A 144,179-nucleotide genomic window follows, 5' to 3' on the forward strand; every position below is an offset into this window, starting at 1 on the left:
ACTTAGTTGCGAGAACTTATAAATCTTCACAATTTTGTAACTTGCGCGTTTTATCATTTTCATAATTGGTTTCACTTTTAATTTTAATTATACCTGCACGTCTATTTACATAAGTACATAAATGCTTAATTAACTTATCTCTAAATCATTTTATGTATATATTTTTAAAATTTATATTTTACAAATTCTTCGTCATCTTGTTTAATACATAATATTGTGTTGTGTTAGTTGTGAGTGTGACTTGTACGTAGGTACACATAATATTAGAGGGTCTGCTCAACCTATATTTTGACTTTTTATTTGCAACATATTTTGTTTGGCTTTTTAATAAAAACCGGCCAAGTGCGAGTCAGACTCGCGCACCGAGGGTTCCGTACTAGAGTATTTTGTACGGTAAATCAAAAACTATTATAGCATAAAAATAAATAAAATTCTGTTTTAGTTTTATGATCACAACTTGTCAAACTATGGCGACTGGACGATGTTAGCATCACTACTGCTGCAGTGTGGAATATAGCGAGGGGAATGAATGGCGATCGGAGTGAGGGCTGCAGCGCGCCAGTGCCACAAATGGCCTTCAGAGGTCGTCTGCTGGGTCAAGTTCGCGTTATGTCATCCGATCATACCTTGTCAAACTATGGCGACTGGACGATGTTAGCATCACTACTGCTGCAGTGTGGAATATAGCGAGGGGAATGAATGGCGATCGGAGTGAGGGCTGCAGCGCGCCAGTGCCACAAATGGCCGTCAGAGGTCGTCTGCCGGGTCAAGTTCGCGTTATGTCATCCGATCACACCTTGTCAAACTATGGCGACTGGACGATGTTAGCATCACTACTGCTGCAGTGTGGAATATAGCGAGGGGAATGAATGGCGATCGGAGTGAGGGCTGCAGCGCGCCAGTGCCACAAATGGCCTTCAGAGGTCGTCTGCCGGGTCAAGTTCGCGTTATGCCGTCCGATCACTCCTTGTCTATGGCGACTGGACGATGTTAGCATCAATACTGCTGCAGTGTGGAATATAGCGAGGGGAATGAATGGCGATCGGAGTGAGGGCTGCAGCGCGCCAGTGCCACAAATGGCCTTCAGAGGTCGTCTGCTGGGTCAAGTTCGCGTTATGTCATCCGATCACACCTTGTCAAACTATGGCGACTGGACGATGTTAGCATCAATACTGCTGCAGTGTGGAATATAGCGAGGGGAATGAATGGCGGTCGGAGTGAGGGCTGCAGCGCGCCAGTGTAACAAGTGGCCTTCAGAGGTCATCTGCCGGGTCAAGTTCGCGTTATGTCATCCGATCACACCTTGTCAAACTATGGCGACTGGACGATTCAGCATCAATACTGCTGCAGTGTGGAATATAGCGAGGGGAATGAATGGCGATCGGAGTGAGGGCTGCAGCGCGCCAGTGCCACAAATGGCCTTCAGGGGTCGTCTGCCGGGTCAAGTTCGCGTTATGCCGTCCGATCACTCCTTGTCTATGGCGACTGGACGATGTTAGCATCAATACTGCTGCAGTGTGGAATATAGCGAGGGGAATGAATGGCGATCGGAGTGAGGGCTGCAGCGCGCCAGTGCCACAAATGGCCTTCAGGGGTCGTCTGCCGGGTCAAGTTCGCGTTATGCCGTCCGATCACTCCTTGTCTATGGCGACTGGACGATGTTAGCATCAATACTGCTGCAGTGTGGAATATAGCGAGGGGAATGAATGGCGATCGGAGTGAGGGCTGCAGCGCGCCAGTGCCACAAATGGCCTTCAGGGGTCGTCTGCCGGGTCAAGTTCGCGTTATGCCGTCCGATCACTCCTTGTCTATGGCGACTGGACGATGTTAGCATCAATACTGCTGCATTGTGGAATATAGCGAGGGGAATGAATGGCGATCGGAGTGAGGGCTGCAGCGCGCCAGTGCCACAAATGGCCTTCAGGGGTCGTCTGCCGGGTCAAGTTCGCGTTATGCCGTCCGATCACTCCTTGTCTATGGCGACTGGACGATGTTAGCATCAATACTGCTGCAGTGTGGAATATAGCGAGGGGAATGAATGGCGGTCGGAGTAAGGGCTGCAGCGCGCTAGGTTTTTTTTGTGTGTTTTTTACTCTCCAAATTACTGGACGGGTTTGGCTGAAATTTGCAATGGAGATAGAGTATCTGGATTAACACATCTAAGGCTATTTTTATCCCGGAAAATCAAAGGATTCCCACGGGATTTTGAAAAACCTTATACTACACGGACGAAGTCGCGGGCATCACTATGCAAATTTACACTGAGGTGATTTCATTAGTGTATAAAGAGTTCCTTAATCTAAGTTCATTAAGGTACGGTTTATTAGGTACTTTTGAGTAAAACGATGCATATTACATTGTATTTAAGCTGGAGACAATGTCCAGATTATCCGAGTTTCATAATCCATCGTCCGCCGCGTAGAATGAGCCTTTTTATCCCGGCGGGTTTCAAATAGATTAAAAATAAAGCTTTTATTAAATCCATGCCTACAACTAATTAGTTTCTACGCTGCATTGTACCGGAACGTAAACCCTAAAATGTAAATCGCTTAGCCGCACAGCTTTCTGGTAGGGTAGTTGTATAAAAATATAGTGTCTTATCAATCCTTCCACCAGACCAGAACAGAGCCAATTTAGAAATTACTAGCCGATGCTCGCGAATTTGTCCGGGAGGATGTAGACTTTTAAAAAACCCCTAGGATATCATTTAGTTTTGGAACAAAAAATTGCCTATGTTAATCTATGATTCTTGAACTATATCCATGCAAAAAATTACGTCGATCCGTTCCTCGGTTGCGACGTGATTGAAGGACAAATCAACAAACAATATCCTCAGTACTGCGCTAGGGAGGTTGCCAAAAGAATATTCTCTTCCCTTGAAAAAAAAAAAGTTGGCAAATAACATTACGTAAGCTACGATAAAGAATCCGCTGAGCCGGCATATTATGTCCGCAATAAACCGCATTCCCGCAAAGAATATCCACTAACTTTATCTCCCATCCGCAATCCGCATTCAGCTCGCATTTTAAAGCATGTGATGCATCTGACCGGCTACAAACGACGAATAGTCTGAGAGGTGCATTCTGAAAAGCTTATCTACCTTTTTTTTGTGAGGAAAATCCATGGATACCACTGGCCACGGGGGAGCACAGTGGTTATGTGTCCGACCGACTAAAAACCTCACGAAGTTCCATCCCACCGCTGACGACGGAGCACAAGGGACCGACAACACCTCGTTACTCCGCCAGCGGATGTCCGCCGCAGCAGACCCACCACTGGGACACTACGTAGCCCCAAACACCGTTAGAGGCATGCCCAAAACACAGCATGCCAACCAACCCGAGGACCACACTTTTTACCACACGCGAACTGATTAAATTACCGCGAACATGTCTTTTGGACAAATAAACAAGTAAATAGAATTTTTGCACCGTTAAGATTAAGATTATATAAACGACTAGAGGATGCCCGCGACTTCGTTCGCGTGGATTTAGGTTTTTGAAGATCCCGTGGGAACTGTTTGATTTTCCGGGATAAAAATCCGTCCCCAGGATATAAGCTAACCCTGTACCAAATTTCGTCAAAATCGGTTAAACTGTTGGGCCGTGAAAAGGTAGCAGACAGACAGACAGATAGACACACACTTTCGCATTTATCTATACTAATATTATAAAGAGGAAACCTTTGTATTTTTGTATGTTTGTATTGAATAGGCTCAAAAAGTACTGGACCGATTTCAAAATTTCTTTTACCATTACTTAGAGGGATTCTTCCGAATCCGTATAGGCTATATTTTATCCCGGAAAATAGAAAAAATAAATGTCCACCCGTGCGAAGCCGGGGCGGGTCGCTAGTTATATTATATAGATAAAAGAGCGTGGATTTGAATTACTTTTATACGTGGCATAGGTAATATTGTAAATTGAATCTGTGAAAAAAAGCAACTGTACTGGCAACTTGCATTCACCAGTGGTAGATGCATTTGACGGTTCAAAAGTAGGTACTTGTAATAGTTTATTTGAATAAAAAATTTCTATTCCATTTTCTATTCTATAATAAATTAACTTAACTCTTAGGTCGGTAATCTCTTAGCCTATATGACGTCTTGTTGACTTCATAGTGCATGTGACCGAGTATCTGCAGATCTGTGAAAACTATAGTCTCCTCACGCCCGTGAGAAATGTGGCGAAACGCCAAAATATTGCTGTTCCCCTTCGATACTGAATATAGGACTTTATTACTTCGAAATAAGGTTTGTTTCTGAGTAATTCGTGGACAAACGTGCGTTTTGTTTACGAAATTCAACTCTGGTTTTATAAGTATCAAATTGCAATAGTATTTAGTAGCGGAAAAGTAATAAATAGGTGTTTAAATTGTGTATCGTACTGTAATCACGCTTCACACTAATATTATAAAAGTGAAAATTTGTGCATACGTGTGCATGTTTGTTACTCTTTCACGCAAAAACGAATGGACAGATTTGGCTAAAATTTGAAATAGGGATCCTGGATTTACACATAGGCTACTTTTTATCCCGGAAAATTAATGAGTTCCCATGGGATTTAAAAAAAAAGCTATATCCACGCGAACGAAGTCGCAGGCATCAGCTAGTAATAATCTACATACTAAATGTGAAAAGGAAGTCTTTGCTGTCCGTCCGTCCATCCGTTTTATCGTTTTGACGAAATGTCGAGATATAGTTTGCATTTTGGAGATATGCATGGTATATTTTTGATCCTGGAAAATCAAAGAGATCCCTCGGGATTTTCGAAAACCTAAATCCACAAGAACGAAGTCGCCGGTGTCATCAATTTAGTCTTCTATGCCTAATAAAGACTATCAATTGGTTATGAAATCAATAAAATATGAATTCGAAAATGAGAAAGTACCTATATTACATGTGTTGTGTGTGTGTTTTACAATTAAACTGCTGAACTTTTCATTTTTTTTAGTGAAAAGATAAAGTGAATATTCTGAAGACAGACATTCTTGATGAAAAGGTTATTTTATAAGCGAATCAGTCGGTTAAATATAATTTTTACTGTAATATATTATAATTACTGTACTATACACAATTACATACGAGTACAATACAATAAAAAAAAATGCCCTGTATATTCTATAAGTTTAATAAACACAAATAAATAAATACAATCCAATTATATACAATTGTTTTTAGTTTCTTTGCTTTGTTTGGGTTATTTTACCTTTTGTGTGCAATAAAGTTTTCTATCTATCTATATATAATAGTACTACATAATATCCGCGACTTCATCCCTGTGGATTTTGAATCCCGTGCGAAATCATTTCTAGAATAAAAATTAGCATATGTCCATACCAGGGTGCAAGTTTAGTCCTAGTCAGACAGACATAGGTTCCTATTTAAAAAAAATAGGCCATAGCTTTGTGACCCAGAAAACATTTGTGTTTTCTTATTTTTATCAGAGAATATTAAGTTAATTCTGCCATAAAACTTTATACTGACGTTCATTACTCTTTATTAATGGTCCCGTCAAGGCGTTTGACCTTCCTTCTCTTTTCATCGAATGAATACTGAAAGGAACAAATGACTCTTGAGGATAGTACTCAGGGTTACCAGATAACAAGATGAAAGGAAAAAACGAAGTGTGGAGCTTGTGGACAAAGACTACTTTTTACACCAGAAAATTAAATATTTTACACGGGATTTTAATCCACCTGGATAAATAAGCGAGCATGTTCTTTAGGTACATACTATAGACGGCTTGCATCCCGGAGATGGATATAATCCTTTATACTTTTTATCCCGGAAAATCAAAGAGTTCCCACGAGATTTTCTACAAACCGAAATCTACGCAGACGAAGTTGCATCATCTAGTTCGTAACAGGAAACAGTGAAAAAAACACCGGCCAAGTGCGAGTGAACGCGCGCATCGAGGGTTCCGTACTCGGGTATTTTTTAGCCATTTTGCACGATAAATCAAAAATCAAAATGCATAAAAATAATAATAAATAAAAATCTGTTTTAGAATGAACAAGTAAAGCCCTTTCATATGATACCCCACTTGGTATAGTTATCTAACTTTGAAGAATGAAAATACTAATTAATTATTTATCATATTCATTCATTTTAAGTTTTTTTGTGATGTAACCACAAACTCTCGGTTTTCGGATTTTTTCCTTTACTTGTGCCAAATTCCATGATTCTAGATCAACGGGAAGTACACAATAGATTTTTTGACAGACACGACAGACGGACATTCCTTTTGAGAGACAGACAGAAAGACAACGAAGTGGTCCTATAAAGGTTTCTTTTTTCCTTTTGAGGTACGGAACCCTAAAAAATCGGAAAATCTCAGGAAAATTCCCGCCTTCCGGTAACCCTACACTAACTTGTTGCTTGCCACGACATTATGTCCAAGATTATACCCTTGACACGAAATCTGGGTCACTGGAATGGGACAACCTGTTGCTATAAGAGGGACAGGGATGTAACGCTTTTATATAGGCGTGCGAGGGAGATGGAGAACTCATAGTGACATAAATAAAAATACGCTGACAGCGGAGTTTCACTAAGGCTTTTAATAAGGAACAGATAATGTCACAGAATATAGCATAATAATGTTCGGGCAACTTTTCATTGCGTAGGCTTTTTGTATATTATAGGTACTAGCCATGTACTAGCAAACCCGCCCCGGTTTCAGTCAGTTGAATTTTTTTGAAAATCGGTGAGGAAATGGAATTTACAATATAGCTGAACCCTTACTATGAAAATCGGCCCAAATGGGCTCGAAAACGGAAATACAATTTTCTATAGATACCTAGATACATATAATTTTAAAAATGCTGTACTTTCAAATAAATTTTCATAGCTCCTATTTAAAATAATTATTTTAAAATCCTAAATCACAAATATATTGTAATTAAGAATAAAACACCCAAATGCCATTTTGTAATTTGGAAAATGACGGAATTGTTTAAACTTTTATCCCGTATTTAGGCCCCAGGGTGAAATACCCAAAACTCCCTACATAGAGAGCGCTATATGTTGTCTTGACGGAAACCTACTGTCAAAATGTCAAAAAGACAAAAAAAAATTCAAGTTTCTAACCCTAGCGGCAGAGTGAAATAGAGTGAGGGAACTTTCGGTTTGATTCAACTATTAGGTAAATATTAGGCTATGATACCTAAAATGAGAGAAATATAGAATACTTTACCTACCTGTCTTTTGGCTGCCTGCGTCAAATGCGCTGACATTTGACGCCTGCCAGTGACGTCGAAGCCTCAACATTTTGTTGCAAGTTCCTTAACTTGGAACAAAACTTAGTTAACTGTCGTGAACTGTACCCCGGCCAGTGATATGATACCCTACTACGAGTATAATAAGTCAATGGCCCCAGGCGGTTTTGGATTTCATTATAGACAAAAATATAATACTAGCTGATACCCGCGTCTTTGTTCGCGTGGATATGATTTTTAAAAATCCCGCGGGAACTTTTTAATTTTCCGGGATAAAAGTAGCCTATGTGATAATCAATGGTATAATCTACCTCCATTCTATGTTTCAGCTGAATCCGTTTGGTAGGTTTTGCGTAAAAGAGTAACAAACATACATACACACATACACACACTCAATTCTCGCCTTTATAATATTAGTGTGATTATTATGTATAGGTTTTATTTTATTTTACCTATATTGTAATTTAAAAAAAATACAAAATCAAGTCGCGAGGTAGACATCCAGATGTCCATTAGCATTTTGTGATCAAGCTCAAACTTGTCATCGATTAAGATAAAATTATATTCCTATAGAATATTAATAAGCCATTCAAATCATAAATCAAAGTGCGATGTGAAATACAATTTTTTTTTAAATTAAAAAATATATCTACAAAGCGGAGATAGCATTTGTGAATAACAATAAGGAGTAAAATATGGAACAAATAAAAAAAAGTTATACCTAACCGGACCTGTGGTTTTGCTTTAAAATGCTAGAATCCTGCTCGGTTCTTGTATGTAAAATAGTCTAACTATTACAAATGAACACTAATTGAGCATAAATTATAATGTCGGAATACGAAAATTAGATGCGCAACATATTCTCTGGCCATTTCCAATTTCAAGTTGATTCTATCTACAATCTACAAAGAATAATAAATTAATTAAAAAAGCTGTGATAGCCTAGTGATTAGGATGGACGTCCGACGCCTAATCGGAAGTCGGGGGTTCGATACCGGGCACGCACCACCAACTTTTCCGAGTTATGTGCGTTTTAAGTAACTCGCTTTAACGGTTTAGGAAAACATCGTGAGGAACCCTGCATGCCTGAGTTTTCCATAATGTTCCCAAAGGTGTGTGAAGTCTGCCAATCCGAACTTGGCCAGCGTGATAGACTATGGCAAAAACCTTCTCACTCCCCTTTCCCCTCCAACTAATCGTAAAACTTGTGCTAGGAGTAGGTGCGACAGTTCAACGGGTGGGATGTGAACCGAGGACCTTTGAGAATTCAGTCCGCTCCTTTAACCTTTGAGCTATTGAGGATGATGGTAACAGAATTCAGTCCGCTCCTTTTTTTTTCCTCTCTCGTCTGGCTTTTGCAATGATTAGCCAATGTCAAGTTTGTAGTTATTTGTAACAAGTTAGCTAAACTATATAAGTATGGACCCCGTCTGTGCCGGCGCTCGCCGACATACGCACGGCACCCCCTTAGAGCGCTTTCCAGTCAGTTTTAACAAAAAAAAAAACACTCCAAAAAGTCACAACACGCGCGCCAGCAAACGCCACCACAGACGAAGTCAGTCCGCTCCTTTAACCTTTGAGCTATTGAGGATGATGGTAACGATGAAGTCAAATAGATACATAAATGTATGTCTCAGTTAGATAGATTCAGCTGTTTTACAAAAGCAGAAGTTGTTTGACAACCTCCCTGGTGCAGTGGTAAGCGCTGTGGTCTTATTAGAGGGAGGTCCCGGGTTCGATTCCCGACAGGAACTTGGAATTTTATAATTTCTAAAACTCTCGTCTGGTGGGAGGTTTCGGCCGTAGCTAGTTAACACCCTATCGGCACAGCCATGCCGCCAAGCGATTTAGTATTCCGGTATGATGCCGTGTAGAAACCAAAGGGGTATGGGTTAGCCCGCTTTCATCTTAGACTGCATCATCACTTACCACCAGGTAATATTGCATTCAGGGGCTAACTTGTATCTGAATACAAAAAAAAAGATGTTTTTCTCTCATTCTGAGACCAGTGCTCAGTAGTGGGTCGATGATGGGTTGATCAATCGTTTGACTTGGGACTCGAACGCGGGACCTCACGATTTGCAGCTGACTATGCTAGCTACTGAGCACCGAGGTAGTTATTACGTCCCTCATAACAAGATAGTGCAGAGGTTTATTTACTTACTGAACTCTTACAACAAGCCGCCACGACTCACGGCAGGGAACGTGTTGGTCGCCCGGAGTCTATTTATGTATCATAGTCTACTTGCGAAGCCTTATTTAGCTAATTGTTACTGATATACTCAGTCTAAGATATACACATTACACATGCAATATATTTATTTATTTTAATTGAAAACGTTACAGTGAACAGTTTATATTGTACACTAGCCGATGCCCGCGACTTTGTCCGCGTGGATTTAGGTTTTACGAAATCTAGTGATTTTCCAGGATAAAAGTAGCCTATGTGCTAATCCAGGGTATAATCTATCTCCATTCTAAATTTCAGCCAAATTCGCCCAATAGTTTTTGCGTGAAAGAGTAACAAACATACACACACATACACACAAACTTTCGCCTAAGTGTGATACTTAGTGAGAAGTGTGATGTGTTACATACCACGATTAATAAAAACTCGAAATATCGGCAGTTAAAAAACACTAGGTAGGTAGTTTTTTAACTGCCGATATTTCGAGTCAGTTGCATGAGTCGTGGTCATCTGCGAGAGATGAAGTGCGAGCTGTCATGGGCAGTACCGATCTACCCGCTTTCTTTTCGCTGGAACTTCACGAGCTGTCCGGCAAATCACATCGACACTGTTAACTTTGGATGTCGTACGATGCTGCCATGGTTTGCATAATTCTACCACTGAATTCCACATATTCGCTAGCTTAAAGCCATCCTCACGATTGAAATTCTGACGTTTGCGAATCTCAAGCGCTTCACTAGCGCGCACTAGCCTGGATATACAGGGTGTTTGGTAATGGTAATTAGAGCCAACGATCTCAGTGAGTTAGGGCACGTTAGGGTCATGAAAACTTTGACATTTTTTTTTTTTTAAATTTTGTGTGGAAATTTTTATAATTTTATTTCGTCATTATACTTCAGTATTGTATTTATCAGATCAAAGTAGCATGGGTATGTGTTGTCATTATATACTAATTACCGAACATCCTGTATAGTGGCGGTCTGTGGAAAGAACTCGGGGGTTAGGTAGCTCAATCCAGTGTTTTGTTCCTGGTTGCAGAATATGCTCCGCGATTGCAGACTTCTGAGGATAGTTGTTTCTAAAGAACTGTGTATCTTTGTAAATTATTAATATCAATGTTAGTGTTACAGTATAGACTACGTTCTAACATCGACAGGCTCACACCTGCTCCTGTGGAACCGGTCGCTATAAAATACCACCGATTTACAAGGAATTCTTATTTATTAGTGAAAAAATCGGTCAAGTGCGAGTCGGAGTCGCACACGAAGGGTTCCGTACAAGAAATATCTAACACTATTTAATTTTTATTGTGATGTAACCACGAATTCACGGTTTTCGGATTTTCCCTTTACATGTGTTATAAAGATATTGCTACGTAATGTCCTAGGTTATAGCACAATAATTAATAGGCGTAATAAGTTTGTACGGAGAAGCGCGTATAAATTGTACCTTAAAAGTGAAGTGTTAACACATAATATTACTTCAATTCTTCGTATCTGTCGTCTATTCCTTTCTTATATTTACTATATTTTGTTATTATTATATATGTCACAGCCAAAGTAATAAATCCTGATATTATATATATTATCTAGTCATTATTTATAATGTCTACCCAATTTAGATAAACTGATAATTGACACAGAATTAATCACATTAACTAGCAATTTTATATAATTTCTTCGAAGACTTGGATGATGTAATAAAACAAGTAGGTACTTACAGGTAAATATTATAAAATTATATTTCAATTTGCCTTATGCATACCTAACTATATGTGTAGCAATATTATACTGTTTTGAGACTTATTTCGTGGTTTAATGACATAATTATGTATTATAACGGGTACATAGTGTAAGGCTATTTTTAAAAATTGATTTGAGTTGTCAGAAATAATATAAAATTATTAATTTATCTAATGCAGGTAGTTTGATAAAATCGATATTTCGCTCATTCGATGTCATACAATCTGTTGCTAGGAGGCCAACAAGATTGAACTTGCATAAATACGGGTGTTTCGAAGGTTTTAGTTTAGTCTCCTTCCGAGATTCGGAGCGATATCGCATATTTTCGGTATTTGGATTGTGAACTGTATAATTAGATGTTGTGATAGCAATCACGCTCTAATTAAATTATTTATTTTGGCATTAGTTTGTTTAGATTAAGACTCTCGGATTACCTTTACACATTGAGCTTGTGTTTTTTGTGTTGGTAAATGAGAGGACATTCCAATAATTCCATAAAAATAATTAAATAATACCTGCTTTTCTGAGTGACGCCAATAATAGGTTAGGTTAGGTTAGGTTAGGTTAGGTTAGGTTAGGTTAGGTTAGGTTAGGTTAGGTTAGGTTAGGTTAGGTTCAAAGTTAGACCGTATTTATTACTTTGGCTAACTTTGAACCGCTATTATGAATAATATCCGGATAAAGTGATTAATTTATTACATTGTCTAGTCAATTTTGATATTATACATAATGACCAGTCATTATGTATAATAGCTATTTAATCACTATGACTGTAACATATACATACATTATGTGTATTTACTTTATTTCATTAGTACACTCCTTTCACTTTCCTGTACCCTAAGTTTGCGTGGAAGAGATTGCTATTTTAGAGATAAGGCCGCCTATTGTACAAAAATCCATTTTGTTATACATTTCTATGTAAAAAAAAACTTTACTTTGCTTTACAATCTTACTAAGGAACCCTAAAAACCCGCTCCGTTCCCGCGTCTAGAACGTAGACGAGGTCAATACGTCGGTCGCGTTTGGAAGAGAGCGAAAGTCATATGAGAATCGAAACACCCACTCACATGTCCTATATACCTACTGGCGCTATTTGATTGGTGTCAGCAAACGTATACAAGTGTAAATTAAAAATTTATAACACCCCCGACAAGTGAAGATTACAGTAACTAGAAAGAGCTGATAACTTTCAAACATCTGAACCGATTTTCTTGGATTGTAGCTAAGAACACTCTCGATTAAGCCACCTTTCAAACAAAAAAACTAAATTAAAATCGGTTCATTAGTTTAGGAGCTACGATGCCACAGACAGATACACAGATACATACGTCAAACTTATAACACCCCTCTTTTTTAGTCGGGGGTTAAAAAACGACTAGCTTATGCCCGACACTTCGTCCGCGTGAACTACACAAAATTCAAGCCCCTATTTAGCCCCTTATGCGTACCATACCTACATACGAGGAAATCCGTAGGAGAACCAGAGTGACCGACATAGCTCAACGAATTAGCCAGCTGAAGTGGCAGTGGGCAGGCCACGTCTGCCGCAGAACTGATGGCCGCTGGGGCAGACGTGTTCTGGAGTAGAGACCGCGTATCAGCAAGCGCAGTGTGGGACAACCTCCAACCCACTGGACTGACGACCTTAAGAAAATAGTGGGAAGTGGGAAGTTGAGAAAGGCGGAGGATCGTGTGGTGGTGCGTTCTTCGGAAGGCCTATGTCCAGCGGTGGACGCAAACAGACTGATAGATTGATTGATAGCATACTGCACCTATCTAGGTCAATGAGTTTTTGGTAGGGAAAATTGCAAAATTGCTTATGAAACACGTATTCCTTCGTAAATTAAACCAAATGCCTATTATTTATCTTGCTATTATCATACAAAAAGAATAAAATTTAATGTAAAACATTTTGTCCACAGGTCTTCACCAGTGTAAACGTGCGACAGACCATGTAGTGGAGATTCGAAAACCGAAAATATTGTTTCCAAAATCGTCCAAAATGGCCGACATTGACGAAACGAATATCGATGACGAGGTCGGGTACGAATACGACATGACGAAGGTACCCGAGATCGTCACTCCCGACGAGATGAACGAGTCCGGGTATCAGGAGGGTTCGGAGACCAGTTTCGGGGACAGGCGGGACTCTAAGGAGGGGTTCGGTGGTGAGGGGGATTCGGATAGCGGTGTTGACGGCGTTAGTAGTGGTTGCAGCACAGCGGATGACTGCCCGGTGGTGTCGATCAATGACGTGGTGGCGTACTACGACGACATTCGGCCGCGGCGGCGGCATGTGCCCCAGCTTAACTTCTACCACGTGGACATCGAGAGGATGGCGATGGACGCTGTTGTTCAGGTGAGTCTTACATTTATGAGCTGCTGATGAAATGGCTTGTACTTGAGCAGGTGTTTTCCGTTCAACGCTAATAAGAAGACCATCTTCTAGGTTGTGCCCGGGGACCCAGTTATATCTTGGAACTTGATATAGTACTCCGTAGAGAAATCTCCTTTAGAGAGATTGAGTTTTTTGTAAAATAGACTAGCGCTTGTCTGTAATTAGAGCTTTTGGCAAGTAATAATGTAATTTTGTCTGGGATGAGACATTGAAGATCCTCGCTGGAATAACCCATATGGGTACTTTAAGGTTGTTATATTGTACAATATTATATGTAATATGTAAAAAGCTGTAATATTTGGCACTTTGATCAACATATTTTTTTCTTATATCTACTCTTCTTCGTCGTTCAATCTCTGATTGTTTAATTTGTTAGCCATCATGAATAGCAATGTTAGTATTTACATAAGCGATAAATAAATTACAATAATTTGATCACTATTATGTTAGAACTTGGTAGCTGGGAGTACCAATAACATTTTGAATAGTCAAACTTGGTGAATATTAAATAAACAATTTAAAATAAACAATGCCTATGCACAAACCGTAAACTAAACAAAGCCAGCATTAAATAAATAGTTGACTAGTTACAACAAAAAGATACACAGACAGTCGAAGAAAGGTTCGCCATCAAATATTTACTTGGACATTGATCACAACTTCAAAAAGTTACGAACTCCAATTTTAACTTAGAAAAAGATCTATATAAACTGGTTAACCTATGTTTACCGTCCAGGACAAACTTTTCCATACTCACCTAGGGTTGTCAGAGAAAATAAAGAGAGCACTAATGTACTACGTCGAGAAAAAGAAGAGTTTTAAAAATAAAAGTAAGAAAACATAATAAAATTAACTCGACGATTTCTGGAACTGAAAAATTTTAATCGATAGAAGCCTAATTGTTGACATAGTGCTCAAAAATGTACTTATTAAAAGAATTGGCAGTTGAGGTACCAGTAAATACGGAAAAACAGTATGTGAAAAACTATAATAATATCATAGAACGCACAGTCTAGATAGATCAGTCGATCAGTCTGCCAGTCAGTCAGTTAGGTCTTTCAAGTTTCAACCTTTTGTCAGTTAAGTCTTTTTAACCGACTGCCCAAAAAAGGAGTGTAATATTGTAAGGGTTCTTGTATTTAAGTGAGTATGGGAGTTTATTTATTCCGCCATAACTTTTAAATTTCTGAACAGATTTCGATGTATGTGGTATTATTAGAATCCTTACATAATCCCGAATAACGCTGGCTATAATAATTTACCTAATTTTCAAAAAATATTATTTGTTACAAATACAGAAGATATAAAAATAATTTAAAATCCGACTTCCTGCTCTCTCGATTACCACGGCAGATATGGGAAGTCGGCAACCCTAGCCACCGCACTCGCAGCAGAGTTAACTTGAAAGTTATTAGACCGAGCGTTACGCAAACGAGAACTTTGTTACAAAACGCTTTATTTAAGCCGGCGTGTGTCGGTGCCTTTCTCTTCGCTATCATGAGCTCTATCGACGTTTACTCTCATAGTCTGTATACGAGAGATGGGCGTCGTTGCTACTTTTAAATCATTTTCATTTGGTGAAATCATTAGTTTTCTTCACAGTGATTTCTCATGCGTTTTTACACGCAGGGATTTAAGGGGAGGGTGGTAACTAAGCCTCCGCTGCCCGTTCATCAGTCTGTTTATCAGCGTCAGTGAGGTATCTTATGAACCGTTATAGGTGGAGAGCGGAAATCACAGAATGTGTATTTCTATCACCGCTATAACAACAACTATTAAATATTTCAAAATGGCCGCCATGCAAATGTCTTGTACAATAGTATGGAAGCCTTCTTGTGTAAGTCCGGCTCGCACTTGTCCACTATTTAATTTTTCTCACTTACAATGGTTTGCTACATTAATGTCACAAGAATTTCTGAGTAAGATCAAAAGCGCGAATATTTCATGGGTTTTGACAAAAGTGAACTTTAGCGCCTTAAGTCTTTTCTCAGGTCGATGAACGTTCACATGTGAAACAATAAAGCGGGTAATAATTTTTCAACTTTGTGAGATTCTTCTTCATGATTTTCACAGGCTATTTTAAGCTAGGTAGCAAGTGTTATAAAATAAAAAGACTTCACATGATTTTGCACATGCTACCTTTGAAATGGTCTACCACCTCTGTATAGACTGGATTTGTAACACTTCTGTTCATAATGTGACCTAAGTTCACATTATTATTCGCTTCATTTGAATTTATATTTAAGTATCAACAGTTTTGTTTGCGGCTTTGTCAGTTTGCAGAATCTTTTATTTCCTAGTTGACCTCAGCAACAGTTGTTGTAATCCAGTTAATAGTTTGTGTGGCCATTCCGATCTTGGGCCAGCATGATAGACTATGGCCAAACCTTTCTCATTCTGAGGGAGACTCGTGCTCAGTAGTGAACCGGCGATGGCTTGATGATGAAGATAACTTTTTTTTAAATAAAATAACAAGCAAACGTGCAAGCCGGTCACCTGATGTTTATTGATCGCCGTCCATGAACATTTGCAGCACCAGAGGTACCACCGATGCGTTGCCGGCCTTCCTTATTACAACTTCTTTTTAGGCCGATGACTTATTGCAAAGTCGTTTTTAGGGTTCCGTACATGAAGAGTGCCAACAAGATCCTATTACTAAGCCTCCGCTGTCCGTCTGTCTGTCCGTCCATCCGTCTGTCTGTTAGCGGGCTGTATCTCGTAAACCGTAATAGGAGGGTTGAAATATTCACAGGCCTTGTCGCTTTGAAGCGATCTCTACCAGCGAACCAGGTTGAAGAGGATAAGATGATTAGTGAGGAAGGGTTTAGGATGTACATACATTGTCAAGGAATATTAATTTAACCATCATTAAATTAACTAGTTAATTTAAATAATTAATGGAGGTATGTTTGAATGGAAGATTCCCCAAACTTAATCTACGAAATTCATTTACATTTGAGATCCCGCCATTGAATATTTAAACGAGCTTATATACATTGAAGCCAGCTCTAAAATATTACTCTATACAAATTTACTAAAATATTATTCGTGTACCTACCTAGAGAGCTTAGCCAATTAATACCATTAGAATTGTATAGGCGTTACTTTGCCATTAGAATTACCAACTTTTAAAATTGTCATGGATAAATTAAAGATTCATGATTTTCGCACCTTAACAAGTCGGAAAAAATCCGCTTGCATCCCGGATACGGATATAGGCTACTTTTTATTCCGGAAAACCAAAGAGTTCCAACGAGATTTTTAGAAATCTAAATCCAAGCGGCTGGCATACCTAAGTCTAGTTAAAAATAGTTAAGTTTATTTATATTCCATTTCAAGTTAGTCCTTGACTGCGGTCTCACCTGATGGTAAATGATCATGCAGTCTGATGGTAGCGGGGTAATTTAGAAGGAAGGTGGCGGTTTTCATTACGCCCATAAGTACGCCTTATCAGTTTCTAATACGGCATCATACCAGAGCACTAAATCGCTTGGTGGCACGGCTTTACCGATAGGATGGCAACTCGCCACGGCCGTAGCTTCCCGCCAGACCAGACCTATAAATTGTAAATTAAAAAAAATACTATATTTACTCGTACTATACCTATAGTCACACTAATATTATAAAGGCGAAAGTTTGTATGTGTGTGTGTGTGTGTGTGTGTGTGTGTGTGTGTGTGTGTGTGTGTGTGTATGTTTGTTACTCCTTCACGCAAAAACTACTGGGCGGATTTGGCTGAAATTCGGAATGGAGATAGATAATATCCTGGATTAGCACATAGGCTACTTTTTATCCCGGCAAACCAAAGAGTTCCCACGGAATTTCAAAAACCTAAATCCACGCGGACGAAGTCGCGGGCGTCAGCTAGTAAGAAATAAGAATTTGTCGATTGCATTACAATGCGTCGAAATGATGATTGTGAGGAATCTATGATTGCATTCGGAATGATGATTTTCAATTATCGGTATATAACTAAAGTTGCAAAAGAGGAAAAAGGTCGAGTAACATTTTGCGGTACAAAAATACAATCTCTAAGTGATGCATCGAGACGTATTACATAACAACCCTCACCATTCCATTCTCGGTCGTAACTAGGGTTGTCTATATTTTTCAGCTGACAATCACACTATAATATTATAAAGGAGAAAGTTTGTATGTGTGTGTGTGTGTGTGTGTGTGTGTGTGTGTGTGTGTGTGTGTGTGTGTGTGTGTGTGTGTGTGTGTGTCTGTGTGTGTGTGTGTATGTTTGTTACTCCTTCACGCAAAAACTACTGGACGGATTGGGCTGAAATTTAGAATGGAGATAGATTATATACCTAAGATTATACCTTGGATTAGCACATAGGCTACTTTTTATCCCGGAAAATCAAAGAGTTCCCACGGGATTTTTGAAAAACCTATATCCACGCGAACGAAGTCGCGGGCATCAGGTAGTTTATTATAGTATTTTTCCGAATCACTACTCATATAACTTTTTTTAATTTTTTTTTCAAAACTTACATCTATTATGTAAGGACTAAGTATTTGTGATCATTTTTTCTGAATGTTTCTGTTGTTTTTTTTGTATGTATTTGTTGTGTTTTGTACTGTGTACTGTGTTTGCGCTATGGTAGAATATGTATTTATTTATTATAAATGCGAAAGAGTGTTTGTTTGTTACTTTACCTTCAATCATGCCTTAACGATCGAGGTGTTTTTTTGCATAGTTATAGTAAAAGATCGGGAGAGTGAAATATGCTACTTTTTATTCCGGAAAATCAAAGAGTTCCAGCGGGATTTTTTATAAATTTAAATCCAAGTGCACGGTGTCGTGGACATCATCTACACGTTTTTGGTACAGAGACAACTTGCATTGCAAGTATGTGTATAGGTTAATTTTTATATCCTGGAAAATCAAAGAGTTCCCACAGGATTTTTAACAACAATCCACGCAGACGAAGTCGCGAGCTTCATCTAACATTATTATTATTAGTACGGTTGGCAACCCTACTCTTGACCGTTGCTTAATCACAAAGTGAATTTAATATGCTAATTTAGTATGTTACTTTACATTACATAGCTCTCGTATTACCGCTAAAACATCTGATTCTTTATTTGCTCGTTTGTTTTTATTTTTTTTCTCACAGATAAAAAGGTTCGTGAACAAAAAGGTTTCATACCAGTTTAATACGCTATTCTATGGCTATTCTAATTTCTATGGCTATTCACATTACATAATATTATAATAAGTTTTATTGGCTTATTCCGAAGCTTACATGCAAGCATGAACATTACAGATTTACTTGCATAAAATTAAACTGGCTGTTTGCTGTGGGCTTCTTCTAAGACCAAGGTTTGTAGGTTTTTTTTAGGGTTCCGTTACCGCAAATGGAAAAACGGAACCCTACTAGAATCACTTTATTGTTTGTCTGTCCGTCTGCCGTGTCTGTCAAGAAAACCTATAGGGTACTTCCTGTAGACCTATATCATAAAATTTAAAAGGCAGGTAGGTAGGTCTTATAGCACAAGTGAAGAAAAAAATCTGAAAACCGAATTTGTGGTTACATCACAAAAAAAAAGTTAGTGTTCATGAACAAATAAATAATAATATAATTAGTATTAAAAGAGTAGCTCTTGTTCGATAGTACGGAACCCATCGTATGCGAGTCCGACTCGCACTTGACTGATTTAATTATTATAGTTAATTTTATTAATGAAGTGCCATTTTTTTCTGGATTTTGAAATTCCATACAAACTATTCCAAGAACTAATTCAAACTATTCCATATTCAAATAGTTTGCTTTTACAAGGTGTTATTGAGTATTCCACTCGATGTAATACGAGTGTTTTGCCATCGCGTGGGTTATGTTACCACAGAACATAATATAATAATAGGGTACTATGAACTTTGGACCTTGACCTGGTCAAACGTTTTATGGTACTATTTCATGTCTGTCATCTTTAAGCTCTTCAAGGTAAGTGCTCCACCCATTGCCACCAATCTGTGAAATATCAGCGCTTATTGATCATGATCATAATTCCTAGTTGAATTAATGTAGCAAATGATTTTAAATGCAAAAAAACCGGCCAAGTGAAAAATTGAAACACATTTTAATTTTTTTTTCTGTGATGTAACCACAAATTCACGCTTTTCGGATTTTTCCCTTTACTCGTGGTTGTGTCAGTTGTTGGATTTATAAGATGATGTAGCGGTGATAATTAATTACGTAAACTTAAAACTAAAGCTACGAGGGTTCCGAACGCGCTCAGGTCTGAGAAGACCCCACAACAAACTCAGCCGGATATTCTTTTAACTAACATTTTATTTTACTGGCGGGACATACTTAAGAAGGAGATGCGTGATTTGAGAACAACTCGAGCATGCTCTCACAGCCTGAGTTAAGGCAACCATGGAGAGAGCACTCTTAAATGTTGTATAGACATGAGTTAGGTATTTAAGACGGTGCATTTGTCGCGATCGTCACTTTGCAATTGGGCATCCATTGTAAGGTCTACATCTCCTGAGGATGCTCCGGTGTAGGGGCGAAACGTGCTTCTAGTGTTTTTGGGAATTGTGTAGTTTTTTGGTGGTGGTGCGTATTGCTTGCTTGGTGGCTGGCTTCTGCCACACACACAACAATAGATTTGTTTGGTTTAGAGGATTATAACATAAGCTTTTGATTTCTTGTATAGCACTCTTAAAATGCCCATCGAATGGCACATCGCTAGTAACTTGTGTAACCGATTGTTGCACGCGCGAAACCTTATTGTAGCGAGTATTATGTGCGTGAAAAATCGATAGCTCGCGTAGGCGGATGTACTCAAGGGCACATGATGTTTATTCAACACTTTGCTATCGTATCTAGTTGTTTTAAGTGCGACACTCAGCTTTTTCGACCTTTTTTGAGGCTTTGACATAGTTTTGCATTGGTTACGTGGGTGTATCTGTGAGAGATTGTATATATACATTATACATATACATTATACACCCATTGTATATTGTGCTCAGTAGTGGGTTGTACATGGCCAACGAGCCTCCTCTCAGACTACGAAGATTATAAGACCATAATCTGACATGCTGGCCAAGTGTGAATTCATGTGGATGTGAATTTGGAGTGTACTGTCTCATAAGTACAATGCTGGAAGAGAAAAGGAAGTGAGTCCAGAAACATATGGGAGCCATAATTGAAAGAAAAGAGAAAGATGAAAAAGAAGGAAGATGAGCCAGACCGCGGCAGTTATGGTAGGCCAATAAGGCGGGAACATTATTGCTTGGAGAAAGGAGGGGTTTTTAGTCGGTAGGAGTCCGGCACTATCCGATTCGAATGTCATGAGGATTTTCTCCTACTAAGCGCGGAAAAGTGTGGATTCGCAGACTTCACACACCTCTGGAGAACGTTATGGAGTGTCTTCATAATCTCAAAAGGCGTATGAATTGCACTACTGGACAGGAGTAGGTACGACAATACTGGCGTTGCACTATTGTCGTACCTACTCCTAGCACAAGCCTGACGCTTAGTTGGAGAGGAAAGGCGAATATTAGTCATTTAACATGGCTAATATTCTTTTTTAATAAAAAAACAAACAAAATAAAATCTGTGGAGATCTGTATGGTTGGTTTTTTCACTTTTAAGGGTGCGTGCCCGTAATAAAATAATATATAGCCTATTGTTACTCAAAAATATAGTAGCTTTCCACTGGTGAAAGAATTTTCAAAATCGGTTCAGTAGTTCCAGAGATTGCCCCCTACAAACAAACTTACAAACTTTACCTCTTTATAATATTAGTAGGTATAGATAATATAGAGAAGCAGGAAATAATAGCAAGCAATGCACAGGCAGTGTCCTAATGTGATCGTTTGCTAATTTGATTACGTTGCACACGTGTGACCCCGCGGCGGCGCCTCGCCACGCATACTTGCGGGCTTCGCTGAAAACACGCCGAAAATATAATATTCCCTAAATTACTATATTAAGCTATACAGACAGGTTTTATGGAATTTTTACGTTAGTTAATATCCTCTTTGTAACTTGGTACTTGTACGGAATTTGCATGCAGTGTTTACTTTTAAATGATTTAGCATAGTCTGAGCATGATAGAAAAACCAATGTATTTTATTATAGTTGTTTATGTTAAATCGCTAGTAAATTTTTAATAAAAAAAAATTAAAAAAATACTCCAGATGATAGGTAGTGAAAAATACCTCTTTAGAGTTCCGTACCCAATTAGGGTGCCTTCAAACCCATCTCACTCTTTGAGAAGACCCGTACTGAGAGGAGCCGGCGGTGGGTTGATCGTGATGATGATCCGAAAGATGCCAACGGAGCCATATTAATAGAGCCACTGTCCGTCCGTCAGTCGGTCCTTCCGTCTATCCGTCTATCCGTCGTCTGTGAGCGGGAATATCATGAACCGTTTATAGGTACAGAGTTGAAATTTTCACAGAGTGTGTAGACTGACATATCGCTATAACAATAAAAATCTCAAAATGGCCGCTATTTAAATTAAAAACAATTAACTGACTCGTATGTGACCGGCCTGTTAGGGTACCGTACCTCAAAAGGAAAAAAGGAACCCTTATAGGATCAATTCTAACCTTTTGTAACCTGTCATTTGTGTTTTGTGGTGCAATACATACATACATACATACTTCTTTGTCTATCTGTCCGTCTTATATCAAGTAAAGGAAAAAATCCGAAAGTCGTGAATTTATGGTGGCATGTATCCCAAAAAAAAAAAATTGAAATGTGTCCACGAAAAGAATCACATCACACTTCACACTAATCACACTAATATTATAAAGGAGAAAGTTTGTGTGTATGTGTGTGTGTATGTGTGTATGTTTGTTAGTCCTTCACGCAAAAACTACTTGACGGATTTGGCTGAAATTTGGAATGGAGATAGATTATTTATCCTGGATTAGCACATAGGCTACTTTTTATCCGAAAATCGAAGAGTTCCCACGGGATTTCGAAAAACCTAAATCCACGCGGGTGAAGTCGCGGGCATCGGTTAGTAATTTACTAAATCACATATTATATTGTGTAGTCTAATAAAAGTGTTAGGTATATCTTGTACGATGGTACGAAACCCTTCGTGTGCGAGTTCGACTCGCACTTGACCTTTTTTTTTAAATCCTCTATTCTTATCGGGTTTAACTTCATACTTCACATTCCTTTGCCGCCGCAGAGGTCAATGTCACTTAGGTACAAAACCGACAATAGGGAAAACCCTAGGGCTAGCCGGATTGTATAGGTAGGTACCTAGACTAGGTAGCTCCCGTTTACCTGTCTGCGCGGTTTGCCTAAGACCTGTTTTGCAAGTAGGCAGTCCCGTATTATCAACGGCCCCTCCTAGCTGTGCCTAGGGGCCCGGCGGACATCCGAGGCAAAATTTCAAACTATGATACTGGTCGCACTAAAAAGTGAAATAAATCAGCTTTTTCAATACTTAATACGCTGCTCAAAACCTTTCATCATACACATATTGTGTATGATGAAAAAAAATATTTTTTTTAATAAAAAAAAATAGCGAACAAACGAGCAGATGAGTCACCTGATGTCAGGTGGTTACCGCCGCCCATGAACATTTGCAGCGCGCCGATACGATGCTGACCTTTCAGGAATTTGTTTTGTCCGGCCCTTGAATAACCCCATCTTGTAATCTAGTGGGAACACCGCCGATTGAGTTGATTCCACAGTTTCCATGTGCGTGAAAAAAAAGATCTGGCACAACGGGCGGTCGAAGTACACCAGGCACCCAGGTGGTGAAGTGTAGAAAAAACTGGTCAAATCCGCGTCAAAATACGTATACCATATGTTCCATAGCCATACTAGTTGTTAAAATCTTTGGTGCTCATTATTTCTTAAACGTAATGATGAACCCTTATTTTAAATGAGGAACCCTTAGTTTTGTCTAGTCCGTCTGTCTGTGTGTCACACCATATTAAAATCAACTATAAGGGCTGTAAGGTTGAAATTTAATTCATTTATAGAAATCAATCATTCACAGAACATAATAATAAATTGTTATTCGAAAAAGATTGTCCAAAAAATTTTGTTAAAAATACCAATCGCATTCAACAAAATTTTCATTGAGTGTGTATTAATCGCATTCAACAAAAAAATTGTTGAATGCGATAGGTATTTTTATTTAAAAATGCCTATCACAAAAATTTTTACAGTCCTTATAGTTGATTTTAAAATGGCTGTGACACACAGACAGACGGACTAGACAAAATCAAGAGTTCCTCATTTTACCATGGAACCCTGAATCCTGATAAGGCAAAGTTTAATTTAAATAAATAATAAAACAGAGATTAATCTTTACTCATTTTGTACTCTATTTGAACTTAATTGAAAAGGGGTTGCCCAAAGTTTGCATTACCTAAGATCTTCTAAGTACATTTAATCCGGCCCTGGAACATTGGAAGTAAGAGACAGGTTCAACGGCCGGTATAAAGCTGTATACACACCTGTGTAAGCCACACCAGTAGATTTTTATGTTTTACTTTTTTCTCTGAAGACTAGTAAAAACTAGACATGTGGAGAGGTTTCCGTATAACCCTAAAAATTAAGATTTTTATGTAAGTTATACATTTATAAAAGGAGAAACTGACCAAAGGATCTAAAAACTTGAAACTTTGCATGTAAGTTTGCTTTTTAATAAAGGATTTTCAGAAATTCATCCCAAGCAAGGCCGTGGTGATTTTTTAAAACTCAGTGAGCCATCCGAAATCTACTTACTTTGTATAAAACTAAATAATTCCCGCGACTTCGTTCATATTTATTTAGGTTCTTAAAAATCCCGTGGAAACTCGTTGTTTTTTCAGGATATAAAGTTCTTTTGTTTCTGTACAGGTCTTTAACAGTTAGATAATTACCTATATCTATTATCTATGCAAAAAATCTACAGGCTATAGGCTTTTTAACCCCCGACCCAAAAAGAGGGGTGTTATAAGTTTGACGTGTGTATCTGTGTATCTGTCTGTGGCATCTTAGCTCCTAGACTAACCGATTTTATTTTATTTTTGGTTGAAAGGTGGCTTGACCGGGAGTGGTCTTAGCTATAATCGATATAATAATAAAGATTAGCTATAATAATAAAGAAAATCGGTTCAGCCGTTTGAAAGTTATCATCTCTTTTCTACTTACTGTATTTCACTTGTCGGGGGTGTTATAAATTTTTAATTTACAGTGATGATGCACCCTGCCAGTCTGTCTAGAAGGTTCCTATTCACATTTCACAGTTCTTTGATTGAAGGCAAGTACAAATAAAATTATAATTAGCGGTCAAAAGATTTTTAAGCAGGTTGCAATTCGGTAGCGTAAGTGTAGGCATAGCTTTATATTATTGTAAACACATGTAGCCACCCGCTTGTAGTATTGCAATTTAATTCAATATGCAGATTATTAGCCTAGTAGCATAGTGTAAATAGCTGAACGGCGAGGTTTAATGTACGAACCACTTTTAAACTGTTATTGCATACAATTGTGTAATAGCTTGCGTTCTATGCTTTGCTTGCAGTGATAAAATGGTAATTTAAATTTTAAATGCTAAACTTTATAGGTTGGTTTTACTTACTTTGAATTATTCAGGTTGTAATTTAGAACGAAGACAAGTGATAGTACTGACGATTACTAATAAAATTACCATTTTTTTTTTCAAAATGTATTTTTTATAAGTTCGCAATGTATCTATACTAATAAATAAAATTGGAGTGTCTGTCTGTAATTTCGAAATAACTACCGCATATTAAGGTCATATGGTTATTTGAACGATACTATAACTGAATCACACGTTTTTAAAATTTTTGTCTGTCTGTCTGTCTGTCTGTCTGTCTGTCTGTCTGTCTGTCTGTCTGTCTGTCTGTCTGTCTGTCTGTCTGTCTGTCTGTCTGTCTGTCTGTCTGTCTGTCTGTCTGTCTGTCTGTCTGTTTGAAAAGGCTAATCTTGGGAACGGCTGAACCGATTTTGACAGGATTTTCACAGACAAGTAGAGAATTGACCAGGGAGTAACATAGGCTACTTTTTTAACCGACTTTCAAAAGGGAGTTGTGTTTTTCTACCTATGTACACCGAAATCTCCGAGATTTCTGAACCGATTTGCGTCATTTCTTTTTTAATCGATAGAGGAACTTTGCGACATTGTTTCATAAAAAATTTGGAGTCCAACTCCTCAATCCTGATGCTGCAGGGGATCTGACCAATCCACGCGGGCGAAGCTGCGGGCATCAGCTAGTTGCAAATAAAACATTTGATTGACGCTAGAGGACAACGAATGTTGCGTAGATAGGTGCCGCGTGGTAGGCGAGGTATTCAAAATTACCGGCCGTGGGACGTACCAAATTTGGTGACCCCTAGTTTTGCACGCTATACATTGCGGATTTGAAATCGAAGAAGACAAGCGATTCTAGGCTACCTAACGTCAAATTTAGGTTTTTAAAGATCCCGTGAGAACTGTTTGATTTTCCGGGATAAAAATTTGCCTATGTCCGTCCCCAGGAAATAAGCTAACCCTGTACCTTTCATCAGAATCGGCTGAACTATTGGGCGGTGAAAATGTAGCAGACAGATAGACAGACACACTTTCGCATTTATTATATTAGTATGAAAGTATGGATTGAGCTTGTAAATAGTTCCTCGTAGATCCAATTTGTTCATAGTCGACAGTATTGTCTCGTCTGTGAGCACACTTACCCACATGGCATTTCACATTTCTCCTCCTAAACACCAAACGATCAATTTCTTCACCGTATATTTATCGGCAACATTACCACAAACACGAGAACAACATTACTGCACCATTAAAATGCGCTTTAAGCCAAATCGACTCATTATTAACTATATCTACTTCATTTTGTGGAATTACTCTAACTTATCGACTCGTTCGTTTTCATTTGGTGTTGCGTAATGAAATAATAAAAACTCCTTGCCAAAATTATTACTTTTCTGACCCTGGTTTCCGAGAGTGGAAGTTTTGAAAACTGGTGGGGGTAATATTTCTGAAAATCCTGAAACCCGTTCATCATTTTAAATCGAAACCCCAAATACAAATTTTCATGGATAAGTACTTGAAAAATTCGGACCTTTCATTCCCTGTTTAACCCCCTTGGGGATAGAGTTTCCAAACATCCTGAAATAGGTATTTCTTTATCTTTTAAGCGTGAGCAAATTAGGAATTTTTTAAAAAGTTTTACAAACCGTATACTTTTTGTGACATATCATGAAAAGGCTTGTTGTGAAGGTCTCAAATAATTTAATTAAGTAGGTACTTATTATGTATATTTTTTATAATAAATAGCTTTAAAGTTATGAAAATTGTATGTATGTCGTAAAATAACATGGTAAATCTTAACTACAAACTTGTACATATTCATCATATGAAACCCTCTCCACTCGAGTTCAACTCGCACTTGTTCGATTTTATTCTAGTTTCTGTAGATTTAATGAATGTTATAATGTTAAGAAATTCAAACTAACGCGAACACCAGTAACCTAATATACAATAGTAATAATAGTACCTATTCACCTTCAAATTTTCTCGAACACTTTGTCTCATTAAGGCCATTGTCAAACAAATCGTGGCTATTGCTATTTCCAAATTATTTATTATAGTTCATTGTATGATTTCTCCACCGAATGTTACCGCTTTTCGTCGCTTATAAAATAACAGCTATCTTATGTCCGCGACTTCGTCCGCGTGGACTACACAAATTTCAAACTTCTATTTTACCCCCTTGTGGGGTTGAATTTTCAACAATCCTTTCTTAGCGTCAACGTCATAATAGCTATAGCTGCATGACAAATCCGTCCAGTAGTTTGAGCGGTGCGCTGATAAATCAGTCCTTCAGGTAGTCAGTTTTTCCTTTTATATATATTTTTAGACCAGCTGATGTCCGCGACTTCGTTCGCGTGTATATAAGACTGTTTTTTTTAAATCCCGTAGGAACTTTTTAATTTTACGGGATAAAAAGTAGCCTATGTGATAATCCAGTGTATAACCCATCTCCATTCTAAATTTCAGCTAAATCCGTCTAGTAGTGTTTCTGTGAAAGAGTAACAAACATACACACATACACACAAACATTTACCTTTATAATATTCGTGTGATTGTATGATTTCGTCACTGAATGTCGCCGTTTCGTCGCTTATTAAAATAATGAACGCCAATAAAACGAGCGTGTGCATTCATTCTGATGGTGCGAATCACGATTTTTGCATTATATCCGAGTAATCGTGATGTCGTGTGGGTTTAAGGCATTGGGACGTTGGATAGCGGGAATCTAATTAAAGTAACAAGGCTCAATTTCTATCCATAGCCTCATCAGAATATAAAAACAGGCACAGTAGCCCGACGCCTTTAATCTCGTGGTAAATGACGACACGACACTCTTCAATATACAATAGGTCCCGGAATTACTGGGGCCGTCTCGGGTTCCTTTGCCGCATGATTGTTCTGTCTAGACGGCTTCATCGAACCTCTGGTAGGTAATAACTTACTATCCTTATTCTGTGGTATCATGATCAATCCATCATATTAATTAAACTAATTATTGTTTTTAAAAAAAGAATATTAGCCATGCTAATCATTACTAATACTCCCCTTTCCCCTCCAATTAAGATTAAAGCTTGTGCCAGGAGTGGGTACGACAATAGTGCAACGGGTGGGGTTTGAACCGCCGACCTTTCGGAATTCAGTCCGCTCCTCAACCGTTGAGCTATCGAGGCTCTAAACACTGAGCTATTACACTGATCGCGAGCTTATTTATTTATATTATTTTACTTTCATCTAATACCTTCTACTATCTCAACACTTTGGTCAAATCGATCAGTTTCAATTCTTCTGTCCGATCTGCCCTAGCTATGGACCTGGTTCTTGCTCGACAGCTAGGTTTCAGATAAGGACTAAAGAAGATACTCGGATGATAAACCCTTTCCTAGGTTTCCGCAAGTGGTATATAATCCAAACTAATTTAACTCTTTTATTGCTATAACTAGCTGTGCCCGCGACTTCGTTCGCGTGGAATAGTGACTTTTCGGGCAGCGTGATTCTTTAAATTGACATAACTTTTTTATTTATGAACCGATTGACATGAAATAAACACTAAATGTTAAGTGAAGCTTACTACAATATATTAGTGAAAACCGTATCTAAATCGAATAAGCCGTTTCTGATATTAGCGTGCACAAACACACTGACAAACAGACAAACAGACAAAAAAAAAATTAATTATAATTTCGGGTTCGGCATCGATATAACAACAACCCCTGCTACTTTTTTTTAATATATTTCCATTGTACAGACACCACTTTTCTACAATTTTATTATATGTATAGATAGTGATAAACAATAAATAATTACTTAAACTTAAAACTGAAGCCACGAAGGTTCCAAACGCGTCCAGAAATAAATGAATCTTATGACACCTACTTTTTCATTAAAGAAAACTTGGGGCTATAGTAAAGTGCAATAAACTGTTGCGTTATAATAATTTTCCATCCGGCTCCTTTGAGCACTCTTTAATAATAAATTCTGAAGTGTCAGCATGGTGGGAACTTGATTGCGATGCAATTTTTCCTATTAAAACAGCGGTCTTTGTTCTACATTAAGGCGAATGCTGACAATAAATAAAAGCCACTGTACTATATCCAAGGAAAAAGTTAGTAGGTGGCTCTCTCTGTTACGTAATTCCATATAAATGACAGAGACAAAAATCTCAGCGTTAACTATTTCAGTCTCGAACCAATCACAAACATATTTTCAAAAACCATTCGGAATTCAATTCAATGTTTTCAAAAAACATTCAAAATTCACATAAAAACATAATTTCGTTTGCGATTGGTTGGTGACTCAAAATGGTTAACGCACGCTAAATTTTTCTCTCTGTCATTGGTATGAGACATATACTAAATTCTTTCGGTGGATTGAGTATACCTACAACAATGTCGCCTGGTTATCGGTCTTTCATCGGATTTATTATGGAGAGTTCGCTCAACACTTTACTTTGTTTCACCTTCACCATTGTATCATAAAACAGCGAATAATAATTTTTCTTATTTGAAAATGGTGCCATACAGACGCCATTGCATTTTTTTCAAAAAAATTATAGTCAGTGTCACTCGGGATGATGTAACGATACCCCACACATACAAATCTTTTCAGGTATAAGCTTATGGTGGAATAAATTTTTATCTCGGAAAATCAAAGTGTTTCAACCTAAACTGATCTAGCTAGTAGAAGTCAGAGCTTAAGTCTAGTATTTAGTGCAGTCCACTTAAGTACAGTAAAAAAAATAAATCGGGATGGTTCGCCTTAATGCAGCGTTGCACGCGTTTCATAATTCACATTGATTATTTTTTTCATTTCATTCAAGTAAGAGGTTGTTATAAATAACAACGAAATTAAATATGAAAATGGATTTATCATTTTTAATTGAGTATATTTTGTTCGTGAAGTTAATAGGGCTCTCTCCGTCACTCGTTTCATACAAGCGTAGTTCCAATTTCATTTGAATATTAAGCAACCAAAGTCCATGAAATTTTGCAGACATATTCTAGAAACTAATATCTGTGTCTGTGGTGTTTTAGATTTTTCTAAAAATATGTAGTTTTAAAATTACAGGGGCTCAAAGATTTTTATGAAGTTTTTAAGACCGCGTAACTTTGAAACCGAATATTTTAACAGAAATCTGAAAAACCACAGACATAGATATTAGTTTCTAGAATATGTCTGCAAAATTTCATGGACTTTGGTTGCTTAGTATTCAAATGAAATTGGAACTACGATTGTATGAAACGAGTGACGGAGAGAGCCCTCTTAATAGTGCTAATTCAGTTCTACCACTTCCATTGCCAGTTTTTAAAGTAACAAGTCAAATCAAATCAAAATTTATTAATCACACTAATATTATAAGGGCGAAAGTGTGTGTGTATGTGTCTATGTGTGTGTATGTTTGTTACGCCTTCACGCAAAAACTACTTTGACGGATTTGGCTGGGAATGGAGATAGATAATATCTTGGATTACATATAGGCTAGGATATAATAAATCTTCATTCCCAGCCAAATCCGTCCAGTACTTTTTGCGTGAAAGAGTAACAAACATCCATACATCCATCCATACATACAAACTTTCGCGTTTATAATAAGTACTAGTAGGATTTAGGCCTCATTCGTACGACAGCTTTTTTAACGTCCGTTAAAAAAGCGTTTCAAATAGAACAAATGCATTCACAAGTATCTGTTCACACGTCAACGCTTTTTTAACGCGCACTTTGTATGTTCAGCGCAACGCCGGGTTTTAACGCAACGCTTTTTTAACGCTCGTGCGAATAAGGGCGAGCTACACTGCTGCCATGACGGCCCGCGTCACATATCTAGTTGTTTCATAGCCTTAGTTATTTGACGCCTGCCAGTGTTGGTGAATAAAGGTTTTGTTACAGGTTTCAAAACTGTACCAATGTCTGCTCCGCTCATCGCTCCGCTTATAACAACGCCTACCGTTTGCCACGTGTCATTATAAGGGCCCGCGCCACGTGTTGCAACATTACTTAGAGTGCATAGTGTATGGCGAAACCATAAATAAATCTGTATTAAGAGGACTAGCTGATGCCCGCGACTTCGTTCGCGTGGATGTAGGTTTTTTAAAATTCCCGTGGGAACTCTTTGATTTTCCGGGATAAAAAGTAGCCTATGTGCTAATCCAGGGTATAATCTATCTCCATTCTAAATTTCAGCCCAATCCGTCCAGTGGTTTTTGCGTGAAGGAGTAACAAACATACACACACACACACACATACAAACTTTCTCCTTTATAATATTAGTGTGATTCATAGCCCCTGAGTCATTTGTGAGCAATTTTGACCACTTTTTTGTTAATCCTTTACCCAACTACGGCAAAGCCGAAAGGAAGGGTTATGATTTTGGCAGTCTATGTATTTACTAGGTTTGTAGGTACTTCAACTTGATCACAATTATGTTCACACTAATTCATTTACAGCGTGTTTGATAAATCATACAGAATAGAAATGTTTTTTATTCAAATAAACAAGCACTTTTGTATCGTCAAATACATAGGGTTCGGAGTGCATTTTCTATCGAGGAAACTAGCAAGAAACTCGGCGGTTGCTCTTTTTAAAATTTGATATAAGTACAATCTTATGCCGTGTATAAAAGTAATTGCAGTCTTCAGTAAAGTAGGCAGCAGCTGCAGATCAAATCCACGCTCTTTTATCATTTCCATGAACTTGGATTGTGTAATATGCTTGTTTCAGGGCATGCTTTTTATAGATTTTTGAAACTTGTGTGGAGGCAAGTCTAAAACTGATTGCGGAATTTTGTTATAAAAGATTATAATATTGTGGGAAAAAGACTAGGACTTTCTTGAGGCGGAACGTTTTTGAATCTAGAATTTCTGTGCTCAGTAATTCAATCCGTTTTAAATCCGACGTGTTTCACTCCTAACCATAGTGGAAAGAAAAGAAAGAAAACTTTTTTTATTAGGTCACTGTAATACTACAATGTATCTTAAAACTAATCGAGTTATACTACATAATATTATACTTATGAGCTAAAATGTACTAAAATGAATGTGTCACATGTGACCAAACATAGGTCTCCCACTCAGCATAATGCTGCAGCAAGCTGCAGCGCTGGTTTTCAGTGGGAGCCTAAAAAAGTGAGGTCACGGACCATGAGATACTTAAATACAAATAATTTAGTTTCGACAATATCCATACTATAATATTATAAATGTGAAAGTGTGTCTGTCTGTCTGTCTGCTACGCTTTCACGGCTCAACTGAACCGATTTTAATGAAATTTTGTACAGACTTAGGATACATTCCGAGGAAGGACATAGGCTACTTTTTATCCCGAAAAAAAAACAAACAGTTCCCGCGGGATTCCTAAAAACTCATCCGCTTGATCGATCGAGTAGCTTCCTGTGGCACCTAAATATTTCACAGTCATTTTCTAAGCTATCAAGGCATATCAGCTTTAACTAGTAAATAGAAGAGTAATCTGTGTAAGTAGTGAGGTCGAATGTCAATAGGTTATTGTAAGAATTTCAACCTGTCATAGGTCACGCATTTTATTTATTTGTATAAACTGTGTTGACCAAAGACCACTTATGTTATTGCTCCACGATATGTTACATACATACTGATAGCCTTGTGGTTAAGACGTTGACCTCATTTTCCGGGGGTCGAAGGTTCGATTCCGGGTACGCACCTCTAAAGGAGGTTGGCGAATTTTGACCCAGCATTTTTAAAAACCGTTCAGATTCAGAAATCATTTAATTTTAATAATATTTTTCAGAGTATTTTTCTGTGTAAGCCTGATACTTTTAGAAGATGGGGATCAAAAATATGATTTATTTTATAATTCACAAGTACACATTATAAATAAACGTTACATGGCAATACAAGTGAATATCTTTTTTCTCCCAACTTTATTTGATAGACTTTGATGAAGTTTTTCCAAGTTCTTGAAGTTTGATTCGTGAACGTGGGCTTGAGGCTCACGGTTCTGTTAGTTTGGGTCTGAAACTCTATGGAATTCGCTAATCTCCTTTTCAGAGTTATATCACATGCTCTAACGGTGAAAATGCGTGAGAATTTTCCATAATGTTCTCAAAGGTATGTGAAGTCTACGAATAAGTACTTGGCCAGCGTAGTGACTATGGTCAAAACGCAAAACCCTTTAGAGAGTAGACCTGTACACAGCGTTGTGCAAGCTGAATTGCATTTTATTGCGTTGTAACAAGAATTGATATTTATTTAAACGTCTTTGCGAAGTGAGCCTTTTGTACTTCTTACTTGGCCCTCGACTTCATCCGTGTGGATTTAGGTTTTTAAAAACCCCTTGGGAACTTTGATTTTCGGGGATAAAAAGTTGCCTAATTATTTGCTTCCTCGGGACGTAAGCTAGCTCTGTACCTGTCATCAAAAGTCGTATAACTGTTGCTAACAGACAGACAGACACACATTTTCGCATTTATAATATTAGTATGGATTCTGTGGTTTTAGCTCGAATAAGTAATATTTAAAAGCATTTCTTAGTCTCAAGCCATGGATCAGGCTTACATTTCCTAGTAATAAATTAAACGTTTTATGATTGCTTTACAAAACTTAATTAACGGATCCGCTCGAAAGCAATCTGGGTGGTTATTGCGTAACGCAATCGCAGTCGCAATCAGTATAGATTTTGATTTTGACACCCAAAGGCGATGGTGATGGTCGGTTTAGAAAATGGACTATTGTAATTGTAATTACTAAGACAATGAATGTGGCTAATTCTGTTGTATCTCTTAACTAAAATGGCAGATCTTAATGTATTCCTATATTGATTCCTATACCTTTCATAACGCACTCTGTGGAAATGGATAACACTACATTTCGTTTGAAGATTGTATACAAACTTACTATTTATTGAGCGGCCGTTTTAATTATGCGTTTTTGACATCCATCAGTTACGTATACGTCTTTCACGTCTTAACTATTAGGCTATCACTGCTTTTTAACCCCCGGCCCAAAAAGATCTGTGTATCTGTCTGTGGCATCGTAGCTCCTAAACTAATGAACCGATTTTAATTTAGTTTTTTTTTGTTTGATAGGTGGCTTGATCAAGAGTGTTCTTAGCTATAATCGAAGAAAATCGGTTCAGTTGTTTGAAAGTTATCAGCTCTTTTCTAGTTTTTCTTATAGAGATTTTTGTGTCGGGGGTTTTTTAAATTTTGAGTTATAGTTATAACATACCTATTAGGTACTAGCTTATGGCCGCGAATTCATCCACGACTACACTATTATAAAAAATCTAGATATATTTTGAATGAAGTTGGCAGTGGGAGACGTCAAGCGTTCTGATTGGTCAATTCCTTTTCAACCATCGTTTTCAACATCGGAAACGGGCCAATCAGAGGCGGCCTCATAATCTAACGACCAGTGAAATTGTCAAAATATCATTGCCTTACAATATTAATGTAGTGACCCCGTGACATTATAATGACACTAAATCAGAACGTTAAATTGCAAAAATAAAGTCGATTGACAATCTACCGTTTAATTATAATATCACTAGTGAGATTGTAATATCACGGCTTTGACCACCTGCGACATATATATAGGTTAACTATTTAAGTACCTACTTAGGGATTTGATAAATAAGATAAAACTTTTATTTAAAAGCTTGATAAACCTCTTTCAAGCGAACTTGAAATCCTGATTATGTTTATCGAATAATCGATATTGATTTCAGCGTTTTGTTTACAATAACTTATTGATTTTACTATTTTATATCTATCTATTATTAGGTAGGTACATACAAAATGTCATAAATAGGGCAATTGGAAATAGCAAAAATCACTTAACAATTTTGATGGAATGAAAACAAACGAACAAATTGAATTAAAACCTTAAAAGCTTTTAACAATAATTTTGGATACTTTTGGAGATTGTTTTCTAAAGGATAGACTCATCATGCATCGGTCTGACTTACCTACCTACTATTTTATTGTGATGACTGATGATATTTCACAATAGCGTCATGAGTTCACGACCTTCATTGTAATGACTGGGTACTTGCATAAAAAGTAGTTAAATACACCAATTTCATTGTTTGGGTTATTCTCTAGAAATCGGTGAATAATAAAGGATTCGTCATAAACCAGGTAAACATAACATTACAATAGGTAGGTAATTAGGTATAGCAGGCCATTGAAGGTCAAAGGTATATTTAATTTAAAAATTCCCCGGAGAACTCTGATATTCCGGGGTAAAATAAAGCCTCTGTTCCTCTCTGGCCACTACCGAGACCTCCTACCAGACACAACCACAAACCATACTTAATACTTTCGTACCCAAATTTTATTTCTTCGCTAAACAACTTTTGTTAGCTGCAATAAGTATTAATCACTCTTACAAAAAAAGTATGTATTATATAGAAAAATATCTAAGTCTTCAGGTCGTCATATTCTGAAAGACCGTGAGGTAGGTCACGAGTTTTCTTGTCAACATAAACTTATACAATCAAAATTAAACCCTATTTCATATAGTATAGGGCTGAAATTTAGCTTTTCTGTAGAACTTATATCTGCGATCACTCCCATGTGCATTTTCAAACTTTATTTGAACGTAATAGAGTTCAAAGTGGCTTTTTAATAAGATTTGGAACCCAAAACTGTTTCTAAAATGTCACACGACTTTACTATATCCGTCTGACATCTTCAAAGTATTCTGGATGCAAGCCAAATTGTTGATGGATTTGATAGGGTTTTTGTTTTATTATGGTGGTACAACTTACAATGTATCTGTCGTAGGCAAATGAGGATATCAGTGATTTCGCGAAATTCCTAGCCGGGATATCGAGAAATCCCGAAAGAAGACTCAGACTCCTGGGAGGCTTCGGGCGTGGTTAGTTACCACTCCACTGGCAAAGCCGTGGCGCCAAGCGATTTAGCGTTCCAGTACGATGCCGCGTAGAAACCGAAGGAGTATATGGACTTAATTAAACTGCCATATGCTTTCCAAGTTAGTCCACTTAAATCATCTGGATCTGGACTGGATCATCACTTACCACCAGGTGAGATCGCAGTTGAGAGCTAGATTATAACGAAATAAAAAAAAAGGATTACCCTATTGATTACGTCATAACACCCAACCGAATCCGATCAATCCGTTTTCTTTTTTGTTACCTGACATTTGTGTTTTGTGTTGCAATAAAGCATATACACACATAGTACACAATACACAAACATACAGACAGACGTATACATAAACATACATTCTCACGCAAATTTAGGTTTTTTTAAAATCCCATGGGAACTCTTTTTTTAGATTTTCCAGGTTAAAAAGGAGCCTATGTCCATATCGGGGATGCAAGCCATCCTACCTTTCGTTATCAAAATCGGTTTAGTGGATGGGCTGTGAAAAGGTAGGTAACAAACAGACAAACAGACACACATTTATAATATTAGTATGGACTATGGAGTATGGATATGGATAGTATGGATTACTCATACTCCAAAAAAAATAAACTATTCAAATAACGAGTATGGTGTAACATTCACAATTTACCGCCCGCCCGCCCACTAGGTAAAGAGCGTGTAAAACTAAGGCGGGCGGTATACGTCGCAAACAGATTTTCATTTATATAATATGAATAAAAGTATAATCTTGAATTTCGCTCGAGATATGTGTTTTTGTTATTTTCTTCAAAGGCACTTAAACTTATTTCAATAGAAGTAGAACGAGAAAAGTGTTCTTAATCGACTTCATAAAGGAGGTGTATTCCGTATGTAAGTACGTGATTTTCTCGATAGAGTCGATAAACCAATGACCCGATATTGATAATTTTTAGGGTTCCGTACCCCAAAAGGAAAAATGGAACCCTTTTTCACTTTGTTGCCTGTCTGTCTGTCTGTCCGTCTGTCGTGTCTGTCAAGAATACCTATAGCGTACTTCCCGTTGACCTAGAATCATAAAATTTGGCAGAAAGGTAGGTCTTATAGCACAAGTAAAGGAATAAATCCGGAAACCGCGAATTTGTGGTTACATCACCTTTATACCACATTTCTGATTGATTTATCGTGCAAAATGTCGGAAAAAATGCCCGAGTACGGAACCCTCGGTGCGTGAGTCTGACTCGTACTTGGCTGGATTTGTTATTCAAATATACTTTTACAAAACGCTTCCAACTCGTTAAATGAATTTACAAAGTGGTTTGGTAGGCTTTTTGCCAAAAATAACCAGCAAATGGGAATCAAACCCAACACTGCTTGCTTGCAAGGCCGCCGTTTGCATCGCTAAGCTAAAGGGGTCGATAATATTAGCAATTCGCAATTTGAATTCTAGCGGTAATTTTACAAATCGGCTTATTCCTGTTATTACTATCATACAACACTGTAGAGCCACGTATTTATTACTGACCTATGTACTTTTAAAACAGTTAAATGTATAAATACATAGGTCAGTAATAAATACTTAGTGGTGTAAATAAAATAAAGAAAAAAAACGGCTAAGTGCGAGTCGGGCTCGCTCACCGAGCGTTCTGTACATTTATGTGTAACTTTTTTTTCCTATGTCCAGCAGTGGACGTCTGTCGGTTGATGATGATGAAATATCGATAACTTATCGTCAAGTTCAAAGTTATAATGAAAAATCCTACTAAGTATAATGTTTAAAGGGGTTATTTAAGACTTAGGAAAGCTTGGGAATGAGTAGCTTAACAGCTTTGATAGTTCTAATACTTGTAAGTGATTTTGTGAAGTGGTGACGATAACAAGGTGAAGTTGAAAACTAAACGCGACTGCGATCGTCTTAATAAACTCTGAAATATTTAAAAATTGTTTTCCTGCCTCTTGGTATATTTTAATGTTGTAGTACATTTATATTTATGAGCTCAGATTTTTCTCCTCTTTCATTTGACACCCCACTCGATACAATAGCAAAAAAAAATTTTTTTGGAGACCCCCACTTTTTTCCATGTAACATCCGTTAGGTAAATTTTTTCATATTAAATATAGCCTATGTAACCGGGACCTTTACGACGAATCGATTGACACCTCATTCATCAAAATCGGCCCAGTAGTTTAGGCGCTACGGTGGAACACAGAATCTGGATACAAACATACACACATACATTCATACATACATACATACATAGACTGCTAAAATCATAACCCTTCCTTTTGGCTTTGCCACAGTCGGGTAAAAAGAAAACCCGGCTGAGTTTGTTGTGGGATCTTCTCAGCCTCGTACCTTTGGAACCCACGTAGCTTCAGTTTTGTTTACGTAATTAATTTATCACCACTATAATATCATTTTTCAAATCTAACAATTCTGACCATCAGCAGGTACAATAAATAGGACCTAGTTTGAATAAATGATTTTGAGTTTAAGTTTGAATGCACATCACTAGTATTTATTTACATTGTGCTTCAAATCAAACAGCTGTTCGTGTTGAGGTTTACCCTCCATGTTAACACATGAGGATAATAATATAGATCCCAATACCTATTACCTACTGCTAACTGTATGATTGATTGCCTAATAGCAATTGTTCTGGGTTATTATTGGTATTTAAATTAAATTCACGCGCAAAAGAGCGGGGTCAGTTACCTATAAAAAAAATTGGAGTGTATGTCTGTAATTTCGAAATAACTACCTTAAATATTAAGCTCATATTATGGTTATTTGAACGCTACCATAACTGAATCACACGTTTTTAAAATTTTTGTCTGTCTGTCTGTTTGAACGGGCTAATCTTCGGAACGGCTGAACCTATTTAGACGGGACTTTCACAGGCAACTTTTTTTTAACCGACTTGCAAAAATGGAGGAGTTGTGTTTGCCTAACCTATGCACACCGATATCTCCGAAATTTCTGAACCGATTTGCGTAATTTATTTTAGATGCTGCAGGGGATCTGTCCAATTCACGCGCCGCCGTTCAATTCAGTGAGCCGATGACGGGTTGATCATGATAATGACCACGATCTACTTACTCTACTTAACCGCTTAAAATTTTCCGCGCATACTTTTTACTGCGAATCTTATTACAGGTAATTGGTCGACAATCTTAATTCCTGTAGTCCGCCATTGTTCAGTGGCCCGTCGATGAGTGATGGCCGGATATGACGTCATCCCGATTGACAAGGTCGCAGAAAACTGCGTTTATTAGAATTCCATACCCAAGGGGTGCCAACGGGACCCTAAATACTAAGCCTTTGCTGTCCGCCCGTCCGTCGGTCTGTCTGTCTGTCTGTCAGTGGTCTGTATCTCATGAACTGTAATAGGCAGAGAGTTGACATTTTCACGTGAATCTATTACTGCTATAACAACAAATAATAAAAATTTCAAAATACCCAACAAATCCATTCATACTCTAATCTTATAAATGCGAAAGTGTGTCTGTCTGCTACCTTTTCACGGCCCAACAGATTAATCGATTCTGAGGTCAGAGTTAGCTTATATTCCGGGGACGGACATAGGCTACTTTTTATCCCGGAAAATCAATGAGTTCCCAAGGGATTCCTGTAAAGACCCATGTGCTTAACCGATTCGTATGAAAGGTACCGAGATAGCTTGCGTCCCTGTTATTGATATAGGCAACTTTTTACCCTCGAAAATCAACCAGTTCCCACGGGATCTTTAAAAACCTAAATCCACGTGGTCGAAGTTGTGGGTATCCTCTAGTATTCAAATAAAGTGGATCGTCATATATCAAACACGAATGAAAATAAAAGCTATTACATAATATTTTGTTGACACATACTGACACTTTAGGTATAACGTATGTAACTACATATGTATAATATGTCACTGCGCTTCAAATCACAATACGCGGCCTTGGGCGCGCCATGCTTGCAACCATGGTAATTAGTAATTACCCGCCCCGCCATTTTGTAAAAGTTACCGCCATTACCCGTCTGCGCTCTATGGTGCAGCCTTAATAACTTATTATAAGTCAAAATATGCAGAATGAGGAGCGTTTAACCCTACTGCCGTTAAAATAGCCACCAAACTAAAAATTTTAGGAACCAACTAAAAACTAACTTAAATCCTTGGATTTTAAGAAGGGTGTCAAGGGGACCCTATTACTAAGCCTCCGCTGTCCGTCCGTCTGTCCGTTTGTCAGCAGGTTGTATCTCGTGAACCATAATAGGTAGTGACCTGATTTTTCACTGAATGTGTATTTCTATTACCGCTATAACAACAAATACAAAAAAAAATCAAAAATTTTTTTTATTTGGTCCTTCACCAAATAAAAAAAAATTGGTCAGAAGGAATTTATATTATGCCAAGGTCGTCAAAAGGAGACCATGTCCTTCAAAGTATTTTAATAAATAAACACTTTTTATAAACTTTGGCAAAAACTCTTCATAATTAGGTACTTAGTTGTAAATAAACGTCAATGACTTCTGCAAACCTCGCAACAAAAACGCGACACAAAAACTGTTAGGTAACACTGTTTAACGATTCAACAAAACACTGTTTAAAATGAGCTCGTGAAGTGTTAATTATAATATCATTTTATCACCGATCATTTATCATTATTGAACCGCAAAAAAGGGATGTTAGGCGCAACGCACAGAGCCAGAGCCGCAGCGGCGTTTTTCTTGATAACTCAAACAACAACGATGTACGGCTGTTATTTTCAGGGTTCCGTACCAGAAGGGTGCCAGCAAGACCCTATTACTAAGCCTCCGCTGTCCGTCCGTCCGTCTATTCATCTGTCTGTCAGCGGGTTGTATCTCGTGAATCGTAATAAGTAGAGTTGAAATTTTCTTTCACAGAATGCGTATAATCTATGGCCGCTATAAATTTCAAAATGGCCGCCATAAAAATTAAAAAGTTTAATTTCTTGTACAATAATGGTACACGTACGTAACCCTTCGTGTGCGAATCCGACTCGCACTTGGCTGATTTTTTTAGTTCGATTCCGGACATGCACCTCTATTTTTTCTTAATTATGTACACTTTATTGTAATTGGTGGACTATGGCACATATCTATGACTATAGCCAATCGCTTCTAATTTGAGAGCAGACCAGTGCTCTGTAGGTTGATGATGATAATAAATACCTACATATTATTATGTTTTAACAATAAAGCGCATTGATGTTTCACTAATTAGTCATAATAATATGTATTTCCCTTCTATATTTATTCTGAATTCTGTGATCTCAATGAAGCTTTATTGACGTAAATAAATCCTTTATTTATTGAATGAAGTATTAGATGATTGTCACGGAAAATAAAATATAATAGGAAACCATAATATTGTTTGTTCACTACCGCATAAATACAACAAAAATAGACTTTATTTTTCACGCAATAAGTTCTAAATTGGCTCTATCATAAAATTCTATGGTTGAGTTAAAGGAAATTGAACTTTATTGCGTGGGAATAAGTGCGTCGTAGTGAGCGGTTTATTGTGATGACAACCTGTTGCTTATCGATCGTGGTGCCATCTGCCAGCAGCTTAAAACTGTCGGTTTTCGATATAGTCTATAAAATAGACTCTTTGATGGAGTAGAAGGAAAGAGCTATGAGGGAAAGAGCTACGAGCTAATGCTGGGTCAATTTCAACCCAAAATTGTACCAGTAGGCATATAGTATACCTACTGGTTTGAGATTATTTTTTGTACGGTACGGAACTCTTTGTGTGTGAGTCCGACTCGCACTTGTCGGGTATTTGTTTAGATTATGACAGTCACATAGAACATTGTATTTTAGTGCCTACTCAATAATATTGCACTATTAGCAGTCAATATAAGACTTACGAAGAGCTTTTAAAAGATACCTATGTATTTTGTGACATAAGCATAGTTCCCTTTACTATTTTGTTTATTTATTTTTAGAATAATTAATATAATCTAAATTGATTGCGTCATAAAACTTCCAAGTTCCATGTATGGTAAAGTCCACATACTTGCGGCTTTGGTTTATTATTGCTGTCATTTGAAACCATTAAAAAATTAAATAATATCATAATCATTTTGATAAAAATCATGATAAAATTTTATGGCATTTTGACATTTACGTAGGTACTTTGCGCGGTTTTTTCCGTTATTACTGTTGCTACAGAAAACTACCAAGGTACCTATAACGCAACATGGTTTTGAATGCAGGATTTCCAAATGACAACCAAAAACATTTCATTCTATTCACTTTAGACTTGTCTTTGTTTAGAATATTGTACTTTGGCATCATACCGTTTCTCGAATAAAAGAACAAAATTGAAATTGTAAAGGTGATATAATAAAAAAGAAAAATAGTGCGTGTTTACCTTTACGCACGGTACAATGCATGAATCAAATTTAGCGATTTAGAAATTTAGTAGTCAGCGAAATATTTTTTAAACCCGACCCAAAAAGAGGGGTGTTATAAGTTTGACGTGTGTATCTGTGTATCTATGTATCTGTGTATCTGTCTGTGGCATCATAGCTCCTAAACTAATGAACCGATTTTAATGTAGTTTTTTTTTTGTTTGAAAGGTGACTTGATCGAGAGTGTTCTTAGCTATAATATAATCCAAGAAAATCGGTTCAGCCGTTTGAAAGTTATCAGCTCTTTTCTAGTTACTGTAACCATCACTTGTCGGAGATGTTATAAATTTTTAATTTACACTTGTTACCATATCAATCTGTGGCACTAATTATTGTAAGCCTACTTGAGATCGTCAAAGTTATGAGTAGGTATATCTTCTATTACAAATCAAACACATCTTGCTATAAATACTTCTTAAACGTCGCGTCGGCAGTTACAGACGCCGGATTATCTAATAAATTAGTAAATTCCCAAACGCTTACGAACTACGAAGTTGTGACCTAAACTGCACTCGAGTCCTCAGCATCAATTATGTAGGGAGTCCATGTTTTTATATGAAGTTAGACATAATAGTAGTCAGAGGACATTTTATATCGTAGATAACTGGTAAATACATAGATGATACATTTGGTGTTTTTAACTGCCGATATTTCGAATCGATCGCATGAGACGGGACGAACGACGGGAGTGCCGTGCTGCGAGAGATGAAGTTCGATCCGTCATGGGCAGTACCGATCACCGTAATCTACAAACTGAAATGTCGTTAAACCACGAAATAGCTAAAAAACATTGGAGGACGCCCAAAAATATCGCTATCACCCTTAACATTAATAAGTTCAAACGTAGATCAGGATTAAAACATGTTTAAAACTGTTTTTTTTTTATTGAAAACATGTAAAACAATTTTTAAATATTGGTACCCTGCTTTTGAGTTGCATGTTTCAGAATTGAAGTTTTTATTTATTGAGTAGGTAGTTATGGGTCGCTAAGTCCTAATGCCACATAGTTTGAAAAACTGTTATACGTTGGGGTCCTAGCTCGCACCGGAAAACGCAGCGTTGGAAGATTCTTCACTGGTGGACAGATAACATCAAACGAGTCCCAGGGAGCCGCTGGATTCAGGCGGCGCAAGACCGTGGCGTGTGGAAGTCCCTACAAGACCTATGTCTGGCAGTGGACGTCTATCGGTCTATAATGATGAAGTCCCAATATGTACTCGTATTTAATTGGTGGCCACCCCACTCGCGGTTCGCATTTGCATACTTGCGGGTAAATAACTTAAACTAGTAAAGTTCATGACACTACGCAGTAAGGTCTCAGTTCATGACAGTTAGGGAACTATTAACAAAACGTCGCTGGCAGATCACACTCATATTATAAAGGCGAAAGTTTGTGTGTATGTTTGTTACTCCTTCACGCAAAAACCACTGAACGGATTTGGCTGAAATTCGAAATGGAGATAGATAATATCCTGGATTAGCACATAGGCTACTTTTATCCCGGAAAACCAAAGAGTTCCACCGGATTTCAAAAAACCTAAATCCACGCGGACGAAGTCGCGGGCATCAGCTAGTATCAAATAATGCTCAAATATGTTAGTATATTTAACACAGGCAGCCCTATTATAGCCCTATCCCTCCTATGATTTTACGTCACCACAGCCTAATATTTGACACATCGTTGATGTAAGATCAGACCAAGGGTTTCCTCACTCTAATTCACTCTGGTACAATATAATATTTATTCTGTGACTCTGGTAAGGTCGCGCCGGCGATGTGATAGAGATTGGGATGCTGTGGGTTAGGTTAGAATAGAAATCTTAGGCATGTAGGTTCCCTTCCGATGTTTTCGTTCACTGGCAAAAGGAATGATGTTTTAAATTGCTCAAAACACAGACTCTATTGAATTCCGAAAAGTTAGAGGTAACGGGCATAACTTTTTTTTTTCTTGACATGCGTGCCCGGGATTAAACCTCAGACCCCTCAATAGGAGCCCTAAGTTATACTATAAGGACGACTAAGTTACTACTATCACCGAGCATCATGAAGATGTATCAGTAGGTGTATACCTACTTAACGTCTGCCGCTGCAGACGCTTGCATCGCGCTTACAACATCACATTCCGAGATGCAGCCTTGAGGATTGTGCCTCAGCGCCTCATTCTGATACATATTAGAACCTCCTTTAAATTAGAGAGTACCTATCTGAAGTAATATGACCTAGAATAGACGATACAATGTTACTATTTATTGCATTAGCGTGTGTTTCATCTATACTTATAATAAAAATGGAAATGGACGATATCTTACATCACTACCCATATTATAAATGCAAAAGCGTGTTTTTTTTTGTCCTTCAATCACGCCGCAACGAACGACCTATTCTGAGAAATAATCTTTCTTAACACACTGTCTGGTGAGAGGCTTTGGCCGGGGCTAGTTACCATCCTACCGGCAAATCCGTGCCGCCAAGCTATTTTGCGTTTTGGTACGATGCCGTGTAGAAACCAAAGGGTTTAATAAAAACTGCCACATTCCTTTCAAGTAAACCCGCTTTCATCATCACTTATACCACCAGGTGAGATTGCAGTCAAGGGCTAACTTGTATCTGAGAAAAAACATACCTACCTATAGTTACCTAGTACATATATATTCTTTGTTCTATTGCTAAAAGTAAAATCGGCAAAATGTCTGAGCCATAATAAGTAAGTAGACGATAGGTATATAGATCATCGTGATCCCTCTCGCCGCATCGTTCAAGGCCGCGCGCGGAATGCGCTTGCGCAACCCGTGATGCAAGCTGTCTGCGCCACCAGCCACCAATCACGATACATACCAACAAAATAACTAATAGGACCTCTCATCTTCTCCAATCCTAATCATCATTATCATCATGATCAACCAATCGCTATGGAGTTCAGTAGTGACTGAACAGAGGTCTCCCTCAGAATGAGGTTTTGGCATTCGTTTACCACGCTGTACTGTTTCACGCAAAAACTTCTGAACGGATTTGGCTGAAATTCGGAATGAAGATAGATTCTACCCTGGATTAACACATAGGATACTTATTATCCAGAAAAATTAAAGAGTTCCTACAGGATTTTGGGAAACCTAAATCTACAAATAAAAGAATATTAGTCACGTTTACAATGACCAATATTCCCCTTTCTCTTCCAACTAAGCGTGAAGCTTGTGCTAGGGGAGTAGGTTCGACAATAATGATGAACCGGCGACCTTTCAGAATTCAGTCTGCTCCTGTATCCGTTGAGATATTGAGGTTTTTATGATTATGATGTTAGTATAATGAAAGCGGCAATGCACACAATAAATTAGAACAATAGATAGTTTGCGCAAGCCGGCCAGTCGTAGTCTAATGCGGGTGGTTCCGCAGGGTTGTGGGGGGTGGAGGGAGTCCGCTAACGAGGTTACAGGCAACCTTGGACGAGGTCGCGACACGTGACGTACTTACAATCCGTATTGGCTACATAAATATATTATGCTGTTGTGTAACTCATTATAATCTTGCTTTGACTGCCTCGCTGGTCCAGTGGTTACCAGGTTCGACTGCGGATGACGAGGTCCTGGGTTCGATTTTTGAGTCGGAATAAATAATTCTCGTTACTAGCCAGGGGTTAAGGAGATGGCGGTGTTTTATGCCCGGTGCTTCGGAGGAAAATTGTTCTGGAAAAGCAAAGAGACATAAAATCAGCCATTTTGATTTTTTTGGAGGAGTCTATTAAGTCTTCTTAATAGACTCCTCCAAAAAAATCAAAATGAAATTATCATCATTAGATTCTTATCTAATGATGATAATTTATCAAAAGCGGTTGAATAATTGAGAAGTTAGGAGGGGACATAGGAATGTAAATATTAAACATGAAGGTCAAACACAACCATCCTTTTGAATTTCGGCGCAAAACTATAGTTAGGTACATGATATTAAGCACATACCTAATATAAAATACCTAAACCTATTTACTTGCTTTTGAAAGCCGGCGCCTATGGTTGTGTTATTTGATTCGAAATGAGACATCATCCATCATTGTAACTGATGGACGTATGACAGTCTAACAAGGGTTGAATTGTCTTTATTCTTCAACATACCTACTTAGGCCTTAAGGTAGACTTTGAACTATCAGAATCAGTTTCTTCATTGCATTATACACATTTATAAAATACTTTATTGCCCCACAAAATACAAATGATAGATTACAAAAAAAGAAAACTTAAAATTAAGGTACAAAATATACAAGTGGTAGGTACAATAGGCGCATAGGTAAAGTGATAGCCTAGAGCCCTAGACCTTAGAGGTTATGTTGAAAAAAAAAAAAAGTTCAAATACTTATTGGTAGGTAATAACCATCGATGTATATGGATTGGCCTTTCCCATACAATTCCGTCCGCAAAAATACGCTTGAATCTTACGTCATCGTCATTGACAAAGTCGATGGACTTTTGCAAATTCTATTGACTTTTTGAGCGCGTTTTTTATCTTCGAAGGGCCTATCCATATACATCGATGGTAATAACAAACCAATATAAAATTTCAAATAGATGTTATAAAGGAGAAAAGAAACTACAGTAATATCCTTCGAGATATGCACGCCGGAAAATGTAAAAATCCTTTTATCTTGAAAGCTCTCAGAATGCTACTGTTATTACTTAAAAGCGCGGCAAAAGTTACTATAGATTCTCTGTGCATCTTTATGCAGTTTTTCAGGGTTCCGCCCTCAAAAGGAAAAAACCCGGCCAAGTTATTCCGTAGGTACTCCGGTATTTTTTCGACATTTTGCACGATAAATCAAAAACTATTATGTATAAAAGTAAATAAAAACCTGTTTTAGAATGTATAGATAAAGCCTTTTCATATGATATCCCACTTGGTATAGTTATCTTACTTTGAAAATTAAAAAATTATATTCAAAAATTATACATATATTATATTAAAAAATTAAGGAAAATTAACCATAAATTCACAGTTTTCGGATATTTCCCTTTACTTGTGCTATAAGACCTACCTACCTGCCAAACATGATCCCAGATCAACGGGAAGTGCCCTATATATTTTTTCTTGACAGATACGACAGACGAGCAGACAGACAGACAGAAAGGCTACAAACTTGCGCGACAGCCGCGTAGCTATCTGTCAGTAGGGTAATCATCATCATGATCAACCCATCGCTGACTCATTGAGCACGGGTCTCCTCTCAGAATAAGTAGGGTTTAGGCCATAGTCCACCACTGGCCAAGTCTTCCCATACCTTTGAACATATTATGGGGAACTCTCAGGCATGCCCGTGTCCTCACGATGTTTTCCTTCACCGTCAAAGCAAGTGATATTTAATTGCTTAAAACGCACATAATTCCGAAAAGTTAGAGTTGCGTGCCCGGGACCTCCCGAATAGAAGGCAGACGTGTTAAGAGCCCACTTCATGGAAGCGATAGCTTGATGTGGTGTGGAGACTAAAACAGTGCTGTTTCCAGTCCACAGATGACGGAAACAACGTTATCTACGCGTGTCACCCTTTCCCTCTAACTGCACCTCACCCTGAGAAAAGCTGGGTACCCTTAACTACTAGGCCATTATCGCTCTCAGTATGGCCGTGCGGTAGGGGTAATAAAAGTTGATATTTAAACTTTCAATATTTCATGTAGAACGCAATATTGCATCTGATTGGATTCTATTTAAATGAAACCGGTATTTCATATCCTGAAGGATGGCGTAATAAATTTAGCTCCCGAGTCCCGGTAACACGAGGCGGGGTTAGAACGAGAGAACTATAAATATGAATTTTATTTACGGATTTTTTCATAAAAACTATAACACGCTACTTCCTTTTATATTTCCTTGAATTTTCTTGGCTTATATCCGTTACCAGTGTTTAAATTAGTTTTTTATTTACTTGGGATTTATTATAGAGCGCTTTTTAATATTTAGTCCCAAGCAAGTTTAAGTTTAATCTAGGTAGCAAAAGGTAAAAAAATAGACTTCTCTTGACAACTGAGGCTTTTTGAGATTGTTAGATTTCGAAAATACAAATACCAAATTTCATAGATAGGTAGGTATAACTGGAAAAATGACGGACTTTCATACTAACTTTCATCTCCTATTTAACCCCCTGGAGGGTGGAATTTCTAATCACAAATTTTTATAGATATAACTTGAAAAATGACGGACTTTCATACAAACTTTCATCCCCTATTTAACCCCTTTAGGGTTGAATTTCCAAAAAATCCGTTCTTATTGGGTGCCTAGTGCCTAACGTTACAAAAGGAACCTACCTCAAAATTTCTTGTTTCCAACCTTTGCAGCTTAGGCTGTGCGTTGATAGGTATATCATCAATCAGTCAGGACTATGAATTTTATATACCCAGCTTATACCTCAGATAGTCCTCTCATACGCTCGAACCACTTTGAATGTGTGGATAAGACCGCATGTCAGTTTCCACTGAAATCTGAGAAAATTAAATCTGCATGGAACTTCCTGCATGGATGGCGACTACTGTCGTCATTATGAAAATGAGGATAGTACGAGGTTGTCAATGCCTCGTATGCGTCGCTGAGCATGCACAATGCCCTCTCTGGCGCCACACTGCACTATTTCATACAAGCCGGTTATTTTCACTAACATAGTGTTAGGTACACCCGCATAAGACATGACAGGTATAGGTCGTGCCATGTCATCGACCGCAGGCACTCTTATTATTTTGATTTTTGTTAAACAAACGTTTTTAGCCCCCGACCCAGAAAGAGGAGTGTTATAAGTTTGACGTGTGTATCTGTCTGTGCCATCGTAGCTCCTAAACTAATGAATCGATTTTAATTTTGTTTTTTTTTTTTTTTAAAGATGGCTTGATCGTGAGTGTTCTTAGCTATAATCTAAGAAAGTCGGTTCTACCGTTTGAAAGTTATCAGCTCTTTTCTAGTTACTGTAACCTTCACTTGTCGGGGGTGTTATAAATTTTTAATTTACACTTGTTTTATTTATTCAGTAGTGTGCAGCTTAAAATGGAGCGCGCTTCCCTAGAAGATGCCTATTCACTCTTGACTTGAAGGTACCCATTTTAAAATTGGAAGGGAAACTGATGCTGCAAAGGTGTTCCATATCATGACTGTTCGAATAAGAAACGAGGAGGCGAATCGCATCATTACCATCATGCGGAACTCTCAAGTATCAAGCATGCGAATTTCGGCACTTATTTTTCACATTGTCCAATTACTACTATATTTTTGTTCAGTACTTACGAATGGCAGTGTTTACTTAGCAAATTGTATCAAATAGACCATTTTGGCTAGGCCCCATTTGGCTAAGAGGTACGAATGGCCGAAACCCTTATAACCTTCATCGATATGCCCCGGCCAAATGTTGAGATTACTTACCAGTTAATATTATTACGGGAGAAAATAGGTTGTTGTATAAATATGTTACCTATAACAACTTAGTAAGTATAAGGCTTTCTCCTGTAACGTAATCCCGTACGATAGAGCACTAACCCGGTTTCGTTGTTCGGCTGGAGTTTCTGAGAATGCTGTCTTCCTAAGGGTCTTAAATAAAACCTACATGCAAAATCACAAGTTTCGATATAGACTCGCCGGATTGAGCTGTATATTGGAGGCTTCTTTCGGCGCACTTTTCATAAAAATTCTATTTTCTTCCTAACTTCTGTTTATTATTCATATTCGTATTTTATTATAATAACCATAAATATTTTCATGAATACTTTCTATCTTTGTTGTGCCTATTTTACTCCCTTTACAACCTCTCGCGCTGGTAGAGATCTCTTTAGAGATAAGTGCTTCCCTGTCCACTTTTTCTTTCATTTTCTCTTTATTGTTACAATTCTCTGGTACAAATAAAAAATATAATAATTAACAACTGTAAATTAAAAATTTATAATGCCCCCAACAAGTGAAGGTTACAGTAACTAGAAAAGAGATGATAACTTTCAAACGGCTGAACCGATTTATTTGGATTATAGCTAAGAACACTCTCGATCAAGCCACCCTTCAAACAAAAAAAAAAACTAAATTAAAATCAGTTTATTAGTATAGGAGCTAAGAAGCCACAGACAGATACACAGATATACACGTCAAACTTATAACATCCCTCTTTTTGGGTCAGCGGGTTGAAATATGCTATACCTACTTAAAAACCTACTGGTTATACTAAGCTATTACACTGATCGCCAGCAATTTACTCTTATCCGTTGAGGAGTTCTGTTCTCCATCTCCGAAGATATTCATCAGATCTTCATGAAATTTATATGGGACTACCTGGAAAGTATATCCTTTCAAACAACAATTCAACAGGGAACAAACATTAAAAATAAGATTCTGACGAATTGAAAACCTCCTCCTTTTTGAAGTCGGTTAAAAAAAGGCAAAATAATCTACAAAACACCAATATCAGGTCGGGGCTTTAGGTCCGTAACACGTTACTTGTTGTCTGAGTTAATCGGGTCAGCGGGCAAATGGGTTGCTCAGCGATTTCATTAAGGATTTAAAATATCTTCAAGGTGCTTGCGTAGGCTACCAACGGATCTAAGTTAAGAGGGCTCTCTCCGTCACTCGTTTCATACAATCGTAGTTCCAATTTCATTTGAATATTAAGCAACCAAAGTCCATGAAATTTTGCAGATATATTCTAGAAACTAATATCTATGTCTGTGGTTTTCCAGATTTCTGTTAAAATATTCGGTTTCAAAGTTACGCGGTCTTAAAAATTTTCATACAAATCTTTGAGCCAATGTAATTTTAAAACTACATATTTTTAGAAAAATCTAAAACACCACAGACACAGATATTAGTTTCCAGAATATGTCTGCAAAATTTCATGGACTTTGGTTGCTTAATATTCAAATGAAATTGGAACTACGATTGTATGAAACGAGTGACGGAGAGAGCCCTGTTAAGAGGCAACTCCAAGCAAACTTAGTTTGTGGTTTAGCTCTCATTTACATACTTACCAATCAGACTCAATGAAATTTTGTAGATACATTCTAGGAACTAATATCATGCCTGTGGCTTACCAGATGTCTGTCCGTCTGTCGTGTCTGTCAAGGAAACCTATAGGGTACTTGCCGTTGACCTAAAATCATGCATTTCGGCAGGTAGGTATGTCTTATAGCACAAGTAAAGGAAACATCCGAAAACCGTAAGTTTGTGGATACATCACAAAAAAAATGAAAATGTGTTCATGAACAAATAATTATTATTTTCAATTTTCAAAGTAAGATAACTTTATCAAGTGGGGTATCATATGAAAGAATAAACTTTGTGTGTACATTCTAAAACAGATTTTTATTTATTTTTATCGTGCAAAATGACGAAAAAATATCCGAGTACGGGACCCTCGGTGCACGAGTCTGACTCGCACTTGGCCGATTTTTTCTATAGAAAATCTGTCAAAACGTCAAATTTATTCCTAAGATAAAAAATATTAGGTATTTAATTTGTTCATATAGGTAAAGTTAAATACAGCTTTGTAATGTTTAATATTGATTACGTTGTGCATGTTTCGGTTAACCACACTCCAATATAATGGTAACATGACCACTAAAGTTACCTAATATTGTTTGGTATAACATAATTGTATCACTATTTACAGCGTTTACAGAATGCTATTTTGGCAGCGGGCAAAGTAAAGGCAGCCTTAAAGATTTTTGCTCTTTATTTAATTAGGGATTTTCATATCTAAGTACAGACTCTAACAGACAGAGAGTAGTAAGAGTAAGCTAACATGTATATTGTATATGTCAGCTCTATTACAATCTAAGTGCCTGCATGAAATCAAAATAAGAAATTCTTAATCTAACAAAACAATACAGTTCGAACAAAATGAAAAAGAAAAAGAAAATAAAAATTATACACTATACAGTCTTCAGGAAATAAGGCAAATATAAGCATTGAATTTACAGATTTAGAAACTCTTTTTTAAGGTTCCATAATTTAAAAGTAAAAAAGGAGGGTTCCTTTTTTACTTTTAGGATCACTGTTTTCTGTCCGTCTGTGGTGTCTGTCAAGAAACCTATAAGGTACTTCCCGTTGAACTAGAATCATGTTTGGCAGGTAGGTAGGTCTTATAGCACAAATGAAGGGGAAAATCTGAAAATCGTGAATTTATGCTTATATAGCAAAAAAAAATTGTTATTTTTTGTACAGAACCCGACTCGCATTTGACCGGTTGTTTCATCATTGTCGACGCTAGGTAAATACATTGGTCGTTATAATCCTGTGTACACGTTCATAAAATTGTATCACAATGATTGCACAGAATAAAGGAAAATCCAGACGGAATTACTAAAAAAGTTAAACCACTTTTTTGTATCGACTTTGCTATAGAATTATTCCAAACAGAATTTTTAAAGAAAACTAAAATATTAGTCGGTACCTACTCTGTTTTCTGTGTATGCTATGTATCTAATATAATTATAATCTAAAAAGTCTTAATATAATTTTTCTTTTTTCCAGGTAAGGCAGTCTCAATGAATTCTAGTCGAAGCGTAGAGTGAGGAAACCTGGATAAAACGTAGCCTAGGTGAGTACAATAATAATAATATTGTGGTGGCAAAATATGTCTCACGATGTTATCCTTTAATGACACGAAAAAATTAGAGATGCGTACCTACTCAGGTTAGTTTAGTAAAAATAAACACCACAGAAATGGGCATGGTGCCCAATACACTGGCGTCCACTGCTGGAGAGGTGTCTTGTAGGAAATTCCCCACGCGGCCACCTGAATCCAGTGGCACCCTACAACTGGAAATTCGTCCGTCCACCTAGTGTGGGATTTGCCAACGCTGCGCTTTCCGGTTCGAGGTAGCCTGTTGGGGTCTGTAGGTGCTGGACCTACAGACCCCAACGTCTAAAGATTCTTTGAACTATGCACCACCCGTTGCCACTTCCAGGCTACTCGCTCACTCATTCAGCTTTTCTATACGTGATCAAATCAGAAATGAAGAGATCCGTGGAATAACCAGAGTCACCAACGTAGTTGAAAGTTGCGAACTACGGGTATCCGTAATAAAAATATTTCCTTTTCAAAGCTTAGTAAAGGCATTTTATAATAACATCCAGCGACGTTATTTCTGGATTCTCTATCTGGAATATCTGTTACCGAGCAATAAAATTTCCACAATGTTGCTACAGGTACCGACTATCGGAACATTTTCTCATAAGCCGTGCCTCCGTCAATCGGCCGACGCAATATCCGGTGTCTAGTCTCCCAATGTACACCGGGACGGATATTATATTTGAGGAGCTGGCAAACAAAACGGTGTAATTGCACGATGTAAAATTTTACAGGACGAGCAAAAACTGAAAGACTTTTCAAAGTGCTGTAATTATACCGTTTGATCGAAATCAAGAACAGACTCAGTTTTGGCACAGTTTTATTATTTTTTGTTACTACTACTATGTTATGTTTTGCTACTTGACAAACTTTTAAACGGTCTTTCGAGTTCACAAAAATTTTGAACGAGTTCATTCCGCGATGAGCTATTAGCAGGGTTGTCGATAAGAGTTTAAAAAAAAAACGATTTCTCCAAGGTTTCTGGACCGATTTGCAAAAAATTTTTTTGGGTCCTAACCTAAGCTTTTCGGGATATTACTAACTTTGATAAACGCGTGACCTTGTACAGGGTGTAAACAGAACGCTAGTAAAAACGAAAACAGGTGATAGTACTCATGATTACTGATAACTTGATAAGGTACCATGAAAAAAATAATTGAAGTATCTGTTTTTCTAAAAGTTCACAATATATTGCAATTAAAACATCTGACTGACACTAGAGGTCAACGAACGTTATGTAAGTAAGCCACTCGGAGTCAATGCCGCGTCGTAGGTGGGGGATTGACCCGAGTTTTGCACGCAATCACATTGCGGGTTTGAAAAATACTAGATCACTAAAACTACAAAATAAGGCAAATGGTTATTGGCATTGGATTGTGTTTAGGTAGTATAATAATAATCCAAAATTTTTGGTAGCGTTCTAGTTACGTTACACCTTGTGTAGTATGGATTATTCAAATTCTAAGCCTATATACCTATGTATGTATGTGTATGTATTACCTAAGGTACAGTGGATTAAATTAACTATCAACAGCTAGCTATAGGCAAGTGGTCACAAGGTAACAATGTTTCATTTATTATCGTTATCAGCGTTGCTATAATGTCAAGGCGAACGGCCATTTTCCCATTAAAAGGGCTCTCTCCGTTACTCGTTTCATACAATCGTAGTTCCAATTTCATTTGAATATTAAGCAACCAAAGTCCATGAAATTTTGCAGAATATTCTAGAAACTTATATCTATGTCTGTGGTTTTTCAGATTTCTGTTAAAATATTCGGTTTCAAAGTTACGCGGTCTTAAAAATTTTCATACAAATCTTTGAGCCCCTGTAATTTTAAAACTACATATTTTTAGAAAAATCTAAAACACCACAGACACAGATATTAGTTTCTAGAATATGTCTGCAAAATTTCATGGACTTTGGTTGCTTAATATTCAAATGAAATTGGAACTACGATTGTATGAAACGAGTGACGGAGAGAGCCCTGTTAATGCCTACTTAGGTATTTATTGGCGCAGGCTCACATTATTTGCATATAGGAATAGGTTAGCGATGATTGCGATCTAGTTTAAGTGGCGCTAAATTAATGTAGGAAGTTATCGTTTGACTGAGTTAAACAAGAATATTTTACAATGCTTATTATTGTAAGGTTATTTTTAAAAAAATGATTTGATTTTGTTTTGCATCCACATAGACCACACAGTCACTTTCCATTTAGGTGTAATTGTGGTCAAGCGTGTGTCTAAAATTAAAAAAACCGGCCAAGTGCAAGTCAGACTCGCGCACCGAGGGTTCCGTATTTTATCCGACATTTTGCACGATAAAACAAAAACTGTTATGCATAAAAATACATAAAAATTAGTTTTGGAATGTACAGGTAAAGCCCTTTCATATGATAGATACCGCACTGGGTATAGTTATCTTACTTTGAAAATTGAAACACATTATCATTTTTTTTAAATGATGTAACCAAAAATTCACGGTTTTCGAATTTTTCCATTTTCAGTGCTATAAGACCACCTACCTGCCAAATTTCATGATTCTAGGTCAACGGTAGGTAACTAGGTACCTTATAGGTTTTCTTGACAGACACGACAGACGGACAGATAGACAAACAGACAACAAAGTGACAACAATAAGGGCTCCGTTTTTCTTTTTGAGGTACGGAAAAAAATCCCTGAGTTAAAGCTAACAACAGACGATATTATTGTAATCCGGAGTTACCAGCTCATGATACCAGCACATGAATAACAAGTGTAAATTAAAAATTTATAACACCCCCGACAAGTGAAGGTTACAGTAACTAGAAAAGAGCTGATAACTTTTAAACGGCTGAACCGATTTTCTTGGATTATTGCTAAGAACACTCTCGATCAAGCCACCTTTCAAACAAAAAAAACTAAATTAAAATCGGTTCATTAGTTTAGGCGCTACGGTGCCACAGACAGATACACAGATACACAGATACACAGATACACAGATACACAGACACACAGATACACAGACACACAGATACACAGATACACACGTCAAACTTATAACACCCCTCTTTTTGGGTCGGGGGTTAATAAAATAATACAATGAGACGTAAAAACCCGAAGATCATTCATTAGTCGTTACTAGTTACAGTACATTATGTCATTAGTATGTATATTATACACTAGCTGATGCCCGCGACTTCGTTCAGGTGGATATAGGTTTTTTAAAAATCCCGTGGAAAGTCATTGATTTTCCAGAATAAAAAGTAGCCTATGTGTTAATCCAGGGTATAATCTATCTCCATTCCTTTCAGACAAATCCGTCCTGTAGTTTTTGCGTGAATGAGTAACAAACATACACACACACAAACTTTCGCCTTTTTAACCGACTTTAAAAAAGGAGGAGGTTCTCTATTCGTCGGAATCTTTTTTTTATTTTTATTTTTATGTATGTTCCCCGATCACTTTTCTCTTACTCTTTTCGGTAAGAAAGGCATTCCGAACCAGTCGTAAATGCTCTTCAGGATTCAAAAGTATTTGTAAAAGTCTAATTGAATAAAAATATTTTGAATTTTGAATCAAGCATTGATTTGAAAATGAAATTTTGTAGATATTCTAGGAACTAGTGTCAGATTTCCGTTAAAATATTCGGTTTCAAAGTTACACGGACTCAAGGATTTACATACAAATCTCTAGATATTTAACGAAAATCTGGCAAATCAAAGTCACGTCAATTTCTAGAACGTGTCTACTTTGATCGCCGGCTCACTACAGAGTACTGGTGTCCTATCAGCATGAAGGGCCGGAAGGGCCACAGTCCACCATGCTAACCAAGTGCGGATTCGCAACTTCGCACACCTTTACGGAGAACTCTCAGGCATGCAGGTGTCCTGACGATGTTAAAGCAAGTGATATTTATTAGATATTTATTTAAAACTAGCTGTGCCCGCGACTTCGTTCGCGTGGAATAGTGACTTATAGCCACGGACGCTCAGGCGCGAGGCGTGTAGTACGTACTCTACGTTAAAAATGTTCGCCGTGATTCTTTAAATTGACATAACTTTTTTATTTATGAACCGGTTGACATGAAATGAACACTAAATGTTAAGTGAAGCTTACTACAATATATTAATGAAAACCGTATCTAAATCGAATAAGCCGTTTCTGATATTAGCGTGCACAAACACACAGACAAACAGACAAAAAAAAATTAATTACAATTTCGGGTTCGGCATCGATATAATAACAACCCCTGCTACTTTTTTTTTTAAATATTTCCATTGTACAGACACCACTTTTCTACAATTTTATTATATGTATAGATGCACATAACTCCGAAAAGTTACAGGTGCATGCCCGGATTCAAACCCCCGACCTCTCGAATAGAAGGCGGACGTCTTAACCACTGGGTTATAACGTCTCTTTTACTTACTGAAATACCATAATATACTTCGCTAAAAGTTAATTATTATTATGTAAATTACGCGACCAACGAAGGTTGTATTCAGTTTTGAAAAATGGAGAAAACTCACTTTGCATAATAATAAATATAATTAATTAACAACAGAAACGTGACAGTTAAAACGTGTTTTATTTTTATGACATTTCATGTTTTATTTTTAACCGACTTCAAAAAAAGGAGGAGGTTTTCAATTCGTCGGAATCTTTTTTTTTTATGTATGTTCCCCGATTTTTCAAAGACCCCTGGACCGATTTGGAATTTTTTTTTTGTTTGAATATTTTATATTACAATGATAAATAATAAATATATATCAATAAAGTTCCTCGTTTTTGGGGCTTGTAGCGTTTAATATCAGATGCCCGCGACTTCGTCCACGTGGATTGTTCCTTAACACCCCGAGATTTTATTTTGCGGCATAAAAACTAGCCCATGTCGTTCTCCGGGATGCAATCTATCTCTGGACCAAATTTCAACAAAATCGGTTTAACGGATGAAAAGCTAGCAGACAGACAGACATACTTTCGCTGGGTACTTAATTATCATCATGAAATGATCACTATTGACCCGGGTCTCCTCTCAAAATAAGAAGGGCTTAGGTTAATATCATTAATATTAATATTGTGGATTATTTTATTATGTTCTCAGTAACTACCCAGTAAGCCTAAGTCTTGCCTAAGTAAGATAAATTATTTACCGACTTACAAGCTTCTTACAAGCTCCAAAATAAAGTAAAAATAAAAAGTGAAAATAAAAAAACGTTTATTATCTAATACATTTTCCAAATACATTGATTAGGTATTTCGTATGACAATAATTTATTTATTTTACGTCACTTTTGTTCATAAATCCATACTAATATTATAAATGCGAAAGTGTGTATGTCTGTCTGTCTGTCTGCTACCTTTTCACGGCTCAACAGTTTAACCTTATATCCCGCTTAGCTTATATCCCGGGGACGGACATAGGCTATTTTTATCCCGGAAAATCAAACGGTTCCCACGGGATTCCCAAAAACCCATCCGCTTAACCGATTTGTATGTTTGGTACCGAGGTTAGGCAACTTTTTATCCCGGAAAATCAAACAGTTCCCACTGGATCTTTAAAAACCTAAATCCATGCGGACGAAGTCGCGGGCATTCTCTAGTTCATCATACTTAAAACAATATCAATTCATAATATCAGCTTGGACGAATAAATACTCAATATCAGTTAACTCATTGTCATAGCTAAAATTAATATTCAATGTCAAAATTAATGTTTAAAATATTTAAGTCCCTTTTAAAATAATATATTCACTTAGATACGTATTAATCGCCTCCCAAAATTATGTAGACAGATCTAAATCTAGATATGCGTGGGTACTGGATAAATTGCGTGGTCTTCAATATAAAACCTACAGTTCAGGCTTACTGGTGTGACGTCACTGGTGTCAAGTGGTCGCATGACGTCATACCTTGACATCAACATCAATATTAACATCAATTCCGCTTGATTGTCGCCCACGCGCGACACAATTGTATGGAATTAAGTAAAAATAATAGAGACAGATGTACAACCCCCCTGAAACTCCCCGCAACCCCCCTGCAACCCCTTGATCTAATTGTGTGCTCGATTCGTGATGAATAGCCTTCGTGCTGTGAACGTTTTGTTTGGACATTTGTGTAACACGTAGGTAGGTTGAATACATCGATGGTTGAAACCATATGGTTGAAACATAATATTTTTAACCCCCGACCTTTGGGTCGGGGGTTAAAAAAGAGGGGTGTTATAAGTTTGACGTATGTATCTGTGTATCTGTGTATCTGTCTGTGGCATCGTAGCTCCTAAACGAATGAACCGATTTTAATTTAGTTGTTTTGCTTCAAAGGTGGCTTGATCGAGAGTGTTCTTAGCTATAATTGAAGAATATCGGTTCAGCCGTTTGAAAGTTACCAGCTCTTTTCTAGTTTTCTTATAGAGGTTTTTGTGTCGGGGTTATATTTTATTTTATTCATTTATTTATTTGTATCAACAGCGCAGATTTTACATTTTAGACTTTATACAACATTACAATTTTGTTTCAGTTAACTTAGAAGTAATATACAGTTTATTATTCAGGATACAATGTAATCATCATCATCATCATCAACCGATAGACGTCCACCGCTGGACATAACTCTCTTGTAGGAACTTCCACACGCGACGGTCTTGCGCCTCTTCCAGCGGTCCCCTACGACTCCTTTAATGTCGTCTGTCCACTAGTGAGACCGGTCTTCCAAAGTTGTTCAAAAAATGTTGAATCTCTAAATGTTGAATTCGCAAAATGTTGAATTCTAATTCCCAAAATGTTGAATCTTAAAACAAAAAAAGGAATCAAAAACTTACCACCAAAATTGATAGTTCTAGAGTCTAGACCATTTTTGTGACGGGGGCTCAAAAGTTAAGTTTGTCCCCGAATCCAGTTTATATTTTCGTTAGAGAACTATTTACTTGCATACCTACAACTTTGTACGGTGCAACAATCTCATACTCTACAACAATCTCATCAAGTGCGTAATGTTGGCATGACTGATGACAGTGCATTAACACATTGACATAACATTGACATTCTGGTCTATTATATTCGAAGACCTTTATTTATAGAATTACTTCCTACTTCCATGATTATATTATAATCATAGTGCTGATCAGTCTTGATATTTAATTATTATTTAATCTTGATAATAATCAAGCCGCATTATTAATATCACACTAAAGGCGAAAGTTTGTGTATGTATGGTGTGTGTATGTTTGTTACTCTTTCACGCAAAAACTATTGAAAGGATTTGGCTGAAATTCGGAATGATAGATTAAACCCTAGATTAACACAAAGGCTACTTTTTATCCCGGAAAATCAAAGAGTTCCTACGGGATTTTGAAAAATCTTAAATTCACGTGGATGAAGTCGCGGGCGTCAGTTGGTAACTAATGACCAGCAAGACTCACGTCAGTGCGTATTATCAAGGGGTCCTTCTCAAAGGGCCTTTTCTCGGGGCGTGGTACGAATGAGACTGTCGTAGTTCTTGAGTCCGTTCTGCTCCGTCACAAAAATGGACTACAAGTGTAAATTAAAAATTTATAACACCCCCGACAAGTGAAGTTACAGTAACTAGAAAAGACCGAAAAGACCTGATAACTTTCAAACGGCTGAACCGATTTTCTTGGACTATTCCGCGCCTACGATCCAAAGTATCAGAGTTTTCCAAAACATCATTTTCAAATAAATAATTATGTATCAAGGCAACGTCCATCTTGACAGCTTGACATTTGTCAATTGACATAATATTATGAACCTAACGGTTATGTAACCTTCTTTTCTACAAGAAAACTAGAAAAGAGCTGATAACTCTTAAACGGCTGAACCAATTTTTTTGGATTATAGCTAAGAACACTCTCGATCAAGCCACCTTTCAAACAAAAAAAAACTAAATTAAAATCGGTTCATTCGTTTAGGCGCTACGATGCCACAGACAGATACACAGATACACAGATACACAGACACACAGATACACAGATACACAGATACACACGTCAAACTTATAACACCCCTCTTTTTGGGTCGGGGGTTAAAAACTGATTTTGACGGCCCTTCATATTAAAAAATATATATTACTCTACTCAATGAGCCTAGACAATACTTCACATGCTAGAAAAAAATCCCGGCCCCTTTTTAATGTATATAAATATACCATTGAAAAATAATTTAGTTGAATTTCTGATTCAATATTCATTTTTTGGTCAATTTCAACTTCAAATATCAAACATTTCAGGTTTTTTACCCATTTCGTCTACGAGCTAGAGACCCTTAACACGCAGACAGACATACAGACAGCGGCAGAGTGACATTAATAGGGTTCCGTTTTACTATTTTTGGTTATGAAACCCTTACAAGCCGCAACTGCCGTGTAACCACACGTAATCATCACTCGTAGAAAATCGTACGAACTCACGTCGTGTGAAGTGTGTCGTGTGTCCTGACCGCAAATCGTGCCGTGTTATGGCTCGTGCATGGACGCCCTTATTCGGTGAATGGAATGGTCTAGGCTAGCAGGCGAATGACGTACAATTCTAGGCAAGGGGTGAGACTCAACAGGCGTCTGGCGGCGCCGCGGCGGCGCGCGCTTGATTACAGCCCCCGTCGATTAACCCCCGCCCCAGGGCTGCCATCGGAGAACTTATTCACTAGGACAACCACGTTGTCATTATAACAAGCTTTAATTTGTTATTCGTTTCATTTTCTCGTCTTTCATTTGATACTTTTCACAGCTTCAACGGTTTACCGCTGAAACTATATTAGTGTTTATTTAGCCTAGGCAGAACAAAAGATTTCGCTACTTAATACGACGAAATACCCAAAAATGTTCGTTTGTTTTGGTTACAGCTTTAAATTATTGTATAAATCTTTGTTTTCAGTATTTGTTGTTTAAATACAGTAGGTATATTGTACATAATAGGTATAGCAAAATTTTATATTCCTAACTAGTTTAGTTTTGAGATAGCCCCCTTCACAAAAATGGTCTAAAACTGACAACTTTGACGGCCCTCTATTTTCTTATTTTTTGAGAAAAAAACTAATTCGTACTCTACACAATGAGCTGTAAACAATGATACCTACTCCACATGCTGGGGTAATAAAAAATTTTCATGTATGGGAGCCTCTCTTTTGAAAAATAATTTAATTGAATTTCTAATTCAATATTTGGTTTTGAGTCAGTGCTCTACACCAAATGCTGAAATTTCAGGCTAGTCACTCATTTCGTCTACGAGCTAGAGACTTTGTGACGCACGGACAGACGGAAGACAGGCAGACAGCAGAGTGACATTAATAGAGCTCCGTCTTTACCTTTAAAACAGCGACGCTTTTAATTTCTTCGGACAGTGAAAAATTGAATATGTAGTTTTTTGGTCAATAAATATTTTTCAGTTTTAATTTTCGTGTTAAAATATATTTGGCAGTGACAACCCTATGTGTGACTGGTGTCATATATGGTGATAGTGTCTCAAGTTTTAATATAATCATAAAACATCCCAACATTCTGCTTCTCGATTTTGTGATTTACTCACCGTATAATTACTTGGTATTAATTAGTAGGCACCTAGGGAAATATTATGTCTTTATTTTATCTGTCTATCCATACCTACTAAGTGTGTCTACAAAAGTTCTGTCTGTCTGTCTGTTAGCTTTTCACGGGGACGGTATTGTGCCGCCTGAATCCAGCGGCCCCCTGCGACTCGACAGATGTCGCCCGTCCACCTAGTGGGTCTTCAATTCCACAGACAATATTAGACTTGCCTTTACCAAAGTTTAAAAAATCCATTAAAAGCTCCTGGCAAAAGCATATTACACAATCGAAGATTATGTAAATGATAAAAAAGCATGGATTTGACTCGCTCCAGCAATGCGTGGGTCTGCAATTGCTTGTATAGTATAGAATATTATTGTAAATTAAACAATTGAAAAGAGCAACCGCCGAGTTTCTTGCTGGTTCTTCTCGGTAGGAACGGCATTCCGAACCAGTGGTAAATTATTTGACGATTCAAAAGCACTTGTAAAAGTTTATTTGAATAAAAATCTATTCTATTCTATTCTATTCAAAATCGGCGCTTTCCAATGTGAGGTCGTTATTCCAGCACCATGGGACCCCAACGTCCATCGGTTTTCCGAACTATATGCCCTGTCCATTGCCACTTGAGCTCTGCAACCCGCTGAGTTATGTCGATGACTCTGGTTAAATGTTGTTTGATAAGGGGGCACGGCAGAGCCCCCGCCAAGACGAGCCAAACGGCGGCCGGGGCGCTACGTACCTTTTTCTGGAAGCGTTTCGCCGTATTTTCGGACTGTCATAGCTTCGGTCTGGATATAACTATTCCAAACATGTCGATAGCTTTCATAGTTACTGAAATAATCGACTGTGACAAACGGACGGACAAAGTCGCACCATAAGGGTTCTATTTTACAATCCATAATATCCATTTTACAACGGATCCCTAACAACCATACCCCTTCCAAGTTGGCCCGCTTCCATCTTAGACTGCATCATCACACACTTATCACCAGGTGAGTCGCAATCAAAGGCTAACTTGTAAGGATAAAAAAGTTTCGGAATCCAGTTGACAGGCGAGGTGGGAGAGGGGAGAGAGGTGTGAGGGGAAGAGGGGTATAATAAAAGAAGCGTTATTAAATCCATTAGGTCCCCATTTCAAGTTAATTGATAATAATAGTTTCCTTCGGCCATTTTATGTTCACTTAACAAAATATGTAGGCATAATGGACTTTTCAGATATGGCTCAAAGTTTTTTCTTGAACGAGTAAATTAGAATTCTCTCAGTACCCATATTTAGATCGGGTTAGATCTCGTGGCAGCTCTAACTCTTCAGAGTTCTTTTTTTAAATTTATAGACTAGCGTTTGGCTGCAATCAGACCTGGTGGCAAGTGATGATGTAGCCTAAGATGGAGCGCGCTTGCCTAGAAGATGCTTATTCATTCTTGAATTGATGGTACCCATATTATAATTCAAGGGGAAAACTGATGCTAGAAGGACGTTCCAAATCCTAGCGGTTCGAATTAGAAATGAGGAAGCTAAGGATTTCTGTGCGTTTTAAGCAACTAAATATCACTTCACCATTGAAGAAAGTGATATTTACGCGCCCGGGATCGAAACCCCGACCTTCCGAACAGAAGTAGACTATCACCACTCAAATCTGGTCATAACTTCATAAGTAACCCTATTTGCTCTAAGATATTATGACACGGGTGCTATTAGACGAGATTTATTTAGCTGTCAGTGGCGTTGTTCGAGACGCTGGCGCTGAGTAAATCCTATTTCATAAATCAAATAGAAAGTTGCCTAATGCTACTTTGCTATTTTGTTGCGAGTTCGCGATTAAACGAGCAAAACCTTTGGGCGTCGCGAAATAACTTTTGCCGGAGTTCAAAAGAAGATGGAAGCTCTGTATTTTTACACGGGTGTCCAAAAACAGGGTGATGTTTTCACTGGTTATGTATCATACGATACCCATAGGATCCTGAGACGCCTCATACCTAACTGACGCGGACGGCACCGCTGTGTTTTTTATTGGGTACTAGCCGATGCCCGCGACTTCGCCCGCGTGGATTTAGGTTTTTCAAAATCCCGTGGGAACTCTTTGATTTTCCGGGATAAAAAGTAGCCTATGTGCTAATCCAGGATATTATCTATCTCCATTCCGAATTTCAGCCAAATCCGTCCAGTAGTTTTTGCGTGAAGGAGTAACAAACATACACACACACACACACACACATACAAACTTTCGCCTTTATAATATTAGTGTGATGTGAAGTGTGATTCCACCTAGCCGGGAGGGGCCGGGGATTCAATCCCGGACATGGAGCTATATGTACGTTTTAAGCAATTAAATATCAGCTGTTTTAACGGTGACGAGAACTATCGTGAGGACACCTGCATCCCTGATCTCCATAATATTCTCAAGGGTGCGTAAAGTCTGTCAATCCGTACTTGGCCAGCGCGGCCTAACCCTTCTCATTCTGAGAGGAGACCCCCAGTAGTGATCGCTTGATCATGATGACTGTTTTCAATGATTTTCAAAACACTGGACCAATATGTGGAGGAGTCATCCAACCTTCATCCATAGTGTTAATGAAACATAAATAGTAAACCAAATGTACACAGTGCCAGAGTGATTGTCTTCACACATTCTCTATTGCGACAGGCGAGCTTCGAATATTATACTCGAGGACGGCGGCGGTTAATTTCATTTCATAATAATTTATCGACTACTCCCAACTATTCCGTAGCTTTAGTATGAGCACATCTCACCAATTCTACTAGGTATCACAAAACTGTGCAAGACCGTAAACCACAACAGTCAATGATATTAATTCTGACTCTTTGTAGGTTTCTGGAAAAGGTTGAAGTTTTGAAAATTTTAAGAATTTTATCTACCTACCCACTGGCACTCGCGCCATCAAGGCGAAAAGACGAAGCATTATCAAAATCGGCTGAGCCGTTGAGTAATTACGAGCGGACATACATACACACATACAGGTCAAACACATAACCTTCCTTTTGGGCTTTGGCGTAGTAGGGTAAAAAGGCTCGTCCTCACTGGCTGACTGATCTATCAACACAAATCCTAAGACGCAAAAAAAGACGCAAGGGTTATAGATCTGAAAATTTGTGAGAAGATTCGAACTTCTTCCCTAAGGGGGTCCATATTATACGATATAAACGATGAAAGTCCGCCGTTTTTGCATAAATACATGTTTCAGAATTTTTGGAAATTCCACTACTATCTGATTTTCAAAAAATTGAAAACTCGAGCGAAGGTTAGGCAGATCAACTAGTAACTTCATAACTTAGAACTGTGCATTGTGTGAGGAATGAGGAGGCTCCTGTCAGAAACGCAGGTACGTTAAGTGATTCAGATTAAAAAAAAAAGTAATAGTTTGTTAAAATAAATTGTTTTCTTTTTAAAATAAATTGTACGAACAAGGCAATTTAGGTCTATTTCATTTTATTGATTTTTTTTAAATAAAAAATAGCGCAGCAAACGAGCAGGCGGGTCACCTGACGTTAAGCGAGGCCTTTCAGGAATTTGTTGGTTTACAGTGCTGTGTCCAAAATCTATCAACGTTATCGAGGTATCCAAACTTGTACTAAGCCTGCAGTCGTTCTAACTTCTAACCATCCTCTTGTTAATTGAAAATAATTTAAACTTTACGACCATTGAGTTTAAATTACAAGATTTAGTTCTAAACACTTGTAGACTTTCCTTTCTCTTCACGATCGTCATAATTCTATTTGACTTTTATAAATAACTAGCTTTTGCCCGCGACTTCATCCGCATACTTAATTCATATAGTCTATATAATTTTGCATTTGAGAATAATTTTGCTACGCTCAGGTATCTTACTTTGAAAATTGAAAGACATTTTAATCATTTTTTTTTGTGGTGTTACCACAAATTCACGGTTTTCGAATTTCTATTTTTTTTGTGCTATAAGACCTACCTATCTGCCTTTCATGATTCTAGGTCAACGGTAAGTATTGACATAAAAGACAGACGGACAGATGGACAAACAGACAACAAAGTGATCCTATCAGGGTTCCGTTTTTCCTTTTGAGGTACGGAACCCTAAAAATGAGCTCAGTGGCTATCATTCAGTGTTAGTTACTGAGTTAGCGAATCACCCCGCCTGGTTGGGTGGGATTCTGGCTGAAAATGCTTTTTAGTAGGGGTCTACATTTGTTAATTTTGAGAATGGCGGTCTTTGTAAAATAATTGAAAAGTTAATTAAAAGTATATAATCGTTTATATTCGGTTTACCTTTAACAATAGTAAGTATAAATGTTATCAGGAACAAAAAAAAAAACAGTTAACGCTTTAACGCCACGTCAACGAACTAATAATTATTATTATAATAGATATGTTGTATGTTAGAACTGTTAAATTTATCGTTCCGAATACGCGTTTCTTTCAGATAAGCGTGTAACTTGTAGGTATGGTTTACGACTCGTTTTATTACCTAGCGCCACTTGGAAGAGTGGGTTAATTTAGTTGTTTAACTGTTAACTGTGTCAACTGTGTAAGTATGTACCTACCTATGGAAATAATGTAAAAAGTTAAAAAAAATCCCGACTGGGGGTTTTCGCGTGAATTTAGAATGTTGGCTAAAGGGTAGTTTTTTTATTTTATTTTATTCACTATAGGAAAGCGCTTGACCACAACCACACCTGATGGAAAGTGATGATGTGGTCTAAGATGGGACGCGTTTACCTAGAAGGTGCCTAACAATTATTAACAAAATTAAAATAATTAAAATATTAAAATAATTATATATCAGTATAATTATTAAGTACTTTGAGCAGTTTGCAGCGTGGGCAGGGCCGTGTATGATAAAACTAGATATTTAGGTATTTTGCTATGTCTTGTAAACTTGTGTCCATTTGCGAAATCCTAAATATTGAAACCTCAGTTTCACAACGGATTTAATCAAGAGTGGATTGAAAATTAAATTGTCCTAGATTTATGAAATGATATTTCTTTATAAGTGATAGAGCTTAAGACTAGTGGTTAAAGACGTCCACCTAGTCGGGAGAGGCCGGGGGTTCAATCCCGGACATGGAGCTATCTGCTATGTACGTTTTCAGTACCGGCCACACAGGCCGCGTATGCGTCGCGTAAGCGTAGACGTAGCGCGTACCATTGCGTTGTATTGTATGGAACTGTATGAGACATGGCCATCGATGGACATGGCATACCGCTTTCGTGGCGTGAACCTTCGTGTAGACGTAATGCGTGCAGTTATGTCAACGGATTCACGCGCGTCACTACGCACGTGTCACGTGTACGTGCTTGGTGTGAATCGGTTTTTAAGCAATTAAATATCAGTTGTATCACGGCGAAGGAAATCATCGTGAGAAAACCTGCATGCCTGAGAGTTTCCATAACGCAACGTTCTCAAAGGTGTGTGAAGTCTGACTCTTGCTCAGTAGTGCACCAGCGCTGGGGTTGATGTTGATGAGACATGTCAGTGCAGATAAAGCCACCGTTTAACTAAGAGCACAATTACACGGTGTTTATGTCTGTCCTATCGATGTTCATCGCATATAGCCATGATTGTAAACAACGCTATTATACCTAATTGCCCGGCTTTGACGCAAAAACTACCGTCAAATTGACCGTAAGTACCTACCAAGACAAGAAAAGACAACAATAACTTCTGTCTTTTCTCTAGATGCCAATCCTATTCCTTCTTTCATATGTAAGTAGGTACATAAGATGATTACTGGGTAGATTTTAATCTAGATTAATTTAGATTTAGAATGCACTATATTGCAGCTATACATATAGAGAGGCATATTCGCCCAGCGAATAATCTCTTAAAATAAAGATTTTAAAAAAAAGTACCTACCAAGTATAGTATGTAACAAGTTGAGATGGCAATCGGGGTATGAGGCGGGGGGACGCTCCGCACACCCGCACGTCATCCGCGTGCGTACATGCGTATGGGCGGGGCATTCCCTCCCCGGTTGAGATCTCAACCTGTCGCGCACTATACTTATCTTCTTCTCTACATAGTATAAAACAAAGACGCTTCCCGCGCGCCGTCTTTATCTCTGTAGGAGTAGGTACGCTTAGAGCTTTTAAACTGCGCAACGGATTTTAATGTGGTTTTAAGCAATAGATAGCGTCTTTAAGAGGAAGGTTTATATTATGTATAGTTAAATATTGTTTTGTGTTAATTTGTTGAAATATGACGATAAAATCACTCCACACTAACACTACGTTAGTTTTTACATTACCACCGTCCATTTGTCCGTCCGTCTGCCTGTCTGTCTGTGGGCTGTACTCATGTATACTCTACCTAACTCTTTACCTATTACGGTTCACGAGATACAGCTCGCTGAGGGACGGACGGACGGACGGGCGGACAGCGGAGGATTAGTAATAGGGTCCCGATGGCAGCCTTTGGGTACGGAACCCTAAAAATTGACAAATCATCAACAAGACAAATGCATTAGTGATAAAAGATATCAAGTTGGATAAACCTGTTTGCGTCAAAAATACCTAAGTAGTCATCAATTAGTATGGGTTAGAAAAACATTTTCCTACCCAATAGCCCGTCGTGCCATCATCTCATCGCAATTATATACCGACCTACTGGGACGTTTTCCAATCAATTGCATTCATGTTTTAGTGATGTAGTGAAATATCGATAATATATTTTGAAAAGTACATATTATATCTCGCGCCTGCGTCCCCTACATAGTTAATATTCCACGGGCACATAAAATAGATAAATAATATAATTGATTTTTTGTTTCTGATTCGCATCACTAAGGTACGAAATGCCCGAAATGGCTCGTGTTTTCCCTGCCACCAAAAATGTATAAGAACTAATGCATCATCACTAATCCCACCACATGATTGGAAAAATGTATATATGTAACGCTCAAAGACTGAAGACGCTCATTGAACGAAAATACATTAAAAAAAAGATTCCAACGAATTGAGAACCTCCTCCTTTTTGAAGTCGGTTAAAAATATCTTACAACGCATTGTGGTCATTGTTGCGGCTACATTAAGGTTAACATGAATGCCCAAAAACGCCATAATTATCACGTTAATCAACGCGTTAAACTGAGGGGCCACACTTGAACGGTTAACGTCTCATGCCAATTGAATTGGGATTAAGATCGTCCATGTTGTAAATGCTAGTGTTCGTTGATCGTGGCTACATCTACGTTTAACGGGAAACGCCGTTGAACATCGCGTTGTTAGCCGTTAATGTGGCCGGGACATGAAACATCCACGAAGCAAAATTCGTGTCGTGGCTATCATGTTATACGATACGCGTAGTGGCAATGAAGAAAAGCCATAACGAAATGGAACTATATTTAGTATTATGGCAACAGCCATAGCCTCTCATCAGACCAGATCAGAGACAATTTAGAAATTATAATCCCAAATTGCCCTTGCCGGGAATCGAACCCGGACCTCTCATTTATAACACGCTCACCACGCCAGGGAGGTTATCAAAAGTCGTCTAATTAATTATATTATAAGTTACCCATAAAATTAGGTACTCTTTACTTTGAAAAGCTGACCTAATAAACTTATCGATAGCATTGCTGAAATAGCACGCACGTCACTACCTCGCTCCAGGGTGAATTACCACCCGTATATCCGGTCAATGAACCTTGACACAGACCTACGCATCTACATGAGTGTACACTCATGATAAGATAGAAATTCTCATTGAACTAAATTACAATAGCGACTTTTCCGAATTTAATATTATTATGCGAAGTTTATTTTACTATATTTACGTTCTATTTATTTATTACACTCCATCCGCCGATTACTTTATATTTTAATGAAACCATTAACTCAAAGTTGCCTGAAAGGGATCCCTGATTCAGCCTGATATTGTACAACTTAAGAGGGCTCTCTCCGTCACTCGTATCATACAATCGTAGTTCCAATTTCATTTGAATATTAAGCAACCAAAGTCCATGAAATGTAGACATATTCTAGAAACTAATATCTATGTCTACGATTGTATGAAACGAGTGACGGAGAGAACCCTGTTAACTAAAGTTGCACAGTAGGCATAATATGTCTTGAATATTTCTGTATATCCTTCGCCGATTACCTACATTATTCATAGTTTTGAAATTAACTTAAATTTATTTGTAACTCAAAGAAGGAAAGAAAGGTTAGGTGCTCGACATGGTTTGAATAAATAAATCATTAATTCCCCCTTTAATATTAATATGCTACGTACGAGTAGCCACCTAGGTCCTAGTGTGAACTTAGTCATAACTTATCTTCAGTGCGAAGGTGTTGAAGACTGCGGTACATACATGATTTATCTCTAATAATCCTACGTAATATATCATAATTTTGACATTATATTACATTAATATTGTAGTGTGTGTCTGTGTGACCTAATAAAACCTGACAGTATACATATAATAAATTATCTATTTCTATACAATCAGGACACCTGCTAGAGGCACCTGAGCCCAGAACTATGAGTAAAGTAATTGAATTGATATCTTTTAAGGTCTTCGCACATTACACAGACTCGAACTCGACGTCGACTCCACTCCGACTCGACTATGCAATAAAGCATAGAAATGTGAGCTGTATATTAAGTGCCTTACGATAGAATTTTCAATATTTAACTAGGTTCACGGACTTCGTCTGTGTTGGTGTTAGCTGGCGGGCGTGCTCTGCCTTTTTGGAGTGTTTTTTTTTTTTTTTTTGTTTAAGCTGACTGGAAAGCGCTCTAAGGGGGTGCCGTGCGTATGTCGGCGAGCGCCGGCATAGACGGAGTCCATACTTGTATAGTTTAACTAACTTGTTACAAATAACTACAAACTTGACATTGGCTAATCTTTGTAAAGCCAGACGAGAGAGAGAAAAAAAACTAGGTTCTCAAGTCGTAAAATTATGGCACAGATTTTTTTAGGATTTACTATCGTAAAACTGTGCTTGACTATCTTTCACTTGTTTACCATGCTTTGACCGTACCGAACCTACATCATCCATGCTTTGATTTGAGGGGATTTTTTATATATATTTAGTTAAAGACCTGGAAAATGATCTAGGCCGCGTTAGTTCCGAAAAATCAAAGATTTTCCACGGGATTTCTGTAAGAGACCTTAGAATGTCAGAACAACCAACTACGAACAATCGGAAAAGCGCGAGTCGGATTCACACACGAAGAGTTCCGTACCACCGTACAGCAATAACGCTTTCTAATTTCTTTTAATTTTCATATTATTTTTTGTTATAGCGGCAATAGAAATACACGTTCTGTGAAAAATGCAACTCTCTACTATTATGGTACATGAGATACAGCCCGCTGATAGACAGACGGATAGACGGACGGACAGCGGTGTTTAGTAATAGGGTCCCGTTGGTAACGTTCGGATACGGAACCCTAAAAAACAGAGTAAACCTGCTTTTAAAATTAAAAAGATTTCCTGAAATTGAAAGTGTTCCTTCTTTTAGTACTGTCTACGGAACCCAAAGATAAATTGTATTTTATTCATACAAGCACAATAGATGGAATCTTTTGTAGTCAGAAACTTAGTTTTCGGTTCACGTGCGCCCTGATACCTAGTCATAAAATGACATGCGGGCTCTAAGGGACATTCGGGGCGCTGGAAAAATACGGAAAATACTCTTGAAACCAGGACTTTTCTTATACAGGGTGCCCCGAGATGTGATGTCTAAAAGAAAAATTTAAATACTAATATCAAGGGGTATCCAAATCACCCCAATGTACGAGTATGCTCAGCGATTTTTAGTATTTTAGGAGTTATGAATTTTTTAATGTTTTTTTCATGATTTTCATCCGTCGCGTCGGTGGGTTTTTTTTTCTCTTTCTGTTGAAACTTTTTGGACATTTTTTTAGTAATAATGAGTAACTATAAACTAAAAATTTACGGTTTACCTAGGCATTATTGTTCCATAATGAAATTCCGAAATAATAAAATTTTCAAAATGGCCGTGATGTAAATTAAAAAAAATTAAAAAGTACATAATCTTGTTCGGTAGCCTTCGTGAGCGAGCCCATATTGAACATTTTATTATTGTCAATTACGCGGAAAAAAAGGTACATTCGTTTCAAATAAAAAGACTGCTGCCCCTGTTCCTAGCTGCTCAAAAGATAGGCGATTGATATTCCTTATTTTACTTACACCCAGTAGAAGGGAATATTGCATCACACTATCACACTAATATTATAAAGGCGAAAGTTTGTGTGTATGTTTATGTGTATGTTTGTGTATGTGTTTGTGTGTGTGTGCGTGTGTGTGTGTGTGTGTGTGTGTGTGTGTGTGTGTGTGTGTATGTATGTTTGTTACTCCTTCACGCAAAAACTACTTGACGGATTTGGCTGAAATTTGGAATGGAGATAGATAATACCCTGGATTAACACATAGGCTACTTTTTATCCCGGAAAATCAAGGAGTTGTCACGGGATTTTGAAAAACCTAAATCCACGCGGGCGAAGTTGCGGGCATCGGCTAGTAATTGCATAATTGGAAAAGTTCATAGTAGGCCTCTGTTACTTGATTGCCCACTTACATCTACATTTAATAATGCTTATTTAATTTATTTATTTCAGGTACGCAAAATTTACTATAACTGGATTCGTTGGCATTTGAAAATGTCAAATACATCGTAAAATGTACTCGTAAGTAGACAAATGGCTTATAAAACACAATGCGATTTAAAGCTTAACCCGTCGAGATAGGTTTCGAAATCGAATGGCGTTATTGTACGATTTTATTATAATTATTGTAGAGGTTGTCGTGTAATTTGTTTGATTATACGGAAGGTATTAATTTAATGAGTCATAATACAAAATAGAGACTCGTGGAGATCGTCTTTAGAGCCATTACCGCGCATAGACACGGCGACTTCCATATAACCACAGATATAACTTACAGATTCTAACTATCGCCATCGACTGAGTTGCCGGGCGACTAGTCGACCGTGTGTTAGGGGTCTTAGGCACTTGTTGCACTGCCGTCGAGGAAGCAATTATCTTTTTCGCTCAAGAAACGTAGAATCGATATATGATTCTGTGATCTATGTCAATCACTATTCACTGCCCATGTTATAGATGCGAAAAGTTAATTTGTTGGTTTGTCTTTCAATCACGTCTCAACGGAGCAACGGATCGACGTGATTTTTTGGATGGATATATGTAGTTAAAGACCCGGAAAGGAACATAGGCTACTTTTTATCCCGGAAAATCAAAGAGTTCCCACGGGATTTTTAAAAACCTAAATGCACGCGGACGAAGTCGCTACTAAAAAATTTATTAATAGTTGACCGCTGACTGTTGTCGGCAAGAACTCTTTCTTCACTAGCTTGTGACAGCGACAAGAACTTTTGAAGAAAAATCTCGCTTAGCGACGCTTTCTTGGTAGTCAAAACGTTCGCGCAATTTGCGTAGGGATTAAATTACTGGCCCTTGCACACTCGCTCCAGGCCTAGCGATAAATCCCAACTACACACTCGCTTCTCTTTCTTCGCCAGCTCGTTTCTCGCTCATCGTTGGAGGTTGGTAAATTTCCTGATGCTCTCACGCACAAACTCGACGGTATAGAAGAGAGCATATTAAATGTAATGTAAGGTGGAGGCACCAGAATATTATCATTCTCTCTTATTTTTGATTCTGAACCCGACTCACACTTGACCGATTTTATTACATCCATACCCCTTAACGGTTTCTATACGGCATCGTACCAGAACGCTTAAACTTTTGGCCTTTGCCGGTAGGGTGGGACGTAGCTTCTCACCAGAAAATTTTACCTACCTTTTATTAATAGATTTAGACAGATGACCTTTGCAGAATACGCAATAACTTAACTAATCCGTTAACAAAGTTAATAATATTGTGCTTACAAAATGTCAGCGTCTAGTTTTGGTCTTGGACACTAATTTGTGTAAATTATTGAGACGCACATCGTTCATGCATTCAATAATTAAAGTAACCGCAAACTGTTTAAGTTTTCGAGACTTAGGTATTTTTTTTTACTAATACGACATTGGCACAGTGGCATTGAGTGCTTTTCTGCATACACATGAGTGATTTAAACTAACAATTACGTAGCTATATATGGATCGCACTAATTATTATTCATATTTATTAAATTATTATTAAACATGCACAAAAGAAAAACAATTTATCGCAAGCCTCTTACAGAACAAGTGTAAATTAAAAATTTATAACACCCCCGACAAGTGAAGGTTACAGTAACTAGAAAAGAGCTGATAACTCTCAAATGGCTGAACCGATTTTCTTGGATTATAGCTAAGAACACTCTCGATCAAGCCACCTTTCAAACAAAAAAAACTAAATTAAAATCGGTTCATTAGTTTAGGAGCTACGATGCCACAGACAGATACACAGATACACAAAAACACAGATACACACGTCAAACTTATAACACCCCTCTTTTTGGGTCGGGAGTTAAAAACATACACATTGCCATTGGTAGATGTAACTTGTAAAGAAATAGCCCTTGCAGTTTTGTGCAGTTCATTTGTATCTACTCTATAATATGTCTGTCCGTCTGCCTGCCTTATTACATGACAACCCAAAAAAGGAGTGTAATATTTTCAGGGTTCATGTATGTATGTGGTTTCTTTATTTCACCTTAACTTCTAAATGCCTTAACAGATTTGGATATATGGAGTACTGTTCGATAAGGATTCTAATAACAATCATTCATCACGAGTGACACTCGCTAAAATTAAAAAAAAAATGCGGCTTTAATATGGTGTCATTGTCAAATATGAAATTTTTTAATTCGTTTAAGTATTTGGCAAGGCACTTGATTTTTTTTAATTATTTTATCACGACTTGTTTCTAAAATGTTGTGATACATAGCCAACCGGATAAAAAAAGAAGTACCTAATACCTACATATTTAAATACGTGCTTGTGTGTGAGAACCCATGTTTTCCCAGTAGAACTTTAATCTTAGTTGTACACATTTTTTGTGACTTCAAGTACATGAAATGTTGATGTTAACAAGTTATTAGTTAACAAGTACAAGGAAATAAGAGATATAAGAACGTCACGCGAAGGTCGGTCGCGTGTAAAGTCTCCAACCGTCCGGGTTTCCCCGGATCTGTCCTGTTGGAGAATGTGGAGAGCATCCGGGGAGCGTATGTTGTTTTTTAGGGTTCCGTACCTCAAAAGGAAAAGCGGAACCCTTATAGGATCACTTTGTTGTCTGTCAATAACAATAATTGACAATTCTATAAAATAAAACTATAGGGTGTCCAGCGGGAATTTTTCAACTTTAAATTATTGTAACTCCTGTGTTAGCGGGGCTAGCGGGTCGGGGGAGGTAGCATTTGTTGCGTGGTCTTTGCGGATTAGTTATAAAAAATGAGTCATTGGTCTGGTGCGCATCGCGCGTTTGCGGTGGACCAGTATTTGAAGTGTGGTGAATCGTTGGTTCGAGCACGTTGAGTATTCTGTTCCCACTTTCATATTCGGCGATTAAGCGATGGTCCAAGCACGCAACTTATCTGGTCGTGGGTGCAGAGATTCCGTCAAGAAGGAACAGTGGTAAATAGGCCTCCTCCGGGACCGTCAACGTCAACAGCAACGCCAGAACGTGTGGCAGAGGTGCGTCAGGAAATCATTACAAATCCAAGGAAATCGGTAACAAAGATCACAGCCTCCACAGGAATTAAAAAGTCAACTGTGCATGTGATTTTAAAGAAGCATTTAAATCTTCAAAATGCAAATCGCCCAAAAACTGAATGACAGCGACTATATTTTGAGAGAATCATACGCCAGAACGATGTTGGAAAGTTTTCGGACTCCCAAAACACTCGGAAGCATATTGTTTAGCGATGCGGCTCATTTTCACATCAGGCGGTATGTTAATAAACAAAATATGCGATACTGGAGCGCCACAAATCCAAGGGAACGGCATCAGAAGAGCTTACACTGACCAAAAACGACGGTATGGTGCGCGAGAACTTTGCTCCCGCGTAATGGCGAATATGAAAGTTCCCTTGCAAGAGTGTTTTGCAAGAAATGGTCATCATTTGGACGACATTATTTTTAAAAAATAAAATCCGCAAGCCTATATTACATTTTTTTACTATAATTAATATTCTTTTATTATTCGTTTGTTTTTATTTTAATTTTGAAATAGAAAAATTCCCGCTGGACACCTTTTATATCTAAATTAAAACAAAAACTATATTAAATTAAAAACTAAAATAAATTAAATTAAATCTAAAACCTTTATTTTGCGCATTTGCATTTCTTTTTTGGTGTTCTTGTCATAAAGTATATTTCATTTCTTCTACTTTCAAATACCTATAAGTACGTTTTTTGAGCTTCTTGTCCTAGTTTATAGACTTTCCAGATGGCAAACTTAGTCGCGTGTCAGCGAGCGTGCGTCAAATTGTATGTCGGCGAGGGAAATTATCTCGCCACGTGCGAGGAGCGAAGGGATAGGGAGTTTAGGGACGTAGGGAGTTAGGGAGGGCCCTGATTTGACACTCGGATACAGCCTTGTCGGCACGGAAAAAATCTTTTCTATTCTAAATAGTACAAAACAAAGTAGCTGTAGGTACGCAGTTGTATAATCTATTTTTATTTAACTGACTAAAAGGTAAATAAGTAGCTTCTCTAAGTGCATTATATTCCACATGAGTAGATAGTCATAGTCATAGTTATTACCTATACGTACGCGGCGCAAAGATTCTTGTTACCGTGAACTAACAATGAAATCATAGCACGTTGGGATGAATGGGTTGGTTGGACAGTGGTTGGACCTGATTGGATCGCAGCACAGGTCGAGGTGACGTTAGAAATCGGGGGCTTCGTCTTCACCGGCGTTAACGCTGTGCTGAGAAAAAACACGGGCAATAACTATGGAAGGGCTCTCTCCGTCACTCGTTTCATACAATCGTAGTTCCAATTTCATTTGAATATTAAGCAACCAAAGTCCATGAAATTTTGCAGACATATTCTAGAAACTAATATCTATGTCTGTGGTTTTCCAGATTTCTGTTAAAATATTCGGTTTCAAAGTTAGTCTTGAAATTTTCATACAAATCTTTGAGCCCCTGTAATTTTAAAACTACATATTTTTAGAAAAATCTAAAACACCACAGACACAGATATTAGTTTCTAGAATATGTCTGCAAAATTTCATGGACTTTGGTTGCTTAATATTCAAAAGAAATTGGAACTACGATTGTATGAAACGAGTGGAAACGAGTGACGGAGAGAGCCCTGTTAATACTTATAAGGCATTCCGAACCAGTGGTAGATGCTTTTGACGATTCAAAAGAACTTGTAAAAGTCTAATTGAATAAAAATATTTTGAATTTTGAATTTGAATTTTGAATTTTACAGATGAAGTTGTGGGTTAAATATAGTGAATATCTAAATTATAAAGAGAAACGACGTGACGACTGATCTATCAACGCACAGCTCAAAGTACTGGACGGACAGAGCTGGGCATGACTATTATGACGTAGACATCCGCTAAGAAAGGGTTTTTGAAAATTCATCCGCTATGGGAGTAAAATAGGGGGTTGTTGGTGTAGTCCACGCGGACGAAGTCGCGAGTTCAGCTAGTTTGGAAATAAAACCCAATTTATTAGATTAATTAAGCCGTGATTCACGTAAAAGGAATGTAAGTAAGTGGTCGTTGCAAGAGTCCGTAGTTGGAGCGTGGAGAACAGCCGAACAAGGCCGGATGCGAAGCGGCCTTGCCTCGCCACTGCATTTGGGGATCGCATTTCTTCATTGCTTTGTACCTACTTTGGTGCACTTCGGGCGATGAGTTTTTTTAACCCCCGACCCAAAAAGAGGGGTGTTATAAGTTTGACGTGTGTATGTGTCTGTGGCATCGCAGCTCCTAAGCTAGTAAACCGATTTTAATTAACTTTTTCTGTTTGAAAAGGATCGAAAGTCTTTGAAAGCCGTTTGAAAGTTATCAGCTCTTTTCTAGTTACTGTAACCTTCACTTGTCGGGGGTGTTATAAATTTTTAATTTACACTTGTTAAATTCCATTAAATTCCATATTTTTCCTTCCTGTGTTGAGGGCAATAAGCAGAGGAACTTTCAGCTTTTTATAAAAATGACTAATATCTGGCACGCGCTGGCTCTCTTTCTAAAACTCTAACAACCAACTTTTTACATCGCTGGCTAAGTTACTCTGAGCTTTCCTAATAATTATGAGGCCCATAGTTTCATCAAAGTGGTTGTCGTCTGTATGTAGTATCTCTCTACTTTTTTACAGACTAGCGCTTGACTGCAATCACACCTACTGACAAGTGGTGATGCAGCGTAAGATGGAGTGCGCTTGCCTAGAAGATGCCTATTCACTTTTGAGTTAAAGGTACCTACTCATATTAAAAGTGGAGGGAAAAACTAAAGTCAGAAGGACGTTCCATACCCTAGCTAATCGGATTAGAAACGATGAAGCAAATCTAGAATCAATTCGCACAAATTACTAAAATAGTACAAGTAAATCGACGCGTACGAAGTCACGCGAATCAGCTAGTTAGCTTAAAACAAGTTAAAAGACTTCTTGGAGTTCAAAACAAAACTTCGTGATCAATCCGACCCGAACAGCTTGCGCAACTTTTGACGATCCTTGAAATAACACCGTTCGAAAGTACGGCAAATGTTACAGATATGACTATATGCATGTTTATAATATATACCATAGTTTATACTGAACTAATACTAATACGCGTCAGTCAGACAAGCAGGTATTATTTAAATATTTTTATCAAATTATAGGAATGCCCTCCGAAAACCTACACGAAGAACACAGGTTCACATTAGTTTTTAACTCTCGGGTAACCTCTACACGTTGTGATCTCTATCCTTCGCGTAGGTTATCGTTCGCGTAGGTTTTGGGAGGGCATTCCAATAATTCGTTAATTTTTTTTAAATAATACCAGCTCTTTCTGAGTGACGCTTATAAAATTATATATAACGCGTTGTTGAATTTCATTTTGTCAGAGCTCTTGCAATTTTATTAAATGCCACAACATATTATTCCATCAAGAGCGCTATTCTCCCTAATAGAATGCTAATATTATTCCTAACTGTTTAGATAATATTATTTATTTGTTTGACTCTACGAAATAGAATATCCGTAGCCTTCGTAAAGGCCAGTTGCACATCAGGCCGTTAAAGTAAACAGCACCATCATCTCAACCCTCGCCGGCACCAGTCTCTTCTCACCTCCCTTCAGCTGTGGAAATAGGTAATCGACACGTATCGGTCCGGGTTCAATTCCCGGCTGGAGTAATTTGGAAATTTATAATGTCTAAATTGCTGCTTCAGCCGCACCTACTCGTAGTCACCATACCGGCAATGATGTGCTGTCAATCGATTTAGCGTTCTGGTACGATGCAGGGTAGAAACCGATTAGGAGTCTGCGTTCAATTAAAATGCCATATCCGTTCCAAGTTAGCCGGCTTCCATTTCAGACTGCATCGAGATTTGTCTCTTTATGTAGGTACTTGTGCTTTAAGACCTATGCACCGCCTTTCATTTTCTAGGTCAATGGGAAGTACCCTATAGGTTTCTTAACAGACACGACAGACAGACAACAAAATGATATATAATATAATCTTATTACCTATATTATAAACCTATAATCCTTTTTTTCTTTCGATATACAAAATCCTTAAAATGAATTTTACCAGTCACCATTTTACCACCGAACCACATGACGTCGGGCGAGTTTCCATTCTTACCATCGTCTGTGTTTCCTACCAATTACAATACGGTTATCTTTAAAACAAGAGTGAATTGACACATTCTATGTAGGTAAATGCGTCCCATCTTATACCACATTACTTTCTATCAGGTGTGATTGTGGTCAAGCGCTTGACTATCACACTATAATATTATAAAGGCGAAAGTTTGTGTGTGTGTGTGTGTGTGTGTGTGTAATGTGTATGTTTGTTACTTCTTCACGCAAAAACTACTGGACGGATTTGGCTGAAATTTGGAATGAAGATAGATAATATCCTGGATTAACACATATGCTACTTTTTATCCCGGTAAATCAAAGAGTTCTCACGGGATTTCGAAAAACCCAAATCCACGCGGGCGAAGTCGCGGGCATCGCCTAGTAATGAATAAAAAAACTGGGTAGGTACCAAAATAATAACTACCGAAAAAGTAATTATTACATTTTACATGGCAAAAGTGTTCATTGTTTCATGTTCAAAGCGTCGTTATCATTATCCTTTAGCCACGAATGTGCAACCGGCCGTAAGTAGGTATTTGGTAGGTGTCGATTGGTTGACTAGATTTTGCGATAGTACACAACGCAATATAGGAAAGGTATGCAAATCATCGGCGGGCTCGAATAGATATGGAAATTGGAAATAATTGCGTATTTGCTTTTCATCGGGACTTGCCTAACGCGAGGCAATTTAATACTGGAAAATTATTTATTAGAGAGAAATATTAAATTGTATGTTCAGGTTTATAATTTTATCAAATCGTAAATGTTACCTGTGATTTAGTTTCTAGGGTTTAGAGGATTAATCTATACTAATTAAAAATACATAAATACAAAAGTAGTCTGTCTGTCTATTACTTTTCACGGCCCATCTGTTAAAACGATTTTGACGAACTTTGATACAGAGAGAGCTTGCATGCCAGAGAAGCTTTTTATCCCAGATTTTAAAAAAAAATTAAAATCAATGGGTTCCCACGTGATTTCTAAAAATCTCCATTACTGCTATAACAACAAATAATAAAAACTAAGATGACGAATTTCAAAATCGCTCCCATGGAAATTAAAAATAAATAAAAGCACATTTTTTAAAATAAAAATAGCGAGCAAACGAACTGGCGGGTCACCTGATGTTAAGTGATTACCGCCGCCCATGAATATTTGCAGTACCAGAGGAACCGCTAAAGCGTTGCCGGCTTTTCAGGACTTTGTTGGTCCGCCCCTTGCTGTAATCTAATGGAAAGATCGCAGAATAGAGTTGATTCCACAGTTTGCATGGTTTGGGATCTGGTACAACGGACGGTCGAAGTGCACCAGGCACCCAGGTATTGAGGGTGAAATTGCTTGTACATACTGTTTATCTTGTCTTGTATGATAGTACGGAACCCTTCACGTCCGAGTCAGACTCGTACTTGACCGGTTTTTATTCATCCCAAGCTACATTCGAAGACATAATATTTACACTTTCATAGACGTATAATAGATTGAGAGACATGCGCAGTCGCCAGTGTATTAGCTATTATATTATACTCTGTGGTATTAGCGGCCATTGTATAGAATAGTGATGTTGTACAACAAGTCGTCTGCCCTTTGATAGGATGATTATTTTCTCATAACCATTTCTCAGAGGCCGATTCCCACGCAATTTGTCTTTCGCTGCGTCAGATACGAGAAACATCTAATTAACGTTTGTATCACTATGCTCCGGCTACATTAAAGTTAACGTCAATGCCCAACAACGCCTTAAGCGACGAGATAATTTCCGCCGGTATACAACACATTGAAATGAGTGGCCACAGTAACGGTAGTAAACGTCTAATACCATTTACAATGCCGTTTAATGTCTTCATTTCAAGATGGACGTTGACTCTGCTACACTGTATATGACGAGCTATAACAGCTGTTATAATGAGTCTCAAATTTTATAATTTATGAATATATTTAAATCATTACCGAAGGAAAAAAGAACACAAAAAAAGAGAAGATAATATCCATACAGAAAAATAAAATCCATAATAAGCTCCGCTAACAAACGCGAGCGTTCCCATAAAGCTCGCGGCGGCGCACATTGCCGAACGTATGTGTGACACTGTGATCGTTTTTTTCGCGATAATTCTCCCTTTGAATCTTAACGACAAACTCCAAACGGCACTGTGAATGCAGTTGATCAAATTATCGGGATGATCGTGGCTACACCTACGCTTAACGGGAAACGCCGTTGAACAACGCGTTGGTGGCCGTTAATGTGGCCGGAACATTAGCCCATACTATTATTATGGTCACACTTCATAGGCACTTCTCCATACAAACGTATTACGCCTATTATTCTATTATTTCTTATTCTAGATATACTACTAAGCTAGTTTTATTAACTAGATGATCCGCGAGCAGGATATATACTAACTAGAAAATCCCGCGGGAACCACTGAACAAACACACACACACACACACACACGCACACACACGTATATTAGTGTGATAAGCTTACAAGCAGTGGCGTGCACATGGTTTTTATTCAGGGTAGGCATTTGTTAGCTACTACTATTTGTTAGTTACCTGTTTTCAAGCCGATCACAATGAAATCCTACCTACTGAGCTATTTCATATATCCTATTATATATGATATTTCCCGATATCGTGCACGCCACTGCTTACTGGTAATCAGGATCAACAAAGGATCAACAGAAACCAATTATATACCTATGGTTTCGGCGAACATCAAAAGCGTGTAAATGAGAATGTTTTAAGGGTGCCGTGATTAACATGCTAAAATCCACAGGGTTGGGCCAAGGGCGCCAGTTACCCTTTGGCGCTTTATCAAAATTAATGGTCATTATTTTTAAAATTGTCTCATACCTTGCAGGTTTTTTAAGAACGCCATCTTGAAATTTATTAAGACTTGCGAATATTACCTATGCACTGTGTTTGCTTTGTAAGTATTTTTTTTAGCAAAACGATAGCTAAAAACAATTTTAATATAATATTTCAGCGTTTATTAAGACGATCGCAGTCGGGTTTCAGTTTTCAACTTTAACTTGTGTAAAGTCGATTTAAGTTCATCTTTACTGAAGTTTCAATAAATAGCTTTTTCGAAACTCTTACAAAACTTACAACTTCAGACAGGAAGCCCTCAGAGTTTCGCAAACTTCCGAGTAACTTGGCAAAGGTCAATTTTGTTTTGCAATTTTCGCAAGTTACGAGATAACTTGGGTATTTCCAAGAAGTTGCATTTACTAGGAAATTCTTCAAACTTAATTTATCTTATTATTATCTAGTTACAAAACTTTGAGCTGATTGGTAAACAAAACACCGAGTAACGATCTTTGGAGTATTTTTCTGTTTTAGGGTTCCGTAACCCAATAGGTAGTAAAAATTTTGATAGATTATGTCTTCCTATAACAAACAAGGTAATAAAAATTCATAAAGGCCACCATAAAAAAAAGATATCTTATTTCTTACACAATGGTACGGAACCCTTCGTGTGCGAGTCCGACTCGCACTTGGCCGTTTTTTATTCCTACCAATAAATTAGTACCAGTACAAAGAAAAAGTTAAGTTGACAGGAAAGCACTAATCTCTCTATGAGATCTCTATTTGTGACCCTTGGAGGTGGAGAGGTTCTAAAGAAAGAAGAATACAACAAAGCTGTGCAAATTAGCCCTTGACTGTGATCGCACCTGATAGTAAGTGATGGTCTAGTCCAAGATGGTAGCGTACTAACTTGGAAGGGGTATGGCAGTTTTATTAAACCCGTACCCTCTTATAGGTTTCTACATGGTACCTAATGCTAACTCACTTGGCAGCACGGTTTTTCCTGAAGCCTCCCACAAAAGCAGCCCAGAAATAATTTTGAAATCTGATATTTTTCAAAAATAACTCGAAATAAATAACTCGTCGGTGTCTCGCATCATACCTATTATGCCTTATACATGTTAATTATACTTTTATTTATTTTATTATCTTTATAACCATTATCAAGATTTCTATTTACACACTGTACTCACTATGCACAATAACTATTGATTTTTAACCCCCGACCCAAAAAGAGGGGTGTTATAAGTTTGACGTGTGTATCTGTGTATCTGTGTGTCTGTGTATCTGTGTATCTGTGTATCTGTGTATCTGTCTGTGGCATCGTAGCGCCTAAACGAATGAACCGATTTTAATTTACTTTTTTTTGTTTGAAAGGTGGCTTGATCGAGAGTGTTCTTAGCTATAATCCAAAAAAATTGGTTCAGCCGTTTAAAAGTTATCAGCTATTTTCTAGTTTTCTTGTAGAAAAGAAGGTTACATAACCCTTAGGTTCATAATATTCAAGTGTCAATTGACAAATGTCAAGCTGTCAAGATGGACGTTGCCTAGATATACATAATTATTTATTTGAAAATGATTTGTCGGGGGTGTTGAAAATTTTTAATTTATTCTATTGAACTCCTGCGCGTAGCTCGTCTTGGCCCTGGCAGAATACCAGTTCTCAGGTTTTATTTTTAAAACCTGCAATCATCTTGTGCCATGTGGGTGCAAGAAGTGATTATTATTAAGTTCTTATTAAAAACTACTACTAACCCATTACTAACCTAAGTTGTTTATATTTATTATTTTCATTCAAAGTTTTGTTTTGTTGTAATCATTGTTTACTCGTTAATTGCACAAGATGAATAAATTAGTTTTTTTTCTTAAATGGGTCACTGGGTGGCTTTATTTCGTTCAGTGTCGCTCTGCAACGCACTGATAAGGAGGTCGGGGCGGTCTGCTGGAAACTAGTTACATAATACATTGAACATTGTGCTCAGCTGGCTGATAGCCGTGTTATAGCTAAAGTGCAATGGATGAGAATTATTTTATTTATTTTTAGAGTATTTATTTATTTTATTTATTAAGAAACGCTAAGAATATACATATTTAACATTTTATATATACTTACTTACAAACTATTATATGACCGATATGTATATCAATAACTAGCGTCCACAACATTTTTGTTAAGCGCCAGATAAACTTTATATTACAATAGACTTTACAGATATAATAGATACATACAAGTACTTAAATAGTAGGTATATGAAACATAATTACATTATAAAAAATAAAAATAAAATGACTATAGCTATGTTAAACAAAGGTTAAGTACTAAAAAATACAGTCATTTAGCTTTTGGATAAAATATGACCGGTGAGTTTTTTTTTGAAGGCAATAGCCGAGTCATGGAATATGTCGATGCCAGGTATCGTTTTAGATAGCTCATTATATTTAGCACACATACGTATAATTGGGGCTTGGTTCCCGAGATGTGAATTAACGAAAGGTATATAGAAGATTTTAGAGGATATACAGCTACGGGTAAAGTATCCATTTATTTATTTTATGTTTGACATAGATACTTAAACAAGGGGCGGGGGGGAACAGATTCCTGAACTGAAAGGCCGACAACAATTGGCGGTTCCTCTGGTGCTGCAAATGTTCATAGGCGGCGATAACCACTTCACATCAGGTGACGCATGTTTGCTCGTTATTTTTATCAAACAAAAAACTTGCTTCCGCTACACAGAGCTAGGCATATATTTAAATTTTAATATAAAAAAATCAAGGTACCTCAGCTCCTGAACTTGAAAACCGTTTATCCTTTCGAGTGATGCGTTATGCAGTTTTAGAGAGTTTTAGACATCATAAAATCGGTCAAGTGCGAGTTGAACTCGCACACGAAGGGTTCCGTACCATTGTACAAGAAATAAGTAACACTTTTCATGGCATCCATTTTGAAATTGTTTTTTTTCTCTCTCGTCTGGCTTTACAAAGATTAGCCAATGTCAAGTTTGTAGTTATTTTTTGTAACAAGTTAGTTAAACTATACAAGTATGGACCCCGTCTGTGCCGGCGCTCGCCGACATACGCACGGCGCCCCCTTAGAGCGCTTTCCAGTCAGTTTTAACAAAAAAAAAACACTTTAAAAAAGCAGAGCACGCCCGCCAGCTAACACCAACACAGACGAATTCCTTTAGAAATTTTACTATCTGTTGTCATACTGGCAATTGTTAGCAAAATAGTTTACACATTCTGTGAAAATTTTAAATCTCTACCTATTACAGTTAACGAGATACAGCCAGCAGACAGACAGACGGACGGACGGATGGGTAGCGGAGGCTTAGTAATAGAGTCCCATTTAGCGCCGATTAATTTATAATTTATTGTGACCGACCTGGAAGCTAACTTGAGACATAGAGAAGCTTGTCATCGCTTCGCCAAGATATCGTTGTATTTCCTTAAAGCACCATTATAATAATGGCAGCTTTACTGCTACTACCATCTAACCTACCTATAGGCTAATCCATACTTCCATACTACATGGCGTAAACACGATGTACACGTTATACGTACATCGTAAAACTGTGGTATAAATGCGAAAGTGTGTCTGTCTCTGTCTGTCTGCCTGTCTGCTAGCTCTTCAAGGCCCAAAAGTATAACCGATTTTGATGTTTGGCTCAGACTTAGCTTACATCCCGGGGTAAGTCATAGGCTACTGTTTATCCCGTAAAATTGAAGAGTTCCCACGGGATTCTCGAAAATCCATACGTTTAACCGATTTATATGGGTACAGAGGTACTTAGCTGGCGTTCCAGAAATTGACATAGGCAAACTTTTTATCCCGGAAAGAGAAGAGTTCCCACAGGATATTTAAAAAACATAAATCCACGCGGACGAAGTCGCGGGCATCATCTACTAAGTAATATTAAGCCAAGATATCGTATGCTAATCACAATTCGAAATCACGTTCGGCGCAAATATATAATTATCGGTCAATACTTACGACAATTAGCGGTACAAAGTGTACATAATTAGATAATAATTAATAATATTATGTACATTGTACATGTACATCGCATTATGTAAACAAAGGTTTGCATTAGCATTGTGCTCGACTACTTGCTAATTCAATAAGCCCTTACATAACAGGGATGATAGCTAGATACATTGATATATACATATATTGTATTATATTCACATTATTAATAACATTATGTCAAACGTTTATGACGTCACATCTATGAATTTTATACAAGCTCCATCACTTAAGCGAGCGTTTTGACGAGTACGCTGTCAGGCTAAAATGTTTTGGGATTTTTGGAAATTCCACCTCCTCACCAATCTTCAAAAGTTCCACCCAAGCGAAGCCAAGGCTGGCCCTCTAGTCAGTAGTCCATACTTTGATTATATAAATGCGATAGTTTGTCTGTCTGTCTGTCTGCTACGTTTTCATGGCCTAACCGCTGAACCGATTTTAATGAAAGGTACAGACTTGGGATACATACCGGGGCCGGATATAGACTACTTTTTATCCCGGAAAATCAAAGAGTTCCCACGGGATCTTTAAAAATCTAAATTCACGCGGATGAAGTCGCGGGCATCATCTAGTCTGAAATAAATATGAAACGCGACACCACCCAATTTGTTAGTCCCAAGGGAGATGTCAGTCAGCGGCCGTGCGTAACATTATACCGCAGAAATGTACCTATACTTGCGAAATATATGACTTATTTATCTAATCTAACTTATATAAGTACGCGACAGGTCAAGATGGCAATCGGGGTATGACGCGGGGCGACGCCTACCGCACACCCGCACGTCAGCCGCACTATCACTGACCGGGTTAGCGCGGGGACCGTGGGGGTGTAATTTTTTAAAAAGAATAATAGCCATGCTAATCATGACTAATACTCGCCTTTCCCCTCCAATTAAGCGTAAAGCTTGTGCCAGGAGTGGGTACGACAATAGTGCAACGGATGGGGTTTGAACCACCGACCTTACGGAATTCAGTCTGCTCCTCTTAACCGTTGAGCTATAGAGGCTTAATTTATCGATAACTACTTATTTCATTCACACCTGCAAGGAAGAACATCGTCATTCATAACTTGTTTATGTTAATTGTACAAAAGACCGCAACAAAGTTAAAAAAAAAAATGTGTGTGCCATTTCACACGTAGTAGAAGTGAAAGAGTGAAACCTTTAGAAAACCAAACTTGAACTTAAAGTGAACCCCATATTCAAAATTAATTTTCATTTATTTTATCGTTATGTACCCCACGATTAGGTCACCGTAATTCATACACTTAATTAGTATATTTACAACACCAACTCTCCTATCCAGGATCACCTTGTTGTCTGTCTGTCCATCTGTCGTGTCTGTTAAGAAAACCTACAGGGTACGTCCCGTTGACCTAGAATCATGATTTGGCAGGAAGATAGGTCTTATAAAATCAAGTAAAAGAAAAAATCCGAAAACTGTGAATTTGTGGTTACATCACAAAAAAATTAAAGGAGATCATTCTAGCTCCATACATTTTTGGGCCTTTTCTGAAAGTGCCGGCCAACGAAAAAAAATGGTACGGATCGTTAGAACTAGCCATTTGGAGTAATAGTTAATATGGCAGAAAAGTTGTAGGATTGCTCTGAACCAAGTTATACAAGGTCGAAGATTCGTCATTTTCATACATTTTATTGATTTCTAAAAGTGCTGGGAAACATAAAATAATGTTAAATATTGCTAGAACTAATGATTTGAAGCAATTGTCATTATGACCCGAAGGCTGTGGGGCAATTATATGTCGTGTTATACAAGTTATACAAAAAATTAATATACTTAGTATAATTAATTGTTACCGATTTTATGATTTTGTTACTGTTCTGATTGTTTTATACGGATTTGAATACACGTACAATTATTTTGACTCCCACGAAGTGCTGGATCAGCTGCAATAAGGACAAAATTCGTTTATACATACCTGGATTGTATGCGGCCTTGTAATACTAGGTGATCTCATCCAGCCATCTCCCAAACTTCTGCCACTGGGATATCTCCGGCGAGCTCTGTGATGAATGCACCATTTGGTTATAAGTACTTAACTGTTCACCATAGTAACTACGGGCTTGCTTCAGTCGATAGCTGCCCAAAGCAACCTGCGTCAATTCTTCTGTGAATCTAGGAAAGTCATTGAACGGAGGATGTTGGCTTCCATAGCCTGGAAATGAGCTCTCCTTCTATTATAACTACATATTGTTTGTGATAACAAGTTCTGCTGAACTGTTTTGCTCATTGACCGTTCATGGATTACGTCAAGAAAATCACGTGCATGCACGTTGTCGTCTATCAGGACACGATAGCCTCAGCAATGCTGACAAAATCCTGAAATAATCGATCATATTACTTAATGTCCGGTTACAAATCCTGAATAACCCTGAGTAAACAAAAATCTCTTCCAAAGATTTACATTATCCAGCAGCAAATGGTAAAAAGTCTAGATTTATTGGCTTGGTCAGTAGTTAGCTGGGTTTTTACTGATGTTTTGTTACTGGCATTTGTGCCACATAACCGCACACCTCAAGAAAGAAAGATTACCTCAAGATTGTTTATGGTATCTCTAAAACCATGGACTAAGATAAAAATCCGGTAAAAATCTTCTATATCATTTAAGGTTTCATTTAAAATCTGGGCATTGGAAGTTGCTGAAGCGTGTAGATTATTGTTCCATCGCAACAAATATAAAGTCTTTTAGTGGTTTCGGAACTTGTGGCTAGGGTATGATTTTCACTGAAAAAAGTAATTAGTGCTTTTCTGAAGATATATGTACATGCCTGTATCTGTCTGTACATGCCCTTTATAGATAGCCTTTCTTTCTTGAGGCATGCGGTTATGTGACACAAATGCTAGAACCAAAACATTTAAATGAAACCCAGCTAATTACTGACCAAACCAATAAATCTAAACTTGTTACCATTTGCCGCTGGATGGTGGAAGTGATGAACAATTGCTTTAAAAGAGATTTTCGTTTGCTCAGGATTGATCAGAGTGACCAGGCATTAAGTAACGTGATCGATTACTTCAGGATTGCGGTAACATCGCTAAACAGCTATCATGTTCTGATAGACAATAACGTGTACTACAGACGTGATTTCCTTGACAAAATCCATGAACTGGTCAATGCGCAAAACAGTTTAGCAGAACTTGTTATCACACACAATAATTATTATAATAGAAGAAGAGCTCATTTCCAGGCTATGAAAGCCGACATCCTCCGTTCAATGACTTTCCTAGATTCACAGAAGAATTGACGCAGGTTGCTTTGGGCAGCTATTGGCTGAAGCAAGCCCGTAGTTACTATGGTGAACAGTTAAGTACTTATAACCAAATGGCGCATTCATCACAGAGCTCGCCGGAGATATCCCAGTGGCAGAAGTTTGGGAGATGGCTGGATGAGATAACCTAGTATTACAAGGCCGCATACAATCCAGGTATGTATAAACGAATTTTGTCCTTATCCAGCACTTCGTGGGAGTCAAAATAATTGTACGTGTATTCAAATTCGTATAAAACCATCAGAACAGTAACAAAATCATAAAATCGGTAACAATTAATTATACAAAGTATATTCATTTTTTGTATAACTTGTATAACACGACATATAATGGCCCCACAGCCCTTGCGTCATAATGACAATTGCTTCAAATCATTAGTTCTAGCAATATCTAACATTATTTTATGTTTCCCAGCACTTTTAGAAATCAACAAAATGTATGAAAATGACGAATCTTCGACCTTGTATAACTTGGTTCAGAGCAATCCTACAACTTTTCTGCCATATTAACTATTACTCCAAATGGCTAGTTCTAACGATCCGTACCATTTTTTTTCGTTGGCCGGCACTTTCAGAAAAGGCCCAAAAATAATGATCTCCTGAACAAATACATAATTAGTATTTTCAATTTTCAAAGTAAGATACTGTAGGTACCAAGTGGGAAATCATATGAAAGGGCTTCATCTGTAGATTCAAAAACAGATTTTCATTTTTTTTTATGCATATATAATAGTTTTTGATTTATCGTGCAAAATGTCGGAAAAAATACCTGAGTACGGAACTCTCGGTGCGCGAGTCTGACTCGTATTTAGTTACTATTATAACTTATAAGTCAATGAGTATGTCGTAACGCGTAATTAGAATGTTTTAGAATTCATTAGAAATGTCCTGTTTACTATTTACCATATTGCGCTAAGTACTACGCTAGATATAAATCAAGCAAATGCCGTCGAGGTGGACAAAATAATTTGAGCGGACTGACAAACGGCCGACATTTCTAGTTTACTCGTGACCGGTATATGCTGTGTGCAATACAAGAGGTAGCTACGCCGATTTTATCTAAGGACTGGGACCCACAAACTGAGGCGTGTAGCTTATTTTTTTAATTTTTTTATTCCGATCCAAGTCAGCCCTTGACTGCAATCTCACGTGTTGGTAAGTGATGATGCAGTCTAAGATGGAAGCAGGTTAACCTGGAAGGGGTCAATCAATCATTCAGCCTGTTATTTGCATCCATAGGCCTTCCCAAGAGAACGCCACTACACACGATCCTCTGCCTCCCGCATCCACCCACTTCCCGCTATCCTCTTAAGGTCGTCAGTCCAGCGGGTCGGAGGTCCCCCACACTTGCTGATACGCGGTCTCTACAGAACACGTCTGCCCCAGCGGCCATCAGTTCTGCGGCAAACGTGGCCTGGCTACTGCCACTTCAGCTGGCTAATTCGTTGAGCTACGAGTATGTCGGTCACTCTGGTTCTCCTGCAGATTTCATCGTTACGGATTTTGTCTCCAACATAGCCCGCCCCATAGCACGCTGAGCGATTTTGAACTGGTGGATAGCGCCAACTGTCAGTGTCCACGTTTCAGCGTCATACGTCATCACTGGTAGGACACACTCATTAAAGACCTTCGTCTTTAAGCTTTGAGGTATCGACGAATTGAATAAGCTCGATGCAATTTTCCAAATGCTGCCCAACCCAGAGCTGTATTCTTCTGTCAGCTGCCTTGTCGAAGTTATTTGTACCAAGTTGTATTACCTGTTCTAGGTAGTTGTATTCTTGAACAACTTCGATGCTGATATTTTCGACGGAGACGGATGTCGGGAAGATGTATCCAATAAATATGACTTTCGTTTTGTCCACGTTCATCCCGAGACCTACTCGTCTGGAAGAGCCGCTAAGATCGGTCAGAATTTATTCAAGGTCCTGCAGTGATTCCGCCAATCTCAATGTCGTTTGCAAATCGTAAGTGGGAATGGGTATGGTAGGTTTATTAAATCGGTTTCTACACAGCATAGTAACGGAACGCTAAGTCTCATTACAGCACCGTTTTGTCGGTAGGGTGGTGATTAGCCACGACCGTAGCCTCCTACCAGACTAGAGTAATGTACAATTTAAATGATTCTAAGATCTATAATTTAAAAAAAAATGTGTAGGTCACATTAAATATAATTCGCCGAGTGTTTACTACCTTGACACACATTCACACATAATAATATAATTTGCACGTATGTATACATATCTACATATTATGTTGTATGTGAGCAAGTATGTAGGGTCATAACGCACATGCGTAAAATGCGGTGTAAATTGATAGCGTATTCTAACAAAGCAAGAGAATTGGAAAAACCCTATTCAAAATGTCGTAATACCATGTTACCATATTGAAAACTTTTTGATCCGCAGGCTTTGGTCGTTTGCATGAAAATTCTCATTAGGTCTGGTATTTAACGAAGTGGAAATGGGCGAAAATATGTTTAAAAAACCAATCAGGTAAGAATAGAATAGATTTTTGTTCAAATAAACTTTTTACAAGTGCTTTTGAATCGTCAAAATAATCTACCACTGGTTCGGAATGCCGTTCCTTCCGAGAAGAACCAGCAAGATTAACTCGGCGGTTGCTCTTTTCAAGTGTTCAATCATATTATAAAATAGATGTGAAAAATTATCATGTCACCTAAATATACGTATAAAAGACAAAGGTGACTATGACTGCGATCGATGCCCATAGCTTAAACTACTGGACGGATCAAATGCATATTATGACGTAGACATCCTCGAAGAAATGATTTTTGAAAATTCGGTCCCTAAAAGTGTAAAATAGGAGTAGTCCACGCGGACAAAGTCGCGGGCATAAGCTAATCTTCTAAACAAGTGTAAATTAACACCCCCTACAAGTGAAAGTTACAAGTAACTAGAAAAGAGCTGATAACTTCCAAACAGCTGAACCGATTTTCTTTGGAATATAGCTAAGAACACTCTCGATCAAGCCACCTTTCAAACAAAAAAAAAGCTAAATTAAAATCGATTTAATTAGTTTAGGAGGTACGATGCCACAGACAGATACACCGATACACAGATACACGTCATACTTATAACACCCCTTTTTTTGGGTCGAGTGTTAATAAAATAAAAGGAAAAGCTGACTGACTCATTCATCAAGGCACAGCTCAAACTACTGGACGAATTGAGCTGTTTGGCATGCATAGCTATTATGATGTAGACCTCCGATTAGAAAGAATTTTTCAGAATTCAATCCCTAGTGGGGTAAAAATGAGTTTGCACGCGCACGAAGTAACGGGCATAAGCTAATCTATCAATCATCTCATTGGTATTTTTAGGGTTCCGTACCTCAAAAGGAAAAACGGAACCCTTATAGGATCACTTTGTTGTCTGTCTGTCTGTCTGTCCGTCTGTCGTGTCTGTCAAGAAAACCTATAGGATACTTCTCGTTGATCTAGAATCATAAAAGGCAGGTAGGTAGATCTTGTAGCACAAATAAAGCAAAAAATCCGAAAACCATGAATTTGTAGTTACTTCCCAAAAATAAATTAAAATGTCTTCATGAACAATTAATAATTAAAATTTTCAATTTTCAAAGTAGTAAATAGATTTTTATTCATCGTGCAAAATGTCGGAAAAAATACCAGAGTACGGAAGCCTCGGTTTGCGAGTCTGGTTCTTACTTGGCCGGTTTTTTTTTTTTTGTATCACCTACATTATTTCACATCTTCCCTTTTAGATATTATCAGATCTCAGTGATAGTCTACATTATAGAGACAAGATTTTCAAAACCAAAATCCGACTACTTCTCTTAATAAACGCCAGTCAATTTAGATTTAAGAGTAAATAATTGCAATGTAATTTGCAATTGACAGCATTGTAACAAGTAAAGGGGGATCCTCCTGCAAAGTGCCTTCGTGTTGCCATATCGGAAATTTATCGAATATGACGTGGTATTTTATAAAGTCTCGAGTTCTCAAACCGAAAAATTCCTAGAGTGCTCTTAAGTGCTCGAAATTCACTTGTCTTGTGGGTGGTTCTTCGAAATACTCGTGTTTTCTAAGTATGAAATTCTAAGAAAACTATGCGGGAATGTAAGAGAATTATATTCATACTAGAGGATGCCCGCGACTTCGTCTGCGTGGATTTAGGGTTTTAAAGATCCCGTAGGAACTGTTTGATTTTCCCGGATAAACAGTTGCCTATGTCAATTACAGGGACGCAAGCTACCTCGGTATCAAACATACAAATCAGTTAAGCGGATGGGTTTTTAGGAATCCCGTGAGAACTCTTTGGTTTTCCGGGATAAAAAAAAGCCTATATCCGTCCCCGGGATATAAGCTAATCCTGTACTAAATTTTGTCAGAATCGGTTAACTGTTGGGCCGTGAAAAGGTAGCGGACAGACAGACAGACACACTTTCGCATTTATAATATTAATAATTATGGATTACCTTAATATCTAATTTCAATATGTGTATTTATAAAACTTCAATTTATAAACTGACTAGAGGATGCCCGCGGCTTCACCCGCGTGGATTTCGGTTTCTTAATCCCATAGAAACTCTTTGATTTTCCGGGGTAAAAAGTAGCCTATGTCCTTCCCCGGGATGTATCCCAAGTTTGTACCAAATTTCATTAAAATCGGTTCAGCGGTTGGGCTGTGAAAACGTAGCAGATAGACAGACAGACAGACAGACACACTTTTGCATTTATAATATTAGTACAGATTTCAAAGCGGTTATGCTAGAGGTAAGAAAATCGTGGGCATAGGTACTGTATACATACATATACATACAGGTCGTATTGAAAACCTCCTTTCAGGGATCCGTACCTCAAAAGGAAAAAAGGATCCCTTGTAGAATCACTTCGTTGTTTGTCTGTCTGTCGTGTCTGTCAATTCGTAGGAATCAAAACCTAAAGGGTATTTTTAGTTGACCTGGAATCATGTTTGGCACGTAGCAATTGTCTTATAGCGCAAGTAAAGGGAAAAAGCCGAGAACACCACCAAAAAATCAAATCACCAAAATTAAATGTCACTGTATTCAAAAGCACTTGTAAAAGTTTAATTGAATAAAAATATTTTGAATTTTGAACTAAATAATTAGTTTACTAAATCACACCCAGATGGCGCTGTCCATCATAAACTTGCATTATCATACTGGTTTTAATTTTCTTGTACAATAGTGCGGAACCCTTTGTGTGGTGTCTAACTCGCACTTGACCTTTTTTCAAAGTCGGACAAAAATAGAGAGTGCACCTTAGCTTAAGGTTCACCTTCTCACGTGTTAATAGCATATTCGCTGAGAACCGTAAATTTTTCCACAAATCCCGAGCATTTTTCATTCACACATAAAAATATTGCCCTTTTAAAATCCGTATATCGGGCGATAGGTCTGACCTATGCAAGGCGTGCGTGCATAAAATGGTATACCTACCTAAATTAGGCGCAGACCACACAAAATTCCGATTCCGTTCCGGTCCGGAACAAATTAATATTTTTGTCCGATACGCTCAAATATTCAGCTCAAGCTTAAGCGTGTCATAAAGTTAATTTTTCAATTTTCTAGTTATTTATGTAGTTTATTTAAGCACGAAGTTTGCTCAAAATTTGCTCTAAAATATATATATTTCAAGGGCCACAACTTTTAAAATGAATACAATTGTACCATATTAATCGATTTAAGGCATAGATAATGGAGTGATAAATCGATATGTGGCTTAGTTATAGATCTAGAGCTACAAAGAATAGAATAATAGGCACGTTTGTATGGAGAAGCGCGTAAAAAGTGTACCCTTAAACAACCGAATCGGGTTGCTACCAGATTTTGTATAACCTGAGCCTTACAGGCATAGCTAGGCGAGGCGTGGCAAGGCCGCCGGCCACTCTATGTGCCACTAGTCAGTTATACTCAGTACAGCATTATGCAACTTCTTACACCAAGTACGTGGGATGTGGGATATTCGATATAACTTTTAGAAGGATATTTTAAAAGACTTAAATAAAAAAAAATTGCAGTAAGTTATTTCCACCAATTTTCTCCATGCTGTCTTCTACACGACTGAACGTTTAAGAGTTATGAATAGGGTTATCACACTAATATTATAAAGGCGAAAGTTTGTATGTGTGTGTGTGTGTGTGTGTGTGTGTGTGTGTGTGTGTGTGTGTGTGTGTGTGTGTGTGTGTGTGTGTGTGTGTGTATGTGTATGTTTGTTACTCCTTCACGCAAAAACTACTGGACGGATTTGGCTGAAATTCAGAATGGAGATAGATAATATCCTGGATTAGCACATAGACTACTTTTTATCCCGGAAAATCAAAGAGTTCCCACGGGATTTAAAAAATCTAAATCCACGCGGACGAAGTCGCAGGCGTCAGCTAGTAATATATAAAGAGTGATAACGCGAACCTATTCTATTACTAATCTGCTGTCTGTCCGTCTGCCTGTCCGACTGTACGTCTATCTGTCTGTCAGCGTGTCTCATGAACCGTTGTCCCAGAAATTTTCCAAGAATTTATTTATTTGTTTGGAAAACTTTATTGCACCCACAAACATATTACATGTATACAACTATATTAGATGGTGCAAAGGCGGACTTATTGCTATAGCAATTTCTTACAGGCAACGTTTGGTGTACAAGGAAAAATAATAAAAAAATCAACATGGCGAATTTCAAAATGGTCGCTATGCAAATTAAAATAAAAAAAGTACAATTATTGTTTTGTCTTGTATATGGAACCCTTAGTGTGCGAATCTGACTCTCACCTTGACGTTTTATTAATTAACGAAAAAAACGCACTGAATTGAGGTTCTCCTTCCGTTTTTGGAAGTCGGTTAAAAATCACGTCGATCCGTTGCTCCGTTGCGGCGTGATTGAAGGACAAACACACCTTTACATTCATAATAATACGAGTAGGTATATCTGCAATATTAAAATTCGATTTGGATTGCTTTTTATCTGAGTGAACTTTTGTTATTTTCGATATAAAAGTTCATTTTAGTTTAATTGTTTTTAGTTTTAAATTAGATTTAAGTAGATTTATTTTATAAAAAAAACTATTATGTTGATGTCAATTTCAAATAAATATTTCGTTTTAAATTAAACTTTCTCTTTAAACCTAATAACCCCATTTTGATAATCGCGAATAAATATTTTGATGACGAATTTTATGATAGAGCAAAAACAGCACACTTCTTTCAAGTGCCCTTATTGAATTAATACAATTACTTGGGAATAATAACAAACCACTCAAGATTTTAAGTACCTTATATACCAATAATGTATAATTTTCCTTTCATTACGATGTTGCTAAGCCCACTGACGGTGTGCTTAATAAAAGCCCCCCCCTGGCGCATTGGTTAGCGCTGTGATTTTATAAGTGGGAAGACCCAGGTTCGATTACCGGCAGGAACAATTTGGGAATTTATAATTTCTAAATTATCGCTGGTGGAAGGTTACGGCTGTGGCTAGGTACCACCCAACTGGCAAAGCCGTGCCGCCAAGAGATTTAGGGTTTTGATTTTTTTAGGGATTTATTTACTTAGCTACTTATAAAAAGTTCTTGGGTACACTCTCCGAAATATATCCTGTAGACAGGAAACTTATAAGTAAAAATACAGCCTTAAGTGGAAGCTTTGTTTTTCTTCCACTTAAGGCTGTAAGTGAAAACAAAACAAAGTTTCTAATTGCTAACTAACATACCGGAAACATATCGTGTAAGACTATAAAAAAAATTGTATAAATTTCACATTAAATTATTTAAAATATGAATAAAATTTTATGGGCTTACATAACTGATGGTGATTTCATATTATTTCCACATAGTCTATTCCCTTTTACGTTCTCTAGGTACAATAATATCATGAGTTTTATTAACTCTATTAATAATATTATTAAAGTATTTCACGCAAATGGTATAATGGGTGCATGATTTTACATTTCATAAATGCAACAATGTAACTAAAGTTGAATCATTAGAGTGAGTGATAAAAGATGAAAAAATACTTCCTTCATACATAAAATCTGCATGATTGTCAGAGCATGATTGTTCCAGTAACTGTTTTTTTAACCCCCGACCCAAAAAGAGGGGTGTTATAAGTTTGACGTGTGTATCTGTGTATCTGTGTGTCTGTGTATCTGTGTATCTGTGTATCTGTGTATCTGTCTGTGGCATCGTAGCGCCTAAACGAATGAACCGATTTTAATTTAGTTTTTTTTGTTTGAAAGGTGGCTTGATCGAGAGTGTTCTTAGCTATAATCTAAAAAAATTGGTTCAGCCGTTTAAGAGTTATCAGGTCTTTTCTAGTTTTCTTGTAGAAAAGAAGGTTAGATAACCGTTAGGTTCATAATATTATGTCAATAGACAAATGTCAAGCTGTCAAGATGGACGTTGCCTAAATACTTAACTATTTATTTCAAAATGATGTTTTGGAAAACTCAGATACTTTGGATCGTCGGGGGTGTTATAAATTTTTAATTTACACTTGTTTAATTTATAAATCTGTTGCATTTATAATTTATTAAATCGATAAAGGTAGATTTGGTTGGCGTTTGCTGGAGTGCGTGCGGTGCCTTTTTGGAGTGTTTTTTTTTTGTTCAAAGTGGCCGGCTTTTGTGTTTCACTGGTGTTTTTAACCCCCGACCCAAAAAGAGGGGTGTTATAAATTTGATGTGTATCTGTCTGTGGCATCGTAGCTCCTAAACTAATCAACCGATTTTAATTTAGTTTTTTTTGTTTGAAAGGTGGCTTGATCGAGAGTGTTTTTAGCTATAAGTAATCCAAGAAAATTGGTTCAGCCGTTTGAAAGTTATCAGCTCTTTTCTAGTTACTGTAACCTTTTAGATTAGGTAGATTTATTTAAAACAAACTAGCTTATGGCCGCAACTTCGTGCACGTGGACCACACAAATTTCAAACCCTTTTTTTCAAAAATCGTTTATTAGCGGATGTCTACGAAATAACAGCTATCTGCGTGCCAAATTTCAGCCCGATCCGTCCAGTAGTTTGGGTTGTACATTGGTAGATCAGTCAGTCAGTGACTCAGACAGTGAGCTTTTGTTTTTATTTAGATAAATTGAGGAGCTGGCGAACAAAACGGAATAAAAGTTGCTGAAACTTTACCGTTTTGAAGTTGAAATACCGAATTGAAGTACCGAAATGAGTTCAAGTTGGTACCAAGTTCCAAGTACCAAGTTGGTTGGTTCAAGTGATACCTGTGGTGATACGTCGTTTTGCTTGGAATTTAATTCAGATTTGTATTTAGTAGGCCAAAAACGATCGCAATACATTAAAGGATTTTGCTCAGAAGAGTACCTGCACCATCAGATAGAAGGACACAGCTGGACGTAATTGAGTCCCTTGTAGAGACTTCCACACGCCATAGTCTTGCGACTTTTTTGGTTAATTTGATAATATTAACTATCCAATTAGTACGGTATAAAATTAAAAATTAAGTACGTTACGTTCTCAGTAACGGTATTTTTTCTATCGGTAAAAAAATTATTAAATCTTGCGGTAGATAACAGGTATGCGTGTTTCCGCTTATACCTTGCGACACACGCCAACCGGTATCACTGATAACATACCGAACGACTGATAAGGCAGCCATGCGTCCTAGTCGACGGCCTTAACGGATTAGAAAGGGCGCAGTTTTTTTACCTGACCAATATAGGTTGGTGTAGGTTTTAGGTGCTTTTTAGGGTTCTGTACCCAAAGAACTCGTAGCCCTATTAATGTCACTCTACTGTCTGTCTGTCTGTCCGTGTGACATGGGCCTCTATCTCGTAGATGAAATGCGTTACAAATTTGGAATTTTGGTATTTGGTGTAAAAAGATGACTCAAATCGAATATTGAATTAGAAATCAATTTCGAATATTTTTCAGGTGGTGAGCCACGCCTACATTTTCATGTAGGAGGGGCTACCTTTTTCAAGGAGCCGAAAAATTTATTTTTTCTTACCCTGGCATGTAGGGTGCCATTGTCTAGAGCTCATTGAATAGAGAAAGAAAATATTATATGATTATATAATTTATTGATATTAATTAATAAAAAAAATTATATGACATTATATAGGATAATGGGGGGCCAGCCGACAGATTTGTTTTGGACCATTTTTGTGACGCTCAAAAACTAATTAACTTGGAATATAAAACTTTGGTACCTATATTAGTTGTATTACAACATGTACAACAAATACTTACTGAAAATAAGAATTCATGAAGTAGTTTGTAAACAAAACTTAATAATATACGGAACATTAAAAGCGCGAGGTGCGTTTCGCACTTGGCCGGTTTTGTTACATTCAGCCAAAATGGGTGTAGGTTTTAGGTGTTTTTGTATTTGGTTCACTTGTAAATTGCTTTGACATTGATATATCGTGCGATCTAGCAATTATGTGTTACTTAGAATTTTAAGTGTATATCTACGGTTAAATTAATTATTTATTTATTACAAACATTAATAAGCTGTGGTTAACAAATACTTCTATGTGGTGGCTTAAAATATTATTTGACAAAGTGAAATACTTTTACAGGTTGTTTTAAAGCTTAAACTTAGATATAAGAAAAGGTAAAAAAAAAACAATAAACGTATATAATGAATGATCTTGTTCATGTAATGCTAATTAGAAAGTGTGTAACATTTTCACGGCTTAAACAGATTTTGACGAAAGGTTTGTATACCGGAGATAGACATTAAGTTACTTTTTAAATAACGGAGAATCAAAGGTTTCCCACGGGATTTTTAAAATCCACGAGGACAAAGCCGACGGCATCACCTAGTTCATATAGCAAAAGGCTTCAGAAAAAACACCCAAATAAGCGAGCATAAAAAAGTTAACCTTATTTTAAAAGCTTTCTTGCTCGTTCCCTGGCAATGGTAACCTCTTTAGCTAATTGTGGACATAGCTAGTGTTGCCAGATGTTTTGCTTTTGGCGGGATGTTCCGGTTTTTACACGACTGTCCAAAAAAAGAAGAGTAACGTTTTCAGGGTTCATGTAGATTTAATATGTATGTGAGTTTCTTTCATCATCGTCATCATAATAAACCAATAAACATCCACTACCGGACATCTTCCTCGGTTCATATTCTAGAAAATATAACGAAAAATATTTCCTAAGTATTAAATACATATTTCAAATTTTTCTATCCACGCGTTACTAACTTATATTGATTTTAGTATCGAGAAAAATGGAAAATGGCGCGTTAAGCAGGTAAATAATAAATATTGTCTCTTCGGCGCCTTCCTTCTTATAAAAACTAATAAGCATTAAACCAATTATTTTATCAATTTTTATATTAAATTTTCATGTTAAAAAAAATTTCTTCACGTTTTAAGTACCAGTTCTGATAACCTTACATTTATGTAAACAAAATGTAACACAAATCAGTATGGAATGTGGTTACAAAATATACATATTGCCATCACATTGCATACAATGTTGTGTGTTACTATTGCCGCAGGTACGAGTAATATTATTACGCGATGGCCAAATCATTTGACGCGTTGAAATCAATTTACAATAATTGCAATAGAGCCTATCATTTCTAGAGGTGGGGCTGCTTACATAGGAGCCTTGTCTTATTTGTCTATTGAACCAGTGGTAAATTATTTTGATGATTCAAAAGCACTTGTAAAAGTCTACTTGAATAAAAATCTATTCTATTCTATTTAAAAGCCCGCTTCATTGAAGCGATAACTCGTTGATGTTGTCGAATGACGGAAACAACGTTATTTGTGTGTGTCATTCTTTCCCTCTAATTTCACCTCACCACGAGAGAAACTAGGTGAATGAATTTTGTTTGAGATCCAAGATTTTTTAGTTAAAAACGGTTAACAGGGCTCTCTCCGTCACTCGTTTCCACTCGTTTCATACAATCGTAGTTCCAATTTCATTTGAATATTAAGCAACCAAAGTCCATGAAATTTTGCAAACATATTCTAGAAACTAATATCTATGTCTGTGGTGTTTTAGATTTTTGTAAAAATATGTAGTTTTAAAATTACAGGGGCTCAAAGATTTGTATGTAAATTTTAAAGACCGCGTAACTTTGAAACCGAATATTATAACAGAAATCTAGAAAACCACAGACATAGATATTAGTTTCTAGAATATGTCTGCAAAATTTCATGGACTTTGGTTGCTTAATATTCAAATGAAATTGGAACTACGATTGTATGAAACGAGTGACGGAGAGAACCCTCTTAAGTGAAAATTGCGAATCGACGTTTGGAATTACGCCTACTTTTGGCAAAAAAATATTACACATATTAAAGACATCTGAAATTATTATGAAGTAAAGCGTGACATGAAGTTGTTAATTTTTCAATTTTGTAGTTTTGTGTAGTTTATTTACACTCGAAGTTGCCTCATTTGCCGTAAATACAGTTTTTTCAAGGGCCATATAGGAGTGAGGGAATAGAGAGAAGTTTACTGTACCCAAGTTTTATAATGCGTGTTGGTGTCCACACTATTGCATAGTAGATATTAATATATTGTGTCCAAGATTTTTGTTGAAAACTTTTTTAAGTATGCGAGATATATAACAAGTGGCCCTTTAGTGAGTATCTATAGATGTTCTAACTACCAGATTATCGCAGTATGTATGTATATTCATAAATAGGCATTAATTAATTGCTTCTCAGAATTAGTTCCTGTGAAGAAGCAGATACCATTGTTTCTATTTTTTCCTATAATAATAATAATTGTTATACATAGACAAAAATTGTATTGTTTTTTAATTGCTTTCATTAACGTTTAATAATTGCTATTCCGTTTAATTGAGCATGTCATGTTGATCGATTGGGAAGATTTTTTTATAGTAGTTTTTCGTATTCAATAGAGAATCGCACTTGACCAGTTTTTTACCATTTTGATACGGACCCCTAAAAATAATTGAATCATACAATTATCGTAATAGGTACAACTCTTTAAATCATGTTCTATAAAGACACGGGTCTGGTGTAAAATTCCTTATTCCGATATTTTTTTAAAGTAAATAAACCTCAGCAATAGTATACTTCGACTGGACAGCTACGCAAATGTCACTAAAGCCTTTGTTCCAACCCGGATCCGTGTACAACCGTCAGACGACTTTCTACTTTATATTCTTTTAGTGAGGTGCATTTTAGAACGTGTTTATTGTGGAGGTTAGAATGTTTCAACATTGCGAGGTTGTATGGACATCAATGAATGTCAAGGGTAGAAATGTAGACAGAGAAACGCATAGACAGTAAAGAGATAGAAAATACTGTGTCGACGCACAGTCAGTTTTTGCAAGATAGGCTTGCACTTGACGATAATTATTATTAACTAGCTGATGCCCGCGACTTCGTCCGCGTGGATTTAGGTTTTTCCTAATTCCGTAGGAACTCTTTGATTTTTCGGGATAAAAAGTAGCTTATGTGCTAATCTATCCCCATTATCTATCCCCATTCTAAGTTTCAGCCAAATCTGTCAAGTAGTTTTTGCGTGAAGGAGTAACAAACATACACACACACATACACACAAACTTTCGCCTTTATAATATTATTTTAGTGTGATGAAGTGTGATATGATGCCATGCTTAATTGAAAGCAACGATGAGGTTAAGGTTGGAGTGCACTGCCTAGGAGATGACTATTCACTCTTGCCTTTAAGTTACTTTTTACACGTCACTGGAAACACCAACGCCCAGAACTCAGAAGGGCGGTCCAAATCCGAGCCTCAATAGCTCAACTGGTAAAGGAGTGGACTGAAAACCGAAAGGTCGACGGTTCAAACCCCGCCCGTTGCACTATTGTCGTACCTACTCCTAGTACAAGCCTGACGCTTAGTTGGAGAGGAAAGGGGAATATTAGTCATTTAATATGGCTAATATTCTTTAAAAAAAAAAAAAAACTTAGCATTTCTTATCAGAAACGTTTAGCAAAACGTTTCGTGCGAGTAGAGTGCAGTTCAGTCGTGTCTGTGACGTAGAAACAGCAAGTTTTGCCAACTGATGTATGTCATAGCCTATATAGGTTCCATAGTCTATGGAGAGAAGCGTACGCTATAGGTAATGGTCTGTACTCTATGGTTTTTATTTGCGTTGTTTCCGGTATGTATTGATTGGCTTTAATTTGGCTAATAAGCTTAATTAGTTGTGGCCTTCGACTGCGTAATGGCCTTGGGATAGGTAAGTACGTGATGACAAAATTTGTTTTTTAATATATCCATACCTAATATTATAAATGCGAAAGTGTGTCCGTCTGTATGTTACCTTTTCACAGCGTATCTACTTAACCAACTGATTTTAACGAATGTGTTACAAAGATAACTTGCATTCTGGAGACACCGGCGCGGCGTGGGCTACTTTTCAGGAAATAAAAGAGTTCCTACGGGATTACATTCTCAAACGTAAGATAAGGAAAGATAAGCCTAGATAGGTAGGTTTATTGTATACTATTCACTGTACAGTTTTGAAAAAAGTCGCACAATTTTTAACATGCGCCCATGCGCCCTTAATTATTCAAAACACCATTTCAATACTCGATTAAATTAATATCAGTATAAATTTAATAAACACCGCTTGCTCGGTGAATTTAATTGAGGCAGCCTGTTTAAAGCTCCTTTTAAGCCTATATTATTATAGCCTATAATGATAGGCACCAAAATGCAGATACAGAGTTTTCCACACTGAATGCGGCTACGAGACATTGATACACTTTGTTTGATTTTTGAGACGTATTATGTTGTTATATAAAATGCAAACTTTAGATTGTAATGGGGCTGACATTTACTTAAATATAAAAGTCCCTAAATAAATAAACAAAAAAAAAATGCAAACGTATTGATAAATGAAAATTCCTATTACAATGTAAAGGATTATTCAAAAAAACAAGAAAGCTTGGGAACAATTCGAAGTTTCTTGAAGCTTTAACTGATATTGTTAGACCATGATGTGATTGTAAAAAGAATAACCGAGTGATGTTTGAATAGTTTGAGATCCCGGCCACGCAATTCTAACTTTTCGGAGTGATGTGGCAATTAAATATTGTCACTTTCTTTAACGGTGAAGGAAAACATCGTGAGGAAATGTGCATGCCTGAAAGTTCTCCATGATGTTTTCAAAGGTGAACTGTGAAGTTAACCAGCTTGGTGGACTGTGGCTTAAACCCTTTTCATTTGGAGACAAGACCCGTGCCTAGTTATAGTAAAACAATAATGAGTTGAGTTGAAGAGTTATTAATATGGTATACCTCTACCTTACCTGACGATAACAACGTATACTTGACAGTTGATCTGTAGGTATTCACAAGCAACACAGCTACAAGAGTAAATTAAAAATTTATAACACCCCCGACAACTGAAGGTTACAGTAACTAGAAAAGAGCTGATAACTTTCAAACGGCTGCACCGATTTTCTTGGATTATAGCTAAGAACACTCTCGATCGAGCCACCTTTCAAACAAAAAGAACTAAATTAAAATCGGTTCATTAGTTTAGGAGCTACGATGCCACAGACAGATACACAGATACACACGTCAAACTTATAACACCCCTCTTTTTGGGTCGGGGGTTAAAAACGACTGACAAAAAGGCATAAAGCCCGCTCGCTACACGCGTTTGGTGTGTAGAGGCCTTAACATAATGCCTACGCATAATATGTGATCTTTCTAAATTCGGAATGGCGCACCTTAATTTGAAAATGTCACCTTTGCAATGCATGGTAAAGACACGTGGGCATTTATATGCAGATTTGAATCTAATAGGTATTAAATATGTACCTAGAATATTAGAAACATAAGTGTTAAATGCAGTGATAGCGTAGTGGTTAAGATTTCGGCTGAGTATTCGGAGGATGCGAAGATATAACACACGCACCTCTAAATTTTCTGAGTTATATTTTTTCATTAATTTTTATTCAGTTACAAGCCCTTGACTACAATCTACGTGGTGGTAAGTGATGATGCAATCTAAGATGGAAACGGGCTATCCTGGAAGGGGTATGGCAGTTTTTATTAAACCCCTTTGGTTTCTATTCTACACGGCATCGTACCGGAGTGCTAAATCGCTTGGCGGCACGCTATGCAAGTAGAGTGGTAATTGGCCACGGCCAAAACCTCCCACCAGACCAGACCAGAAATTTAGAAATTATAAAATTCCATACCTCCCACTAATAAAACTCTTCAGCACTTATTTTAATGGTGAAGGAAACCATCGTGAGAAAACCTTTATGCCTGAGAGTTCTCCATAATGTACTCAAAGGTGTGTGAAGTTCCTCAAAGGTGTGTGAAGTCTGCCAATCCGCACGAATTACTTAGTACCAGTGCGGTGGGCTAAACAGACCCGTGCTTAGTATAATCGGCCGTCGATGAGTTCTCATCAATCCAAGGAACCAAAAGCTTAATTTGCTATAATACGCTGAAACAGACAAATCTGTATGGTGCAATAAGCAGTATGCGTTATGCACCGCCCGCCCTCCCACTGCTAAACATGCGGAAAAAGCTAGCCACCCAGCAATCAATGCGCACCTCCACCACGTAGCACCACATAAATCCCAAAACCACTCGACGCACGTTTCGCCCCGACACCGGAGCATCCTCAGGAGATGTAGACCTTACAATGCATCATTGCAAAGTACCTACACAACATTATCATCAATCGTTGTATCATTAATCATTAGTCATTACTCAATACCAATCCATAAAAGTAAAAGTAAAAAGTAAAATATTCTTTATTGTACACCAACAAGACAGTAATATGTAAATAACAGTATAGATTTAAGTACAAAAGGCGGCCTTATCGCTAAAATAGCGATCTCTTCCAGGCTATATATTATAAATGCAAAATTGTGTCTGTCTGTCTGTCTGCTACGTTTTCACGGCCCAACCGCTAAACCGATTTTAATGAAATTTGGTGTAGACTTGAGATACATCCCGGGGAAGGACGTAGGCTACTTTTTATCCCGGAAAATCAAAGAGTTCCTACAAGATTTAAAAAATCGAAATCCACGCGAGCGAAGCCGCGGGCTTCCCCAATAATAAATAATTAACAGTACACAACTACAGCATTAGCAACCAATAAACTTTATATTATTATACAAGCATTTTCTCATATTGTATGGTTGAGGTCCGTACAGAAATGATGATGGTAATGATTTTTAATTTTTTAATTTTCGTATTATGTAAAGTAAACCATAAATTTTGAGTTTGAAACTTTCGAGCTGATATTAAAGTTTCTCCATAATGGTTCTCCGTCTCATTCAAGCGCACCGCATATTAAATGGCGCCCTCTACCCACGCTCGGACAGAAATAGACCCCCCTACCCTTGTGCAAGGCGGTGGTTACAGCTTCATTCGCGGGGGATGAAGCTTTGTTTGTTGATAAGCTTACGTTCCAGTTGAATAGTGTTTGAGAGAGGGACGATGAAAGTGAACCCAAATAAATGACTAGAAAATCTTTTGTACCGAGTCCTAAGATGGAATCCCGTAGGAACTCTTTGATTTTCTAAATATATATAAAAGAAAAAGGTGACTGACTGACTGATTTATCAACACACAGGTTACTGGACCATTCGGGCTGAAAGGCATGCAGAATAGCTATTATGACGAAGACATTCGCTAAGAAAGGATTTTGACCACGCGAATGAATTGGCGGCCATAAGGTAGTCTGGAATAAAATGAAGTCAATGGCCGTATTCAGTGTGAAACTACGTCCATATAAATTTGGGTTTTTTTTATAATCCCGTGGGAACTCTTTGATTTTCCGCGACCAAACACACAGTCCTTCATATAATATTATAAATGCGAAAGTGTGTGTCTATGTGATCTAGCAACAAATAATAGATTAATAGGCGTAATACGGTTGTATGGAGACGCGCGTAAGAAGTGTACCCAAGCTTGATCAAATGTTTTATAGTAACTCTAATGCATAAAACTGTAAATTTTAAATAAAGTTAGTCCCAATAAATGTTTTTTTTTTGCGCACCACATGTCCGACCGAATATGCTACACATGCATGAATAATTCATTCATTCATACATCACGTAGCTCTGGCTCGTAGCTATAGAAATAACATTCATGCGAGCCATTTACTATGAAAACGACTAGAATACATATGGCAAGTATAATATTCAGCAATATTTTCGTTTTATTACTCTCCTATTCTTTATAGATTTTGCTTATAGGAGAAACCTTCGAAGTAGGCGCATTCACTCATCGACGCTTCACATGCAAAATATACTATGTATTTTTTAGGACTTTCGTTTTTGATGCCATGCCATGTAAATAAGGCAAATTGCATTGCCTGAAAATGCCTTTGCAATTAGGCATTGTAATGTCTACATCTCCTGCGGATGCTCCGGCGTCGGGGCGAAACGTACGTCGAGTGGTTTTCTGGCTAAGCGGATTATAGTAAATTAAGCTTTTGGTTCCTTGTAAATACAAGGAAAATCAGCAACATAAATACTTGACTTCTTTTCTAGAATGTAAACAGTTCCAGTCTGTTGCGAGGAACTTACGGTGCTTTACGGCTGAATGGGACCTCTGGGTGCCTCCGGCCGAAACGAGTGCCTAAAATAGCGCCCCACACCCTCCGCTGCACCCCTCCGTTACGGGAGTGACGCACGAGTTACGATTATATCGATACTAGTTACTGCTCATCCCATTTTGTGAATAACTGAATCAATATGTATGAAATTCAGTGATTCTATAGAATTCCTAGGCATTCCATGAAATACCGGGCCTGTTTTCTATGCAATCTATCGTTGACCATTTCATACATTTCCTAGGCATTGTATATATTTCCTAGGCACTCTATACAATTCCAAAATGCTACTGGGAAATGTATAAAATTTACAAGGAAATCTATAATGTACAAATTTGCAAATCTGCAATTAGACTTTGTAAGGTGTACATCTCCTGAGGATGCTCCGGTGTCGGGGCGAAACGCGCGTCGAGTGGTGTTGGAATTTGTGTGGTGCTGCGTACCATACAGATTTCGTTGGTTTGGCGGATTATGGCAAATTAAGCTTTTGGTTCCTTGTATATCATGGACTTCCGCAAAATAACGCCTGTATCTATAATACATGTATAAAATCAATAACAATATGCCGTAGAATTAGTGTATAAATAAAAAATATAACGCAGCTAAACGGAGAATTATGAGGGTGATTATCATGTTCTTGAATCTTGATGATAATGATCATCATAAGCAATGATGAACAAGTTTTCATGATTTTCAGTTTATCTGTATTTTATTCGTCACGACCATGATGATCATGACGAGATTATGATGATCATGACGAGATTATGATGATCATGACGAGATTATGATGATCATGACGAGATTATGATGATCATGACGAGATTATGATGATTATGGCGATGATAATGATGATGGTGATGATGATGAGTCATGATAGAGCAAGTTTTTCAGATTTCAGAAGAAAGAAAACACGTCTACTTTAGTTCATAGTTTATTAGCGACTGACTCGTTATTTTACATGCATGATGCATGATTAATAAAATGAATTTTACAGAGCAAAGTCCTTAAAATGTCTTACAATTTCAGAATCCTAATGTAAATAAATACTGAAGTATCAAACATTTAAGGTAAAGAAAGATAAATGGCATCCAAATTCTAAAGTGATAGAACCCCACAATAGTCTATATAAAAGGTTTTTGCTGTGATTTGGCCGCGTGGGCGTTAGTTAACAGGGCTCTCTCCATCACTTACTACATACAATCGTAGTCCCAATTTCATTTCATTTGAATATTAAGCAACCAAAGTCCATGAAATTTTGCAGATATATTCTAGAAACTAATATCAGTGCCTGTGGTGTTTTAGATTTTTCTAAAAATATGAAGTTTTAATATTACAGGGGCTCAAATATTTGTATGTGAATTTTTAAGACCGCGTAACTTTGAAACCGAATATTTTAACGGAAATCTGGAAAACCACAGGCATAGATATTAGTTCCCGGAACGTTTCTACAAAATTCCATTGAGTATGATTAGTATTCTAATGAGAGACGAACTACGTTTGTATGGAGCGAGTGACGGAGAGACACCTCTTAAGAAATGACAACAAAATCGCCTGTCACGAGGCTCCTTAACATAAACAGTTCTTTACGGAATGCCCCAAAATTTTCGACTCATGAAAACTCATTTTGTTGTATAAACAGAGCCTTAATTTTAAGTTTTTAGGGTTCCGTACCTCAGAATGAAAACGGAACCCTTATAGGATCACTTTGTTGTCTGTCTGTCTGTCTTTTCTATTCTAACAGTATAATGTAAGTCAGATCTTTAGTGGGCTCTGTAGCTCTGTCTCTCTCTCTCGTATCCGAGCCGTCTCTGTAGCTTTAAATCGCGGCTCTATAGGCATCTTCCCCGCGACATAGCCAAGAATCAAGCTTTCTTTCAGGGATTTTCAAAAATCTTACTTATATTTTGTTTATAAACCTCAGAATAGTGACCTAGCCAACCGTGAAAATTTATGTCAAGCAAATAGGAATTCTATTCCCTAGGGAGTAGATTCCATTATCCTTTGTAATGGGATATTTTGCCTACGCATTTCAGTTCTACGCCGCAACAGCCTCCCTGGGGGTATGGGTAGCGGACTGACGTCACACGGCCTGCCCCCTGACGTCACTTAGTGCGTCCGTTATTCAGCCGAAGGTCCGGTTTCCACCTAAGCAGAGCGGAGAGATGTGTACAGCCAACCAATCAGATTTTTAAAAGATGACGTGATAATTTTTTTGCGTCATCTAAATGAATCTGATTGGTCGACTGAACACATCTTCTTTACTCTCCGCTTAGGTGGAGACCGGCTTAAATGGATCAACAAGTTTTTTTGCTAATATGTTTTTTTTGCTATGTGAATTTGATTAGGGAAGATAATGTCGAGGTCAGAATTGTAGTTACATTTATTCATATGTATTTTATTACTATATTATAGTAGCCACTGTTTGGTATACCTAACCATAAATAAAACTGATTGTTGGATTATTTCCTTTGCTTGTGCTGTGAGGATTTCTTATCTTTGATGATCCTCGGTCATCGAGAAGCACCCTATTGGTTTTGGGTCTTTACAGACATGCGTACAGACAGACAGACAAAGAAGTGATCCTATAAGGGTTTGTTTTCTCCTCTGGAGATACGGAACCCTGAAAATCATGAATCAGTCAAGTTTAGTCAAAAAAAATTAAAACACTATTTTCTGACAGAAAATATGATCCCGTAACTGAGCTCGGTTTGAGTTTCATCGTCTACTTTACCACAAATCCTCTTTGTATTGTAGTAGGTAAGTAGGTAAGTACAAAATTATTGGGAAACGGAAATTTTCCCTTTACATTAATTTTATTCCAGTTTAAAAATAACCGCAGCCTCCGTCTAAAACAATAAGCAATCCAATATTGAGGCTCAGATGTGCCTTATTCCATTCGTTTCCTTTGTTAATAGATTGAGGATGAATGTGGCGTCGCTTTGTTGATAGATTGAGGCTGGGAGTATTGACATTCAGGCATCCTGATTACTTCCTCAACTTCTTCCCTATTACCTTTGAATATTCTATTTGTCAATATCAAAGCTTAAAGAAAGAAAGCGGCGACAGCCTAGTGGTTAAAACTTCCGCCTCCTATTCGGGAGGTCAGGAGTTCAATCCGGGCACGCACCTCTAATTAAATATCACTTACTTTAACGATAAGGACCAACATCTGAGGAAACCTGCATGCCTGAGAGTTCTCCATTATGTTCTCAAATGTGTGTGAAGTCCAGCGTACTATGGCCGAAGCCATTCTCGTTCTGAGAGGAGACACCGTATAACTTAACACTTTTTTTACTTATTTTAGGGTTCCGTACCTAAAAAAGAAAAAAGAAATCCTTATAGAATCACTTCTTTGTCTGTATGTCCGTCTATCCATCTGTCCGTCTGTCGTGTTTGTCAAAAAACCTATAAATTAGGTACTTCCCGTTGACCTAGAATCATGAAATTAGGCAGGTAGGTAGGTCTTATAGCACAAGTAAAACTCCGTAAACCGTGAAATAATGATCGCAACACAAAAAAAAAAATGTGTTCATGAACAAATATAATTAGTATTTTCAATTTTCAAATTAAGATAACTATACAATATGAAAAGGCTTTACTTGTATATTCTAAAATAGATATTGTTATATTTATATGCACTGTAGTTTTGTATTTATCGTGCAAAATGTCGAATAAATACCCAAGTACGGAACCCACTTGGCTGGTTTTTTAAGGCTTGTTTCAGAAAACATTAACCAAAATCATTGAATGAGATAATAATATCGATTCAGCATAAGTAATACGCTAAGACGAACGTACCAATTTTGCCAACAAAGGGCGAAAGATGAGCGAAAGTGGGTCGATTTCAATTAAGGCTTAAGCCTTTAACAGGGCTCTCTCCGTCACTTACTCCATACAATCGTAGTTCCAATTTCTTTTGAATATTAAGCAACCAAAGTCCATGAAATGTTGCAGACATATAGAAACTAATATCTGTGCCCGTGGTGTTTTAGATTTTTCTAAAAATATGTAGTTTTAAAATTACAGGGGCTCAAAGATTTGTATGTGAATTTTGAAGACCGCGTAACTTTGAAACCGAATATTTTAACAGAAATCTGGAAAACCACAGGCATAGATATTAGTTTGTAGAATATGTCTGCAAAATTTCATGGACTTTGGTTGCTTGATATTCAAATGAAATTGGAACTACGTTTGTATGGAGCGAGTGACGGAGAGACCCCTCTTAACGAGATAACTCGTAGGGACACAGCGCCGGGGTGGTATCTGCTGATCTGGTGATATAAGAAATTTGAATAATCGACAAACACACGTTAGCATTTTCATAAAACCTAAAAAAATATCAAAATTCGTTCACATTTGGCGGAGAAATCGCGTAACAAACATACAAAAAAAAATTTTTAAAAAACATACAGTCGATTGAAAACCTCCTCCTGTTTTTTAGTCTGTTAAACCCAAAATTAATTTATTTCATGTAGTACAACTAGTGTCTCGTGACTCTACCACCGCACCGCAACGCTTCAGAATGAAAATTCTATTGAAGAGAGCCAGCAGGAAACTCTTTTCAAATCATAAGCAATACATTGTATCAATAATCATCATCACGATTAACCCATCGGTCCACTACTGAGGACAGGTCTCCTCTCACAATGAAAAGAGTTACATGCCGTAATCTGCCCTGGCCAAGTGCAGATTGGTAGACGTCACACATCTTTGAGAACTTTATCGCACAACCAGACACGCAGGTTTGAGGTTTCCTCACATTGATTTTAGAGCTCCATTGTTTATTCTGAGTTTCCTCACCGTGTTTTCCTTCACTGTTCAAACTAGTGATATTCAATTATTGTTTGAAACGCACACAACTAGGTACCTACGTGCAATACATACAATCCCATTATAAACCGAAGAAACCCATCAAGTACGGGTTGGATTCGCACACGAAGGATTCCGTACCATCGTACAAGATTTATCCCACACCTAGCCCACCGTGCATTCTTTCTCTTTCTTTTTACCTTTTAAGGTACGGAACCCTAAAAATAACACTTTCACGTACATTTTTGCCTCGGGTCGCAAAATATTGTTACGGTTTTGGTCCGACTTGCTACCCGTGTGTTTTCACATAAACTTTGACCCTAGAGACCGCCAAGACACCAACGTCACTTTGCACAGCTAATTTCCTGGCGCGTACACCTTCCTCTCTAATTCAGGCATTTCGGATCGGAATAATTACAAACGCTAGCGACTTAGACACCTGGGATTTGTGAAGCTTACTTTATTAATTAAGTTTGCTCAGAACTTAAAAATAAAACTAAGCGAAGTGATGACTCTGGCCAGTATCATTCATTATACCATTGATTTAGGTTTTTCGAAATCCCGTGGGAACTCTTTGATTTTCCGGGACAAAAAGTAGCTTATGTGCTAAACCAGTATAATATCTCCATTCCTTTCAGCCAAATCCGTCCAGTAGTTTTTGCGTGAAGGAGTAACAAACATACACACACACACATACACATACACACACAAACTTTCGCCTTTATAATATTAGTGTGATTAAATCAATGTAATAATTTCTAAACTTGTCTGGTCTAGTAAGAGAATTCGTCCGTCCCCTTCCAGGTTAGCCAGCTTCTATCTTAGACTGCATCATCCCTGTCCACCAGGTGAGATTGCAGTCAAGGGCTAACTTGTATCTGAATTTTAAAAAATAATTGTAGGCATTAAATAGAAGATTTTAGATATGTAGGTAACGAGAATTTCGCTTTTAATGACAAATCTATGACCAAATGAACAGTTGGTAGGTATCTAAGCGTGATTTCAAAGAGGGATTTTTGAAATCTAAAAGCTCACATAACGCGAACAGTATAAAAGCTCAGGCTTAATTATTATTCTTGCCATTCTGTTAGATTATTCATACTAGCGTAGCTGGCTCCGAAAATAATAATTAAGCTTCAGTTTATGTAGCAGAGCATGTCTTCATTTGAATAATTTGGATTCTAGATTATTAAACGTGTTTTATTAAAAAAACTATCTTAGGCCCGCGACTTCGTCCGCGCGGACTATACAAACTTCAAACTCCTTATTTTAAGCTTTTAGAGGTTGATTTTTTAACTCCCGACCCAAAAAGAGGGGTGTTATAAGTTTGTCGTGTGTATCTGTGTATCTGTCTGTGGCATCGTAGCTCCTAAACTAATGAACCGATTTTAATTTAGTTTTCTTTTTGTTTGAAAGGTGGCTTGATCGAGAGTGTTCTTAGCTATAATCCAAGAAAATCGGTTCAGCCGTTTGAAAGTTATCAGCTCTTTTCTAGTTACTGTAACCTTCACTTGTCGGGGGTGTTATAAATTTTTAATTTACACTTGTCAAAAATCCTTTCATAGCGAATAGCTATTATGTCTACGTCATAATATCTATCTGCGTGCCTTTCAGCCCGATCTGTCCAGTAGTTTGAGCTGTGCACTGATAGATCAGCCAGTCTGTCATCTTATGCTTTAATATGCGTGGACTATAAAAATTTCAAACCCCTATTTAGCCCCTTAGGGCTTAGGGGTTGAAGTTTCAAAAATCCTTTCTCAGCGGATGTCTACGTCATAATAGCCATCTGCATGCCTTTCAGCCCGATTTGCAGTATAGTAGTTTGAGCTGTGCGTTGATAGATTAGTCAGTCGGTCAGTCCTCTTTTATTTTGATATGTTTAGATTTAGCCTAGATGATACCATGCCCACAAGTTCGTATTCGATTTAGGTTTCTAAAAATCCTTCGAGAAATTTTTGATTTTCCGGAATAAAATCTTTAATCGTAGTGCGTTCCAAACAAGCGTTGTTTAGCTCTCATTTCAAAACTAACCAATGAAACTCAATGATATTTTGTAGATAGATAGATCCATAGATGTGATGATGATTATGTGTACGGAGTAAAATTTACGTTTAATTTCAAAAATATTTTAAGTATTTAATATTTACTTACAAGAATACTTTCTCAGATTTTCAACCTAACTAAGGTAAGAGTTCGTTTATAAATATCTTGTTATAATATGAAAAGAAAAGTTTTCGTGATAAATTTATTTAGGTCAATACAAATGTACAACAACGTCCTAAAAATATCCCAGACGTATCATAAACAATAACGTTTATCAAAAGACTCAAAAAAAAAAAGAATGTTTTTAAATCGAAAAACCAGGTATTTTCTCACAACAAAAGAATATCAAAAAACGTAACATTTAAATAGAAAACAGTGTACTACCCTCACCGCGCCAGTGAATGAAATTGTGTAGGAGTCAATGGCAGCGTAGGCGTAGAGAGGGAGAGGGATGGGGAGCGATAGAGAGGGACGGGAGAGGGGTGGAACACCCACGGGCTCTGGAGGGTGAATGGGTGACGCACATCGATATACGATATCCAAGATTAACTGGTTTGAGTGAAACCTAACCTAAATACATTCTAATTTAAGAGAAGTATTTTCCAACCGCGCAAGTACTTAAGGTTCATGAGCCCGGCCTGCCCGCGAAATTCAAATTTAATTTGGTTTTTCGCAATTTGTAAACTAATACGACAACGTAGGCTTATGGTTATTTTATTTGCGACGATGGCAATATCATCCTCACAGGCTTATATAAAAATCTTTACTTGAAAAGATCCAGTTTAAGAAATAAATTAAAGTATCGACTAATTTGTGAGCATAGTTGATACTTTAATTTATTTCTTAAACTGGACTTATCGATCCGTAGTTTTCAAAGGTCCTTCGGTGCCCTGGAACCCGCGTAGTTTTAGTTTTAAGTTTAAAACAAACTAACATGGGAAAAAAAGTTTAAAAATGCGCCATATAACCGCCATATCGATTTTTTCCCCAAAAAAATTATATCCCATGTTACTCGAGATGATGTGAGCATTCTAACGATACCACATACATTCATGCAAATCCGTTTAAAAGCGTTTAGGAGTTATGGTGGACTAAAGACACTCACATACATACCAACATGAACCCTGAAAACATTACACTCCTTTTTTACACGACTATTGCGAAGCCAAAAGGAAGAGATTTTAGCAGTCTATGTATGCATGTAAGTACGTTTGTATTTATGTGTGTTCTACTAGCGCTTAAACTACTGAGCCTATTTCGATGAATGTGGTGTCAATCGATTCGTTATTATAGCCTAGATAGCATAGGCTACATTTTATACGAAAAAAATCAACCTAATGGATGTTACACCCAAACAAGTGGGGTCTCTAAAATTAATTTTTTGCTATTGTATCGAATGTGATATCAAAGGAATAAATATAAATATAGTACTGTGTTAAAATACACTGAGTGTCAGAAATACAATTTAGTAGTCGGGTTTTAGTGCTGTTTAAGTTTATCTTGTTTGGCTGTCGTATTTATATCTTTGTTTTTCAGTTATACTATGTATATCAGCGGTGCCGGCATACTTTATGTATGTAAGTAAACAATGTTCTCGATTATCTGGAAGCTCGGAATAGACCGCTTTTATTCTTGTTTGCTTTATGGAAGGTAATTGTGAAATGTCCCGATGCGCATTTGCAATTTTTGCAAAGCGTTTAGCTTGCAAGTTGAGTGTAATGTTTCTGCTTTGCTTTAGCCCTGATTTTATCGGATGATTTAGCATTTTTCATATTTATACTAATATTATAAATGCAACAGCGTGCCTGTTTCCACGGTCGATCAGTTTAACATATTTTAACGGGATTTGGAAAACAGAGATAGGTAGCTCGCATCCCAAAGACGGGCAAAGGCTACTTTTTATCCAAAAAAATCAAAGAGATTTTTTAAAAACCTGAATCAACGTTGACTAAGACTATTTATTTAGTTACTTTAAATGCACTTAACTCGGAAAAGTTAGAGGTGCGTGCCCGGGATTGAACCCCCGACCTCCCCAATAGAAGGCGGGCGTCTCTTGCAATAATTGACAAGTAATAAAACTACAAGTCTAAATTAAAAATTTATAACACCCCCGACAAGTGAAGGTTACTGTAACTAGAAAAGAACTGATAATTATCAAACGGCTGAACCGATTAACTTTGATTACAACTAAGAACGCTCTCGTTAAAGCCACCTTTCAAACAAAAAAAAATTTAATTAAAATCGGTTCATTCGTTTAGCAGCTACGATGCCACAAACAGATACACAGATACACACGTCAAACTTATAACACCCCTCTTTTTGCGTCGGGGGTTAAAAATATAAGGAAAAGGTGATCGGGCTGAAACTGTGCCTGCAGATAACTGTTATGACGTAGATATCCGTTAAGCAAGAATACCCTGAGGGAGTAAAATAGGTGTTCGGTGTAGACGTGTAGTGCACGCGGATGAAGTCGCGAGCATACGCTAGTAAACAATATTTCTCAAAAATAATGTCCTGGAAATTCTGATGCACAATCAAGAAAGTTTCTATTATTCACGGACGAGGCGAAGCGAACAAATAAATGAATGGTTGCGTACATCTGCGTCGATATTGCATTTTATAGTTCGCTTGTTAGACAAGGCAATTTGTTGGACGAGCTGCGAGGAAACGTGTGGAAATTGTTGAACGAAAAGCGAGGAAAACTTGAGGAAAACTTTTAAAGATTTGTATGAAAATGTTTTACTACCATCGTCGTTAGAACTTGTTAGTCTAGCATGTATTGTATAATTATCTTTACATTAGTTATTCGATTATTCTGTGGTCTATATCATCTGTTGTCTGTCTTCAAATATGTAAAAGGAAAAGGTGATTGCCTGATATATCAACGCACAGCTCAATTTACTGGACGGATTGTGCTAAAATTTGGCATGCAGACAACTGTTATGACGTAGTCGTCCGTCAAGAAAGAATTTTTGAAAATTCAACCCTTAAAGGGGTATAATAAAGAGGGGGTTGGTTGTCCACGCGGATGAAGTCGCGGACATAAATTAGTCGGCCAATAAAATAAATAAAAGATTGAAAAAGCGGCCAAATGCGAGTCAGACTCGCGCACCCAGGGTTCCGTACTCGGGTTTTTCTTCGACATTTTGCGCGATAAATCAAACACTATTATCAAACACTATGATCCTGGGTTTTTTTTTCCTTTTGAATAAATAGATCATGGAGGGATGGATTACTGATACTAATTAAAAGACAAATAGGTGTGTTATTACCCGTGTTTATAATTAAACTAAAGTTCTCACCCTCATGTTCAAATACCTCGCTTTGCCGGTAATCCTTCTCGATTCGTTTCACCTGATTTATATCTCTCTTCCAATTTGTACAGTATTAAATAAGGTTGCTTTTTAAGGTTTCGCAAGCAAAGGGCGTCAACGGGACCCTACTACTAAGACTTCGCTGTCAATCCGTCTGTCTTTCAGCGGGCTGTATATCGTGAACCATAATAGAAAGAGAGTTGAAACTTTCAATGATTATGTATTTCTATTGCCGCTATAACAAAGAATTATAAAAAATTTAAAATGATTGCCGTGAAAATTACAAAAAAAAAAATTAAAAGTGTTATTTATTTTGTTTACGTATTTGTATACATATACGATGGTGTGGAACCCTTCCTGTACGAATCCGACTCGCACTTGACCAATTTTTATGCAATATTTAATGCTAACACTGATCTGCTACGTAGTCCTCCTTCAAATAAAATTATCATTGATATGGATTTTGAATCGTGCGTAATCCATAGTTATCTGCTTTCCATTTTTTGCTGTCACGTATAATATTTGTTTAAGAATAATATGAATGTTTTTAATTGCTCATAATCCAGTATTTCTCGATAAAAGCTATTTAAATCGTATTTATTACTAGCTGATGCCCGCGACTTCGTCCGCGTGTATTTAGGTTTTCCAAAATCCCGTGGGAACTCTGATTTCCCGGGATAAAAAGTAGCCTATGTGCTAATCCAAGATATTATCTATCTCCATTTCAAACAGCCAAATCCGTTCAGTAGTTTTTGCGTGAAAGAGCAACAAACATACACACACACACGCACACACACATACATACACACATACACACAAATAAATTATCTTATCTTATCTTGTCTTATCTTAAACTTTTGCCTTTATAATATTAGTGTGAAGTGTGATATCCCAGACTTAATAAGCCAAATTTCATTACTCGATAGCCTTTTGAGATTTGGTACCAACTACATATCTATAGAAAGCCCTTTATCTTATGTAATACTAGATGTTCTACTTCAACTGCAACTTCATTCGCGTGGATTTAGGTTTTTAAAAATCTCGTGGGAACTCTTCGATTTTCCGGGATAACAAGTTGCCTATGTAAATTGCCGGCATGCAAGCTACTTCTGTAGTCTTTACCAAATCCTACTAATATTATAAACGCGAAAGTTTGCATTTAGACAGACAGACAGTCAGACACACCTTGGCATTTATAATATTAATTAAAAAGTATGAACTAGTGTACATACATAGACCTACCTGACAGGATGGTATTGACTACTCTGTGGTATTGACGTCAGTCGTGATCGTGGCCACGCATTGGCCAAGTGCAAACCTATTATCAATTTAAAAAAGAATCATGCATAAATCGAGTATAAATATTATAAAGTTATTATCATGCCAACTGTAATACAGTGTAATTATTCCTAACTAACCATTATTACATTTAATTGCGCGTAAGTATAGGAAAAAGCTTAACTTGCAGGTGTGTTTCATCTATGGTATAATTGTCTATGACGGCAAACCTTCACTCGGCTTTTAGTGAAAAAAAATTTGCTAGGGGTTATTAAAACACGAGTGTGAGTTCAAAAACCGAGCCACAGGCGAGGTTTTTGGTAGTATATCACACGAGGTCAGGACGAACAGAGGAGGCACAGTAATAGGGTTCCGTTGGCACCCTTCGGGTACGGAGCCCTAAAAACCGAAACTCATCGGTCGATCGAAACGAAAGTCATGGTCATCATCTAGTACATAACATACTATTGTGTAGTAGATACGTGTCAGGTCGAGATGGCAATTGGGTTGGGGACGCCCCGTACACCCGCACAGCCAACGCGCTATCCCGGTGCAAGATAGCCCGGGTGACGTAACCCTGCCTCATACCCCAATTGCCATTTCAACCTGTCGCGTACTATAGGTACGTTCATCATTACGTCATACCATACGTCATACCAAAATATAGGTCCCAAAATATAAGCCTATAGCAGACTTCGTAGGCGGGTGACCCCTGGTATTTTGGCGGGGTGCAAAAGGGGGTGCACAAACTGAGGGGTGGAAATGTCGGGGTCAAGGTCGGAGGTTGCAAGTGCGCACTTTGACCTTCCGGTGTGGATTTTGTGTCGTGTATTGATTTCAGGTTAAGCCTTTATTGTTTTAGACTTTAGAGGCATTTTATAAGATAACTCTCTGGCACAGTAGTGTTCGCTGTAGCTTTATAAATGGATGGTCTAGGGTTCGATTCTTGGCAATTTTCATTTAGATATTTACTAGCTGACGCCCGCGACTTCGTCCGCGTCGATTTAGGTTTTTCGAAATCCCGTGGGAACTCTTTGGTTTTCCGGGATAAAATGTAGCCTATGTGCTAATCCAGGATATTATCTATCTCCATTCCGAATTTCAGCCAAATCCGTCCAGTAGATTTTGCGTGAAGGAGTAACAAACATACACACACACACACACACACACACATGCAAACTTTCGCCTTTATAATATTAGTGTGATAAGTGTGATGATTTGAATAATATTTTCCCCAAAATTTTGTTTTAAAGGAAATATTAAAATAAAACTTAAAGTTAGCCTTATCTAATTACTAGCTAACCAAGAAACTGGCCACTACTACTATATAGCCAATAATACTGGTTGCATTTCCACGGTGGGCAGCCAGTCTGATCCGTTGCGCAAAAAATGAGCCAGCCCTTCTGTCGCCCGATGAGGCTATTGAAATTGCCTTATGTGGCTAGGTAATACCCAGTTGTAATATAGCGTATGTGTGTTAATATGGGTAGTGCAACCCATACTAATGCGAAAGTGTATTTGTTTGTTGGTTTGTCCTTCAATTACGCCGCGATGGAACAATGGGTTGTCGTGTTTTTTACATGGAGACCTGGCGAGTGACACAGGCTACTTTTTACTCCAGAAAATCAAAGAGTTCTGAGGGGATTTTTACTAAATTCACACGGACGAAGTCGCGGGCGATAATTATTATCCTTATCTTTAAAATTATAACTGACTGATATTATCTACATCGATCAACTGGGTCTAAAAACTTGTTTTATATGTAAGTTTCCTATGATGTGGGGTCCTCATTGGCGTTGGTGCAATGTAGACCCCCACTAAAAAGCATTTTCAGCCAGAATCCTACCCAACCAGGCGGGGTGGTTCGCTAACTCAGTATCTAACACTGAATGATACCACCGAGCTCATTTTTTAATCCATTGAAGCTTTTGTACAAAAATCATTTTAATATCACGCAGTGAAGCAGCAATGTAGGACCAACCAACCTCGGTGGCTATCATTTACTGTTATTACACTGAATTAGCGCATCACCTAGCAAGGCGGGGTCTCAAATTAATTATTTAATAACGGCATTCCGAACCAGTGGTAAATTATTTTGACGATTCATAATCACTTGTAAAAGTCTACTTGAATAAAAATCTATTCTATTCTATTCTATTCTAATACCTAAATACCTACAGTAATCGTTTCTACCCGGCATCATACCGGAAAATCCCTTGGTGATACAGCTTTTCTGCTAAGGTGAGAAAGATCATAAAGGTCAAATGTTAAGTCTTAGGTTAAAGGTCATCCCACTCTCACTTAAAGCTAATAAGTTTATCTCGCCCAAAGTAATTAAGCGATCATTAATAAAAATGTTAAACTTGGCTCCATTCCTCAAAGTTCTTAAAATAGTTAAATCGTTTAAAACTTTAGTAATTAAGAGAAGTTGCTCTAACGCGCTCCTCAGCTTTCCATACTAACGTAAGACCATTAAGACCATTAACCAGTAAGACCATTTTTGGGGTTCCGTACCTCAACAGGAAAAATGGAACCCCCTTAGATCACTTTGTTGTCTGTCTGTCCGTCTTTCATGAAAACCTATAGGGTATTTGATACTTCCCGTTGACCTAGAAACATAAAAGGCAGTTAGTTGGTACGACAATAATGCGACGGGTGGGGTTTGAACCGCCGACCTTTCGGAATTCAGTCCGCTCCTCAACCGTTGAGCTATCGAGGTTATTTTAACAACATGTGGCACGGTGAGACGGGGTGTGAGCAGGACATGTAAATGTACTGTTATGGAACTCAGGCATGTTATAGGAAACAAAGGCATACTTAAAATTGTATTAAAACAATAATTTGATTGAGTGGTGTCAGACACGCAACAAATATAATTACTCAATTGATTGCTACGATACTTTGAACCTTGAATAAGAACTAGTTATTGGAAATTGAACGAAAATTAACAGAGATCGCTTTGCTTGTAAACTACCGGGTGTTAAGGTGACGCATTCCAGTGCTTCCTACCTACAAAAGTAGGAGGGTGATCTAGTGATCACATTACTTGATATTATACGCTCAAGTATTATATCGATTTGCCTTAACATTATCTATGTTAAAACATGGAAAATATTGATTTTAAAGTTATGAGCCTCGATAGATTCCTATTTTGACACTTTTATAACAACTTTGTGCGAAAATAGATATATGCGATTAGGAGTATAAATCTAAAACAATTTAACTTTAGGCATTGCAAACATAATTTATTATTTTTGTTGTATGTATTATTTTATGGTTATTAATTTAACTTTATGCAACCATTCCGCGCTCTGGTCAAGTAAATCCGTAAGCCTAAGGTTGCCTGGAAGAGATTGCTATAGCAATAAGGCCGCCTTTGCACCATCTAATATAGTTTCTTCTGTATATATAATATGTTTCTGTTTGTATTTTTTCTGTATATATGTGTGCGCAGTAAAGTTTTCTAAATAAATAAATAAGTTTAGTAATATTTTCTCAAAAATACTTTTCCCCAACTGGTTAACCATCATAGTGCCGCTCGACTCCACGCGGATGGTAGAGGGAAGGGAGGGTGCATCTTTAAATACCGGGGACGTTTTCTCACACAATGTTAGGTGAAATAGCAAACAGATTACCTACGTGGGTCGGCAATTTCGGTCGAGCGTACAGCGTGCCTTTAAGACAGAAACCTCAAAAAAATCGGTGTACATGTCTTAAACCGATTTTTTTGAGGTTTCTGGACCGATTTGCAAAAAAAAAAATTTGTTTTAAGTTGTTAACATTTTTGTTTTTAAAATGATGATAATACAATTTTTTTTTGTTACAGGTATGATAAAATTCATATATCATCACATCATGGTTGCCTGCATTTGTAGGTAGGTATTTGGTAAGGTATTTTATAATACTCGTATTAACTAGAGGGATCGTGGAATTTTCCGAAAGCTGAAATGTAAGTGTGAAGAAAGTAATTTATTAGAAATTACTTTCTTCACTTTATTACAAACTTTGAGATTTTATAAAGGACCTTCTTGAATTCCAACGACCTTTCAGACCTTAGATATTATTCCTTCAAATTCCGAACCAATTAACATTGACAAGTATTTGACCCGCATAAATAATAACAAGTGTAAATTAAAAATTTATAACACCCCCGACGATCCAAAGTATCTGAGTTTTCCAAAACATCATTTTCAAATAAATAATTATGTATTTAGGCAACGTCCATCTTGACAGCTTGACATTTGTCTATTGACATAATATTATGAACCTAACGGTTATCTAACCTTCTTTTCTACAAGAAAACTAGAAAAGAGCTGATAACTCTTAAACGGCTGAACCAATTTTTTTAGATTATAGCTAAGAACACTCTCGATCAAGCCACCTTTCAAACAAAAAAACTAAATTAAAATCGGTTCATTCGTTTAGGCGCTACGATGCCACAGACAGATACACAGATACACAGATACACAGATACACAGACACACAGATACACAGATACACACGTCAAACTTATAACACCCCTCTTTTTGGGTCGGCGGTTAAAAATTAGAAAGTGTGATGAGATGGAAGTTGATGATATTTTGAATTAGTTTTAAAAAGCCTATCGTAATTTAAACTGGGATTTGTTGAGGGCGGGCGACAAAAGCTACATCTGCATATTGTAGCTGTATGCGTCAGTTCAACCGGAAGGGAAAATAAATCGCGTTTTCCATGTTACGCTGAAAAGAAATACAAAAAGGAACAGTCATACTTTTTATTTGCACTTCATTTTTTCCAGGACAAAAAGTAGCCTATGTGCTAATCCTGGATATTATCTATCTCCATTACAAATTTCAGCCAAATCCGTCTAGTAGTTTTTGCGTGAAGGAGTAACAAACATACACACACACACACACATACACACATACATACACACAAACTTTCGCCTTTATAATATTAGTGTGATTTAATTCATTTTTCAAGTTTACTCTGATTTAAACGTTAGCATCTTATTATGATCAACACCATAATTGATATTTCACAATGTTTCAAGTATAATATTGTATATCAAATCTTTGAAAAGAGCAACCGCCGAGTTTCTTGTTGGTTCTTCTCGGTAGGAAAGGCATTCCGAACCAGTGGTAGATGCTTTTGACGATTCAAAAGAACTTGTAAAAGTCTAATTGAATAAAAATATTTTGAATTTTGAATTTTTTCAAAAAAAAGCTCTTAACTGACTTATCATTCCAAAAAAAGGAAGATCAATCGCTTCATATTTTATTAATTAAGTAAACTTATTGGCGTTGACATTTTACGTTTACTGAATAATAAAATATGATCGCTAAAAAAATTTCCAACTTCAAATGAATTGAACTTTACGTTTTCTTCGCAATATCTGTGACATTTTAATTTTTGAGGCGATGAAATAGTAATTTTGTTTATTATTTTTTCATATTATTTTTCTCATATTTTATCCATTTTTTTTTTGATAATCTGTACGTTCTTTGTGTGCATCAATTATTTATCGTATTTTTTAAATACTTAACAGGCCTACAAAAACATGTCGAACCACTCCGACATATTCTTTGTAATTAAAAATGATATTAAAGGTTAATAATTTTAAATGCATTTTTGTTTTTAAAACATGGATGCGCAATATCGTTCCATTATCACTTTTACAAAGTGAATGGGTTAACAGGGCTCTCTCCGTCACTCGCTTCATACAATCGTAGTTCCAATATAATTTGAATATTAAGCAACCAAAGTCCATGAAATTTTGCAGACATATTCTAGAAACTAATATCTGTGTCTGTGGTGTTTTAGATTTTTCTAAAAATATGTAGTTTTAAAATTACAGGGGCTCAAAGATTTGTATGTAAATTTTTAAGACCGCGTAACTTTGAAACCGAATATTTTAACAGAAATCTGGAAAACCACAGACATAGATATTAGTTTCTAGAATATGTCTGCAAAATTTCATGGACTTTGGTTGCTTAATATTCAAATGAAATTGGAACTACGTTTGTATGAAGCGAGTAACGGAGAGACCCCTCTTAATTTCCGACAATTATCTCCTGTCGACGCCACTTAGCTCCAATCTACAAATCTATTTTAGTATTAATCGCTTAAGTTACTTAACGAATACCAATAATAATAACATTGTATTATTGTAAAAGTCAGCACACACCTACTTACCTACGTAAGTTAAATTAAGGAACCCTAGCACACTGCCCAGCGTTTTCCGTAGATCAAAAAGTAAGTAAATCTTTGAGCATGTGTAACTTTAAGACTACGTCCACATTTTTACTCAAATCTGAAAAATATAGACACAGATATGTATTTGTTTCTAGAACGCGTCTATAAAATTGTACTGAGTTTGATTGGTTAATATTCAAATGAAAACTTAACTACGCTTGTATGGAAAGCGTGTTGCAAGATAGTCGGAAAATTCTTTAAAAAAAAAACCGAATATTTTGAATGAACGTAGATTGATTATTTCACAGCAAAATATGATGAATATCTAAAGTAGTCGGTTTACCTCATACCAGAACTAAATCTGCTCACACCGCTCTCGCAGTCTTGCCTGTCCTAACCTCAAAGAGTTTTTTTCTTTTTTTTTTCTTTAAATCTGGCTTTACTCTGAGTAGCCAATGTCAAGTTTGTAGTTATTTTCAAGTTATTGAATCTATACAAGTATGGACTCCGTCTGCGCCGGCGCCCACCGACATACGCGCGGCGCCCCTTTAGAGCGCTTCCCAGTCAGTTTCACCACCAAAAAACACCAACTAATACAAAAACCAGTCACTCTTAACAAAAAAAACACTCCGAACAAGCACAGCACGCGCGTCAGCAAACGCCATCACACACGAAGTCCTCGAAGAGTTTTTGTAAGTGCGAAGCCAGTACATCATGAAGGATCCCTTACTGAAGCGAGCATTCGAGGCCGAGTATAATACCTAAGCGGAGTTTCGGGTGCGTTTTATGAAAATTTTAAGCAATTAAGTACCACACGTTGACTGTGAAGAAAACCAGCCAAGTGCGAGTCAGACTCGCGCACTGAGGGTTCCGTACTCGGGTATTTTTTCCAACATTTATCAAAAACTATTATACATAAAAATAAATAAAAATCTCTTTTAGGATGTACTGGTAAAGCCCTTTCATATGATACCCCACTTGGTATAGTTATCTTATTTTGAAAATTGGAACACATTTTAATTTTTTTTAATGATGTAATCACAAATTCACAATTTTCAGATTTATTCCTGTACTTGTGCTATAAGACCTATCTACCTACCAAATTTCATGATTCTATGTCAACGGGAAGTACCCTATAGGTTTCTTGACAGAAACGACGGACAGACAGACAGACAACAAAGTGATCCTATAAGGGTTCCGTTTTTCCTTTTGGGGTACGGAACCCTGAAAACGTCGTGAGGAAACTTGCATGCCTGAAATTTGTTCATAATATTGTCAAAGGTGTGTGAAGTCTGCCAACCCGATCTTGGCCAGCGTGGTAAACCCGTACCTACTCAGTAACAAGTACAATTGTAACAAGTTAAAATACTTTTTGTGGGTCAAAATAACACTCGTTTCAACTTTCAATATTTACCTAAAAGTGACCTATTTTGATATTTCCTTCTTCTTCTTCTAGTGCCATCTCCTATGGCTAACTGGATCTTGTACACCGCTGCTCTAAACAGTGACCTCGTACTCATGTTAAACCACTGGCGAAGGTTTTTGAGCCAGGATGTTCGTCTACGGCCAGGTCTACGCCTGCCCTTTATTTTCCCTTGCATTATGAGCCGCAGCAATAAAATTTCCGCAAGTAAAAATACTGCCGTTCATATGCGATACACAGAACTGAAAATAAAAACTTGCCCGTAAAACCCACATCTTTCCCGGGAAAATGGATTATAACGGAAATATAAGTCGACACTTTCTCCCTTTTATGTGTTTGTGTCCATAACATTCACGAAAGAAAACAAACTAGAACAATGGGGAAAAGTTTTAAAATTACAATGGAACAACATTTTCACTAATAATAAATTGGTAATGTGTTTTCTCATTTAGTACGAGAAATAACTATTGGGGAAACGTTGTGTTTTATATCTCCATACTTACAATTTTTTCGGAGGATAAGGGCCAAATTATTTTTTACTAGACTAAAAAATTACGTCTACACACAGGCAAATACCGACATACATATGCAATTAACTTTTCGATTCCTCCATTTCTCGGAAAGCCTTCAGTACCAGTTAAATTACCAACATTTGACAATAATCTATATACCGTGTGTTTTTAGTGTTCCGTACCTCAAAAGGAAAAACGGAACCCTTATAGGATCACTTTGTTGTCTGTCTGTCCGTCCGTCCGTCCGTCTGTCCGTCCGTCTGTCCGTCCGTCATTTTAAAAAAGAAATATTACTCATGTTAAAAGTTACTAACGTCTTAATCTTTTGATCTAAATACTCAAGTAAGTACTTGAGTATTTTTTTTCAAATCTAACTTAACTAAAGTACTGAAAAAATAAAACGTACGAGCCTAGATTAAGGTGTACAGAATCTAATGAGACCAAAATTGTCTAATTTTGTAAATGTTTTGGGGGTCTAAAAACGTTATCACCTGAAACAATATTTCAAGAATAAAATGTACGCAAATGCCAACTGAAAATGCAACACTCTCAAATACGGAGAAGGCAGCGAAGTGGCGTGAAAAATTCATAACACCCCCGACAAGTGAAGGTTACAGTAACTAGAAAAGAGCTGATAACTTTCAAACGGCTAAACCGATTTTCTTGGATTATAGCTAAGAACACTCGATCAAGCCACCTTTCAAACAAAAAAAACTAAATTAAAATCGGTTCATTAGTTTAGGAGCTACGATGCCACAGACAGATACGCACGTCAAACTCATAACACCCCTCTTTTTGGGTCGGGGGTTAAAATACATACTCGCGTCGCGTTTTGTCACTAGACGCCAGTCTTAACAGGGCTCTCTCCGTCACTTACTCCATACAATCGTAGATCCAATTTCATTTGAATATTAAGTCCATGAAATTTTGCAGACATATTCTAGAAACTAATATCTGTGTCTGTGGTGTTTTAGACTTTTCTAAAAATATGTTGTTTTAAAATGACAGGGGCTCAAAGATTTGTATGTGAATTTTTAAGATCGCGTAACTTTGAAACCGAATATTTTAACAGAAATCTGGAAAACCTCATGCATAGATATTAGTTTCTAGAATGTCTGCAAAATTTCATAGACTTTGGTTGCTTAATATTCAAATGAAATTGGAACTACGTTTGTATGGAGCGAGTGACGGAGAGACCCCTCTTAACTTGACGAGTTACACTCGGATTTGAACGTTTTTACATCGAATCCGCAAACCGAGGATATCCATTACTCTATTGTGCCAGTAGTCTTTGTGGGGAACCGGTGCTTGGTGACTTTCGTTTGTAATCCTGCGCCGCGCACAAGGCCGGCCCATTTCACGGCAAATTCACCTTGGGAATTGTTTCACATTTCTCAATGGCCGTTGTACCCTAGTACCTGGGTACTTGATTATCCTTTTCGTGTTAAAAACCAGTCAAGTGCGAGTCGGGCTCGAGTCGCACGTGAAGAGTTCCGTACAATCGTACAAGAAATAACAGACACACAACAAAGTGAGCCTATAAGGGTTCCGTTTTTCCTTTTGAGGTACAGAACCCAAAAAAAGATTGCCAACAGTTTCCTAAACTTCAATTCACACGGATGTATAGTCATGAGCATCATCTAGTCTTAACACTTTACATAAGTAAGTATTGTATAATGTAGTCAGGTTCTTTGAAATGAAAACACATAATAGGGTTCCACGAGAAAGCTATAATATAAAAGGAAATGCCCGGGGACATACGCGGGACGCGCACACGCTGTACGAGGCGCGGGCGACGCGACGGGTGGCGGGCACATCGGGTTCGATAGCTTGCACTCGGCAAAGCTACCGTTCCTAGGCGCCTTAGCGACCGTTGCTGGTTGTCATGGCAACGGTGGACGGACACCCGCACTCTTTAAAATGCCTACCACAATAAGTTATTTTCAGATGATTATAAAAAATAATTAAAAATCGTATGTCACTTAAAGGTTGATAAACCATTTACGAATAAAAATAACAGTAAACTATTGAAACCTACTTGTAAACATAGTTCTTACAAAGTTGCAAATTACATTTTGCTGATAAACTTCGAAGTTGATAATAATTGTTGCCGGCCAAAACAACATGAGGTGACCCGCAACAAACTGTGTCTATACACAGGTTGTCATGAATTAAACTGTTCGCTGAAACAGAAAAATCGACACCATGGTCTCTAGGGCTAAATTTCTCTAACTGTCCAGAAGACTCGCTCCGCCACCACTTCATTCAGCTTCACCTACTCGACCATCGCTCCACTCGTTCTCGTAGCCCCGCTTCAATGAATTTCAACATTAAAACACAAAAGTCTAAAACTGACAACTTTGCCGGCCCCCCATTTCCTTGTTTTTTAAGATAAAAAATAAATAGCAAATATATTCGAACTCAGTAAGATCTAAACAATGATACCCCACAAGCTAGGGTAAGAAAAAAAAATCCAGCTCCTTTTTCATGTATGGGAGTCTCCCTGAAAAATAATACAATTGAGTTTCTTATTCAATATTTGGTTTTGGATCAACGTTTCACACCCAATACCAAAATTTCGGGTTTGCAACTCTTTTCGTCACCGAGCCAGAGGCCTGTGACACGCAGACAGACAGACGGACAGACACACAGCAGTGACATTGACAGGGGCTCTGTTTCCCCCCTTTGGGTACGATACCCTAAAAACTGCAGTCACCAGTCACCCTTTACAATTGACCGAGATTACTACATTTAAATACGAATGCATTTATACTCATAATATGTTTTGATAAAGATAATGAATTATGATGCTATTGACCTTATATCATTATGTTAAAGCTTTTTGACTTTGACGAAATCAGCCTCCAATATTTTTGAAAATTCTGATGTAGCAAGTTAATTAGCAACTTGCGTTAACCATTTGCATAGAAACTCACAAAGGTATGTCACACTCTAACTTTTGTAAAGTTACTTGCGTTTTAAATCGTGAGGATATCTGCACACCTGAGAGTACTCCATAATGTTCTCAAAGGTGTTGTCAATCCGCACTGAGCCAGCGTGGTGGACTGTGGCCAAACCCTTCTCATTTTGAGAGGAGACCCATGGCCCAAGCTGAGTAACACAAAAAAAAACCGGCCAAGTGCGAGTCGGACTCGCGCACTGAGGGTTCCGTACTCGGGTATTTTTTCGACATTTTGCATGATAAATCAAAAACTATTATGTATAAAAATAAATAAAAATCTGTTTTAGAAAGCCCTTTCATGTGATACTCCACTTGGTATAGTTATCTTACTTTGAAAATTGAAACACATTTTAATTATGTAAACAAAAATTCATTTTTCAGATTTATTCCTTTACTTGTGCTATACGACCTACCTGCCAAATTTCATGATTCTAGGTCAACGGGAAGTACCCTATAGGTTTCTTGACAGACACGACGGACGGACGGACGGACGGACGGACAGACAGACAGGCAGACAACAAAGTAATCCCATAAGGGTTCCGTTTTTCCTTTTGAGGTATGGAACCCTAATATCAACAAACTTCAATTTTTTTAACGGACGTTAAAAAAGCTCGTATGAATATGAGGCCTATAATAAAATTCGACCTTGTTTATTTAATGTTGTGTTTTCTTGTTCTTTTGTCGCCTACAGAACTGATTAATATAATTAATAGACCATGTTGTTTGTCTGAGGGCCGCAACTGTGGCTGTCAGTCCGTATGACATTACAAGGCCGAGGTTTAAATTATATTAATTAGAAAGTTATTCCGCAACTACAATAAGGAGAATAGGGTTTTAATAGGGTAACTACTGTATAAAGACTCGTGTTTTATAGTGCTATTAATTAACAACTTAACATTTAACAACTTAGCCACTTTAGTTTTTTTTATCGATTACAATATAGCCCTTAAATGCAATCTCACCTTATAGTAAGTGAAATGATAATAATACAGTTTAAGATGGAAACGAGTTAAATTGGAAGGGGTATGGCAGTTTATAGGATCACTTTGTTGTCTGTCTGTCTGTCTGTCTGTCCGTCCGCCCGTCCGTCGTGTCTGTCAAGAAACTTATAGGGACTTCCCATTGAACTAGAATCATGAAATTTGGCAGGTAGGTCTTATAACACAAGTAAAGGAATAAATCTGAAAACCGCGAATTGGTGGTTATTACATCATTTAAAAAAAATATATGTTTCAATTTTCAAAGTGAGATAACTATACCAAGTGGGGTATCATATGAAAGGGCTTTACCTGTACATTCTAAAACAGATTTTTATTTATTTTTATGCATAATACTTGTACGGAACCCTCGGTGTGCGAGTCTGACTCGCACTTGACCAGTTTTTTTATTAAACTCTCTCTTATTGGTTTCTATACGGCAACGTACCGGAACCGGCTTGGCTTTGGTAACTAGCCACAGCCGAAAGCCTCCCACCAAACCAGACCAGATCCCTGCAAAAATTGTAATAAACCTATTCGTGCGAAGCCGGGGCGGGTTGCTAGTTATCTATACTTCTATACCAATTTTATAAAGAGGTAAAGTTTGTAAGTTTGTTTGTAGGGGGTAATCTCTGGAACTACTGAACCGAGCTTAAAGCTACATTAGAAAGAACAGTAAAAAGCTACATTATTCCTGAGTAACATAGGCTATGTTGTTTTTTTTAATGAAAATTGTAGTAAGCTACCCCTTTGAACGCGGGGCGGGTCTCTAGTGATAAATACAAATAAACTGCTTCAACCGGGCTTGCCTGAGGCGCTTCTTCACTGCAACAAATCGTGTAAGTTAAAGTAAACACCGGTAACACACCAACCAACACAGAAACAAGTTATGTTCTTATGTACTGTACCTACTTGATAACATTGTGCTAGTGCTTTACTTGCTAATGACCTGTCTGGTGCAGTTATGAGCATTTGGTTTTGAAAGTTGAAGGTCCTGGATTCTTAGTTAGTTTAGATACCTATAATATTAACAGGGCTCTCTCCGTCACTTACTCCATACAATCGTAGTTCCAATTTCATTTGAATATTAAGCAACCAAAGTCAATGAAATTTTGCAGACATATTCTAGAAACGAATATCTGTGCCTGTGGTGTTTTAGATTTTTCTAAAAATATGTAGTTTTAAAATTACAGGGGCTCCAAGAATATGCCTATTTACTCTTTACTTGAAGGTATACATATTCAAATTGGAGGGGCAAACTGATTCCGAAAGGGCGTTCTATATACTAGCAGTTCGAATTAGAAACGCGGGGGCAAATCGCTTCGTACGTGTCCGTGGAATTTAGACTACGTACGATGTACCTAGCATTTACCTAAATAGAAACATACTATAAGAAATATTTAAAAATCATGCAAGAAACAAAGATTTCCAAATATACCTAATCGTTACTTCATTGAGGCAACAATTTCCAAAACAAGTTAATATTCAAATTTGCCCAATTTCCTAGTATAATGAAGTAGCGTTGCGAACAAAAGACTTCGGGGCTGTAATTATTGGCATATTTTGCGCGTGAAGGCACCAATTTTGGTTAAGGCTTAGCGCAGATGACCTAACAAACACAATGGGTCGACATAAATCGGTGCAAACAGAACGTAAGGAAGCAGAACCATAATCTGCCATATATGTAGCTAAAAAGAGAAACAAAATATGAAACAGCATTGTTGTGTTTATACAACGTGGATTTAGATTTTTAAAATCAAGCGGGAACTCTTTGATTTCTGAGATAAAAAGTAACCTATGGCAGTCTCCAGGTCTTCAACTATACTCAAGCAAATAGTCAGGACAATCAGTTGCTCCAATGTGACGTGATTGAAGGACAAACCAATAAAACACCAAACAAACACACTTTCCCATTTATGTATAATGTGGCCGTATTAAGTGTTTTGACAAATCACGGCTTGTTGATGGCACAGTTACTGTAGATTTCGTTATTTTAACACCACTTTAACGATATTTTTCAAAAAATCCCAAAAGCTGTGACCAAATGCTGTATAAAATTAAAACAAATACCATTTGATCAAAAACCTTTTTGCAGGTGCAATGACAGTACGGATCAGTATCCGACTTTAGTTTGCTTAGTTCCGAATAGGAGAATTGAACATAATAGGGATGATGACTACCAGTCAGATCATTGACTTTATATCAAACGTCAAAACGGTCGCTTTATGACAGCTTGTATGAAATTCACAGATGTGACATCATAACATTAGACGTAAATTGACGTACTGTTTTAACTAAACAGATAATTTAAAATGGTTAGCTATCTTAAAACTAAAATCGAATGTGGATTTTATGAATTCTGGAAGACACTCTATTTAATAATTACTAAGAAATAATTTATTTGTGACATAGGCCTTAACCCCATTATTGAGTACGCTATAACATAGACAGATTGAATTCTAATTCATACTTTTATTATTTCATAGATTTTCAGTGTCTCTATATTATGTTACTAAAATCGGCTGTTGTCAAATTCGGACATAAATCGGTGACCGATTTAAAGCGTGTCTGCATTGAGCCTAATGTATTAGATGCAAATTAAAATGTATGTGCATTTGAAACGATGAATACGCTTAACACACTTGTGTGAATTAGGATTTTTTTTGCGGATCAGCTGTCTAGAACAGCAAAGGAGCACTAACCGACAATGCTGAAACTAACGATACGCTTATTGGAGCTGCGCCTAGCTGCGCGTAGTTTTTTACCCAGGAATATAAACCCGGACAGAGGAGGTTGTAATAGGGTGCCGTTAGCACACTTCGAGTACGGAACCCTAACCCAAACTTTATTTAAAAATATTTTCTATCCTTTACCTACCTTGTGTTACAAGTTTTCCAAGAATCAAACAATTTCCCATTCATTGAAAAGTTAGCAGTTCTACGTGGTCATTTACAAATGAATAGGTCGACTTCTGCGAATGAAACCGAGATTGGAAGGAAAATCTATTTGAATATTTAATAATGTTTCAGCCTTCCTGGTATTACGAGTGCCTATCTCTAGCATTTGCCTATTTTTAAAGCAAAACCATTCAGTCAATGGTAAACTTTCCAGGGTCAGTTCCATAACTGTCTGTCTATCTGTTAGCCTTTTTTTTAACTTAACGGTCCACGTTTCATAATCATGAGATACAGCCCGCAGACAGACGGACGAACAGTAATAGGCACGTTGGCACCGTTGGTACGCTTCGGGTACGGAAGTCTAGAAACAAGAGCAAACTCATCACGTTTTTAAAAAATTCAATTTAAAATTTTGACAACTTTCCGTAACGAAGGTTGTTTTCAGTGTTTTCAAGTCACGTTTATGATTTATTTTGACATCCAATGGTTCATGAGGTTCGTTCAGTGTATTGACGCAGTTGACTGTAACACTATTTGACGTACAATGGATGTACAACGTTGCTGTGACGTCATTGGACTTTAAGTACAATTCAGCTGTAGGTATGCATGATAGAAAAATTACATCGTTTCTTTTTACTTTTTACTCGATTACCGCAAAGTTAAAAGTTATAAGATTTGAGTAGCGTATGTGCATAATGTAGATTCCACCGTAGCGCGTAAAATATGGAGCCGATTTCGATTTTAGTTTCATCGGCTTTCTAATACTACAAGTCTCTGAGGCCTGAGCTAAGCCGCGGTTGTACAGACGGGCAAACAGACAGACATGGCCAAATTACATGGGTTCCTTATTTACTACGGAACCCCAAAAATAAAATGGCGCAAACAGCTCGCTATCAAAACAAGTCGTTTAGGATTCATTTCCATGTAAGTAGTTAGACAAATTACACTGGTTACTGTGAAGTCGATTATTATTTGCCGAGACCACTCTGCTCTTATCATTTGTTATGAAAGGCTTGAATTAAAAATGCATTACTACTAGTAACAAACAGCCTCGTGGAATATTTTGTCACTATCATCCATACTTCCATACTTAATATTATAAATGCGAAAGTGTGTCTATCTGTCTGTCTGTATGCTAGCTGTTCACGGCCCAACAGTTTACGTTTTGATGTTTGATACAGAGTTGGCTTACATCCGGAGGACGGACATAGGCTACTTTTTATCCTGGAAAATCGAAGAATTCCCACGAGATTCTCAAAGACCCATCCGTTTAACGGATTTATATGAATTTTGGTACAGAGGTAGCTTGCGTCCCGGGACTTGACATTTTTATCCCGGAAAGCAGAGTTCCAACGGTATTTTTAAAAACCTTAATCCACACGGACGAAGTTGTGGGTATCATCTAATAGGTAACTAAGTATATGACGATTCATCATCATCATCATCATCATGCCATCTCGGGTTCATCATCACTGAGCACGGATCTCTCAGAATGGAAATCGCTTGGCCATAACCTACCTACTTAAGTATTACACTGGCCAAATGCGGATTGGCAGACTGCACACCCCTTTCCCTAGGTGAAGTTTATGCGTTAGCGCATGGCAGTAACAAATGTGTAAATACAGCCTTTCCTCGTTTCTAATTCAAACTGCTAGGATATGGATCGCTCTTTCGGCATCAGTTTTCCGGTCCAATTTTAATTATGGGTAGCATTAAGAGGGCTCTCTCCGTCACTCGTTTCATACAATCGTAGTTCCAATTTCATTTGAATATTAAGCAACCAAAGTCTATGAAATTTTGCAGACATATTCTAGAAACTAATATCTATGTCTGTGGTTTTCCAGATTTCTGTTAAAATATTCGGTTTCAAAGTTACGCGGTCTTAAAAATTTTCATACAAATCTTTGAGCCCCTGTAATTTTAAAACTACATATTTTTAGAAAAATCTAAAACACCACAGACACAGATATTAGTTTCTAGAATATGTCTGCAAAATTTCATGGACTTTGGTTGCTTAATATTCAAATGAAATTGGAACTACGATTGTATGAAACGAGTGACGGAGAGAGCCCTCAATGACAAAGCTCTTAAAGACGTAACTTTCACAATAGGTGTAAAACAATCAAATAAATAATTCGGTCCGATCATTTCACAGTAAGTGCTATATTTCAAATTATATTCTAAATTATTTGATTTCACGCTTTCCTCGCTTATTCTCTTCAATCGCGTACAGAGCGAGTACAAAGAATTTTCGACCCTATTGTTGAGTGTTATGGGCCGTAATTACGTTATCTTGTCAGTCATACCCGTCGCCTCAGCGCGGTAAGACCTGTATCGGGTTTCATAAGCATTTTGTCTGGTGGAATGTCGTAAGAATGCCATAGAGTAGTAAATTAAGTACTAGGTTATAAAGTATATTTATTTAGGATTTTTCTAGATTTTAAGATAAGTTGATATTGTGCATTTATTATATTAAAAAATAATTTAAGTTTTAAAAGATTTCAGTAAATATTAGATTGCAGTGTAGTGAAACTAATATTTGATCACTATGGACCAGGACTAAATTTAATTTGAATTTTAAAACTACATATTTTTAGAAAAATCTAAAACACCACAGACACAGATATTAGTTTCTAGAATATGTCTGCAAAATTTCATGGACTTTGGTTGCTTAATATTCAAATGAAATTGGAACTACGATTGTATGAAACGAGTGACGGAGAGAGCCCTGTTAAGTCAAGATTGCATTTATCGTGCAAAATGTCGAAAAAAATACCGTTACTTAACAGGGCCCTCTCCGTCACTCGTTTCATACAATCGTAGTTCCAATTTCATTTGAATATTATACAGCCAAAGTCCATGAAATTTTGCAGACATATTCTAGAAACTAATATCTGTGTCTGTGGTGTTTTAGATTTTTCTAAAAATATGCAGTTTTAAAATTACAGTGGCTCAAAGATTTGTATGAAAATTTTTAAGACCGCGTAACTTTGAAACCGAATATTTTAACAGAAATCTGGAAAACCACAGACATAGTTATTAGTTTCTAGAATATGTCTGCAAAATTTCATGGACTTTGGTTGCTTAATATTCAAATGAAATTGGAACTACGATTGTATGAAACGAGTGACGGAGAGAGCCCTCTTAACTCCGACGTTAACCAATCGAAAAATCTGAAAAAATATTGTTTATATGGTCAATAGAAGTTAATTTTATAGAAAAAATAAAACCAGCGCTCTCACAATCATAGTTTTTTGATATTTGAACCTCTACAAAAAAGTTAGTTTTGCTGTACGTTAACAAAAGTAATTCTTTCCATTTTAATGCTTCTGTAGTGCGGAACCCTCGGTTTGCGAATCTGACTCGCACTTGGCCGGTTTTTTTTTAATATTTTGTATACAATTTCAGCTCAAAAAAAAATTTTCAGTTTTAAATATTTTGCCGAAAGTTTTTTCTTTCTTTATAAACTAGCGCTTGGCTACAAAATATTTATTTCGAATTCAGTCCTTGTTTGAAGCACGTTTTATTTTTCACGTAACCCGATAGTTCAGCGAGTTTTGGGTTTGGCCCACTTCGTAGACCTTGTAATGTGATACAGCGGCCTAAGTCTGAGATTCAAGGCTTCTGTACTTGGGTGTCCAATTTTATTGCTGGAAACCTATTTAACAACCTCTCTAGCGAAAAATAAAGTCTGTTTTGTTATTTTAATATTTTTTTTGATTAGCTGATGCCCGCGTCTTCGGATGGATTTAGGTTTAAAAACCCCTGGGAACTGTTTGATTTTCCGGGATAACAAGTAGCCTATGTCATTCTCCAGGTTTTTAACTATATACCCATTACCCGTGCATTGAAGGACAAACCACCAAACCAATAAACCAACAAACAAACGTATACTTTTGGATTTATAATATGGGTAGTGATGTAACGAGAGCCCGTTCGAAGTGATATAAGATAAAAGTATACCTAAAGACAACTTGATTTTCCTGAAGGATAGAGACAATTTGTGAATCAAGTTAAAAAAATCGTCCCATCGTTTCTTCCATGCTTCCGTGTGCTGCGTAGGTAGGTAAATATGAATACTACGTCGCAGGTTGAGATGGCAATCGGGGTATGAGGCGGGGGGACGCCCCGCACACCCGCACGTCACCCGCGCTATCCCGCACGGTGGCTGTGTGGTTGTTCGGGGCGTCCCCACCCCGGTTGCCATCTCGACCTGTCGCGTATTATACTTGCCTAAGTTATCACACTATCACACTAATATTATAAAGGCGAAAGTTTGTATGTGTGTGTGTGTGTATGTTTGTTACGCCTTCACGCAAAAACCACTGGACGGATTTGGCTGAAATTCGGAATGGAGATAGATAATATCCTGGATTAGCACATAGGCTACTTTTTATCCCGGAAAATCAAAGAGTTCCCACCGGATTTCGAAAAACCTAAATCCACGCGGACGAAGTCGCGGGCGTCAGCTACTATAGTATAATAAGTCCCCTGCGAAGCCGGGGCGGGTCGTTTGTATGAACAAAGTGGCTAATGGTAATAGACATGTTAATAGGTACATTTTTTTATCATTTGTACCAGAAAGTTGTAACAATAAAAATAAAAATAAAGAAAAAGTGGACAGAGAAGCACTTATCTCAATAAGAGATCTCTACCAGTGACCCTTGGCAGTGCGAGAGGTTGTAAAGAGAGTAGAATATGTACGTACAGCAAAGATAGACAGTAATTATGAAAAAAGCTTAGTAGATATAATGTTATAATGTATAATATACAAGTATTTATATATTTAAAAAGGCTTACAAAAACATACATACTTTAATTAATAAATACATACTTATAGTAATAAATATATACATATTTTATAATATATTATAAGCGTTGAGTGTTTTATGAAATCATTAAAAATTGAACGTAATAAAATTGCTATCATAAAACAAACGTATTACATATTATAATAATACTTAATTTATGCACAAAACACCTACAAGTTTTGTGATATTCGCTAAATAAATCAAGTTACGAATAAGCTAGGTATACAAAGTTTTGCTTTTGATCGGTTTTGTGGGCGAAACACGTTGGTGTAACTTTGTTTCTTTGTAAAAATAAGAAATAAAACAACATCGTACCAGAATGTGCTAAAGGTGACTATAAAAAAAATCGTCAAGCTATTTATAAATAAAACTGTTTTATTAAGTTATACCATACTAGGTAGTATCCAAGAATTCATCCATGTGGATCTGGATTTTTGAAATTTTTTGATTTTCCGGGATAAAAAGTAGCTTACGCTTGTCTCCAATGTGCAAGCTATCTCTGTACCTACTTATTGAGTAGATCACGCCCGCAAACATGTCCACGGGGATTTAGATTTTTAAGGATTTTCCGGGATAAAAAGAAATTTATATCTGTCCTTTGAATCCCGAGAAGGATACTTACAACGTATAAGATCTATCATAGCTGTTAAAGCAAGTCATTCCCAAGTTTTCTTATCATTTAAATAAACCTGTAACTTGAAAAACTTATAAATAATATGGTTAAAGAGACTTTATTCTCATTAAGAATTAAGAATTCTTACAAGAATATGAGAAATAATATATAAACAATAGGTATCTTATCCTTAAAGTGGTGCGATTTTATAATCCCTACGAAAATTCTAATAAGCTACTTTTATGCTTATTAGATAATCGCTACTGTAGGAGATCAACGAAAAGAAAAAAGAAGTGGTATTTCTATGTTTGAAAAAGTTATATAAAAATAAAATTAGCCTAAAAATGCAGTTTAACAAGCAACGCCCACTGGCCGGCCATGACAGCCAAACGTGCGACAGATATGCAAAGCGATTTGATAACGATGTTGATAACGCGTTGATAGACTGATAACAGGCGCTGGTAAACAAAAGTGCTTCGATTCAAGGCCAACGGAGAGCGATTTTTATCATTTTTATGTAATTTTTACATTTATGTACTTAACATTTACAGTTTTTGAATTATTAGTCTAAGTTGGTGCCTATAACTATCTATAGTAGGTATATTGTTGTTTTAAAGTTACCTATTTAGTGTAAGAGTTTATCCTTATTTAGACCTTGTCACGCCTTAACGATTAGCTAAGACCTAGAAAATGATTACCTAGCTACTGATAACAATACGGGGTACCAATGCAATCAATGAAAAGCCTACAGCATATTTAGTTATTGACTACTTTGTGTTACAAGATAATTTATGCTAGAACTTTCATTGTAATTTATTTTTGCTGGACAAAGATATAGCTTTTCGAGGCACATATTTTGTAACCTGTAAGTATAACGGATTTTGATGTCATTTGGTAGAAAGATACTTAGCTTGTACTCCGGAAAAGGATACTGGCCCCGGAAAATAAAAAGTTTAATAAATCCTAAACCTGAATCTACGTGAACTAAGTCGTGGATATAACTTGCATCCCGAATACGGACACAGGTTACTTTTTATCCCGGAAAAACGAAGAGTTGCCACGGGATTTAGGTATAAAGAACCTCAATCTACATAGACGAAGTCGTGAACATCATCTGATTGGTACAGAGATAGATTAGCTCCCATCCCGTAGATGGACATAGACTACTTTTTATCCCGGAGAATAAGCGAATTCCCACGAGATATTTAAAAGAGGTTACAAGGATAGGCCATGAAGTAATAGCAGACGAACACATACTAGCAATAATAGCAAACCTTAAGAGGGGTCTCTCCGTCACTCGCTTCATACAAACGTAGTTCCAATTTCATTTAAATATTTAGCAACCAAAGTCCATGAAATTTTGCAGACATATTCTAGAAACTAATATCTATGTCTGTGGTTTTCCAGATTTCTGTTAAAATATTCGGTTTCAAAGTTACGCGGTCTTAAAAATTTACATACATTGAGTCCCTGTAATTTTAAAACTACATATTTTTAGAAAAATCTAAAACACCACAGACACAAATATTAGTTTCTAGAATATGTCTGCAAAATTTCATGGACTTTGGTTGCTTAATATTCAAATGAAAGTGGAACTACGATTGTATGGAGCGAGTGATGGAGAGAGCCCTGTTAATGGTTTTTTTGTTGTGTCAAAAGCAGACTTATAAAACATTCAATATTAGATAGGTTAATATAAAAACGTGGTAACCATTAGGCTACCACGGCTTTAACCATTAAGGTGCCCACGCACTCGAACTGAACTGCAGTAGACTGCTACTGCCGCTGGCGGGGGCTGGCAGTGCCCGCGCCAAGTAAACACTCCGTTAACTAATTATGTCAATCACATCGGGTTTCCGTTAATTCTCTTCCAAGGTTAGGTCCTGTACGACATCCTGTTTGGAGGAAACAATGCCGTTATAATTAACATAGAGTAATATACAATAAAGTATACTATTAGGTGCTTATCTCAAAGTATTATAGATATTTTCTAGGAATAGTAAATTGGAAAGCTCCCAGATTCTTACTTATTTTAATACTTTATTGCATACAAGAAAAGATAATTTAATAGGTACAACATAGGGTGTAACTAGCCCCAGGACCTCCTGTCCCCCTGCCAGCTAAATCATCATAATCATAATCGTTTACGTCATGATTATTATTATGAAAACGTTGTTCACTTTACAGCTGTACAATAAAGGTAACCTTGTCATGCTACCTCTACTTCATCCAAGTATCATAGACAAGTAGTATAGATAGTAGACGTAGTATTCATTCTGTCATGAATACTACGTCTACTATCTCTGCCACCGGTTCAGAAAGCGGACTCTACTTAGAAAAGTTGGCAAGAAACTCAACATTTCGCTCTAATTTCGACCGTAATTTGGCTTTGTGGGAGTAGTAAAGAAGATGGACGGCCCTGAAATAAAAAGGATTCCAGCTCCGAATAACATCCGGCTCCTTTAAGCCAGGCTGTGCGAGTCTTTGACTATGTAATAATCAAAGGTGTGAGTGTGGACGTGAAGGAGAAAACGCACATTAATAATAAACTACGAAATATATGTAGGGTTACCAACTACAAACAAAAGTAAGGCCGAAAAAAATAATAAGTTTTACAATACCGAAGACTGTAGTGTCATTGCGATATTAAGTAAATACACAAAAAAAAGCTAGCCTTAATCGAGTTTAATGTATTAAGTTGGTATTTAATGTAAGATCTTAAATTGCGTAGAATGTAGGTAATAATCAATGTTTCCGTAATAAATTACTAAATCACACTAATATTATAAAGGCGAAAGTTTGTATGTGTGTGTGTGTGTGTGTGTGTATGTTTGTTACTCCTTCACGCAAAAACTACTGAACGGATTTGGCTGAAATTTAGAATGGAGATAGATAATATCCTGGATTAGCACATAGGCTGCATTTTATCCCGGAAAATCAAAGAGTTCCCACGGGATTTCAGAAAACCTAAATCCACGCGGGCGAAGTCGCGGGCATCGGCTAGTAATATATAACATTACAAATGCGAAAGCTTGTCTTTCTGTCTGTCTGCTAGATGACCCATTTCTACGTTTAATGGATTTAGACAGAATTTGATACAGAGGCAGCTTGCATCTCTGGGACGGGCATAGGTTTTGTATAGTATTATGTATTTTATATATAGGCTTTATATAAAATTATAATTATGTGTTATAACTTTTTATCCTAGAAAAATAAAGAATTTCCACGGGAATTTTCAAAACCTAAACGCAAGCGGACGAAGTCGCGGGCATCATCTTATCTATAATAATCTTTATCTACTTTTATCTTTCCATTATCTTTATGTTTTAAGAACTAAAAGATAGGTAAGTAGCCCGGTTTTGTTTTGAACTTTTCTTTATAATTGTTACGGTTGTGAACAACAGTGTAAATAAAAGTTTAAAAAAAAAAATAGATGTCAACCCTACACGTATTGAGTTGTTTACGAACCAAAAACCAGTATTTAGCACTATCACTGCAAGGAATTATCACTTCTACTTTAAACAGTTAAGGATCAAATTACCATGAAATGTATTTTTAATA

General features: G+C 37.3%; 1 protein-coding gene and 1 long non-coding RNA gene across 2 annotated transcripts; one reads left to right on the top strand and one right to left on the bottom strand.

Annotated features, from left to right (window-relative positions):
- The first annotated feature begins 13,243 nt into the window (after positions 1-13,243).
- Positions 13,244-73,291, top strand: LOC123867690. The gene is made up of 2 exons (XM_045909871.1): positions 13,244-13,510; positions 73,030-73,291. Exons 1-2 carry the CDS (start codon positions 13,244-13,246, stop codon positions 73,087-73,089), a joined length of 327 nt encoding a protein of 108 aa, XP_045765827.1. The 3' UTR covers positions 73,090-73,291.
- Positions 73,292-73,615: 324 nt separating this feature from the next.
- On the bottom strand, positions 73,616-86,896 carry LOC123867531. Its single transcript, XR_006796436.1, has 2 exons — positions 86,849-86,896; positions 73,616-73,693 (listed from the first exon to the last, which is right to left on the bottom strand). It is a non-coding gene; the product is annotated as an uncharacterized LOC123867531 (long non-coding RNA).
- Between the last annotated feature and the right edge of the window lie 57,283 nt (positions 86,897-144,179).

The sequence above is a fragment of the Maniola jurtina genome, chromosome 8, assembly GCF_905333055.1.
Source record: "Maniola jurtina chromosome 8, ilManJurt1.1, whole genome shotgun sequence".
Classification (NCBI taxonomy): domain Eukaryota; kingdom Metazoa; phylum Arthropoda; class Insecta; order Lepidoptera; family Nymphalidae; genus Maniola; species Maniola jurtina.

What these genes read in the sequence shown, in the direction of transcription:
- LOC123867690 (XM_045909871.1), top strand. Translation starts at nt 13,244, where the DNA reads ATGAACGAGTCCGGGTATCAGGAGGGTTCGGAGACCAGTTTCGGGGAC. An exon ending in CGATGGACGCTGTTGTTCAG is followed by an intron (nt 13,511 to 73,029) that starts GTGAGTCTTACA and finishes TATTTATTTCAG; the next exon opens with GTACGCAAAATTTACTATAA.